The sequence below is a fragment of the Ovis aries genome, chromosome 5, assembly GCF_016772045.2.
Source record: "Ovis aries strain OAR_USU_Benz2616 breed Rambouillet chromosome 5, ARS-UI_Ramb_v3.0, whole genome shotgun sequence".
Taxonomy (NCBI): domain Eukaryota; kingdom Metazoa; phylum Chordata; class Mammalia; order Artiodactyla; family Bovidae; genus Ovis; species Ovis aries.
This window is the reverse complement of record NC_056058.1, coordinates 41,329,833-41,448,883: the sequence shown is the minus strand read 5'-3', so window position 1 is coordinate 41,448,883 and position 119,051 is coordinate 41,329,833. Positions and strand designations below refer to the sequence as shown.

General features: G+C 59.6%; 6 protein-coding genes across 20 annotated transcripts; 1 reads left to right on the top strand and 5 right to left on the bottom strand.

Moving 5' to 3' along the window:
• Window positions 1-34,494: 34,494 nt before the first annotated feature.
• On the bottom strand, window positions 34,495-49,178 carry EFNA2 (ephrin A2). Its single transcript, XM_027970186.2, has 4 exons — window positions 48,969-49,178; window positions 39,245-39,558; window positions 36,916-36,981; window positions 34,495-35,925 (listed from the first exon to the last, which is right to left on the bottom strand). Exons 1-4 carry the CDS (start codon window positions 49,106-49,108, stop codon window positions 35,804-35,806), a joined length of 642 nt encoding a protein of 213 aa, XP_027825987.1. The 5' UTR covers window positions 49,109-49,178; the 3' UTR covers window positions 34,495-35,803.
• A 7,817-nt stretch (window positions 49,179-56,995) lies between these two features.
• Window positions 56,996-64,420, bottom strand: CIRBP (cold inducible RNA binding protein). 6 transcript variants are annotated; one of them, XM_042250478.2, is made up of 10 exons: window positions 64,342-64,420; window positions 63,148-63,256; window positions 62,956-63,062; window positions 62,724-62,862; window positions 62,566-62,647; window positions 62,414-62,481; window positions 60,768-60,882; window positions 60,023-60,156; window positions 58,413-58,588; window positions 56,996-57,110 (listed from the first exon to the last, which is right to left on the bottom strand). In XM_042250478.2, exons 2-10 carry the CDS (start codon window positions 63,248-63,250, stop codon window positions 57,063-57,065), a joined length of 972 nt encoding a protein of 323 aa, XP_042106412.1. In that variant the 5' UTR covers window positions 63,251-63,256; window positions 64,342-64,420; the 3' UTR covers window positions 56,996-57,062. The 6 variants fall into 6 exon arrangements, with proteins under 6 accessions (XP_042106412.1, XP_042106413.1, XP_027825982.1 ...); XM_042250479.2 differs by lacking the exon at window positions 62,956-63,062; XM_027970181.3 differs by lacking the exons at window positions 56,996-57,110; window positions 58,413-58,588 and adding an exon at window positions 59,635-59,867.
• Window positions 64,421-74,631: 10,211 nt separating this feature from the next.
• MIDN (midnolin) lies at window positions 74,632-83,969 on the bottom strand. Of its 6 annotated transcripts, XM_042250473.1 has the most exons (10): window positions 83,837-83,969; window positions 82,602-82,692; window positions 82,063-82,404; window positions 80,950-81,037; window positions 80,691-80,753; window positions 78,561-78,689; window positions 78,171-78,476; window positions 77,852-77,999; window positions 77,388-77,633; window positions 74,632-76,717 (listed from the first exon to the last, which is right to left on the bottom strand). In XM_042250473.1, the coding sequence occupies exons 3-10, from the start codon at window positions 82,293-82,295 to the stop codon at window positions 76,440-76,442; spliced, it is 1,491 nt and encodes a 496-aa protein (XP_042106407.1). In that variant the 5' UTR covers window positions 82,296-82,404; window positions 82,602-82,692; window positions 83,837-83,969; the 3' UTR covers window positions 74,632-76,439. The 6 variants fall into 6 exon arrangements, with proteins under 6 accessions (XP_042106407.1, XP_027825979.1, XP_042106405.1 ...); XM_027970178.2 differs by having other exon boundaries at window positions 82,063-82,692; XM_042250471.1 differs by having other exon boundaries at window positions 82,063-82,692; window positions 83,891-83,969.
• A 3,022-nt stretch (window positions 83,970-86,991) lies between these two features.
• On the bottom strand, window positions 86,992-89,110 carry ATP5F1D (ATP synthase F1 subunit delta). Its single transcript, XM_004008775.5, has 4 exons — window positions 88,864-89,110; window positions 88,096-88,249; window positions 87,608-87,696; window positions 86,992-87,517 (listed from the first exon to the last, which is right to left on the bottom strand). The coding sequence occupies exons 1-4, from the start codon at window positions 89,002-89,004 to the stop codon at window positions 87,395-87,397; spliced, it is 507 nt and encodes a 168-aa protein (XP_004008824.1). The 5' UTR covers window positions 89,005-89,110; the 3' UTR covers window positions 86,992-87,394.
• A 2,769-nt stretch (window positions 89,111-91,879) lies between these two features.
• On the top strand, window positions 91,880-100,687 carry CBARP (CACN subunit beta associated regulatory protein). 3 transcript variants are annotated; one of them, XM_027970174.3, is made up of 10 exons: window positions 91,880-91,983; window positions 93,745-93,850; window positions 93,938-94,077; window positions 94,294-94,358; window positions 94,706-94,850; window positions 95,010-95,181; window positions 95,412-95,549; window positions 95,986-96,196; window positions 97,403-97,586; window positions 98,659-100,687. In XM_027970174.3, exons 2-10 carry the CDS (start codon window positions 93,752-93,754, stop codon window positions 99,719-99,721), a joined length of 2,217 nt encoding a protein of 738 aa, XP_027825975.1. In that variant the 5' UTR covers window positions 91,880-91,983; window positions 93,745-93,751; the 3' UTR covers window positions 99,722-100,687. The 3 variants fall into 3 exon arrangements, with proteins under 3 accessions (XP_027825975.1, XP_042106403.1, XP_042106404.1); XM_042250469.2 differs by lacking the exon at window positions 91,880-91,983 and adding an exon at window positions 93,214-93,370; XM_042250470.2 differs by lacking the exon at window positions 91,880-91,983 and having other exon boundaries at window positions 93,214-93,850; window positions 95,086-95,181; window positions 95,453-95,549.
• On the bottom strand, window positions 100,523-118,156 carry STK11 (serine/threonine kinase 11). Of its 3 annotated transcripts, none has more exons than XM_027970177.2 (10): window positions 116,779-118,156; window positions 109,203-109,286; window positions 108,550-108,639; window positions 107,935-108,067; window positions 107,715-107,851; window positions 106,888-107,015; window positions 104,854-105,055; window positions 104,478-104,671; window positions 102,334-102,552; window positions 100,523-101,560 (listed from the first exon to the last, which is right to left on the bottom strand). In XM_027970177.2, exons 1-9 carry the CDS (start codon window positions 117,066-117,068, stop codon window positions 102,350-102,352), a joined length of 1,461 nt encoding a protein of 486 aa, XP_027825978.1. In that variant the 5' UTR covers window positions 117,069-118,156; the 3' UTR covers window positions 100,523-101,560; window positions 102,334-102,349. The 3 variants fall into 3 exon arrangements, with proteins under 3 accessions (XP_027825978.1, XP_004008823.1, XP_042106411.1); XM_004008774.5 differs by having other exon boundaries at window positions 104,854-104,911; XM_042250477.1 differs by lacking the exons at window positions 100,523-101,560; window positions 102,334-102,552 and adding an exon at window positions 104,092-104,380 and having other exon boundaries at window positions 104,854-104,911.
• Window positions 118,157-119,051: the final 895 nt, after the last annotated feature.

The window sequence follows — 119,051 nt, the reverse complement described above, 5'->3', positions numbered from 1 at the left end:
CACCTCTCTCCCCCTACCCCACTGTCTCCCAGCTCCTGGGGGTTGCTGGTCACCCTGGGCTTGTAAAGGGCCTTACCCCAACTCTGCCTCCGCCTTCACATAGCCCTTCTCCATGTGTCTGTGTCCAAGCATCCCTCACATGAGGCCCCCAGTCCTGCTTCATCAAGACCACCTGCTCCTGGGCAGCCTTCCCTTAACTAACTCCTCCTGCAGAGACCCCGTTACACACAGATTCACCGCTGAGATTCGGGGTCATGACTTCAGCTTTGGAATTTTTTGGGGGGCAGGGGGGTTGCACAATTCAACTTATAACAGAACCTGAACTCTAAGGACACTGGTCCACACATGCTGGGAGCTAACGTGGGCGCCCAAAGCCTTCTCTTCCCTTCTTCCCCAGCACGCAGCTCTATGTGGCCCCATGATGTGATGAGGGCTGAGGGCATCACGCTCAGGATCTCAAGGGCTGGCTGGGTACCTGCCTGCTCTTTCCTGCTGCCTGGACCCCGCCTAGTACCCAGTCTCACCTCCTGGGCCAGGATGCTCACCTGCTCCCCCACAGCTGCCCATGAACTCTGCAGCTTTGAGGGGGTCCCAGGCTGGCTCCTGCCCAGGACCACCTCTCTCCTTCTACCCCTACAGATTTGAGGGGGCCTTTGGGGGAGCTTTGATCTCCTGTGTGGGCCCCAACCCCAGCTGTGTACACTCCAGCAATGCTGAGGCCCCAGGGTCCACCTTGATTCCCACAGCCCAGCCACGAGTCGTGCTCCTTGGTTATCGGCTCCCATTGCGATGACCCAGTTTCCAGCTGGCTGAGGGGCTAAGGCAGCTCAAAGACCGACCTGAAGCCATATACCATGGCCAGGAGAAAGCATGGCGTGAGGCCCAACAGCTCACAAACCCCGGGCCCTGGGCTCATGGACTGACGCCTCTGCAGCGCCTCCCAGCTTTCTCCAGCCCTTCTCTGGAGTGGATCCCCAGACTTGGCCTGCAGGGGCCTCTCTGCCCCGTCCAGTCTCCCAGGGCTGGCCTGTGCCCCTGACACCAGGCAGGACCCACCTTCTGAGGCCTGGGCCTCAGTCTGAGCCCCTAGGGGATGGAGGGGCCCCATGTCTGCCCGCTGGTCATGCCTGGCATTCCCCGGACCCCAGGCACACCCAGCTCATAAGAGCCTTGTACGCAGTTTGTCTGGAGGCCACAGAGACAGGGTGCCGAGAGCCCGGACAGAATGTTCCCAACCCCTGGAGCAGGTGTTAGAACTCAGCCCCCAGAGGTGTCCGCTCCCTGGCCCAGGGCCTGTAGAGGCATCATCTCACATGGTGAGGGCCCTCATAAAAGGGAGGGGGAGGGTCAGAGGCAGAGAGACCGGAGAGAGCTGGCTGTGAGGAGGGAGGGAGGGGCTGTGAGCCAGGGATGAAGTGCCTCTAGAAGCTGGAAAAGGGGGAGCCCCTTTGGAGCCTCCAGAGGGATCAGCCCTGCCCACACCTGGATTCAGCCCCATGAGGCCCGAGCTGGACTCCTAACCTCAGGACTGTCAGAGAATCAAGCTGTGTTTTGAGCCACCACGACTGCAGTGGTTTGTTCCAGCCCCCGTAGGAAACCCAACGGCTGTGGAGAGAAGCCCCAGGTATCAGCCTCAAGATCCCTCTGGCTCCAAGGACCTAAGGCTTCAGTGACAGCCTGTCCTAAACAATAAAAACACAATCTGCCTCTCAGAACACTTTATACATGTTCCTGCCCAAGCCGGAAAGCAGGAGGCACTCCAGAGGGACCAGCCAGAGGCTGAGAATGCAGGATCCAGGGCAGCGGGGTCGGAGGGGGGGTTGTGGAGAAGGTTTGAGGACCACCGCTGGCGGCTCCCACATATCCGCCACACCCGCACACACCGGCTAGTGTTACTCCAAACCTGACGGGAAACCGACAAGCCTCATGGTCCAGCCGTTCCCAAGGTATTTTTCCAACCCTCCCCTCAACAGCTGCCAGAGTCCTTGGAAGTAGACCACGAACTGAAACCCTGACCTACTTCCCAGGACGGGAGCCAGGCTGCGGAGTGGAGGACGGAAGCAGGTTTTCAGGGCTTGGCTGGGAAAGGCTTCCTCACTTACCGTGGGGAGCCAGCAGGTCCCCAAGGCAAAGACAAGCAGGAGGCTAATAAGAAGAGATATACAAATGGCTAATCAACTCGGGTCGGGAAGGTCCCCTGGAGAATGGAAATGGCAACCCACTCCAGTATTCTCGCCTGGGAAATCCCATGGACAGAGGAGCCTAGCAGGCTACAGTCCATGGGGTCACAGAGAGTCAGACACGACTGAGCGACTAACACTTCACTTTGCACTTTCAATTGACTCGAGAGAAAGACATCTTTATCTTCAGCAGGATATTGAAAATAGGGACTAACGCCAAATTGTCACATTTTTTAAAAAATACCAAGAATCTGTACCGATGAAAGTGGTTAAAATGGCACGTTTTATGATATATATATTTGACGTAATTTTTAAAAAATTGATAATGTAATATTTCCAGAAACCATTGAATCGTGCATTCTAAATATGTGGATTGTATGATATGTAAATTATGTTTTAATAAACCTGTTTTTTTTAATTCAGCATTATGCTATGGTCTCAACCTTTAAATTATAGATTTAATTTTTTAAAATATATACATATGTATGTTTATATTTTACACGTTTGTATATGTATAGTTAGTTTGATGGATTTTTTTTTTTTTGCTGTTTTCTGAGTTTTGTTCTCTCCAAAATCTCTACCACTTAAAAGTTTGTAATTTAAAAATTGTTTTTATGAAATCTACAGATAACAAATGCTGGAGAGGGTGTAGAGAAAAGGGAGCCCTCCTACACAGTTGGTGGGAATACAAATTGGTTCAGCCACTATGGAGAACAGTATGGAGGTTCCTCAGTAAACTAAAAATAGAACTACCATATGATCCAGCAATCCCACTCCTGGGTACATATCCAGACAAAACTATAATTTAAAAAGACACATGCACCCCATGTTCATTGCCGCTCTAGTTACGATAGCCAAGACAAGGAAACAACCTGAACGTTCACCATTCATCGAAAGAGGGATGGACAAAGAAAATGTGGTACATGCATACAACAGAATGGAATCCCATTTGCAGCAACATTGCTGGACCTAGAGATTGTCATGCTAGGGAATTCTCTGCTGGTTCAGTGCTTGGGACTCCTCAGTTTCACTACCGGGGACATGGGCTCAATCCCTGGTCAGAGAATCAAGATCAGAAGTTGCGCAGTGCAGCCAAAATAAAGGGGAGAGAAGAGATTATCATGCTGAGTGAAGTAAGTCAGAGAGAGACAAATACCATATATCATTTCCATGAATTTATCTACAAAACAGAAACAGACTCATAGAGGAACAAACTTGTGGTTGCCAAGGCGGGAGGGGTGGGGAGAGAAGGATCGGGAGATTGAGGTTAGCAGACGCAAACTATTATATATAGAATAGATAAACAAAATCCTACTGTATAGCACAGGGAACTATATTTAATATCCTTTGATAAACTATAAAGGAAAAGAATATTGAAAGGATGGATGTCCCTGATGGTACAGTGGATGGAAATGTGCCTGCCAACGCAGGAGACACGAGTTTGATTGCCGGAAAGATCCCCGATGCTGCAGAGCAACTAAGCCCGTGCGCCACAACTCTTGAGCCTGTCTGGACCATTTGAGCTGTAACTGCTGAAGCCCATGTCCTAGAGCCTGTGCTCTGCAACAAGAGAAGCCACGGCAATGAGAAACTGGTGCACTGAAATTAGAAAGTAGCTCCTATTCACTGAAACTAGAGAAAGCCCGCGTGCAGCAACAAAGACCCAGCACGGCCAAAAATAAGCAAATAAAATTTTTTAAAAAGAATATAAAAATGAGTGTGTATATATATGTGTGTGTGTATAGTGAAAGTGAAAGCGTTAGTCGCTCAGTCGTGTCCAACCCTTTGCGACCCCATGGACTGTGGCCTGCCAGGCTCCTCTGTCCATGGGATTCTCCAGAATACCGGAGTGGGTTGCCATTTCTCTCCCCAGGAATCAAATGCAGGAATCAAACCTGGGTCTTCTCCACTGAAAGTAGATTCTTTACTGTCTGAGCCACCAGGGAAGCCTCTTATGTGTATAAATGAACCACTTGACTGTACAGCAGAAATTAACACATTGTAAATCAAGTATACTTCAATTTATTTTATTTAAAAAAATTTAAGTGCTTTTTATCAACTGTCAGTATGTGTGATGTGTTGGTCTTCCTCCCCAAAAGCCATTACCACAATCTGACCATGTGAAACACATCAGCAAATCCCAGTAGAGGGGCATCCGCAGAACTGACCCAGCCTTCTCATGACTGCCCAGGGCAGCAAACAAGGCGTGTGAGAAACCATCACAGCCCAGAGGGACCCCAAAGGCGGGAGACCTGGCTGTCATGGGGGGAGCCTGAGGGACCCTGGGGCAGAGAGGATGTCTGGAACTATACGTGGGCGTTGGCGAGCCCTGACTCAGCAGTTAGTGCTGGCCTGTTGGTTGTGACCAACGCTTCAGGTCAAGGTGAGCTGCTATCAGTGGGGGCACTGGGGACAGGCATATGGCAGCCATGTGCTGTCTTTGCAACCTTTCTGTGACTCTAAGACTCTCCAAAAAAGTGGAGTGTATTAATATTAGTCAGAAGAGTAATCAAACATTCAGAAAATGCTTTACAAGCACAGTGTTCCTTGTCCTGTGAAGCAGTCACCCAGGTTGGTCCCGGGGCAGCCAAGGAATCATTCTCTGGGGGGCAGTGGACACCCAGCTAAGGCCTACTCTATGTCTGTCCCCTAGAATAGGGGTCCCCAACTTCTGGCATCGCTGACTCAATTAACATGAGTTTGAGTAAACTCTGGGCGATAGTGAAGGATAGGGAAGCCCGTCGTGCTGCAGTCCATGGGGTCGCAGAGAGTCAGACACGGCTGAGTGACTGAACCACAACTTCCGGGATCTGATGCCTGATGATCTGAACTGGAGCTCATGTAATAATGATAGAAATAAAGTCCACAATAAATGTCATGTGCTTGAACCATTCCGAAACAACCCCCCAAACCCCTGCCCTGATCTGTGGAAAAAATTGTCTTCCATGAAACCCATCCTTGGTGCCAAACAGACTGGGGACCCCTGCCCTACAGCCACCAGTCCTCCTGCCCTGACCAAAGCCCTCCTGACTCGGGGTGGAGATGGGGGCCCAGACATGTGCTGGGAATCAGGAGTCCCTTTGTAACCGTCGGCATCCACATGCGCCCATTCCCACCCCAGAAGGCACAGGGCAGGGGGTGGGGGCTCTATCTCCCCCACAGCCCTGATGCAATTCTGACACCATTTACATTTTCAGCTCCAGGTGAATGATGGGTGCCCCCCCTCATGGTTTGGAAGCAGGTCTCTATGACGCTGTTTGTACACCTGGGAAGCTCCTGGGAGCCAGGAACAGGCAGATTCACAGACACAGAGAAAGGGTTCCTGGTTTTCAGGGGCTGGGGGAAGGGGTCGGGGGCTGACTGCTGATGGGGACAGGGCTTCCTTTGGGGTGATGGAAGGTTCTGAGATTATGTAGAGGTGATGGTTGCACACCTTATGAAGGTACTAAACACAATTGTTCACTTTAAAACGGTTACTTTCATTTTATGCAAATTTCACATCATTGGGAAAAAAAAAAACTTCAGGGGACCCACTTCAGGGGGGAATTTGTCCCATAAGCCCAGGCATCCGACAGGGCCCACTTTGCCGGCTGGAGTACATTCTCCACAGGTGGGGCTGTGACACCCCACCCAGGGCTTCACAGAGATGGGGACTTCCGCCCCTGCTCTTCTGGGGGGAACGGCCACCACTCTCAGTTGAGAAATCGACCCTGTTTGCCAGCTTCTCCCCTCCTCCCCTGACCCACAATCCCAGTTCCATGAAACAGGCGCCCTGAGGAAGAAGGTGCTGCCTGGCCCTGGGGGCTCCCTGGGTACCTAACGCACACCTCAGAGCCCCAGTCCTGGCAGACGCACCAGAGCGAGGATAACCCACCAACCGGCAGGCCATCAGCCTCTGGGTATGAATCAATGATTGTTGCTGGGGCGCGGCCCCCACGCACCGCCACAGCCACTGCAGTTTGCTCTGATTATACATTCACCGTGGGAGAGGAAGCGCCAGGCTGGCCTCGTGTTTTATTCATGGAACCTGACTCTGTGTAACCATTGCAGGTTTTTAGCAGGGAGGCCAGGACCACTGACACCAGGAGCTGTGATCCCCATGCCACGGCCACGCTGGAGGTTAGGGGAAGGACAGCAGTGGCACCTCCAGGGTGAAATGCCCACCAAGGGTTCTGCCCCGAGAACCAGAGCCTCTGGTCGGAAATGTGCCAATCCCAGGGATTTTCGGGACCGGCTGATGGGGGACAGCGGGCTTCTTATTTTATAAAAAAGGAGAAGCTTAGTTTATTGCTGCCTGAGTCTTTGGTCTCCAACCATGGTGGAAGTTGGGTCTGTGCTCATTGCCTCTCAGCGCCGTTCTGTAATTCTGCACCAGGCAGCTCCAAGGCGTTGGCCTGGGCTGGGCTGGGGGCTCCAGAGCCCCCCTCCCACCTGCTCACCCAAAGGAGCCCCCAATCTGTAGGAGTCAGATAATCACCCGTGTTTCTAGTTGCCACCCTCAGCCCAAGTCCGCCTGGCTTCCAGCCCCTCCTAGCTAGTCACTGCCCGCACCTTCCCCTAGCTGGCCTCGGAGGGAGACCCCGTGTCCCCGCGGGAAACACGCTTTTCCCAGGTCAGGACTCTGCTGGGCAGGGATGTGTCGGTACCCACAGAGCCAGCCACCCCACCCCCACTCCCACTCCTCCCCCAAGTGCCCCATGGCAAGAGTCCGACCGTGACCACTATAGACCAAGAGCTGTCACCTGACTTGTCCAGAGGGTGGAAGCGAAGGTGTCCCTATTGTCTCTCCCAAGGGATGCACAGAAAAGGGACAAAGACAGTCGGCCTGGAAGGGCCCTTGGCCCCCGCTTTCCATGGTGGCCATGGAGATGGCAGAAAACTCGGGACGACAGCCCTCATTGTGCATCGAGCGCCTCACCACACCACAAGCCTCAGCTTTCCACAGCCGTGTCCATCTGATTTCAAGAGAACTGGACCCCGGGGGAGGGTTCAGGGGCCCATTGTGCCCCCACCTCCCCTCCTCGCCTGCCCCAACCCCCTCCAGGACGCCTGGGGTCCCGCTGAGCATGGGCCCTGCACAGCATCATGCCTGGGGTCGGGGCGCCAAGGCCTGGGTCTTGCCCAGGTCATACGACAAGCCAAGCTGTGGTGGGTCCTTCCTGGCCCCCTCCAGACACCAGCCTGTTCTCCCGTCTGCATCAGATCTAGGGGGCCCTGCCTGGTGGCTGGGGATGAATGTGTAGAGGGTGTTTATGGAGAATTGAATATAATCTGCAGGAAATTTTCCAGAAGGGTAAAAGAAAGAAGTATTCCGCCTAGAGCCGAATGGGGGTAGGAATCTCAAAAGAAGACACAGAAATTTCCTGCTTGAAGGAGTGGGCAGGGGACTGGGGTGAAGGTCCCCAGGTCCTAAGGACTCTGAGTGAGGCTTCTTGAGCAGGGGACCGAGTGGGCAGCCAACCTGGACACCCCAAGCTGTTCATCCTCTCTACATCCAAAGGCAGGCCATCAGCCCCTGCTGGGTCCGGGGCCATCAAGTAAGGAGAGACTGTCCTGTCACCCCCAAACCACACTGTTCAACACTCCCAGGCTGTATGAAAGAGCTCCGCCTGGCCAGAGGGAAGGAAACAAAGGCTCCGGAGAGAAAAGCAGACCAGAGACAAGGCAGCAGGTGACAGAAGATACAAGACCACTAAAAATACCTGAGGGGAGGAAGAGGCCGCGCATCACCTGTAATCCCACTCGTGTTAGAGTAACCACCTACCTCTGGGGCTTTTTAAATCAGCCTCGCCTGCCCGGTCTCTCCTGTCCTCCATGGCCAGCGGGCGTGTGGACCTGAGCTGTCCTCTTGGAGGGCGATCAGGGGACATCTGTTCAGATCCCTGGAGGAGGGGGGCGAGGGGGCTGCCTCCTGGGAGAAGTCCTGCCCGGACCGGAAGGAGGATGGTTGCAGCCGCCAAAACGTCTCTCCCAGCACCATCCTCATGAGAGAAGAGCTGTGGTAGCTCCGGAGACATTGTTAGGGGGTAAGCAAGTTACAAATCAGCAGGCAAAATACTCCTAATCAGGAGAGGAAAAGTGGGTGAGCACAGACACACAGGTGCTCAGACACATACGCACACGCACACAGATCCAGGAGGGGAGGGGCAGGGGGGCATACACTCCTTGGTGCCAGGGTGGGTCCTGGGTGAAGACCTTCAAGTGAGAGTTTGTGGCTTGGTCTAGAATTATTTTCAGTGTGCTTTCTGCGATACCCCATTGTCATGGCCAGGAGGAAAAAGAGCCACAGGGAGACTCAGGGGTCGCCGGCCCGCCAGGGAAAGGGCAGGCGTTGGGCGGCCAGTCTCGCACCCCAGCCCGGGGCTGACACTAATTCCCTGTCGGAGCAGGGTTACTGCTGCCCTTGCATGACCCTCCTCAGGAAGCCGTGACAAGTGTTAAATCACACTGTCGCATCTGCGGGGACCACATGTAATGCGGCTCCCATTCATCCATTCGGGCACCAGGGACATGACACACACACGGAGGCTGGCCAGAACACAGGCGCATCTTTTCCAAAAAATGAAAAATTGCTCTTTTTTTCTTTTTTGGTATGGTAAACAAATATACCTCCTGTGGAAAAACTCTGTGAGCGTTCAGAAAAGGGAGAAAGGAGACATTCCCCTAGATTGCATGGACATCACCATCCCGGGAACACCCTGTTAGGGAGTCTGTGCTTTCACACAACAGGATCGTATTTTTTTATGCTGTTATTTTTTTCCTTACTGTTTATTTGGAGATAATGACAAAATCGCATGAAGATGTGGAGACAGCACGGAGAGGCCCATATACCCATCACCTAGCTTCCCTCCACGGTCAAAACCAGGCATCTGATACTAAGATGCTACATAAGGCTGGGTGGATGCAGACTTCTTTCTATCCACTGTATATAGGTTGTATGAATTGGTTGTATCACTGTATCTCCTGTGCAGATTCCTGTAACCGCCCCCCCACCCATCTCCCAGTCCCAAGTCCATTCTCAGTCTCTTCTCATCTTGAGATTGTTCTGTAGATGCAACTGTGCAGCTCAGAGCTCCACACGGCACCCGTGTTACACACACTGTGTTGCCTGTCCCTGTGGCTGGTTCCTACGTCGTGCATAGGAACATTCTGTGGTGCACACGTCCCAGCCAGCGTGGCCAGTCACCAGTTGAGGGCATCTGGGTTGGTTCCCACTAGGGGTTTTTGAAAATAAGCTGCCCTGCGTGTTCTTGCACAGACGGTGAGCAGAACGTGAATGTTCACTTCTCTGGGATGAACGCCAGGGATAAATGCGGAGATGGCTGGGGCGCGTCCTAAGTGTTTTACATGCTGTTTGGCGAGTTTGACACCAGCATATCAAGGACAGCGTCTCTCACAGCCAGACTCCCTTGTTTACAGTGGCTGCTGGGGATCCCTCTACACAGAAGGGAGTGAATCCTTAGGATCCCTGGAGATGAACGTGCAGATCACTGGCGGGGACACAGCCCTGGATAAACGCTGCCTCCTGACTGCTGCGGCTTTCAGACAACGTTTTTCTAGAAGTAGAACCACTGAGCCCAGGACCCAAGCTGATGTTGATATGAGGAGCAACATGCCCCCACCCCAACTGCCCTTAAACACTTTTTTATGTTGCCTTTTTTTTTTTTTTTTTGCTAAATCAAGATATAATTGACGTATACATTGTGCTAATTGCAGGTATACAGAATCATTCCATATTTGTGTATATTAAGAAATGATCACCGTAATAGGTTCACATCCTTTCACACCAAGCTACAAATTATTTTTTCTCCTGATGAGAACTTTAAAGATCACTGTTAGCAGTTTTCAAATATAGGCTGCACTGTTGATTATAGTCACCAAGCTGTAAGTTACCAATCTCATAACCGGAATAACGCACTTTCTGAACCCCTTCACCTTCAACTAATTCCCCTGAACACCCCCTCTGTGTACCACTCATTGGCTTTCTGCATCTGTGAGCCTGGTTTTTGTTTCAGATTCTACATTGGCACTGAGATCAAATAGTATTTGCCTTTCTCTGACTTATTTCACTGAGCGTGCATTAAATCTTTAAAAATGGATGATTCAGACCGCTTGTTAAAAAAATTGGTTTTTTTAACCAATATGTATAATATATGAAGGATGTATAGAGTGTAACCAATTTAAATCTCTATCAGTCATTCAGCCTTGTCCAAAAAAACACAGAAAAAAAAATGAAAAAGACATCTATTTTCAGTGATTTCTTTGGCTGTTGAGCTGAACATCTCTTGCATAGAGAACTTCATTTTCACCAACTTTGCCCATTTTTTCTCCTGGGTTGCCAGTCTTTGCTGATTCACAGCAGATTTTTTTACATTAATGATATTAATTGTGTGTCCAAATGTTTACCCATATATAATTTGTTGTAAACTTTTCAATGATTTGATAGTTGAAGGTTTTTTTCTTTTATTTTGGCCACACCAAGTATCACGTGGGATTTTAGTTCCCTGACCAGGTATGGAATCCGAGCCCCCTGCCGTAGAAACATGGAGTCTTAACCACCCTGGACTGCCGGGGAAGTCCCTGAAGGGTTGGTTTGTTTGTTTGTTTTCTTGATGGTTTCTGGCATTAAGAGCAAAATTTAAAAGGATTCCCTCATCTCAAAACTAAAAAGAAACTTATCTGAAATTTCTTTTAGGACTTTATAGGACTTTATCTATAGACGATCCAAGGATGTCTTTCTCAAGTGAGCTGTCTATTGTGGAATAATTTGAGATTCTCAAAAAGAAAAGTTGTAAAGCCAGCCTGTTGGGTTCCTGACACCCAGGTCCCCATGGGAAACTCTGACAGAAGAGGGAGTTCCCTAACAAGGAAGCCAGCCTTTATTTGATTTCACACATTTTTCCACTGATACCTTCTTTCTGCTCCTGGATCTCATCTAGGATTTCATGTTTCATTTCATGTTTCAGAGTTCTCACATCCCCAGGCTCCTCTGGCCAGATCTTACTGTCATATAAGAATCTGCTTGACTCCTCCCGCCCAAGGGCATTGACATGAAATTTACACAAACTTAGAGTCAGTTCTTGGAGAAGGCGATGGCATCCCACTCCAGTACTCTTGTCTGGAAAATCCCATGGATGGAGGAGTCTGGTGGGCTACCGTCTATGGGGTCACACAGAGTCAGACACGACTGAAGTGACTTAGCAACAGCAGCAGCAGCAGCAGAGTCAGTTCTAATCTATAAAGGTGGGTTTTCTCATCCCTCAGTATTGTGGGTTGCTGTGTATGCCCCCAAAAGATAGGTCCATGTCCTAAGTCTCAGAACCTGGGATCCAGGGCTTATTTGGAAATCGGGTCTTTGTAGACATGATCAAGTTAAGATGAAATCACAAGGGATGAAGGTGGCCCTGATGCCATGGCTGGTGTCCACGTAGGAAGAAGAACATTGGGACACAGATGCACAGGGAGAGACCGTGTGAGAGTGGAGGCAGAGATCAGGGTGCTGCAGCTTCAAACTGAGGTAGGCCCAGGATTATCAGGAAGTTGCCAGACCCTAGAAGAGGCCCAAAGCACCCTCCCCAGGAGCCTCAAGAGTCCACATAGCCCTGCCCACACCTGAACCTTTGCCTTCTGGCCTCCAGAACTGGGAGGGAATCAATCCTGTCATTCGAAGCCATGCAATTTGTGGTCATTTGCTAAAGCTGCCCCCAGAAAGCCACACACTGGGCCAGAGCCAGAGGATGCTGAATGGCTGCAGTGCATGATGTTGTTGTTGTTCAGTCACTCGTGTCCAGCTCTTCGTGACCCCATGGACTGCAGCACCCCAGGCTTCCCTGTCCTTCACCATCTCCTGGAGTTTGCTCAAACTCATGTCCATTGAGTCAGTGATGCCAGCCAACCATCTCGTTCTCTGTTGTTCCCTTCTCCTGCCTTCAATCTTTCCCAGCACTCAGGTCTTTGCCAATAAGTCACCTGTTTGCATCAGGTGGCCAAAGGACTGGAGCTTCAGCTGCAACATCAGTCCTTCCAATGAATATTCAGGGTTGATTTCCTTTAGGATTGACTGGTTTGATCTCCTTTCAGTCCAAAGGACTCTCAAGATCTTTTCCAACACCACAGTTCCAAAGCATGAGTTCTTCAGTGCTCAGCTTTCTTTATGATCCAACTCTCACATTTGTACATGACTACTGGCAAAACCGTAGCTTTGACTAGAAGGACCTTTGTCAGCGAAGTGATGTCTCTGCTTTTTAATACACTGTCTAGGCGTGGTGTGCACCCTCCAAAGTACTGCTTTGGAGCTTCGCCTGACAGGGAGCCCCCAAGCAGGTGTGTCTCCAAACAGGTTCCTCTACAGAGGGTGCCCCACATCGGTATTTATTATAAAAATAGCAGGTAAAAACTCAGTAATCAAATATGGCATCTCTGCCACAGTGCTGGGCAGCCAGGCTGGCTGAGGGGCGGTGCACGGCTGACAGAGCACAACACGGGCAGCTGTTGTGCAAAACAGGTTAGCAGCGCTCCCTCCCCACAAATTAAACATAGATGCATAAGTGACCCAGTTATCCCACTTCTGGGCCACCTTTGTGTATTTGCCCAATTGAAAGCAGGATCTCAAAAAAATATCTGCATACCCATGTTTACAGCACTGTGATTCATGTTAACCAAGAGGTGGAAACAACCCATGTCCATCCATGGATGATGGTCCATTCACACACTGGAATATTACTCAGCCTTAAAAAAGAAGGAGGTTCTGACACCTCCTACACTGTGGCCGAACCTTGAGGACATGATGCTCAGTGAGAGAAGCCAGACACAGAAGGACACACGGACATGTACCGTATGATTCCACTCACAGGAGGTCTCTGGAGGAGTCAGATCCACAGGTAGTAGATGGTGGGGCCAGGGTAGGGGAAGGGAGAGGGAGATAGTGTTTCATGGGGACAGAGCTTCCATTTGGAAAGATGAAAAAGTTCTGGAGATGATGGGGGGCTGGTTGCACAACAGTGTGAATATGCTTAATGCCACCAAGCTATGTACTTAAACATGGTTGAAGTGATAGGTTTAATGTTATGTGTATCTTATCACAAGTTTTTAAAATATGGAAATGAAGAAGCTGCTGGTACTCAACCCCACAGGTCCCAGATGGGAGGGCCCGCTGCTCTGCCAGAGAACGAAGGCCTCCTGGTGTCCTGACCCACGTGGTGGGGGTGACTCTGACTTTAGAATTGGAGTTGAATGCCCCTCAACCTGACTCTCTGGTCTACACAGGCCATATTTTTTTAAGTTAAAGATCTAGAGAAAAGAGAAGAGGCGATGAACAGCTGGCCAGGCCAGTAAAGAGCAATTCCCCAAGTAGAGATGTCCCCACTGCAGCCAGTCAAGGTCCTGGGGTCCTTGCTCTGATTTGTTGTTTAATTGTTAAGTCCAACTCTTTTGAGATCCGGTGGACTGTACCCTGCCAGGCTTCTCTGTCTATGGGATTTCCCAGGCAAGAATACTGGAGTGGGTTGCCACTTCCTCCTCCAGGGGATCTTCCAGACCCAGGGATTGAACCTGTGTTTCTTGCATTGGCAGGCAGATTCTTTACTGCTGAGCCACCTGGGAAGCCCCAAGTGATTAGGGTGGTCCAACTCCACTGACAAGCTTCCTCATGAGACAGAAGAGGCCACGTGTCAATGGAGGCAGTGACTGGGGTGATGGGACCACAAGCCCAGGATGCCTGGAACCCCCAAAAGCTGGGAGAGGCAGGTTAGACCCTCCCCCAGAGCCTACAGAGGAAGCTGGAGCCTTACTTTCCCTGTGCCCAGAGCAGTGCCTATCACACAGTATATACATACTCATCAAACACATGAGAACCTGCTGTGGGTCCCCTTAATCCACCTGCTGACCCCCAAGCCCCAGCTGGGTCCAGCACCCCTAGAACAGCCTTGGGCAGGGACCCTGGCCCCTGTGGCTGTGTGTACTGTCCTGAGTCCTCCTGCTCTCCTGGGGCAGGTCTGATCCACCGAGGTGGTAGGTGCCATCAGCACGTAGAGCCTGATTCAGCACAGGTTTTCATAAAGGTGCCTCTGTCCCTCCACACACAGGAACATCCTCAGCCCTAAAAAGGAGAGAAGCCCTGACACTTGCTACCACATGGACGGACCCTGAGAACATGATGCTCAGTGAGGGAAGCAGACACAGAAGGACACACAGGGTGTGATTCTACTGGTGGGAAATGTCCAGAACAGGCCAATCCACAGACACAGAGAGTGGGTTCCTGGTTGTCAGGGGCTGGGGCGGGAGCAGACGGTGACTGCTGATGGGGACAATCTTCCTTTTGGGGGGATGGGGTGATCTGGAATCAGATAGAAGTGATGGTTAGTAACCCTAAACCTGTGAATGTACAAAATTCCACAGAATTATTTGCCTGAAAAAAATTAATTTTATGTTGTGTGAAGTTCATCTCAATGAAAAGGTTGCCTTCCTAATTCCGTCCCTTGTATCGCAGGAGTCAGACGTGGTCACTGCTAACTAAAGCTGTCATGAAAGACTGTAGCCTGAGAGGAGGCACACATCTTAGTTCAAAGTTCTCTCTGGGAGAGATGTCTGTGCAGATAGGCTGTTTTTATGTAACAGCCAAACAGTAATGTCAGCCACAGTTGTGGTCCCCAAGCTGAGGGCTGCTCACGTCCACTCCTGCTGGCTCTGAAGGACCTGGGAGCCCACAGAGTCAGAAGTGGCTGCTACCCAAGGGTCTCAGGCCCTGTCATCCCTCTTGGGTGGGGTGGGGTATGGTTTCTCCATGGAGGTCACTGCCCTCGGGTTTGCAAATTTGAGCCTCGGGTCTTGTTCAGACCCAGAGGGCTGGCAGGGTTCCTGCCCTGGGCTCGGGAATCAGGGAAGGAGAACCCTGGCCTCTCCCATGCTTTAGCTCATCCTCTGGGGGATTGCTCAGATGGGACATACTCCCAGGAGACAGGGATGCCCTCTAAGCCCCAGGTCCCACTGGCTGCATCAGAGCCGCTGGAGGGCCCAGGAGGTGACTCCACCACCAACGGGGCCGGGAGTCCTGTTGTTCCCACTTCACTACTGAGAACACCAAGGCTCAGGGGGTCTCAGTAGGCCTCAGACCTAGCAGGGGCAGGGCTGAGATCTGCCCCTGGTTCCCCACGTTCCTCCCAGGGCCCCCACTCTGTACCTCCCTGGGCTGTGGCCCCCACCCCTCCACCCCCAGAGCCTACAACCAGGCCCCTCACACTGGGTACTTCAGGGAGGGGAATATCTGTTCTCCTTAAGCCTCCATCTTTAAGCTGGCTGTTGCCTTGGCAACAGTCTGCACCTGACCTTTGTGCAGGAGAAAAGGGTGACCCTCCCAACGCAGCCCCCCTCCCCGCTGTTCCCCCAACCCCCTGCCACATAGCGGTTGAAAGGCATCTGTCTAAACAATGAATTATGGATTCTCTGCTGGCGTGCACGGCCTGAGAATTTCAATCCGGGTGTTCCAGGAGGGAACAGCGTCCTGGGCCAGGGAGGGCCTGGGAACCAGGACAGGGCCTAAGATGCAGACAGGCCTAAGACGCCTCTGGCCAAGGTCAGAGCCCCAGCCTCAGTTTTTTCATTTGTACACTGGACACTGGGCTTCCCTTGTGGCTCAGTGGTAAAGAACTCACATGCCAATGCAGGAGACACAGGAGATGGAGGTTCAGTCTCTGGGTTAGGGAGATCCCCGGAGCAGGAAATTGCAGTGTTCTTGCCTGGAGAATCCCACGGACAGAGGAGCCTGGTGGGCTACAATCCGTGTGGTCACAAAGAGCCTGATGTGACTGAGCCACTAAGCTGAATGCTGCAGGAACTAGCAGGTGGAGGTGGCCGGCTGGCTACGCCAGGGTCCAAACGGGGCAGTTCCCCCAGCAGACACACTGCTGTGCCAGCCACAGCGACATTCTGGGCCCTCTGCAAACCAGGCCCCCCTCACCTGCCCAGGGCAGGGAGGAGCTGCCCCCGCTGCAGCTGGTCAAGGCCCCGGGTTCTTTCCGGGCCTGGTGCTCCCTCAGAGTTCAGACAACAGCTGAGGGCTGGAAGGGCAGCTGGGCCCCTCTTCTCAGAGAGTGGCTGTGGGCACCAGGACCCTCACCACCAGGCACAGGAGCCACCACCCAAGTTCTTTTTGGTAGGATTTCTGCCCTGGGCTCCTTCCACCGCCTCCAGGCATCCCTCTGTGCCTGGTTCTCCTGATGGGCCACTACCAGATCATGTCCCTCCCCTGGTCCAAACTCTGCCACGGCTGCCCAGGGACCTCAGAGAGTGGGGGGAGGAAGCAAACTCCTCCCTGGAACCCTCCCCAAGCCCTCACAGGCCTCCTCGTGCCAACCTCTCCCTCCCCTACCCCCTCACTCCACCACACCTGCCACCCAGTAGACCTGCAAACACACCCAGCTGTGCCCCCACCTCAGGGCCTTTGCTCTTCTCATGCTTTCTGGACAACTCACCTCAAGACACTCCTCTCCTTTCAGGCCTCAGCTCAGATGACACCTCCTTTGGGAAGGCCTCCTGCCCCTTCCCTTGGAGCTTCTTGAGATGGACAGGGAGAGTCCGGGGCTGAAAGAGACCGAGGCAGCTTGTGGAGCTCATGGACGGCAGGCTCCCTGAGGACAGGACTGCTCTGTCTTCATTATTTTATCTTTTTTTTTTTTTTTTTGGCCATGCCACATAGCTGTGGAATCCTAGTTCCCCAAACAGGGATCAAGCCCACACCTACCTTCAAGGGAGGCACAGAGTTCTAACCACTGGACAACCAGGGAAATCCCTAGTTTATCATACTCTAAAATTTCATTTCAGGGGCTTCCCTGGTGGTCCAATGGCTAAGAATCTGCCTCGCAATGCAGGGGACACAGGTTCGATCCCTGGTTTGGGAAGATTCTACATGACTTGGAGCACCTAAGCCGGTGTGCCGCAACTACTGAGCATGCACTCTGGAGTCTGTGCTCTTCAACAAGAGAGGCCACCGCAGTGAAGAGTCTGCACACCTGAACTAGAGAGTAGCCCCCACTCAACGCAACTAGAGAAAAGCCCACACAGCAACGAAGACCAGCGCAGCCCAAAATTAATTAATTATATTTCAAAAATCCCCAGTGTGGGAACAAAAATCCTGAATGGTGCAGCCAAAAAAAAAAAAAAACCAGAAGAGGGTCCCCCCTCAGCTCCAGGATCAGGCGCAGCAGCCCTTCGTAGGGGCCTGGGGTGTTCAGGCCTGGCAGAGCCCAAAGTGTCCCAGCACTTTCCCCAGTCCCTGAGGCTGTGGCTGGCATTCAGCAGGCGCTCAGACGGGGCCACCCCAGAGCTTCCGGACACTGAGAGTGGCCATGAAGTGGCCCCTGAACTCCCAGGAGCCCTGACCTGGCAGCACCAGCTCACCCTTGATCCCAAACTCAGAGGGGTCAGGTGGCCTCCCGCCTGAGGCCATAGAACAGGTCATGGTCAGTCAGGGCATGGGGTTCGGGGGTTGGGAGCTGAGAATGAAGCTCCCAGCCTGGAAACCTCAGCCTGGCCCCAGCTGCTCCTGTGTCTCTCTGTCTCTGTGTCTCCAAACCACCATGTGGCCATTGGCCCCCATGACCTCTCTGGCCTCTGCCCCACACAGTCTCCACTCGGTCTCCAGGACCTCCTTTAGGAAAAGAAGGAGATGGATACACTTGGGGGTGGATGAGGGCAGGGACTTATGCAGCCCCCCTCCTCCCTGGGGACTGTCGGGTACAGGTTGCCTAGCACAATGGGCAGAGTGGGGCAGGTCCAGGGAGGGCCCAGCCAGTGGACAAGGAGAATTTAGTGCCCTCACCAGGCTGAAAGCATCAGGTGGGTCCACCCCCAGGGCGGGCAGGTTGGGGACCACAGGCAGAAAGTTGCCCTCCTAGGAGTCTGGACAGAAAATAGAGGGGTCATGGGCATGGGGAGACCCGCTTCACTCGGCCTGCCCTCCAGTCAGAGCAGTGATGAGACTCCCGTCTGCAGGAGCATGCAAGCCACCTTTAAGTGAAAGCAGGTGTGGACACAGATGCTGTCCCCAGGTTGTGACACACAGTGCTGTTGGAGCACTTTGGCAGATGCAGACACCAGGGTCACCTGAAGAGACTCAGGGTCCATACCCTTGACCCCACAGAGGTTTTCCCCTGGAGCTGCAGATGCCCTCACTGGGTTGGGACCCGTACTTTTCTTTTGGCCTCAGGGGGCCTTGACCTTGTATGAGGGTTTAACACACAAGGCATAGGATGGTTAAAGGGTTTTCAAAAGAACAGCATTCTCTCCATTAACTCCAAGGGAGGGGAAATGGCCTGAGCGCCTATCAATGGTGACAGATAAACACATGTGTCCTTCCACACCCAGGAATACCATGCAGCCTGGAAAGTGGTAAAGCTGTGGCACTGGCTACCACGTGGATGGACCCTGAGAACACAATGCTCAGTGAGAGAAGCAGACACAGAAGGACACAAAGGGTGTGATTCCACTGAAGGGAAACGTCCAGAACAGGCCAATGCACAGACACAGAGTGGGTTTCTTGTTGTCAGAGGCTGGGGAGGGGGTGGAGGTGACTGCTGATGGGGATAGGACTTCTTTGGGGAAGAATGAAAATGTTCTAGAATTGATTGTGTTCATGGACACATAACCTTGTAAATAGAGTGAAACAAATGAACTGTACACTGTAAATAAATGAACTGTAGGATATGTATCTTGGACTTCCCTGGTGGTCCAGTGGATAAGAATCCACTTGCCCATACAGGGGACATGGGTTCAATTCCTGGTCCAGGAAGACCCCACATGCCGTGGGGCAACTAAGTCTGTGTCCTGCAACTATTGAGCCTGCACTCTAGAGCCCGTGCTCTGCAACAAGAGAAGCCAATGAAAAGAGAGGCCTGAGCACTGAAACAAAGAGTAGCCCCCGCTCATTGCAACTAGAAAAAGCCCATGTGCAGCAACAAAGACCCAACACAGCCAAAAAATAAAGACCCCCACAAAAAAATAGTAAGATCTATTAGTATCTCAATAATGTTGAAACCATGGCACTCCCTTCCGTCCCATGTCCCTGTCCTCCCTGAATTTGGATGTCCACCCCCAGGTAAGGCATAACTTCACCTTCAACCAGGTCCACATGCAAGGAGGCTTTGTCTAGAAGATTTGCATGGTAGTGATCCTCCCATCTCCAAACGCATGCAAGCAGAGAGCAATAAGCTGTGAGCAGGGGTTCCTGTCCTGGGTGACAAATGGCCTCTGATTGAGGCTGAGCCTGAAAATCGGGAACTCCTGGTTGCTAAAAGTCCCCAGTATCTTGGACCGTCCTGCCTGATGTAGAGGCCCCAAGGGTGAGCGCTCTGCTGAGACGGCACCTCAGGCCTAGCAGGGCCACTGCCACTGCACGTACGTACATGTATGTTCACATGCACACATATAACTATTTGAGGAATTTTCCCTTCTTTTCTTCCAGTAAAGGAGCCTGTCATGGTCACGGGGCATCGGTGACACTGTGGATTTCACGGTACTTTCATCACCGCGGGCCCGGCTCACAAAGGCCCCTCTAAGCCCTCTCGTCTATTCTCTACGTGGGAGCCTCCTGGTTTCCTATTAACTTCAAAAGTCTCAATCCCATTAGGGTGGGGGCAGAGGGACAGCGGGCCATCCAGGGGCCCTGGGGACCCTCACTAGGCTGGTGGTGCTCCCGCAGGTCTGAGAGTCTCTGACAAGCACCATCCCCACCTCACCATCGGGAAGGCGACAGCCAGACGCTGAGCTGCCCACAAGGGCCATTCCTCCCGGGCAGGGATGCTGGGTGGGTAGCAGGGTCCGCATGTCTAGGGGTCCAGCTGACATCACCTAGGGTAGCTGAGACCCCACTCTCTGGAGTCCCGACTTACACCATACCACCCAAACCTCCGTCTCATTACCTGGAAATGGGGCCAATCTCACACACGCAGCCTTCGCTTCCCCTCCCATCTGAGCCAGGACCCTCCTGAGGATGACGCGGCCCCAGCCTATGGCAGCAGGGGTGTCCGGCCATGCCCCAGAATCCGGATTAACCCTGAGGGCAGTGGGGAGCCACAGATTTAGGCAGAGGAGGGTCATGGTCTGATTTGGGGATTTTTACAAGTGCCCTGGTTGTCCCGGGAAGCAGGGAGCGTCCAGCCTCGCCCAGAACAGAGTCCTGCACGAGGGAAGCGCACTGATTCCATGTGTGTTGTACTAGAGGGGAACAGTTGGGGGGGTTGGGGAAAATTGTGGATCCCTGTGGGACCCCAGCCTGGAAGTGCTGACCACAGGGAGGAAGGGCCAGTTCCAGCAGCCTATATATGATATTGGGACGTGGATCTCATCAGGACCTTGACTAATGTGGAGAAAAGGACAGGATGAAATGGGAACATCCCCTCATGGGAGCATCACTCAGCCATGAAGAGGGGATGAAGCCCTGACACTCACTACCGCATGGAAGGACCCTGAGAACATGATGCTCAGTGAAGGAAGCAGACACAGAAGGACACACAGGGTGTGATTCCACTGATGGGAAACGTCCAGAACAGGCAGATCCACAGACACAGAAAGTGGGTTCCTGGTTGTCAGGAGCTGGGGGAGGAGATGGGGGTGACGGTGATGGAGACAGGGTCTCTTTTGAAGGGGATAGAATGTTCTGGAATTAGACAGATGTCATGGTTGCACAACAGAGTGAATGGACTTGAAAACACTGAACTGCCCACTCAGAAAAGGTGAATTACGTGGTGTGTACAATTATAGTTCTTCTGGGTAAGAACACACCTCTCACCCTGTTAGTGTATGAGATAGCCCTTTTTCAAGCACGTTTGTCTCCTGAACTCGACAGTGACTTTCTGGAGGGAGAGGAACACAACCCCCACCTCGTTTTTAATAAATATTGTTGGACTGAAAATGAGAATGGGGTCGGCATGTGGGGGAGTGTATGTCTGGAGGTGGGTGCTTTTTGCCTGGCTGGCCCAGGGTTGTCCCACACAGGAAGGGAACATCTGTGCAAGGGCCCTGAGGCAGGGACAAACAGAACAGGATGGCTGGGGGGCAGGGAGCAAGGAGGAGAGGTGGCCTATGGGGAGAAGGTGGGTGTCAGATTTCTGGCTCTCGGTGCACAAACCTATGTGGGAAAGCGGCTGGGGACATGATTCAGGGGTTGAGCAGGGCAGTACAACAATGCTGGGACCCCAGAGCTGCCCCCAGAGCAGCTGGTGTGCAGGGGGGAACGAAGCATTGTTTGGGGGATCCCCTTCCCACAATGGAAACAAGCAGGGGTGCCAGGGCAATGTGGCCTCTCTGTGGTCCAGGACACAGATGGGCTAATCACACCACAGTGGGGACCCAGGTGTGCTTATGACATAGAAGGGGTCATGAGGACCACAAGGCACTAATTGCACAGATGCATCCCAGATGTGACCACTGTACAGAGAGGAATCTCACATGTGCTAATTACCCAAAAGGGGACCCACATGTGCTAACTGTACAAAAGGGGGGGCCCATGTGTTAATTGTACAAAAGGGAAGCCACATGTGCTAATTACACAGAGGGAGCCGTGTATGTGCTAATTACACAAAAGGGAATCCACATGTGCTAACTGTACAAAAGGGGAACCACATGTGCTCATTGCAGAAAAGGCAACCCACACGTGCTAATTACACAGCTCAGTGGCTCAGTCATGTCCTACTCTTTGCAACCCCACGGACTCTAGCCTGCCAGGCTCCTCTGTCCATGGGATTCTCCAGGCAAGAATACTGGAGTGGGTTGCCATGCCCTCCTCCAGGGGATCTTCCTGACCCAGGAATCGAATTCATGTCTCTTGCATCTCCCGCATTGCAGGCAGATTCTTTACCACTGAGCCACCTGGGAAGTTCCAATTACAGAGGGAGCCCCAGATGTGCTGTGAGTGACTAAACACTCTGGGCCTCAGTTTCCTTTTCTGAGAGATGGGTCTTCCAAGAGGATGCAACTAGAAGCCACTCCTCAGAGGGCAGGTGGAGCTGGTGCAGGTAGGAGGGAGTGGAGGTGGGGGGGGGGGTTGGGGGCAGGCTGGGGGTTCCTATTGGGGATGGATCCAGCCCTGATGTTCTGGGAGGCAGGCGACAGCCTGGGGCCGACGATAACACCTGAGCCCACTCAGGCCATCCACATCTTGAGCCTTCCTGCTCCATCCCTGCCCAGGCCCCACCTGGACCCCCCAGCCTCCCCCTGGCCCACCAGGGCCCTCAACCCTGCCTGTGCTGGGAGCTGGGAAACAAAGTAACTTACACAGTACCACTCTCCTGCTCTCACCCACCATGGCTCCCCAGTACCCTCTGCACAAAACTAAAGTGCATCACCCCCCTCCTATGGCATAGGAAGGTCTGGAATGGGGGTGGCCTGCAGCCCACCTTGGGGTGGGAGAAGCTGACCCCCTGCTGCAGAACGCTCAGCCTGCTCAGGATCCCTCAGGCTCCAGGTCAGCTGCAAGGCCACTTCCTCAAAGAAGCCCACCTGTCTGTCCCGACACTGAGTCCTTGCCTGGGGATGGGAAGCGGATCCTGAGGACTGGACCCAAAAGGATTCTCGAATGCCCGTGCACGCTGGAGGCAGGCAGCCTCAACCTCCCCGGACACCAGCATCCGCAGGAGTCGGAGATCAAGGTTGGGTCGGTGGTGGGACCTCACCGAGCGCTCCGGATCTAGCCCTCCCGCTCCCCACGTGCACTCCTCTCAGGCTGTCCCGCCCGGGGGGCGGCGCGCTTCCCTGTCTGCGGGGCAAGGGGCTTGAGCGCGGAGCCGTCAGGGGATTCCGCGCTTTGGAGCGCGCGTCCTCCCGCACTGCGTCTCCACCGGCCTCCTCGCTCCACCTAGCGGCGGCCGGAGCCGGAGCCGCGTGGGGCCCAGGGAGGGCACGGGGCCGCTGGGCACATAGCCTGGGTCGGGCCCCAGGGAGGGCGCAGGGCCATTGGGCGCACAACCGGGTATGCGCGCGGGGACCAGGCGCACCACTCGGGCTGGGGCCGGGGGTACCCCCTCCCCGGAGCGTACAGCGGCGGGGGTGGGGGGTCAACCCCTGCCAGGTGCACAGGGCAAGTCCAGGCCTGAGCAGGGCTGCAGGGTGTGTTCAAAGCCAGGAGAGGGGAACTTCATACCCTCCTCCACGTTAGTCTGAGAGCAAAGAGTCTCCCACAGTCTCTTGTTACAAGGTGGGAAACGGAGGCACAAAAGGGACAGGCATGACCCAGGGTCACCCAGAAGAACAGGTGAATTCAAGTCAAACTCCAGGGACTCTGGACCCAATTTATGTCCTTCCTTACCCCAGAAATTGAAGGGGGCCTGGAGCCCCCGAATAGTGGGGGGGAGGAGAGGGGTGCCTGGATTGGGGGGTGCAGCATGGTGGCTGACAGTGCACTGCAGAGGGAGTGACAGGCCCTACCACTGTCCTGCCTGGGACCCTGGGACTATCTGAGTGGGGACCAGACCCCAGCTCTGCTAGATGATAACCCTGGCCAGAGACCCCCTCTTTGGCTTCAATTTTCAATCTTCCCCCAAGCACTCAGTGGTAAAGAATCTTACTGCAGAGCAGAAGACACAGGAGATGTGGGGAAGATCCCCTGGAGGAGGAAATGGCAACCCACTCCAATATTCTGGCCCAAGAAATCCGATGGACAGAGGAGCCTGGTGGGCTACGGTCCATGGGGTGGCGAAAGAGTCAGACACAACTGAGCACATAAAGGGTAGTTGTGAGGTCCAGGGAGATGAGGCAAACAGTAGGCACTAAATAAATGCTGTTGGTTAACATTGAGTAATACTGTCACTGGGCTCCTCCATGGTTCCCCTGCCTGATATCCTAACCTGCTTCTGCCACACAGGCCTCCCTGTGTTCCTCCGGCTGCCTCAGGGCCTTTGCATGTGCTACCCTTCCCCTGCCCCCCAACCCCTCCAGGCCCAATTAACTTGCCCTGATTAAGCCCATCTCAATTTTGTCTACTTTGGTTCCCATCATGTTCCCAGCATCCCACATAGAATCTGGCACACAGCTGGCACTCAAGAAATGCAGGAGGTCAGATGAAACAGGCCTGACCCCAGGCTGCCTTCCCCTCCCCATTTCATTATTTCTGGGAAACTGAGGCCCAGAAAGGGGACAGCAACTGGCACCAGACACAGGTGCTGGGACCTGGGGGTGGGCAGGCTGAGGAAGCCACCACCTCCCCTTCCCCAGCCCCAGCCCCCAAGGAGGGCCAGGCTGCAGAGGCAGAGACCAGGCCAAATTGAAATTGATCGTGGGGAACAGCTCGGCAGGGTGGAACAGACACGCGGCCGCCGGGGAGTGCAGGGGCGCCCGAGCGTGTGAACGCATCGCAGCCAGCCAGCGGTGGGGAATCGTTTAATCTTCAGTGCAGGTTCCTAGAGGGGGCCTCCAAGGAGCCAGCAGTCTAAGTCGCCTCAGCTGCCAGAAGCCAGGACACCCGCCTCCCCTCATCCCTTCACCCTGTTCTTCCTCAGGCATTTAGCAAGCATCTGCTTATTAATTATCTCAGTCTCTCCTCAGCCAGTCCTGCCAAGCCAGTAGAAGCAGAGAGAAGCAGAACGCTCATGCACGGTGGCCCTAGGTCAGGACCAGAGCCAGGGCTGACGTCCAGCGCCATCCAGAGCTGCATCTATTGAGTTCCAGCTGTATGCCCAGCACCGGGCTAAGCCTGATTACTGCGTTTCCTCATTTTATCTTCACAACAGCCCTGGCCACGGGGGGAGGGCCAGAGAAGAAGGCAGCTTACCCATAGACTCACACGTGGGGAAGGGGAACTGAGATGAGAAGCCAGGCCACAGAGCTTGTTGGCCAAAGCTTTCATCACTGTTTCTGCAGCCTTTGTCTGGGTGGGGAAAACTGTCTTGACATGAGTGGGAGCAATGGAGGGATCTAGATCAGAAGGCAGTCCAATTAGAAAACCCCTCCCTCACTCCAGGCCAGGGTCTGCGGAGGCCTTCCCAGAGGGGACACCAGGGCCATGTACCTTCTTAGCCATCCCTCAGCCCGGAGGGGTACACTGAGGCACAGAGCCACTTAGGAGTTGGGATACCCAGCGTGGCTGTGAGCAGCCTTCCAAGGCCCCCAGCCTTTCTAGACCTTCCCGTTTTCAGGCTCAAAAAGGGTAGCTGCTGGCCTCTGGTCACCAGCCGGGAGGTGGCAGGGCCTTGGGGCTGCCAACAGCTCTGCTGGCCCTCAGTTTCTTCTGCAGTCTTCTGCAGGGTGGTGACCGGACACGTGGCCAAGGGGACTGATGTGTTCTCCAAAGACCCTATGACCCTGACCCGGAAGCCCCCCTTGGCGCCTGGGGCGAGGGTCACACCCGGGCCCATCTCTCAGGGCCCCTCCCAGTGAGGGCCTCAACCCTGGGATTAGGGGGCCGGGGTCAGGGGTCAACAGCATTTGCCTCGGCTCCTTTCAGGCCTCCAGCAGATCCGTTCTCCCTGCCACCTCGAATTTCCTGGACAAAGGCTCAGTGGTGTGATCGGGTGGAGGGCTGGGCCAAGCACCCCTGGGAAAACTGCAGCAGCTCAGGGAGGGTGTCTGCCCCCGTCTCCCGCTTCTGCCCACACGGCCCCATCAATCCTTAGACTACCCGCGGGCAATCATGGCAGGCACACCCATGCTACAGATGGGGAAACTGAGGCTGGGAAGGGGCTCAGCCAAGGCTCCAGGCCAGAAGCCGCTCTGCCAAAGGCCCAGTGGAATTTTGTGTTGGCTTTGCCTGGTGGGGGCCACAGCTGAGCGCCGGGCTGGGGGCTGTGCTGTGCAGTGCTGGAGGTGGTGTCTGTGAAGGCAGGCAGGCGGGGCTGGCGGCGGACAAAGGCAGGCAGGCCGGCCTGGCCCGCAGGGGCGCGTTCCGCTCGTCAGCGTCGGTTCCACTTGAGTCCATCCTGGACAGGCCGGAATAATCCCTCCCGCGACCACTGCTGGGCTGTGACGACTTGAAGGGGCCCCGCGGGCCTGACTGACGGCCAGGCTGATGGGGCGGGCACCTGGGGCCCCCCCCTACACCCCCTAGTGCTGGGAACAGCCTCAAGCCTTCGCTGATGACAACGCGGGGAAACTGAGTCACGGGAGGACACACACGACCTCTTACATCACACAGCGAGGGCTGGCAGCCCATTGAGGCCCATACCCCAGGCTGGCCTCACCAAGGCCTCCCCATCCCCGCTGACCACACAACCTTGCCAGTAACTGGGGGAATTTTGGGGCCTGGACCCAGCTGAGTCATGGGAACCACCGGCCTTCTGTTCATTTCCCAGCACCTGGGAGGCAGGTACATACAGGCAGCTGGACCAAAGCCAGGCCAGGGGCCCAGAGAAGGCCCCACTGGATGCTGCCAAGGCTAGTAGACACAGCTCGCTGCCATGTGCTCAGGACGCTGGGCAGGGCGCGCCTCCTCCTCCTCTGCCTGCACCTGGGTGCCTGGAAGGGATTCTGTAGGAAGGGATCAACGACCTCAGGAGGAGAGGAGGAAGCAGCTGGGCCAAGGATAATTAGCAGACTCGTGGAGCATGAAGGTCAGATGGGGTCAGCGGGAATGCAGGGACCACGCTGGGGAAACTGAGCCCCAGAGGGAGGTGGCCTTTGAGTGGTGTTTAGCAAAGGATGCTGGGAGAGGGACAGGGATAGGGGGACAGGGGCCAGTTAGGCTAAAAGCCTCACAGGGCTCTCTTGTTGCCCCCTCAGAAGGAGAGACGAGATTCTTATCTGCTGGCCTCCTCCAATGCCAACCTCGGCCCTTCCTGGTCTCCAGCCTTCACTGACTCTACCTGCGACAACCTCTTCATGGATTCATCCTTCGTCCAGCAGACATCTATCTCCCACCAGATCCTAAGCTGCTCAGGTGGCGCTGGTGGTAAAAAACCCACCTGCCAGTGCAGGAGCCACAAGAGATGCAGGTTCGATCCCTGGGTTGGGAAGATCCACTGGCGAAGGAAATGGCAACCCACTCCAGTATTCTTGCATGGAAAATCCCATGGACAGAAGAGCCTGGCGGGCTGCAGTCCATGGGGTTGCAAAGAGTCGGACACGACTGAGCACATATGCACGCACACAGACCCCAAGCTGCCCAGGCACCAGGCTCCCTCCTTCTTGTTCACTCTGCTCTCAGCACCGGGCTTGGCAAACTGCAGGTGCTCAGTAAAGGCACAAAGGAATTGTTGTTTAGTTGCTAAGTCGTGTCCAACTCTTTGTGACCCCATAGGCTGTAGCCCACCAGGTTCCTCTGTCCATGGGGATTCTCCAGGCAAGAATACTAGAGTGGGTAGCCATGCCCTCCTCCAGGGGATCTTCCAGACCCAGGGATCAAACCTGCATCTCTTGCATTGCAGGCAGAACCTTTACCTTCACTCCGGGTCTATCTGGGCCTCAGACCCTTGCTGAATACTGGTCCTGGCTTCCGCAGAGGGAGATTGCTCCCCCTCTGCCCACCCCTAGGGACAGCTTCCCCCAACCCTTCAGGGGCCTCACTCCGCTAATCCACCAGCCAGCCCGCGCCTCGGTTTCCCCTCCCGGAGGCCTAATCCCAGGATTGTGGAGGCCGGTTTTACATACATTTAGAGGCTTTTCATAATAGATTTACTGGGCCCCAGAACGGCCCTTGCTGGGTGATTAGCTGCTCCTTAATTGAAAACTCCCTTTCTGCCCCCTCCAGCCCTCTGGGCGGTGCTCAGGCAGAGCGATGGGGCCCGGGAGCACCCCTCAGCCATGTGGGCCCCACAGGGGCCTCCCCCTGAACACAGACAGGGGTCTCTCTCACAGCCAACCTGACGGGGTCGGGGGGTTACCAGGACTGTTACCTCCGGGAGGGGAGGGGCCCAACTAGGATTCAAACCTGTTGTGTCCCAGCCCCACATCCAGTGCCACGGACTGGGTGGGGCGGGGGGTGTCTTATCCAGTAGGACCAGGTCCTGGATGCACACCCTGGGGCTCAGAATTCAGGTTTCAGACCCAGATTTCACTCTCTGATCCCCCAGGTCCCCCCAGTCCCCCCAGGTCCCCATCAGGCTCCAGGGGTGCTGAGATGTTCCCCAGTAGAATGAAGGGTGCTCCAGGGGCAAGAAGCCAGCAAAGCCTCCCCAACCCCCACCCCAGCCACTGCTGCAGGGTCTCCAACAGGGCGACTTAATTCCGCCTGTCACCAGGATGTGGGCTGGGTTATTTATCTGGTGTATATATGTATTTTAATTTAAAGATCTGCCAGCCAGCAGGGCTGACTCCTGTGGTGCCCCCTCTGCCCCCCTCATCTGAGAGAGGCTATTCCCCACTACCTCCCCACACCCAGGCCTTCCCTGAGGAACCAGCGCCAGAGAAGGAGGCCAGCGCCGCCAACCTTGCTGGTGAGCAGAAGCACTCAAGTTGGAGTCCATGCACCAAACACACTCAGTAAGTCATTCAACAAATGTTCAGTGGGGGCTGACTGACATTGTGCTAGATGCTGGGGTCACGGGGGGTGGGGGAGAACTGAAAGTCCTGCCTTTATGGGGCCATTCTGGTCATGGAGAATCCCCCAGGCAGGGAACTTCCCTGGAGGTTCAGGGAAGACTGGCCAAGACTCCACCCTCCTGATGCAGGGGGCCCAGGTTCAATCCCTGGTTGGGGAGATAGATCCCATGTTGTTCAGCTGTTCAGTGGTGTCTGACTCTTTGCAACCCCATGGACTATAGCACACCAGTCTCCCCTGTCCTTCATTATCTCCTGGAGTTTGCTCAGAGTCATGTCCATTGTGTTGATGATGCCATCCAATCATCTCATCCTCTGTCCCACTCCCTCAAGTAAAGGGTCCTGCATGCCTCTGCTGGGACCCGGCACAGCCAAATAAATAAAGGAATTAAAAAATAGACTTAAAAAATAAAAGAACCCCCCCCTCCCCGGGCAGAGGACCCACCACGTGCCACTATAGCACCATTTTCTGAGCCAGCAAACTGAGGTTCTGAGAAGACCGATGACTCAAGCATCGTGGGTGGCAGAGGCCACTATGATGAAACCCCAGTCTGTCTGATACCTACAGCTATACCCTCGGCCAGGTGGGGCACTAACCTCTCTGTGCCTCAGTTTCCCCTCCTGGCCACTGGACGTCTCTAACCTCAGCGGGGCTGCAGGCATGATGCATGATGCTAATAAAGACCCCCGGGTGCGCGGGGCCGGGGGCGGCGCTGCGTCATTAACACTCGGCCCGGAGGGGAGCAGGATATTGCAAACCATAACTCTGGCGCGCCTGCCGGGCGGCGCGGAGGCAGAAGCGCGGAGGGAGGGCCCTTTCGGCGTGCCCCCTGCAGCAGGGTAATAGCAGGCTCTCATTTTTGCAGCTTAAGGAGGACTCCCAACGCCGGTCCTGCCGCCGCGCGCCGCCGGCTCAGGCTCTCCAGCGGAGCCGCTGCGGAGGGTTCTGCCCATAATAAAGACTCCGGACCCGCCTGAGCCGCTGGTTGCCTCCCTCCTCATCCACCCCTCACTGACGGCCAGGTCCCAGCTGTGGGGCCCCTCCTCCGGCCTCGGCGTCTCATCTGTAAAATGAGTCTCAGCTGGGTCTCTTCTGCTAGTAGAGAAGTCAACTGAGGCCCAGCGGGGAGTCGGGCGCGGGGGGGTCCCAGTGGAGAGAGAGGCTGAATAGGGGGCTGGGACTCAGGCCTTGCACCACTTCGCACACCTGGGGAAACCTGAGTCCTGGAGAAGCCGACTGCTCGACCATGCCTGCCCATCCTCCCCCACCTCCAACACCGGGGCTCACGCCCCCACTTCGTAAACGCGGAAACTGAGGCCCAGAATGGGGTCTTCGAGGACGAAGTGACGCCCTTTCGCAAGGGAAGGCGCGCAGGGGACCGTGGCGCGGGTGGGATGGGGGACCCGCCTGGGTGGCGGGGCGCAGTGGGCGGGGCCTCACTAGAGGGGTGGGGCCCTGTCCTAAGTGTTGGGGAGCCACGCGGGAATTGGAGCAGAGGAAGGGGTGCGCGAGCCGGGACCTTGGGTTCCGCGGTGTGGGGTGGGGTGCCCGGATGCCACTCCTATCTCAGGGTCAAGGCCTTTTCCGGTGGGGGCGCCCCCAGCCTCAGTCCCTACTGCCGTCCCCCCCGCCAGCCCGCCCGCCCGCCGATCCCAGGGGCTACAGGAGGCTTTTCAGCACTTAGACCTGCAAACTTTTTGAGGGGAGCGGCTGGCTCTCCGGCCCCCACTCCAACCCGCCGGAGGGTCCCCGGGGCCCAGCACCGCCTCTTGCCTCTTCTTCCTCCCGTCGGGAGCCGTGGGGGTGGGACAAGGCCCAGAGGCTGCCTCAGTCCCCCCCCCCCCCCCCCCGACCCCACTCCGCCGCCTCAACAGGTCAGTGCAGACGCCTAAATCAGGGAAGCCGCGGAGGAGGGAGGCCCGGTGGACCAGAGACTCTGGGAACGCCATAGACAATAGCCCCTGCCCCCACCCCACCTCCACCCTCTGCCTCTCTGCGCACCATCCTTGCACAGAGGGGCTGGAACTGGTGGAGTCACCCAGATCCAACTCCTGGCCCCAGGGAGGCCTGGGGCTCACCCTGGATCCACCCTCATTGACCTGTGGGGCCTCAGTTTCCCCCTCTGCACAGGAGAGGGGTCTCCTCCACCACGCATCCATTCCCTTCCCCAGGGACTGGATCTCCATTAGGGCCCATAGATCGCCTCTGGGCCTCAGTCTCTGTTTTGGGATCAATGGGGCAAGTCAGGGGCTGTCAGGCGGGCAGCCCCCTGGGAAAGTCTCTCTCTCTGCCTCAGAGAGAGGGGTCTGGGCCCCAACCTCCCTGCCTCTACACCGAGGTTCCCAGCTGGCTCCTGAGAGCGAGGAGAGGATGGCTGGGGTGCAGTTCTCCTGCAGCAGGTGACAGTGCAGGGAAGAGACAGGGAGGGTCAGTGGCCTCCTGAACACCTCCCTGGGGGGAAGCTGAGGCCTCAGGCTCAGCAGACCCCACCCAGAGTTCACTCCTCCTTCCTGGCCTCCAGTCCTGCCCCAGAGCCTCCTGTGTACCACCCCTCTAGACATCTCTTTGCCCCGCCCCCTCCCTCCCAGCCTCCCACAAGACCATGCAAAGAAGTACCTGAATCTCCAGCAATCTGTCCCTGTCCTGCACCTGCCCTGAGCCCCACATTTGAGCCCCTCCCTCCCCTTTCCAACTGCCTTGCCCCTGTCCACACCCAACCCCAGCCCTAGTGATCATCTCCAGCATAGGTCCAATAAAAGCCATCACCTGCAAGCCGGGATGGGAAATCGAGGGTGGGAGGGTCTCCTGCCTCCCGCCCACCACAACTGCCTGTCTCAGCCCCACCGGCCTCACTAGCCCAGTTGCAGCCTCTTAATTTCCAGCTTGTGTGTCATCTTGTGGTGGTTTATGGCTCCTTGGGGGCTCCCAGGCTGTGAACTCACTTTTCATTTGTCTGTGCATGGCCACCTGCAACCAGGCCCAGGGTGCCCATCACTGTAGCCTCCTCCCACGACCCATATGCGCCCAAATATGGGGCCCAGTGACCACCAGGGCAGGACTCAGCATCCTTGCCCTGACCCCACAGACTGAGGGAAGGCTCAGCACTGACTGCACACAGGAGGTGCTCACTGAATGTTCGCTGGGGATGCTGACACTGATGCGGGAAACGTGGACAGTGGGGCATCATGTCGGAGGGTCCCTGAGGGAGCAGGTGTCAGGCAGGAGGAGGGGGTGGAGGCACCTGGAGAGGGGAAGTGAGCCCAGTGGAACAGTGGTCTTTCCTCTGATATGACCCACTGCGTGCCTGTGGTCAAGGGACTTGATCAGACCCCCTGAAAGCCAGAGTGGTCCCCATCAGTCCAGAGGGCAGTGTGCAAGCCCCTTCTGTCATGGTCCCAGAGTTGGGGGCCCAAGGCATGGTCTGGGGCTTCTTCTCAGACTAGATGGGGACACAGTGACCCAGAGGGGAGGGGCTGTGGTGACTTCCTGTGACTGTGGGCATTGATCCCCCAAACCAAGATGTCCACAAATCAGAGGTACCCGACCAGGAAGCCCAGCTCCACCCAAGAGTGACAGTCATGATGTGAGGGGAACCTCAGGGTTCTCCCACCCCACCTCCCAACCCTCTTTCCGTGGGGAACCACCAGGTACACACAGGACCCGCATACCCATGGCCACCTGGGATACCTGCCGTGCCCAGTGCAGCCCCAGGAGTGGGGGCCACCCTGCACCTTGGTGTGGGCTTTCAAGGCCATTACCAGTGGCCAGTGATGGACGGCCTGGTTCCTGAGAGACCTAGGCCCCAAGTGCAAGCACCTGTCCATACAGGGGGCACACAGATGGACAAGGCTGTGTGGTTTCTCTGTATATGTGTGTATGTGTGTCTATGCCCATGGCAGATGACATATCCCAGGGGAGACACAACTGTGGACCAGTCCTCCTCTCCTTTGGGGACTCTCAGCCCATAGGGAAGATGGACGGACAAATAAAAATATCAGAGATATGACAGCAGGGGGTGGGATGAGGACTGCTTGACCTCCATGGCACTCTGCTTGACCAGGGGGGTCAAGAGGGGACATGGGACATATTTAAAGGGGGTTGGGGAGAGAGCCAGGTGTGGTCTGCTGGGGTAACATGTGCAAATACCCCAATGTGAGAACAGCGCTCTTTGTACTTACCCATCCCAGGTTACCTTTTGTGTTAAAACTTTGCCTCAGAAATAACAAAATCCTCATAATAGCTAAAATGTCTATAAACCAAAATGTCTATAAACTGGTGGATGGACAGAATGCCACCCTTCCACGGATTGGAATATTACTCAGCCCTGAAAAGGAGAGAAGCCCTGACACTCGCTACCATATGGATGGTCCCTGAGAACACTATGCTCAGTGACAGAAGCAAACACAGAAGAACACACAGGGTGTGATTCCACTGATGGGAAACATCCAGGCCAATCCACAGACACAGAGAGTTGGTTCCTGGTTGTCAGGGGCTGGGACAGGAGTGGGGTTATTTTGGGGGTGATGGAATGTTCTGGAATCAGATAGTAGTGATAGTTGCTCAACCCTGTAAATGAATAGAAATTGTGGAATTGTACTTGAAACGGATGGCTTGTGTGGTATGTCAATTATATCTCAATAAATTTTTTAGTAACAAAATGAGCTGCTACGATTCTGCCCCACAATCCTCACATTTAACCCTCTCTCACCAGTTCCCTCCAGCCCTGTGGTCGAGTTGGCGTGTTTGGGTGAGGGGTCTCTGGAAAGGTGGGCAAAGGAAGCCTCAGAGTGCAGGGGTCCCTCGGCTCTCCCTCCATGGCACTCTGCACAGTGGCCACCCTGTGTCCCCCGATGCTGGGCAGGGCGGGTGGGGTGCACACAGGGGTCTTTGTGTCGCTCGCTGGCCTCATTAAGAGGCAGCCCCCGTCGCCGGACCCAGCACGGCCGAATTAATTAGCCCAGAGCCTTCCATCTCCACTCATTGTGCTGGGGATGCTACAGTCCCCTTGGGTGGCACTGAGGCGAAGAGCAGCCCTAAGGCCCCCTCCCTCAGCCACACGCTGTGCCTCTCTGGGCCAGGCTGGGGTGAAGGCCCCTGGGACTCCACAACCCTCTGATACATGCCGCCAGGAAGCTGGGAGAGAATTCGAGATGACAGACAAACCTCCATGCTGGCCTGGAGTCACTGGGGACACTAAGTCACACTTTGGCAGAGCTTGGCGACCAAGATGATGGAACTTTTTTTTTCATTGTTTTATTGTTTGGCTGCACCAGGTCTTAGTTGTGGCATGAGAGACCTTCAGTCTTCACTGTGGCACTCAGGATCTTTAGCTGTGGCATGTCAGATCTAGTTCTCTGATCAGGATCGAACCCGAGCCCCCTACATTGGGAGCTCAGAGTCTTAGGCAGTGGACCACCACACATAGAACTTGGTAGGATCCTAAGAGACCTGTCATAGAACCTGGGGACCGCCCCCCAGCATGGATGAAGGATACAGGAAATGACTGGCCCTGGGGCCTGGGGGTTCCAACCTGCTCAGGTGCATCAGGTGGTGGATACTTAGTAAGCCCCTGCTGTGTACTCAAAGGCAGCCTCGCCTCTTCCCGGCCTCCCCATAGCTGCCCCGGGGAGAAGGCGCTTGTTTCCATTTCCCAGAGAGGTGAAAAAAGGCACAGCACCCCACAAATGCTCATGCCAGGGCCCTGCACCCAAACGACACACATCCAGAAGCAAAGATTCGCCATCAGCCCTACGGTCTGCAGACACCGCTCCCCAGCAGATGCCAGACCCAACCCCAAATTATGAGCTCAAAGCACCCCTCCAACAAGGACTGGCAGGCCCCAAATACAAATACACACCCTGGATGCTTACGCTCATTTTATTATAAAAAAATACAGAATCCAAAGTTGATTGTGACGGACTGGGGGAGGCCCCGTCGCCAGCTCCAGGCGTGGCAAGGCCGCCCGCCCACGACCCCTACAAAAGCCCCCCCACCGCCGGCTCCCAGCGGCCACGCACCATATATATTTATATATAATATATATAAAACACAGATCAGGAAAGGCGGGTAGAAATATGAAATCTGTATAAATGAGCTGTTTACTTCATTAAAGTGTCTTCCAGAAGGGGTTTCTCTTTTCGGTGGTGATGTTCAACGCCCCCCTCCCCCCAGTTTTGTTTTGTCCTGTTTTCCTTTTTTTTTACAAACATTAGTCATAGAGGAGAGGGAAGGGGGTCTGACAGACAAAGGAGCTTATTGCGAAGTGCAGCTTCTACGCTAAAAAGTCTACCCCATCCCCCACCAAAATAAAAGACCCTTCCCCCCACATGAAGGGGTGAGAAAAAAAAAGAAACATTCCAGTCCATCCTCAGGAATACAGTAAAAATAAATCACAGTATATACTTGCTGGCTCTATTTACAGAAATGTAACGTCTTCTCTGCCTCTGGGGTGATTGTGCGAGGCTGAGCGGATGAGGGGGTCTAAGACATCGCTAAGATACTACGATGCTATGATTCCCAGGACCAGGACTCCATGGTGACCTCCAGTGAAACCCTGTGGTTTCTGCTCTGGGAGACAATGACCGGGAGGGAGGAGGGAAGAACTGGGTTGACGGGGGTCTGAGGGCCCATGGACCAGAGTCAGGGGAACTCACTACCTGCCTGCCCTTTCTGCCTCAGGCCAGCCTGTCCCAGGGTACCTGGGGGTCCACTCCATGGTCACCTCCAGCCAGGACCAACAAATGGAATGACCAGGCCAGGGGTCCCTGGTTCCCCTTGTCCCAGTGGGCTGGGAACCCCTGCCCCATCCATCCATTCTGTTTCCTTCCCAAAGTCACAGGCGACAGCAAGGAATAAATTAAATTAGAAACTCAAGTCTTCCGATCCAACCATGAAAAATACACTAAAAACAAAACAAAACAAAAATCCAACATTGCCAAGAGGTCCCCTGGTTCACCGGGGCCTCCAGACAAGACAGCGTGGCTATGAGCTGGGCGGACAACCAGCCTCTTGGGCACGGGTTGGGGGCGCCTTGGCTGCCCCTGCCCCGGCCAGCCTGGGACGTGTGGACAGCCCCACCTCACAGAGCAGCACCAGTGGCGGGAGGAGCGGCGTCTCTATTTGGTCTCAGAGGCGGGCCATTGAGGTGGAGCCAGGGTCCTGTGGCGGGCTAGGAGCCCAGGAGGGTCCACAGCACAGGGACAGTGCTGAGGAAGAGCTGGCAGCTGCCCAGGCCACTGCAGGAGTTATTGCTGGTGAAGATGGGCTCGGGGGCCTCATACAGAGTCTCGTCTGTAGGGGGACAAAGAGCCAGGGTGGTCAGTGGCAGGCCCATCCACCCCCACCCTGCTTCCCAGACCTCAAGACCCAATGTTGCTAAACACCTGTTTCAGGACATCCCTGGCAGTGGTTAGGACTCCAGGTTTTCACTGCAGAGGGCACGGGTTTGATCCTTGATTGGGGAACTAAGATTGCACATGGTGCACAGTGCAGCCAAAAACAAAATAAAATCAAACAGCAAAAATTAAAAAACAGTGTAACCAGATGATTGACCTGAGATCATGACCCTGCTCTAAGGGATCTATGTCCCTGTACCTCTGGGGCAACACCTCCAATACAGAGTGTGGCAACCAGCAGGAGCCCAGTAAATGTGCCTGGAGGCAGGTGAAGTGGTGAGGCCATGGGAATCCCCCTTCCCTCTGAGTATCAGGATGTTTCAAGAGCTCAGAACATGGGTATTCTAGAGAACTTTCCTGAAGTCCACTCTGGGTACAGAGGGCTTCAGCCTCAGGGAGGCCCAGCTGCAGACTTCAACCTTCACTCTTTCTTAAATTTATTTGTTTTTGGTTGCACTGGGTCTTCACTGCTGCACACAGGCTTTCTCTAGTTGCAGCAGACGGGGGATATTCTTCATTGTGTTGTGTGGGCTTCTCATTTTAGCTTCTTCTCTTCTTGCTGCCGAGCACAGGCTCTAGGGACATAGGCTTCAGTAGCTGTGGTACATAGGCTTAGTTGCTCTGCAGCATGTGGGATCTTCCCAGACTAGGGATCAAACCCACGCCCTCTGCACTGGCAGGAGGATTCTTAACCACTAGACCACCAGGGAAGCCCCAAAACTTCATTCTTGAAGGGTCTGACATGGCCCCATTTGCAGGGCCAGTCCCAGCCATTGGTGAGATTGTGGGACTCCCTAGGGTACGCTGTCACCACCTCCTTCCTGATTCCACTGACCACTCAGTGGGTTCTGTGAGTTGAGGACCCCATTGACCCCCAAGCACTTACTGGTTGGCCTCACATAAACCTTCAGTCGCAGGCAGGGTCGGTCCACAGCATTGGGCGGTGTGGCAGCTGGAAGAGAGGGGTTGGGGATTAGTAGGGCAGGGGACTCTTGGTGCCTGGGACCTCTTGGGACTGCATCTCCTTCCCCATGCCTGTGACCCAAGCCTGACCCCAGGTAGGGGAATCCACACATAAAACTCCTCACCATACATCAAAGGCCTAGACATAATGCCCATGAGTTCCCAGAAGTCTTCTTGCATGCTCCCTTCGCCCCTCACTTCGCTGACTCCTAACCCCAGAGATGGGGGTGGGGTGTCTATGTCTGACTCTATCTTACCCCAGGGCAGCACAGGGCAAGGTTCAAAGGTGATGAATAAAAATGTGTGTTATCAATAAGCAAATAAAGGGAATCCCCTGGTGGTCCAGGAGTTCGATCCTTCATCAGAGAACTAAGATCCCACATGCCACACAGTGCAGCCAAAACTAAAACAAAACAAAATCAAATAGCAAAAAACCCCACAAACAAACAAATGATTGACGTGAGATCAAATCCCTGCTGTTAGGGATCTGCGATGTTGGCAAGTCACCCCCTATCTAGGCCTCATGTGGCCCAAGGTAGGTGCTTTGGTGTGCATGCACACTCAGTCATGTCCCACTCTTTGTGACCCCATGGACTGTAGTCCACCAGGCTCCTCTGTCCATGGGATTCTCCAGGCAGGGATACTGGAGTGGCTTGTCATGCCCTCTTCCAGGGGACCTTCCCGACTCAGGGATCGAACCCACATCTCTTGTGTCTCCTGTATTGGCAGTCAGATTTATTATCACTATGTCACCAGGGAAGCCCCAACTGGGTGACTGCCTGAGCCCACTAGGCCTGGGAAGGAAGCAGCATCCGGCCTCCCTTGGACAGTGACCCGCAAGGCCCGGGGTCACTTGGAGGTTGAAGTGCATTGAGTCCTCACACCTAAAATTCCACCATAGGTCTCCCTGCTTCTTGGTCCACTTGGGGGCCAGGGGAGGTCCAAGAGCACTGGCCATGAGTCAGGAAAGAGGGCTTGGGGGCCAGGCTAGGGACAGGGAGGGAGGCCTGGGGCTCCATGGGTGGCGGACTTCACACAGGTGAACAGGTGCAGGCACCACATGGCTGCGGCCGGGCCCGTCCCCGCCTGTGTTCTTGGCCGGTCCTCTTTGTGGCTGTCACCTCTGCCTGCCCCCCAGAAGTCCCTCGTGCTGGGAGATGAAGATAAAAAGCACGTAATAAAAATAACATTCGTCACAGAGATAGGACGAATAATTACAATAATTATCTTTATGAAACTCCCATCTCGGAAAGAAAAATGTAATTTTTCTTACATTACAGGGACTTAATTTAAACACCTTCTTCCCCTCCCCCACCCTCTTCTTCCCTGAATTAAAAGGAAAAAATCCAAATAGAGCAGAGAAAGGAGGAAATGGAGCCTCGAAGAGTTTAATTTGACTCAGCGGGAACTAGGGTGGTGAGGCACTGGGTCCCTCCCAGAAGCCTGGGGCGGGAGTTGGGTTGGGGGGTGGGGGGGCAGGCCCCCTCCCCACCTGCTCCCCATCAGCCTCCAGGACGCTGAGAAATGGGGCCGCACAACCCCTCAGAGCCACTGCCTTGGGCCCAGGTGGGTTTCCTGGGCCCCCATCTCGGCAGGGGCTATGGGGGACCCTCTCATTCTCAGATTCTCAGAGACTAGGGGCTGCTGAGGCTAGGCTACTGTGAACTTGAAGCCTGGGCACACTCTGCCACGCCAGGCCCTGCCCTTGGCATTTGGTGAGGGAGGAGGAAGAAGGGGCCCCTCGGGAGGCCCTAACCCCAGCAGAGGCGGGGACAGTTTACCTGCTCGCCCCCCCAGGCCTACAGCACGGCATGAATGCCCAGTGGACCTGGACCAAGGCTGCCTCCGACCTTGAAACGCCTCCGCACTCCTCTGGGAATCTGGGCTCTCGGGTGCGAGGGGGAGAGACGGGGTGGGGGGTAGGGGGTGGGGGGTGGCGGGGGGGGGGGGGGGGGGGGGGGTAGGCTTAGGAGATGCCCGCCCGGTTCACGGTGTGTCCTCCATCCCTCCTCCCCGACTGTAGTAGGCAGGCCTAGTTTCTGGCTTCAGTGCAACATGGGGTGGGCCCCCCTGGTCTCAGGGTAAGACGAATTGACCGTGGGGCCACTGGCTCAGCGGCCTAGGCCTAGATAGAGACTGACCCGCAGGCCGAGGGGGCGAGGATGGAGACCAGAGGCCCCGGCAGAGGAAGGAGGAGGGATAGGGGAGGGGAGAGGAGAGGGGGGAGGAGGAGGGAGTCCGCCCCTACTCACAGATGTAGTAGTACTCGTGGCCTGGGCGGAACTCGAAGCCCAGAGAGAAGGGCGTGAAGAGCTGGAACTTCTCGGAGAACTTGAGCGGGCCCCCGGGCGCCGCGGGCCGGTTGCACTCCCAGCGCTTGAAGCCGCGCTGCCTGTGGTCGCAGGAGGCGTGGCCTTCGCCGTTGACCATGTACAGCACATAGTGCTCCATGCGCTCGGCCGGTGGCAGCGGCGCCCCGTAGTGCGGGCAGTAAATGTCCAGGTAGTCGTTGATGCTCACCTCTACGGTGTAGCCGCCGCCGTCGTCCGCCGCGCCCGCGTGGAACCTGGGGGCGGGGCCGGCGGTCAGTGCGGGGACGGGGGCTCAGGGATGCGGAGCAGGGGCCGGGAGTAGGGTGACGGGTTAGTGCAGGAGAAAAGGGAAAGTTAACGGATGGGGTAAATGGGGAGGGGTCATTGGTCAGCGTAGGGAAGGGGCGGGGCCTGGGGATGGGGAGCCCGGGGAGGGTGTGGAGTTGATGGGTCAGTGCAGGAGACAAGCGCAGAGTCAGCGAAAGGGTAAATGGGGAGGGGTCACTGGTCAGCACAGGGGGATGGGGAACCCTGGGAGGGTGTGTGGGTGATAGGTCAGTGCAGGGGAAGAGAGTAAGTCAGAGATGGGGGAAGGGCGAGGGGTTGTGTGTACGGGGGACACACTGCCCACAGTCAGGTGCCAGGGTCTGAGCTCATGGTCTCCTGCCTGGTACAACAACCCTACCACACCAAGACCAGAGCAGGCGCCTGGAGACCTAGACTAGCCCTGAGCCCCAGGCCCACAGTTAGGTTTGTCCCAGGGAAGAGGGCCTGCCCCCAGGCATTCTGGGTAACCACATGCACCCAAGCAGGCACCCTGTGACTCACAGCCCCCCAGACCCCCAATTCCCTGCAGAATCCACATCTGGGCCCTTCAGCCACACAGGCCTGGCACAAGATATCTCCCCCACCAGGAAGTCCCATTCCAAAAGCTTTAACTGCTTGACTTCAATGCCCTCTCCTCCAGGCAGCCCTCCATGCCATCCCCAGAGACAGCCTCCTGTTTTCCTTCTGCAGATCTGCCTGCCAAGAAGACCCAGGGTACCTGGGACACAGGTCAGTTATCCCTGCCTCTCTGAGACAAGCTTAGCCCCTCTCCTGTATCCCCAGAGAGGCGGGACTTGACATGAAGGATGCTCAGACACCCCCATCCCTCAGTCCAACTCAGGGGTGCCCTGGGTTTGATCCCCCCTCAGCCCCACCCCTTCCACCCTGAGTGACATTCTTCGTCCTCCCTCCAGAGCCTCCAAAATCTGGCAGCTACCCCACAACTCCCTGATTCCCCACCCCTGATGCCTTAGCCCACCAGCTCTGCCTCCCAGCCTTGGCCCTGGAGGTCTCCTCAGCTGTCATAGAGCCTGTACCCCTTTCCTTGGGGGGCCCCTTGACCCAGCCTCATCAGGCAAGGATGGAGGTCAGCTGAGCGAGGGACAGGGAGCTCCCCTTCCATCAATGCCTCCGGCTACAGCGCCAGGAGCCCTTAGATCTCCGGGACGCAGTCCCCCGGGTCCCTGTCATGTAAACGCGGCTTGGACTGAGGGGGGACAAGGGGGCCTCCCAAGAGGGGATTATTAGCACATAAAAGGCCTGGCAGCAGAGGGTTGGGGGCAGGCTCCCCCACCTCTTCCCTCCTCACACCATCAGGGAAACTGAGGCCTGGTGAGGGGCGGTGGCAGCGAGGGAGGGCGAGGCCACTGGGGCCCTGGCCCCGCTGCTGCCTCTGTGCCCATGTGCCAGCCGCCCTGGACCGCGGAAGGGAGCAAGGCGGCCCCCATACCAGGAGCACTACCTGGCACAGCTGGCACCTGAGGGGGCGGCTGGATGATCAGATGGCATTGGCTGGCCCCCCGCTACCCTGAGACTGTGTCAGGCGGGGGCAAGGGCTCCGGGGACCTTCGAGCTGGGAAGAAGGCAGGCAGGGGACCGGCCCAGGGTGCCTCAGTTTCCCCACCCGTCAGGAGGGACCCCGGATGATGATATCAAGTCTGTGGCTGAAGTCAAGGTTCAGAGAATTTCAGGTCAGGGAGTAGGGGGAGTGGATTCACTCCCAGCCCTTCCCTGCTGCACGGGGTTCACCCAGGAATAGGGTGCTCACTTCCTCCTGCAGAAATGGGAAGGCCTTTGCAGAATAAATGTGTCTGGCAGTGCAGGTCCGTTGGGGGCTGAGAAACCTCATCTTGTTCCAACCCAGGATGGAGCCCAGCTGGGTCTTGCCTTCTCTTCTCAAAGACTCAGTTTCCAACTCTGTCATGGAGATGGTCCCTGAGGCGGATGGGAGAACTTCAGCTGTGCACACAGCAGGCACCCCATAGATGCAGGGCAGCCCTGAGTGGGGCTGGGAGCCTGCCCATCCCATGGGCCGATCTGTGGCTGGCCGGGCACAGGCGTCTCATTGACCAGCCATGTCCTCTGGCCCCTTGGGCACGATCGATGCAGAAGCTGCCCCAGACTTTTTGAAAAGTCATTTTCGCTCCTTCCTGGCCCCATTGAAAGCCCAATTGATCAACTGATCGATGACAGCCATGGCCCAGCAGCTGCCCAGGGACCCATCCTCACCCCAGCAGGCCCTGCGGGGAGGCTGTGACAGGGAGCCGTAGGCAGAGGTGGGGGAGTCCTGGTCCTGGCCTCTGGGCCTCAGTTTTCCCTCTTGTCCCTGGCTTGATGCCAGGGATGTCCGTTCAGCCTGAAAGAGACTGTGACTCCAGGCAGGGCACTTCTGGAGAAAAGGTGGGTTGCACTGTCTCCCCTTTCTCCTGCCTGACTTTCCCCATCATGCTGGCCTTCCTCCCCTCTTGACACCAGCACCATCAGGTCCCCCCAGCTCACCTTCGTTAGAATATCAGCGGCCAAGGCTGCTTTGCTGGGTCAGAGGCTGGACACTCAGGTCCCACTTGGGCCCCCCAAAATCCAGGACTCACTTTTCTGAGTGTCCATCAGACCTCGCCATCCACTGGCTCAAAGCCTTCTATTGGCTCCCCATCACTCAGAACAAAATCCACAGTCCTCCCAGGCTCATGGGGCCTCATATGGCCCCACCCCCAACCTCATCGCCCCATGACTTCCCCAGCTCACTCCCTTCCAGCCATGCCAGCCTCGGGGCTGCTCCTGTTCCTGTCCCAGGGCCATTGCACACACTGTTCCCTCAGCCTGACAAGCCTTTCCCTACTTTCCCCAACTCATCTCTTTTGGACATCATTATATTTATACCGTTACACAGTCCACTGTCTGCCTTCCGGGGGTCAGCCTCCTTCTCTGTACCTTGCTTGGTGGCCAGCATGAGCCCAGTATACAGTGGTGCTCAATACATGTTTGTTAGTCAGTCAAAGGCCAAACACTCGAGGTCTTTGAGGTGATAGAGTCATGGGGAGCAGAAAGCTGCCTCAAGGTGGGGAAACCAGGACCCCAGGCAGGCGGAGCCCAGGAGAAGCCCCCACACCCACCCCCACACCTGAGCTCTGGGAGCCAAAATGGACATTTTTCTCCCTTCCCTGCTATAAAGTAGCCACGGCCTTGCATTGGCATTCCCAGTTCCAAGTTGACCCCTCGCCCCTGCTCAGGGTAGCATCAAGGCAGGGGAGATGGACCCCACCCCAAGCTGAGCCTGGTGAGAGCAAGACAAAGCCTTCATTTCCTCCACCAGTGCCGAGGCCTGATATGCAAATGATCCCTGGGAGCAGTAGATACAGATCGAAATTCTCACTAAGGGGTTAATGACTGACTTGGGATGGTTCCCAGACACAGGGCTCCCTGAGGCTTCAGACCTCCCCACCCCCAACCTCTACACCTTCTCCCCCAGTGGTTCACCCTGCCCGCCCCCTGCCAATGTCCACCCTGCAGGCAGCCACTCCAACCCCACCTACCACCCCTTCCTCTGGCAACCACCCGGCCTGCAGCTAATTAGCTCCAGTCAGGCGACAGTCAAGTCATTAGATGCTAACAGCACAGAAACTAATTAGAAGTCTCACCCAAAATGGGAGTGGGGTGCTGGGCTGCCTTCCCAACCTGGAAACTGAGGCAGGGGTGGGCAGGCGGGGGAGTCTGTCCCCTTCACTCTCCGACTCTCTGTCTCTTGCCTCCCTGGTCTGAGCCATTTCACAGCTCCTACTAAAGGGCTCAGAGATGCCAATGAAGACTCCAGCAAAGAGAGACCCAGGCCTGCCCAAATGGACAGCAGGGCTCCCAAAGGCCAAGGCTGGGACCTCACTGAAAATTAGGGCCTCAAAACTTCCCTGGGGATCCGGTGGCTAAGACTCCATGCTCCCAATGCAAGGGGCCTGGGTTCCATCCCAGGTCAGGGAACTAAATCCCACGTGCCACAAAGAAGCTCGAAGATCCCGCATGCTGCAACCAACACCTGGCACAGGCAAATAAATATATAAGAAAAGGCTTTAAAGAAAAAGGAAAGAAAATCATGGCCTTACGATAGTGCAGCATCAGCCAAGAAAGGACGATTATGGCCTTGTGGGTGCAGGGTAAACTGAGGCATGGGCCCCACCATGAGAAGCAGGAGGTGAAACAAATGGGGCGGGATGGCGGGGGGGAAGGTGAGGGAAGGGCCGCAGGGTCAGCCCACACCCCCCGGGCCTTGGTCTCAGGCAGGAGGCCTGGGTGCCCAGTCCACAGGACATGCCTGCCTGGGTCACCTCACCCTCCTCAGCCCCCACCGTGTGTATGGTGTCTCCGCACTCCTCAGCCAGCCCCAGACGTGCATGCCTCTCAGAGGGGGTCCCCCCACTGGACATAACTTCCTCCTGGCCATGGAAATCCCTTTTCCTAGGTCCATAAAATGGGGGCATAATGGGGAGCCTGACCCATGAAGCAGACAGGCGAGATGAGGGGATGCGTGGCCAGGGTGGCAAACAGAGCCCCTCGAAGGCAAGACCCCGCATGGGAGTGGGTATGGGGGTGAGCCTCGACCAGGGCCAGCCCACAGAGCTCGGAGTCTGGATTGTGTGCTCCAAGCTCTCAGCTGTGTGTCCACAATGGGGCAGCATAAAGGTGGCTGTGCCCTTCCTTGCCTGGCCCACTGGGCAGGGGACACAGCCGAGCCCTCCTTTTGGAACTGTCCACCACAGATAATTTCCCCAAAGCAATGCCAGGGGGATGAGGGTTGAGGCTGGTCCATGCTGGGTGCCTTGGTGAGGGGAGGGGACCTGCTGCCGAGGCAGGACCCTGCACTGGGCTTGGCTCAGGGGCTGCAGAAGGAGCCATCGAACCTGCAGGAACCCTGCCTCCCAGACCCCCCGTTCACATACCTGCGCATCCCAAGTTCGGCCACCCTGCACCTGCGGCCTCGAGGGACCCATGACCCTCAGGGGACATCTGCTGAGGGCCCCTGAGGTCAGAGATGGCTGCCCCTTCCCCGGGGCCAGCTCCCAGGCAGGCTAGAGGCCAGTCCCTCCCCTTCCCCCAGTCCTCAGCTCAGCTGCTGCCTCAGTTTCCTCTGCACGCTGAGCTGCCCAGGGTGGGGGTGAGAGGCAGTTGTCCACCGTGGGGAGGGACCAAGGCTGGGGAAAGGGAGCCTGTGGATCCCAGCCTCAGAGCCCAGGCTGCCAGCATGTGGGGGCACCTCAGAACTGGCCCCCCCGACCCCAGCACTGCGGTTCCCACCCTGCACAACCACCTGAACCTCGCTGCTGCTGCAGATACACTGCGGGCCTGTCTGGAGCCTCCCTGCTTGCCTGCAGGCAGGAATGGCCTCCGTTTCCCCTCCCCCGTCAGGGGCCTCTGGTCCCTTGGGGTCACATCCATGCCTCGCCCATCCACACCAGGCCCTCCCTGCTGCCATCCACAGAGTGGCACAGCCCGCCACCCCACTTCACAGAGGAAACACGACTCAGGGGGCTCTGAGCAGTCAAGCCACTAGCCCAAGGGCTTCCCAGATCCCCGAGTCCGAGCTCCAGCCCTCCATGGCCCCCCAGACCACACCCTCGGACCCCAAAACTCCCAGGTCCATGGGTCCTCACTCTCTAAGTCCCCCTTAAGTCGAGTGGATGAGCTTCTTTCAAACAAAACAAAAAAGCCTCATGCGGCAAAATATGGCATCGCCCCCTTCAAAGCCGGTTCCCTGGAGGCCTGGGCAAGGCTGGCAGGCACCAGGGGTGCCCGACACCCCCTCAGGGAGGACGTAGTCCTAGTCACTATCTTCCTCCTGGTCATTTGAGATGGGAACATGGCCGCTGCCCACACCCAAGGGTAATCAGGCAGGCAGTCAGGGTCTGCACCACTGGGTCCACCCAGGCTGCAGACTTCCAACCAGGTGGAGAACTCAGGGACAGGAGGGTCCCTGCCGGTGCCAGCTCTGAATCTCGATGGCCCCTCTGCACCATGGGCAGCAAGGAGCCCAGCCCACAGGACCCGGAGACATACCCCCAGCAGGGACCCACCTGGGCTGGAGGAGGGGGTGGAGGAGCAGTCAGGTGGGCACGGAAGGCAAGCTATGATCACCGCCCTCTGGTGTGGGCTGTCAGCCCCCGCACCGGGGCCCTCAGAGCCAGGCCGTACACACAGACACGTGTGTGCACGCCATGAAGACATTCCAGAGACACGCGTGCAGCCCACATACAGACACACCTTCTCCCCAGGTGTTGATCTGCATGCACAGATACACACGCACACTCCACACACAGATACACTGCTGCAAACATGCATGCTCCCTGCACACATGTGTTCTCCAGGCACACACATGCGGAAACGTGTGCAGACACACAGGGCCAGGGCTGCCAAACACACGTAGGCACTTGAGTGTCTGTGTGGCAGTGGGTGTGGGCAGTGTGTGTGCTCCATACACACAGCTGTGCACCTCCCGGGACTCAGGACTCCTGAACAGCACGGGAAAGAACACACAGCTACAGGGTGGACATGCCCTGCAGCCCAGTGAGCCTCCGAGGTGTCCCTGCACGCCCGCAGCCCCAGAAGCAGCCCGCCAGGATGCCCGGCCCAGGCCAATCCGGCCACAGAGAGGCCCAGAGACACCCGGCAGCCAGACCCACAGTGCCCAGCTCAGGCGGGGACCAGACAGATAGACGGCTGAACAGCCGGCTGGTGAGGGTGCAGGGGTCCATGGCTGGACCCAGTCTCCACCCTTCAGCGGCGGCGGAGGTGGGTGCGGGGCTCCCTGGCAGCGTCGGCCAGCCTTGTGTTCACAGGAAATCCACGGCACAGCAGGAGAACGCAATTGGGGAAACACAGCCACACACTCATTACCTCGGCGCAGGTACAGGCCAGCCAGGCGAGGGTGGCCGGCCTCACTGCAGCACTGCCTGGGCCTGGTGGTCCTCCACCAGCCCGCATGCATCCCCGTGGCTCCTCTGCTGCCTGACAGTAGCCCACCTGAGGCAGCCCAGCCCTGGCTCAGTCCCCTTCCCAACGCACGGTGCCTATTGTGTGTGCCCCCCTCTCTTTCTGCACAGCCTGTCCCTGCGTCTCCTGGCTCCTCTGTTGGCCGCCGCCACCAGTCTCCCTGTTTCGACCCCACTCTCCCCTGTCCCCACACAGGCCTGTCTCTCGTCTCTTCTCGAGGCACTGCCTCCCATATCAGGCCCACCCACCGACTTCACATCTCTCCCTGCACCCTGGCAGCTGCCCCGGCGACTGGGCACCCTCAGGAAATGTCCATTCTGGGTGCCCCCAGAGCCTGAGGCTGGGCAGCAACCTCCTCCTGTGCCCAGCACTCACCCAGTCACTGGACACAGATTCCACTCCGGGCACCCCAGTATACCCAACCTCCCAAGGAGGCCACCACCCGTTAGCAGAGATCCCCAACCGTGGTGGTGAATGGAGCCCTAATTCTTGACCCAACCGGGGTTCCCAGGTGAAGGGCTTCTGGGACCCGGGGCCCTACTGCAGGAAGTCGGGGAGGTCACCTCCCACCCAGGACTCCCCAAGCAGGAGGAGGCAGAGGAGAGGCCAGCCCTGACCGCCAGGGTCTGTGCTGGACAGTGAGGCTGTCCTTTCAGGCGGCTGGTCAGAGAGAGCTGTCGGGTCAGCAACAGGAGGCGGCTGAGCGGCTGGACAGAGCTGGCCTCAGGGGCTGCCTCCTTCCCAGCCGGCATCCCGCCTGCAGCCCTGTGGCAGGTGGGGCAGCGACTAGACCCCGCAACCCCCTTCCATCCCCGTCCCCATTGGAAGCTCCTGGAGGGTCTGGTTTTTGCTAGAACAAAGGACAGGCCACGTTGGGACGGGATTCTGAGGCTGAAACCAAAAACTTGGGCTGGGGAAGCGCTGCCCGCTGGGCTCCCGGCTCCCTGCTCCCTGCTCGGCAGGGAAGAACCGTAATCAAACCCACATGTGACCAGTGGGGCGGGTGGTGCAGGGAACCTGCTCCACAGCAGCCCGGCCGTCCCTCCTCGACCCCGGTTCTCTGCCCTCAGCCCTGGGGCTGACCCCACAACCAGGCAAATGAGGGGGGTGTCTGCCTGGGCTCCCTGCCCCGACCTGGGACACAGGCTGCCCTGGTCCCAGGGCTGGCCGAAAGACAGTCCTTTATGCAACTTTCTGCAGGAGGACCGAGGACAGCAGGGGACGGCGAGGGGATGGCTGGGTACCGCTGGCTTGGAAAGCAGGCAGTTTGGTTGGCGCTTGAAAACCGAAAGAAAGTGACTGCAGGCAGAGGATCAGGGGGCAGGGAGGCGGGCGCCCCTGCCCCCACGAGCAGCCCAGCTGGCCTGGATATGACTGTGACCCTGACGGTGGGGCAGACCGGGAGCTGTAGGACCCTAGATCCCATCTCCCATGGGACCTCCAGCCCACTCCCTCCTCCCAGACCCCAGATGGTCCAAGGCTTCCACTGCTGACCAGGATGCGGTCAGTCCCCAGCAAACTTTTCTCGCTCGAGTAGCAGGGGCTCCCGCTGCCCCCAGACCGTACTCAGTACCCGACCTAGAGGAGGTCTGCAGGCAGGCGGGTGGGGCACCTGGGTCCTAGCCCCAGCTCTGCTCCCCTCACCGTGACCTTGAGCCAGCTGCTTGGCCCCTCCACACCTCAGTTTCCCAGTCAGTGCGAGGAGGACAGCGGAGGACACTGCCTGATCAGGACTCTGGGGACAGACCCCGAGCCTCCTCCATGCCTCAATCTCTCCGTCCCTTTGAAACCCCAGACCAGGGACCCCCTGGAGCAAATGTGGACACTGGTCCATGGGGAGGGACATTCCAACTTCCCCAAGTTCATCTGGGGAGCCTCCGACAGAACGCGCCTGAGGAACCCTCCCCTGCCGGGCCACGGTCCCCCACCTCAGTCCCTCACCTCTGGGCGCGGCTCAGTGACAAGATTCCTGGGCATTCCCACCAACTCTAAAGCTAGCGGAGGTCCCGGAGAGACCTGAGCATTGGGTCCCCCAAGACCGGGGAGGGAACTCAGGGCCAAACGGCTTCTGAGGGTGCCAGAGGGCATCCCCAAACTCCTGGGCCGGCGGCGCTCCGAGACATGCAGGGCGCCAAGTCTCCCAAACCTGTAGGCGGAGGGGCGCCCCGGGGGGAGATGCACGCAGAGTGAGTCCCCCAAACTCCGGTGGCCGGAACTCCCTGGAGGCTCCCGTGGGAAACGGGCGCCCCCACTACTGGGGGCAGCGCGCACGGGCGCCCCGAGCCCGGGGTGGGAGGCCAGACTGGGGTGGGGGAGTCCGGGGTCTCCTGGCGCGCGGTCCCCGCCCCGCGGCCGCGCTCACCTGGGGTTGCTGCGGTTCCAGTAGACGGCGTAGCGGTCCGAGTTGGCGCGGGCGGCGTCCTCGCCGTGCGCGAAGGGCGGCGGCGGCAGCGGCAGCAGCAGTAGCAGCAGCGGCAGCAGCGGGCGCTGCGCGGGCGCCATGGCCCCGGTCCGGCCGCCGCGCTCGCCTGGCCGCCGCCTGCCAGCCGTCTCCGCCTCCTCCTCCGCCGCCGAGCGGGCGGGCGCTGGGCGGGCGGGAGGAGGGCGCGCCGGCGCTTGGAGATCCCCGGCCGCCCCCGCCAGAGCGCGCGCGACCTCGGGCGCCGAGAAGTCAGGCGGCGGCGGGCGGGGCGCCGGGGTCGCCCCGGGCGCCGGCCCGGCCGCGCAGACACTAAGAGCGCGGGCCGTCACCACCGCACCCGCCGGGGAGGGGCCGGGGCTCCGGCCTTTGTCCCGCCCGAACGCCGGGAGGGCCGCGGGCGCCCCCTCCTGCCGTGCCCCGGCCACGCGGGGCTTGGGCAGGGGGCTGCAGCCCCAACCGCGCCCCGACCTCCCCATCCCCCTGCCCCGCCCAGACCGTCCGGGAGGCCTCCCCCGGTCGGGCTGCTTGCACCCTCTGCCCCAGGTCCTGCCGCCTGTCACCCCAACTCTGTGGGGCTCTGAGTGCACCTTCGTCATCATGGGGGCCGAACCCAGGGTCGCCGAGTTGTTCTCCACCACCTCCATTCAAGCCAGTAATCTGGTCTGCAGTTAACCCGGCAAAGGCAACAGGAGACCCAGAAATGGCTCACCGCCCTGTGCCCTCCCACACTCAAACCCGGACCCCAGAATCCTAACCCAGCCTCCCCCAACACCGAGCCACCCTGTCCAGCCTGGTGAAGGGTTTTGCAGTCTCACTGCCCAAAATGGGAAATCAGCGGCTGCTGCTGCCTCCCTGCAGGTCCCCCAGGACCCACCCCCCTCACCGGGGTGGTCAATTCTCACGGAGTCTGTCTCCTCATCTAGGAAAGGAAACAGAAATCCTGACCTCAGCCACGAAGGGTACCAGGGATAGCAGGTGGGTGCCCAGTACACCCAGCAGCCCAGACTGGGGTCCAGGCCAGCAGGAGGTGGGAGGACAGGGAGTCTGACCAGGGCAAAGGGCAGGAAGGGTGTCTGGCAAGAGGGTGGAGCAGAGGGCTAGAGTGCTTGACCCATCTGGGGCACTCAAAGTGACCACTCCTGGGTGTGGGGAACAAGTTGGTTGCAAGGAAGCTGACTAGGGGCCAGGAACTGGGGTCCTGTTCATTTCTGCTCTTATTCTCCCTCACCAGACTCTGAGTTTGTGAAGGTACACTGTCAACCAAGTGCTGGCTGTAAAGTGTCAGCAGTGCCCCGCCAGGTTCTACCTCTCTGGACTTGTTTCTCTCTTCCAGGCCTGGCCTGGCGCAGTCTGGAAGCCTAGAGCTGAAAGGTCATGCGTGAGGGATCATCAGAACTCCTTGCAGAAAACTCACTCGAGCGGACAGAGCTTCACCACAGCCAGGTGGGGAGCATAAATGCATTTCGGATATGCTGTGGGCATGTGCCAGGTGTTCCCTGAGCATTCTCTTCCGGAACTTACCCCTCTTTGCTCAGGCCACTCCCTGGGAGGCCTTCCCCTTTCCTCCTGTTAAATTTCAGTTCTTCCTTCAAGGCCTGTCCTCCCCGTGTTTCAGCCCTCCTCAACCCCAGCCCTGCCTGCAAGGTTGTCTGTCCTCTGCCTTCCAGGGAACTCTGCCCATCTGTTTGGGGTGTTCTGGCTTCTGGAACTTGTCCATTGACTATAGCTGCCAGAGTCTGAAATCCCAGGCCTGGCCTAGAGGGCTCCACACAGGAAGGTAGGAACATGCCCCCACCTCCCATTCCCGGCCATGGCCAGGGCAGGCCCAGAGGGTGAAAGAGGACCAGAACTGGCTCAGGCTCACCTGGCAAGGCCTCCAAACAGTCCGTCTGACCACTGGAGCCTGAGTCTGGGGCTCCAGCCACATAGGCCAGGCTTGACCCAGGCTGGCTGGTCTGGCTCTCTGGGGAGTGATGGGGTGGCCACTCAGGGAGGCGTGGGGCCCAAGCCCAGGGACAGGGGCCATGAGCCCAGGGGGACAGGCCTGGCTGCCACAGGGGACTGCCTGGAAGCTGTCACTGCCCTGGGACAAGAGCCCCCTCCCATGTCATGAGACCTCATGGGTGGGTGGTCTCCTCTGTCACACCCAGCAGGACTTGGACCTGCAGAGGTGGGGGTGTCGGAAGGGCACAGAGGGCAAGGGGATGCCCTGGCTGAGGCCGGAATGGGTCGACTCATTTGCATGCAGGGGCCACCGAGGCGGGAGCTGCCGCCGCTGCTGAGAGGATTTGAGCAGAAGCTCCGTTTTCCTTCTGTTCTCGTCTCTCTCTCAAGGTCAGAGCCCAAGCGGGGACAGGAACAAAGCGCACGTCCCCTATTCAACCTCCCTATGCCCGCTGGCCGCTCCCAGTGGAGGGGGCCCGGGGAGGGGAGGGCAGGGCAGCTCCACAGCCTGGCCCCAGGCGAGGTGGGGACAGGGCCGCAGGCACAGCTGCCCAGCTGCCCTTGGGGACCCCTGCCTGGTGGGGACCGCTGTGGGTGCCCAGGAGGCTCTGTCCCCTTCCAGAGTGCGTGGCCATCCTGGCCTCCAGACCAGCCATCAGGAGGTCAGCTGAGGTCAGGGGTCATGGAGTCAAGGGTCAGAGGTCAGGCTCACTCTGGGGACAGGGGTCAATCTTAGTTCAAGGCTCACTCAGGGACAGGGGTCACTGAGAGCTGACTGTCTGCCTCAGCTTCAGACCCAGGACAGGGTCTTTTATGGGGGTCTGTCCCTTCAGACCCAGGACAGGGTCTTTTATGGGGGTCTGTCCCTGTTCAGTGGTCTGCACTCCTAGGCTTGAAGGTCTGCCTCAGACTCTGGGAGGGTCTCAACTAACCCAGGCCCAGACCTGCCCCAAGCCTGTGCGCATCAGCTCTGGTCCACCACCCACCGCCTACTGCCTAACAACTGTGACCAATCACCCACTACCCACTATTCCCAGCCCAGCACCCACTAGCCTGACCCAGCACCCACCCCTGCTCACCCACTGCCCACAACCCCCAGCACATCACCCACCCCCCATCACCTGCCCACTGATCCCAAGTCCAGTGCCCACCACCCAGCACCCATGACCTGTGGCACTCCAGCCCATCGGCAGAATTGCCAGGGCTGGGGATCAGTGTCTAGGGCACCCTCAACCTTCAAAGGCCTTGGAGAAAGCTAAAAATATGCGGGGAAGAATTTCCCATTACAGAAAAAAGTGGACCAAATACTTCACCTGCTTTGGCTCAAGAGTTTTTCAGGAGGCAGGAAGGGGTGCTGGGAGGGTGGGGGCATTGGCAGGTCTAGGGCTCCACAGACCCAGGTCAGAGCCGGGTGTGGTGTGTGTCCCCATGGACAGTGGGAAGCAGGCATCTGCTGACATGTGGGAGAGGTCTCAAGGAGAGCTCCCCAGGCTGTTACTAAGAATAAACAAACACACCTGTCCCTTTCTCTTGCTGATCAATTAAAATTCCCACCGTTGTGTCCAGTGTCCAGTCAGGCCCTGAAACCTCAGCCCACATCTAACATCCCTGTAACCCCCACAACCAGGCACCTCCCCTGCAATGTCCCTCCCTTCTCCTCCCCCCTCCCCCCCTCCTCCTTACCCCCGGTCAACCGTCCCAGTCACATGGCCCAGGACACAGACCCCTCCTTCCAGGGCCACCTGCCAGTCTGAGGACTAGACTATTGCTGTCCAAAAGAACTTCCCACAAGGATGGCCAAGTTTCAGATCCACTGGGTCCAACACAGGCACCACCAGCAGCTCCATGTGGGTACTGGGCACAGAACCTGTGACAGCAGGATAAGGAGCAGGGCTTTAGACATCACTTACTTTCAGTGAAGGTACCTCTAAACATGGCCCACAGGGCGACACAGCTGTAGGTGGAGCCATGCCTGTGGGTGCCTGGACATGAAGGGCTACCAGGAGGGTGGTAGCGGCTCAGACAGCCCAGAGAGCAGGAGATGCAAGACCCTGAGTCCCACTGGAAGAATGGGGGATCAGGGGAGAGGTCCCAGAACCTCCAGAGGCCACAACTCCCTTGCCTGCTGACCCCAGGTGAGCAGGAGGTGGCCCTGTTGGGTGCTGGGGCCACGTTGAAGGGAGACCCACATCAGAGCCAGCAGAGGAGCCCACTCTCCAGGAAAGACGCCTGGCCTTGACCACTGGCTACCCACTTTCTGAGCCGAAGGTGTCCAGCCTTCCTGCCCCCACCTGGCCCCATTCCCCAGATTGGGATAGGAAGTTGGGGGCGGGGTGTCTTGCGCACAGCAAGCCACCCAAAAGCCAGAGACTCCCACGTGGCCCCAACGGCCGAGGGGCTGGTTTGCCGCGTGACAGTGGGCACTCCCCGGGTAGCTGAGAGGAGGGGATGGACGTGGTGGGAGGGGCTTCAGGGCGACACCCGTGCACGAGTGTGGGCTTGTGTCCTTGTGTGCATCCCGCGTGCGTGGCTGCCATGTCGTGTGTCCTCGTGGCTGTGTGTCATGCCTATGCCCGTGCTTGAGTGTGCACGGTGGAGGAAGGTGCTGGAACGCCTCCCTATCCGGCATGCACACGTACACGCACGCATACATGTCCCTCCAGCCAGCCGGGCCCCAGGGCCTTTCATCTCGCGCTGACAGGCCCCTCTCCCGGCTTTTAGCCGCCGAGAACTTCCTGTTAATAGTGCATTAACCTTGGCGGGGGCTGCCAATTACTCGACACTAATGCGGGGGGGGGGCGGGTGCGCGCGCTGACTGCGCTGACAGGCGTAGGGGCCGGGTAGCCGGCGGGGCTCCCCTTCTCACCCGAGGTGGGCGGGCAGGAGGCAAGGGGCTGGGGGGGGGGGGGGCACGTGGTATGTTCCCAGCTCCGGATGGCAGAGCGTGGGGTCTCTCCTGACCTCATTAGAGTAATTAATGTGCCTTTTGAAGCTGGAGAAATCGCTCAGAGCTGTGGGAAAGGGGCGCAGATCACAGGGTGGGGGGGGGGGGGGCCCATGGACGGTGTCTGCGTGCCTGTTAAAAGCGTGTCCCAGTGAGTCAGGCAGAGAGAGAGCCCGAGTGACAGAGAGGGACAGACGGAAACGGAGGGGGGCCGAGGGAGAGGCAGTGCAGATGGTGAGAGTCACCAATAGGGAGGTGAGCAAGGCTTCAGAATCAAATAAAGACAGAGACACAGAGACAAAAAAGCAGAGATGCGTGGAAAGACCCACAGGGGGAACAGATGGGGAGAAAGCAGGGGGTTGGGTTGGGGGATGTCATCTCAGTGCCTCCCTGGGACTGTGGCCTCAGTTCCTCAACCTTCCCTGGCTACTGGGGACCTGCTGGCAACTCTGTACAGGGCTCTCCCAAAGAATGGTAGTGGGCAGTCAGGGAAGACCTCCTGGAGGTGGCAGTAGTGCATCAGAAGGGGAAGAGGAATTGTGAACAGCCTTGGGGCATGATGGGAGATATTGCCAACAGAGAAGGAAGTCAACTGGGGGCCAAGGCAAAGGACCCCGGCTGGAGGGAGGGGGGACCAGCTGACTGTGACAGAGATGGTGTTTCTTCAGGAACCCAGGCTCAGGCTGGGTGGGAAGGGTCAGCAGGTCTGAGGGAGACTGGCCAGAGGGACTGACGAGGCTTGAGTGGGCAGCAAGCTCAGACCATCCCATGGTGGACATGGCAACAAGATGGAGTTGAGGTATGAGAAACAGAGCCCCAGCAGAACCTATTTCCCCACCTGTAAAAAGTTTGGCTCAGGCCACACCTGGGTAGACTGTGCAGCACAAGGCTGCCACCTGGTGGCAGGTCCCTCTGATGACAGCTCCTTCTAACATGGCCTCCATGCTTTCAGCCAGTGGCCTGAGGGTAACCTCAGGCTGGGCACAGAGCTACAGGCCAGGCACCCTGGTCCTACTTTCCACAACCAAATTTATAGGGTGCAGGGGGGAATGGGCCAGAGCCAGACTCTGCCTAGAAACAAGGCCCACAGAGGAATTCATCAAGCCCATCACAAGAGACGGGAACCAAGGTACCACAGTGGGACTCAGGGGACCAGTATGGGCCCCAGATGGTCAAGATGGGGACTCAAACACCCCCATGGGGTCAGGTGCCAGGATGAATCCGATGTGATCAGGATGGGGACTGAGGTACCCCTAAGGGGTTCAGGGGCCCAGAATGGGGATCAGTTGCCCTAATGGTACTCAGATGCCTGAAAGGGGGTCAAGTTCCAAATATGGGACTGAGGTGGCCAGGATGGGCACTGAGCCACACGCTGTGGAATTCAAGTGTCCCCGTGGGACTCGGGAGGCCAGGACAGAGGCCTGAGTGCCAGCACAGATTGCCTGGGATGGGGGATCAGGTTCACCAGTGATTTCACTGGAGGCTGAAAGGAGAGAGGCAGGGTGGGCACGGGTAGCCTTGGCTGGCTCCAGACCTGGATGCTGCAGCCTGGGGCTCTGTGAGAAATGGCCCTAGAGTAGTAGTGTGTGGTGAGGCAGAGGACACTGCCCTTGAGGGGACCCGGGCTGAAGTTGGCCTGGAAGGGGAGCCCTTAAGCAGTTTGGTGGAAGAATAGGAGTTCTCCTTTACTAAGCCTAGAGGTAACTAGTGGCAGGGTCTTCTTCCAGGCAGGTGGGGGCAGGTCTTCTCCATCTCTACCCCTCCTTTGTGGGATTCCCCATGGGACCCTCTGAACAGTTAGGGATGATCCAGATGGTCACAGGTGGGAGGAATGAGGCTGACATGGACCCAGATCTGCTGCCCCCTGCCCCACCCGTGAGCCAGGGCGCTGGGTCTGGTCCGCTGTGGAGTTGGGTACCGGCTACAAAAGCACTGCTGCCTTTATTGTCCCCGCCCCAGAGGAATGGTGCCCCCAGACAGGACACCCAGCCTGCCCGCCTTCCAGGCCTCAGCCTGGGGCTGCCGCATTCCCACCAGGGAGGGTGACTGGTATAAGTCACATCATGGCCAGGGGCCTCAGAGTCCTGTGTAGGGCTGCCCCTCTGGCTTCCACCCGGTAACCTGGGCAGTCCTGTCTGCAGAGAGGGCTGAGTTGGCTTCCAGTGGGCCGGGAGGGCTCCACACATGCTGTCTGGTCCAGGCGGGGTGTTCCAAGCACTGGGAGGGCCCCTGCCTTTTATCCTTCCCCCAGGGCCACTGGAAATGCTGCCTTCCTGAACCAAACATCTGAAAAGGAGGGGAAGAAGGTGGTGAGAAATGTGGGTGAGCCCACCCCGCTCTGCCCCCACCCAGCTGTGTTTGAGGCTGAGTGCTGAGCCCTCTAACATACCAGCCCCCGCCCCCAGCCTGCAGGCCTTGCCAACTCCCGACCTGGGGGCAAAGGGGGTAGGTCCTCCCCTAGCCAGGAAATGCAGACACCAGAGGGATTCTAGGACCATACCCACACCTCCCTCTGTGGGTGGGAGGGGGGCTGGAAAATCAGAACTGTCCTACAGTCTCCAAGCTTCCGGGCCTGAGCCTGCAACATGCTGGGGTTAAAGGGGCCATCAATCCTGCTCAGGCAGTCGCTGGCCCTGAGCCCAGAGCTGCTGGGTCACCTCAGCTGTCAGCCCTCTCTCTGTCTCTGCTGCTCCCTGTGCCTGGGACACTCTTCCTAGGGCTGGGCGGTGGAGAGGCAGTCTCAGACCCATCCTCCAGCTTTGGTAGCATCTGGCAGGCATCCTCCATCTCTGACACTGATTTTGGCCTTCACCATCAGGCGCAGAGGAAGTGCTCACCTACTCCAGCCATGCAGCTGGTTCCCATGTTAAAGAAATGGGAAACTGAAACGGTGAGACAGGGGCCTCAGATGAGGCCACGCAGCCTGTGACGGCAAAGCAGTGCTCACTCCAGGCCCACACCTGCTGCTGGGTGCTGACTACGCTGAGCACAGGCACAGGCGGTCCACCTGTCTTCCTGTTGATCCCACCCCCCACCCACCCAAGGAGCCCCTGAAAGTGTGTAGAGTGCTATCCTACCATCTCAGGTTCCTTGTCTCAAAGACTGTCTCCTCGTCACTGTCCATTGACGTCATCTCGGTGGGGTCCTCAGTGTTGGCCAGGAGCCCGTATCTCCTCCGCTGTGGCTTTTTCAATCTGAAAGCAGGCCCAGGCTCACTCAGTGACTCTCTCACGACCTCTCCGTGAAGCTGCTAAACCCCTGTCCAGCTTCCCACCTTTTCCCATAATCCTCCTCTACATGATTCCCAAAGCCTTGCAGTGTACTTTCCCGGCCTAATTGCATTTCTTCTCACAATGGTTACAACGATCATCAATTGCTCTTATGTCAATAACAAAAGGTGGACATCTCCCTTGGGAGGCCCCAGAGCTAGGACCCTTGGTGGGGGTGGGGGTGGGGTGGGGTGGATGTTGTTATCCCACTATACAAACAAGAAGACCGAGTCTCAGAGAAAGTATTAGGGTTTGCCAGAAACATCAAGTGGAGAGCTGTCTCAGACAGAAGCTCTGGCTCCTGACCACCACCAGGGAAACCACAGGCCTCTCTATGAGGCCTCTGCGATGGATATAACATGCACTGACTGACATGGAGACAAGCATTGTGCACCCACAACAGTGTTCGATGAAGACAGAAAATGCCCGTTGAGAGCGCCTGAACATGGTCAGCTCTGTGGGACACAGGCTCTCTGGAGATCAACCCCAGCTGTGCTTAGATCAACCCCAGAGAGGACGCCAAATGTGAAGATCAGGGGCCCGAGGAGGGGGCAAAGGGCCTGCACCAGGCAGGGGGTATGCCTCGGGAAAACCAAAGTGAAAGAAAGTGAAGTCGCTTCAGTTGTGTCTGACTCTTTGCGACCCCATGGACTGTAGCCTGACAGGCTCCTCTGTCCAAGGGATTCTCCAGGCAAGAGAACTGGAGTGGGTTGCCTTTCCCTTCTCCAGGGGATCTTCCCAACCCAGGGATCGAACCCAGGACTCCCGTATTGCAGGCGGGAAAAGCAACAGGGTCCTCAACTCTTGGGGGAGCATGGCCAGCCCTGGACTGAACAGGAGCAGCAAAGCGGAGGGGCAGGCTCCGGTCTGGCACCGGAGCGTCTGTCGGGCTGTGAGCGTTAACCACAGCGAACGATGCGGCCAGCCCCAGCTCGCAGACGCAAATTGGATTGGTGGCCGCGACGCTCGTCTCCAGGCTGGCGGAGCGTCATAGTGTTCCGGAGACTCCCGGTGCCCTACGCAACCCACAATCTCCCGCCTCCGTGGCTCCCTCTGGAAAACAAGCAGCAGCACTCAAACTTCAGAAAAATAGCGCATCACGTGACTTTCTTGCCGCACCCACCCACGTGACGCCGGCGCACTGGGCTTCAAGCGCCAAAGCACGTGGGGCGCGAGGCGCGCGAGGATTGGCTGCGCCCGGGCGGCGGCGGCGTGCGCCTGACGCACCTGAATGCCCGGATGAGGAAGTAGAGCGCGGCTAGGACGATGAGGCCCGTGACCACGTAGAACGAGCGCAGCAGCGGCGAGCCAGGCGAGCCCAGTGGCCCCGGGTGTGTGTCGTTGTGCGGTGCACCCGGCTGGCTCCCGTTCGTCACGACGGGCGGCGACAACGACAGCGTGGCCTGCGGAGACGGGGGCGTGTCCTCTGCTCCGTACAGCAGTGGCGGCAGCAGGAGCGCCGACAGCAGCAGGAGCCGCGGCGGCAGCAAGCGCGGCCCCATTGCCCGGCGGAAACGCTAGTTGCGCCCCGCCCCCTTTTAGGGACTGTATTCAATGGCGCGGGGCAGTGTCAGCCAATGGGATTCAGGGGGTGGCCTCGTAGCCGGAAACGCCTAGCCACGCCCCCGGCCGGTCACCTCACTTCACCCGGGCCCCTTAGTTTCCCCGCGTCCCAAGCCCGCAGGCTCCTCGCTCAGCCTGCCCCCGAGGGGTGAGCCTCAGCCCTGTTCCCCGACAGCAGCGTGAGCACCGCGGCGGGCCGGGGGCGAGTTATCGGGAACACCCACCAGTGTCAGGGACTTTGATGCGGAGGCAGATGCGACCGAACCCGGCGGGCCTCCTTCCCACCTGGGCCCTGGGAACACTTGCTTCCCCACCCAACTCGCCCTGGGCTACGGTGTACCTGCGCTGTAGCACACTGGGCCTGATCCTCCCGTGGAGGAGACATACAGGCCCCGAACCTGCACATCCTGCCTTTGGGGGCGGGGGGACCAGAAGAAACCAAACACATCCCGTGGGAGAAGCGGGGGTTAAGTCAGTGACCTGGACCTTACAGGGCCACACCCTGCTCGGAGTTGACATAACCAGCCCAGAACCCGAGGCAGTGGAACCAGGGCTCAACCCTAAGGTTCTGCACCCCAAGACCGGGGCAGAAAGCAAGTAGCTTGGGAGCAAGGTCAGCCTCATGGGCTGCAAAGATGAAAATGCCCAGGGTCACTGCCAAGACCTCAGCCTGGGCTCTGGGAGAGGTGCCTGTCCCCCTGGGATGGGGGGCCCAAGGGACTACCTCCTCTTCTGCTCAGGCTGGCCACACCCTCTCAGACCCTGAGAGAACAGTCCCAGGGGGACTGCCCAAGGCAGCAATGAGCTGCCAAGCTGGTCTTCCTGGTTTGATTCCAGCTCATGCCCAGAACGGAGGCCGAAAAAGGTTTTCTCTAGTGGACTCTCCACCATGCCCCTTCCATCTGGACCATCCCATGCAGGATCAGTGTCCGCCCTCCACACCACGCCCCAAACGAGACTCAAGATTTGTGGGTGGACACACCATCCCTTTATTCAAATGTGACTTCCACGCTTTCTTGTCACTTCGCCGGTGAGGACACACCGCCGTGCCAGCACCACAGGCCTGTCCTCCTGGAACACCTTGAACCCTGTGCCCCAACCTTGCCAGTAAAACATCTGCTGGAAAGACAGGAAGGGATTGGGGGGAGCACAAGGGCTACTCCGGCAGGAGGCGAAGATGCTGTCCCCAATGGATCACACTGCCAGGAGGGGAGAACCCACTGCAAGGGCCTGGGCCAAACGGCCACATGCCTCCCGCCCCAGGAAGCACTTACAGGCGACGGGCTGCGAGGGCAGGCATCCGTGCCTCTGGCTCGATCCTGGGTAGAGTCCCTCCTGGGACAGGGACCCCAGGTCAACACTGTTCTCAGGCCACACTTCCTCCGGGTCACACTGACTTCCATTCAACCTGCCAAAGCAAATGAGTGTTAGCCCTTACCCCCTGGCAGAGCTGAGCTCCCCTCCCTGCCTCCCCCAGAACAATCCACAGCTCCTGGGAGGGTCTCAAGCTAGTCATCGGGGCCAACCTGAGGCCCCGCCATGGGCAGGCCTGAGCCTTTCAGATGGGCCAGGCTACCTTCCACTCTTAAGCAGAGCCAGCCACCCACTTGGGACGGAGCTGCTTAGAAAACAGCACAAGCTCTCGGAAAAATGTCATGGCAGCAGCAGACACCATAGAGAACTAGTTAGGAATGCGACTTAAAGAGGTCTAGAAAAGACAGTCAATTGATGAACAAAAGATTCCAAAAGGCAGGGCGTTTGGTGGTCTCCAATCCTACTAGCCAGTGGAACCTACTGGTTAAGCTCAACTGCCCAGGCTGCTCACCTGGCTGCAGGTGGGGAAGGGCAAATGGCAGGGGCCTACCTTTGGTTCCACCTTGTTTTTATTAAAAAAAAAAAAAAAAAAAAGGAAAAAAAATAGAAAAGCAAAAAAGTCAAAGAACATTCCCCGAGTAATATGGCTTTACTTTCATATGAGCGCCCGAGAGAAGAGGAATGCGGACGAGCAAAAGGAGTTACCTCGGTGACAGGACTATCTCCACATATGAGCTAGCCCAGGGAGCGGCTTGCGTCTCAGAGGGTTCTGTTGGGCGCACAACACTTCTGTCCTCCGAGGGGCTGCAGCTTCCATAGGCTAGCAGAGAATGCTCAGAACTTGTAAAGCAACAGGAGAGCTAGCTAATGAGCCAGTCAGTCTGTGGTCACCCAGGGACACTGTCTGCATCCGCTTGCTCTCTGGCCTGATTCTAGATTAAGGGGCTCAGGGTCAGCGTTGGGCGCCCCCATGTCCACTGTCCCTGCTAGGCTGCCCGCCCATCGAGCCCTCCAGCTTCCATGGCCAGAAGAATCCCGGGGCTGCCCTGCAGTCCGAGAGCCCACTCCCGTCACCCACCTGCTCGCCTAACTGAGTGGGGGCAGTCAGTGGTCACAGGGGCCCAGCCAGCATCATTGGCTCTACCTTCCTCCTCTAGGAGCTGCAGGCAGGATGGCAGCCCTAGTCCTCTAGCTGCCAGCTCTGCTCTACTCTGCCTGCCTCAAGCTGGCAGCAGGACGCGTGTGGTGCGATCAAAGGGAGATGCTCAAAGCGAGGTTCATTCAGACAGTCTTTTAATCAGCTTCGTGAAGCCAAAGAAAACGGCATACAAGGATTCCTCAACCACTTCAAATACAACAGTGATGGCATATGTGTATGACTTCCGGTAAAAAAGGACAATATAAACACACATTGTCAAGAACCTCTTGGGGACTGTGGGTCTCCCAGGACAGGCAGGCAGCCCGGGCACCTCCACTGCCTCCTGCACAGTCTGACCACGCTACACTCAGAAATGTTACACCAAGTTGGAAAAAAGCCACAGCTTGCTCAGCTTCCGACAAAGAGAGCGATCCAGAGTTCGATCGTTCAACCTCAAAAAAAGAGCAACCTCATGGGGTTGACCCCGCTGAAAAGAAACGAAAATAGCAACACAACCAAAAACAAAAACAAAACCCTCACAACCCCCAGTTATTTTCTAAAAAATCTCTTGGCTAGTGGTAAAAAGGTTAAAAGTAAAACCAGAAGTGCGTTTCAAAATGATTTAAAAACCCTTAAAAACAGAATGCACTTCCTTAAAAAGCAAAGGGCAGCAGTGAGGCCATCTGGGGGTCAGAAGCAGTCAGGCTGTGTTTGACAAGATCAGAACCAACAAGACTACAGAAGTGGGCACAAGGAGGCGTGGTCACTACACACTAACGATGCAGCGGCGCTCCCCAAATCCTTAAACACACAGCCATTGGAAGGACGATCTCGAGCAGGAAGGATTTTTACTCGTTGTGTGTAGCTGAGAACAAGAAGCAGGCACAGTGTAAAGGCGCGGAAGCAGACGGCAAGAGGCAGCAGTCCACGCCTGGCCTGGCCCTGGGGGCCCAGCCCTGCAGCCTCAGGAGCAACCAACCCCCCCACAGCCGAGGGTGGCGGTGGCCCACACGCACGGACGCTGCCTGCCCACTCTGCTCGGAGGCCCTGGATCTCCCTTTTCTCCTTGGTCAGAAGTGGCTGCTGGCATGGAGACCCGAGAGGGCAGTCTTGTCCCTTATAGGGTCAGCAGAATAACCAGCTCTGATCGAGAATGCCAGAGCGCACCGAGGTGCACTGAACTCCCACCACCAGCCCATGGAGCACCACTTACCATAACTGTCGTAGCTATCTCTGTAGGACCCGCCAGAGCTCCGGTCGTACCCGCCACCCTGACTCCGGCTGCCGGAAAGACACAGATGGGCATGAAGGACACCTCAGGGGGTTTCCACCAGCCCCCACCCTCTGCAGGACCGCTGCCCCCACCTGCTGTAGTAGTCTCTGGAGCCTCCATAGCCCCCACTCCTGGACTCGAACCTGCTCCCCCCATAGCCGCGGTCCCCACCTCCTACAGAGGGCACAGGAGGAAAAGTGTGAGCTCCTGCAGCAATGCCCCCCACCTCATCCCCGCAGGTGGCACTCACCTCTGGAGAAACCACGGCCCCGGCCCCGGCCCCCACGGAAGAAGCCCCGGCCTCCAGCAGAACCACCTCGGTATCCACGGGATCGGTTATCAGATGACTTGCCTGCCTGGTCCACCCGGATCTGCCGCCCATCCACAGACTGGAGACCAAGAGTGAACACGGTAAGCCTCTGCACCTCCAGCCCTAGGTCTGCAGCCCAGACCCTCCGGACCCCAAAGTGGCCACCCCTCACCTTCCCATTCATAGCCATCATGGCGTCCTTGGCATCGTCGATGTTTTCAAAGGTGACAAACCCAAAGCCCCTGGATCGCTGGGTCTCCCTGTCTTTCACGACCACCACTGTGCAGTAGAGAGGTCTAAGGTCAGGACCCCACCCTCCCTGTATGCAGCCCTGCTTAGCCACCTCCTCTGGCACCAGTCTCACCTTCAGATATCTGTCCATACTTTGAGAAGACCTGCTCCAGTGACTGCTCATTGGTGTCAAAACTCAGCCCTCCGACGAAAAGCTTGCCCTCATCTGATGCCATGGTGGCCTGAGGCAAACACCATTGAAATACTCAGGTCCTGCAGGGGCTTCCAAACTCACCCCTCCCTATTTTACTTTATACAAGTAACATATGCTCACGGGGGAAACAGTGAGAAATTATTTTGCTGCCCTTTAACCGTCCCAAGCCCACACCCAGTACTTCATCTCAAAACAAGCCCTTAATTCCTTTATCACTTCAGGCCCCTTGCCTCTACTCTGTGCGTGGGCCAAGTCCACCCCTCTCAGTCAATACTCGGGAGCTCCGAGACCTGGGTACACACCGCGGGTCTGCCGCGCTCCTCAGTGCTACTTGACCATGGGACCCCAAAACTCCAGCCTGGTGACAGCCTCACAGGTCTAACACTGGACCCTTAAAGAGGGCATCGACCACCATTGCCATGGGCTGAGTGCACCCTGGCTTCCGCACTTTGCAAACATCGGAGGATTAAGTCTTAACCAGAACATCATGGCAAAGTGCTCGGTCCACTGGAGGGTACTGTGCAGGGAGTGGCAGGGGGCGGGGGGGCCTGTGCTGGGATGCCAACGCAGGGCGGGATTGTGGGGCGGTGCTTAGATTGACCCTTTATGGGACACAGGCTTCCGCTGAGGGGCCAGTAACAGGCCAGAAGGCGACCTGCAGCCGCGAAACTAGGACCCCAACTTAAGCCGTGGGTAGCACCCGGGCTGTGTTGCCCTCGCAGAACGCCAATAAGAAAGCGGGGAGGAGCCCTGGCCCAGCCACGCCCAACATGCGCATGCGCCCCCGCGCGCGTCCTGCGCCACTCCATCCGGGCATTGGCGCTCCCGCCATTTCAATAGGTACTGTCTCCGCTCGCGGCCGCCATTTTACGGAGATGTCACGCTCGCGGCAGGCCTGGCCCACAGGGAATGCCGTCCGACCACGACTCTACCCGGTCTCCGTTGCCCCTCGCCGCTGGCGGGGCAGACTCCACCCGCCTCCACCCACCAGGGGGTGCCCGCCCTGGCACCGCTCCCGCCCAAGGGCGTGCCGCCGCCGCCCCGCCTCGTCCAGCTAGCCGCAGGCCGCCCGCCGCCCCGGGCCCGTGGAGCCGGTGCCGCCAGGGCCCTCACCACTGAGTTGGGCAGGTCCCTGGCGCAGGCGGGAAGACAGAACAGCAAAACGACCCGAGCCTTCTAACGCGCGAGTGAGGAGGGGGGCGCTGTGCTCCTGGCCTTATATACTTCGCCCCTAAGCCCCGCCCCTGAGCTCTCCTCCCCGCGCTGCACCGGCCAATCCCAGGCCCTGGAGACCGTGGCTGTGCCTTATATTCATGACTGGGGGGCCGGGCCTGTAGCGGTCCCGCCCCCTCCCGCGAGTGGGCGCTGGGCACAGAGACGCGCCGGGTCCGCATCCCCCAGCCCGTGAGTGGGGGGCGGGGCAGGCTCGCGGCGGGGCGGAGGGGACCTACTTCCGTACGCCCGCCCCCTGGCCTGTGGCGAGAACAAAGGGGCTCTGGCGGATGCTGCTAGAGCATTTCCTGGGAACCTTCTGGGGGTGGTTGAAACTCCTAGTTTTGCGGTGCTCCAGCAATTACCGACTAACCAACCTCACTTGCTGCTGCTACTGCTAGGTCGCTTCAGTCGTATCCGACTCTGTGCGACCCCATAGACGGCAGTCCACCAGGCTCCTCCGTCCCTGGGATTCTCCAGGCAAGAACACTGGAGTGGGCTGCCATTTCCTTCTCCAATGCATGAAAGAGAAAAGTGAAAGTGAAGTCGCTCAGTCGTGTCCGACTCTTAGCGACCCCATGGACTGCAGCCTACCAGGCTCCTCCGTCCATGGGATTTTCCAGGCAAGAGTACTGGAGTGGGGTGCCATTGCCTTTTCCGCAACCTCACTTAGGTCCCCAGAATCAGCCGAGATCCAGTTCTCAGACACCCCACCTTAATCTGAACCCCGGCATCAGTTCTTATAAACTTGCCAACCTAACGGACAACCCAGAACTCCTAGAACCTCAACTCTCCTGAATACACCACTTAATGTGGTCAGCCCCAAAGCCCGCCCAAATCCTAACACTGAGACAACTCCATTTATGTGGACCCCAGTATTCTCCACGACCCGAATTCTTCCTGCTTCCCAACTTTGTTTCCTTACAAATTCCAGACTGCATCCACACCTAATTCCCACCCCAACCCTGACTTCACCATGTCTGGTAGGTGGCACCCATACCCCACAGTCAGCCAGCCAGACATTTTTGTGCATCCCAGCTCTAGATTGCAGGCTGACCTTAACTTGGGCTCTCAAACCCACAGAGCTGAGCTCTGTGCTCAGCCCTGGAGTCTCCACTGCACCCCAACATTCAGCTCAGCCCTCAACTTCACTGTGTGCTCTAGTCCCCTCCCCTCTCCTCAAGGCACACTGTTTTGTACACCTAGAACCCACTCACTGCCCATGCCAGGGGCATGCCACTTAGCTCCTCCCCATGAATCTTTATCCTGTCTGGGGGTCGCAAGACCTCTGCTATTGCAGAAATATTCACCCCTAAGCCTGTTTCCAGTTTCTCCTCTTGTGGTCACCCCTTTACCCCTGCCCAGGCCTTGGCACACACTACCTTCTGTGGCCCTGGACCCTTCCATGGGGTGCAAGAAGCTAGTGCAGACCCCTGCCTCCCCAGACTAGAGGCCCAAGGTAATACTCCTGGGCTCCAGATGGTCTTCAAAGGCAGACATTCTGCTAAAAGTTAGAAGTATTTGAGGGACTTCCCTGCTGGTCCAGTTGTTAGGACTCCCCACTTCTTATGCAAGGAGTGCAGGTTCAATCCCTGGTCTGAGAACTAGGATCCCAGTTCAGTTCAGTTGCTCAGTCGTGTCCGACTCTTTGCGACCCCATGAATGGCAGCAGGCCAGGCCTCCCTGTCCATCACCATCTCCCGGAGTTCACTCAGACTCACGTCCATTGAGTCCGTGATGCCATCCAGCCATATCATCCTCGGTCGTCCCCTTCTCTTCCTGCCCCGAATCTCTCCCAGCATCAGAGTCTTTTCCAATGAGTCAACTCTTCGCATGAGGTGGCCAAAGTATTGGAGTTTCAGCTCCAGCATCATTCCCTCCAAAGAAATCCCAGGGCTGATCTCCTTCAGAATGGACTGGTTGAATCTCCTTGCAGTCCAAGGGACTCTCAAGAGTCTTCTCCAGCACCACAGTTTAAAAGCATCAATTCTTCGGTGCTCAGCCCTCTTCACAGTCCAACTCTCACATCCATACTGACCACAGGAAAAACCATAGCCTTGACTAGACGGACCTTAGTCGGCAAAGTAATGTCTCTGCTTTTGAATATACTATCTAGGTTGGTCATAACTTTTTTTCCAAGGAGTAAGCGTCTTTTAATTTCATAGCTGCAGTCACCATCTGCAGTGATTTTGGAGCCCCGAAAAATAAAGTCTGACACTGTTTCCACTGTTTCCCCATCTATTTCCCATGAAGTGATGGGACCGGATGGCATGATCTTCGTTTTCTGAATGTTGAGCTTTAAGCCAACTTTTTCGCTCTTCTCTTTCACTTTCATCAAGAGGCTCTTTAGCTCCTCTTCACTTTCTGTCATAAGGGTGGTGTCATCTGCATATCTGAGGTTATTGATATTTCTCCTGGCAATCGTGATTCCAGCTTGTGTTTCTTCCAGTCCAGCGTTTCTCATGATGTATATGCCCCGCATTGAGGTTAAAAAAAAAAAAATGGGAATCTGAGAAGAGAGACCTCACACACATACCAGGCAAGCTCCAGTCCTCCTCAAGCCCCATACTTGGTCCCACACTCAGGTGGGTCTAGCTGACGCAGTAGGGCAGAGGGCATGGACACTCTCCTGTGACAAGGTCGCTGGGACACCTCCCAGGCTCAGGCAGTAGTTCATGACTCCTGGCAGCCGTCTGTCTGCACCTCGTCCCCCACACCACAGCCCCCACCATACAACTGTCAGCAGCAGCAGGAGCTGCTGCGTCAGCCACTCACGCAGGGAGGTTATTAAAAGGAGCAGAGGGACTCATCGCTCAGCTCCCCCTCCCGCCGCGCCCAAGGTGGGGCTGGAGGGCCGGCCAGGCATGCCCAGCCAGAGAGCAATCCCCACCTCCACCGGCGTTCTGATCTGCTCCTCCAGCAAAGTCAGGTTGGCGGCTCCTGGCCTCAGCCAAGGCGACGGGGGCCCCGGAGTCACAGGGGACCCTCATCACTCTTTGCCCCCCGCCCCCACTCTTCTGTCCTAATCTGCCTTCTCTTGGTTTTATGAAGTACCTTGGTTCATTCATTTTTCCACCAGCAGTTATTCAGCGTGTACTTACTACGAGGCTGTTGCTTGGTACAGGGCTGAGTAAGTACCCACGACTGTCCTGGGTTCCCATCGCAGTGTGGACCTATACCTGTGGATACCTGTCCTCAGGTGCGCCTGCCCCGGGCACAGTGTGGGAAGTGTGTGCATGCGTCTCAGGTGTGATACCTGTATCCGTACCCGCGTGTCCCTGTGACTCAGTGTGTAACAAGGACTGCTTGTTCCCGTGAGCGGCGGGGTGGGAAGGATGGTCGCAGGGGGCTAGGACCACATTCCTCCCTGCCTCGACCCTGCTCCACGTTCTCCCCAAGGACACAAGGGGGCGCTGCGGCCTCGCAGTCAGCCTGGTCCGGGGCTCCCGGGCCCGCCTCGCGGTCCAGCAGACTGCCACGAGCACTGGCGTTGGGGGGGTTCCCGTCCCGCCCTCAGCGCCCCCACCCCACTCCTCCGCCCGAGCGCTTGGGGTGGTCGGGGAGAGGGGGATTAAAATAGCCTTGGGCGGGGGCGAAGGTGCTATTCGTGGCCGAGATGCGCGGCTTGCCGCCTGCCCGGCGGGACTGGGATTAGGCCGAAGGTCTACTTCTGAGCACTCACAAGACGCCCCTCCACAGGCCCGGCGAAGACCACCCGGCTTCCTCGGGGCAGGGCACCTTACCCACTTGCCTTGCCACGGAGACGGGGGCGTGGCCGCTGCACTCCCGCACCGAAGCCCCAGGCCTCCCCGCTGGGTCGGGCCCGCCGGACGCCGGGTCCTCCCCCGACCCCGGCTAATGATCGGGCGGGAGGCGGTAATGAGCGTCTGGGCTCCGGTCGGGCGTGGCCGGGATGAAAGGCACGTGGAGAGGGAGAGACCCCGGGGCCGCGTAATTACCGCCCCCTCCCCGTTGACCAGGCGGGGGCCGGGCCGGGGCACCTGGCTGGCGGCCGTCCGGCGGGGGCGCGGAAGTGGGACGGTCCAGGCAGAAACTCCAGCCCGCCAGCCTGGCCCAGATCCCCGGGGCCCAGAGCCAGGGAGGGAGAAGTGGCGACTGGATGAATGTGTATGTTGCCAGGTGTGGTGCACATGTGTGCCTCTGGGCAGGGGACCCGTGGGTGCAGAGATGGAGAAACAGGATCTGAGGACCATGCCTGTGTGAGCATGAAAGTGGTGCTGTGTGCCCGTGCACATGCGTGTGGAAGTGTGCACAGAACTCACGTGTATGTGTATGTACAAAGTGGCATGGAGGTGTGTGCATGCTTGTGCACACATGGAAACATTTTTGCATGGTCATTTTCTATGTGCAAGAACAGGGGTTGTGCACAGACCCCAAAGTATGTGCAAAACCAGGATGTGGAATCAGCCCAGAAGGGCTGGGTGTGCATGACTCAGGGGACCAGAACTCCCAGATCATATGTGCCCATGGCTGGTGGCATGTCGTGACTCATGACCCTGGGGTGGGCACATGCCGTGTGCTGTGTCAGCAGCAACCAGGGCCTCTAGGGCAGAGGAGGGTGACAGGAAGGAGGCCAGAAGCCCAGAAGAAGAGATTAACTGCCCACCATTTCCCACCTGCATGCGTAGGGGGCACATGTGAGTTCCCTAGGAAGCCCAGGTGGCTGCCCACAGTGAGCACAGGAGAGTCAGTTGACTGCAGCCTGGCTTCTGTTTCCCTCCTGTTCCTAGGAGGGGGCTTCCTGGTGGAGGGGTTTGTGGCCAGCACCTGGGTGGAGCTCCCTGTGACTCATGGCCCAGGAATGTGATGGCTGTCTCTCTTCTGCTCCTCATCCCAGGAATACAAAAGTCAGGCAGCTCCTGGACCATGCTAGTGACTACAACTCTCACCAACTGCAGGCTGACTGTGAAGGGACCCAGGGGACACCTGGAGGCCCACACCAATGCATGCATTCATGCATGAGACATATCAAGTGTGTGTGAAATGCAGGCCTGGTGCAGCCACTGCATGCTCATGGAAACCCCAAAGCTTCCCTGAGTAGGGATGCTGGGGAGGCAACCCCCTGGGTTTCTGAGACTGGGGCAGGGCTGTGTGGTCCACAGCCCCACTGCAGAGGCAGGAGGAGCTGTCCCACTGGAGCCCGGTCGTTCACTACAGACACGCAAAGGGGCCAAAGGACCCCTGACTGGGGCTGTTGAGTTTCCTCGGCAACATTGAGAGTGGCAACCAGGGAGAGAGCCTGCCCTCCTGGGGTAGCTGCCAAGGGCTCAGGAAAGACACCTCTGTGATCTGTGTGTCCAGGCAGATGTACATAGCAGCCTCCACATCCCCACCCCCACACCCAAGCTGGCAGACACAGGTACCCACAGGACTTGTCCTGCCTGCCGCCCATCCCCGTCCCTCCTTCAAGGGTCAGCGACTGCCTGGGCGCCCAGCTGTGAGGGCAGGCAGTGTCTGGGGTGCGTCAGCTGAGAATGGGTGCAACAGCAGCACTTCCCCAGGTCAGCAAGGGTCATAGCGAGGCAACCAGGCCTCACCCTGGAGTGGCTCCTAGGGCAGTTTTTCTCTTCTTACTCTGGGTCTTAGGCTGCTCAGGGAATGGTCCACCGTGCAGGATGAAGCCCCACTTTTTTTGAGGGTGCACCTACACTCCTGCACCTGCCCACCCCAGTGGCCGCTTTGCTCAGCTGGGCCTGCAGGAGGAAGGGTGCGTAGGCAGTGTCTGTGGCTGGGGCGTCCCGGCTTTGAGTGCCGCCTCCGCTGAGCAGCGTCTCTGAGGGTCTCAGTTTGGGCTGCCTGATGTGACCTTCAATGCTGCGGTTTTTGTCAAATAGGTCTTGGCCCTGGGTGAGAGCGGGTTCTGAGGGTCACACAGTTGACTGAGGTTGTGGTACCCAGAAGTGTAGGTTGGGGCGGGTTTGGGACTGTGGGGGGCGTTGTGTATGGGAGTCCCTGTGCTGCAGGAGAGATGAGCCTCTCCCGTGGACTGCAGAGCGGGTGCAGCGCGCGAGTGGGACTGAGAGGCGGGTTGGTCTGGGTCTGGTGGCAGTAAGGGGCCCTGCGTGGGCGTCCGGGGTTGGGCTGATTCTCCGCGAGGCCCGTGGGTAGCGTTGGGGGTGTGGGTTGTGCGCAGGGCAGATGTAGCCAGCCGTCTCCGTCTGCGGGCGTGCGACCTCCTTCCCCCAACCCCGTGGGGCCGGCCCAGCCCACATTCCAGAGTTGTTAGGGGGTGCCCTCTCCAGCCCCCGCCGGCTCCCGACCTTTGACTTCAACTCAAGCCTACCCGCAGCATCTCGGGAACCCACCACTGCAGCAGCAGGCTCCGGGGAGGGGCGGCGAGGCGGGGGCGGAGGCTGGAATGTACTCCGGGGGTGAGGGAGGGGGCCCCCAAGAGGGGGAGGAAGCGGGGGAGGCGTCGGGAGGAGGAGCCGGTGAGGCCGAGACTGGACGAAAATAGAGGGAGACAGCGGAGATGGAGACTCCGACAGAAATACGGACAGACCCAGAAACCAAGAAAGGTGGAAAGAAAGGGAAACAGAAAGACACAGGAAAGGAAAACTCAAAGGAGGCGGGGGGAGGGGCACACGTGGGTGAGGGGAACCGAGGCAGCAGGCCAGGGCTGGGGGCCATCTCCAGTCGGGAAAGGGCCCCAGGTGACAGCGGCCCCGCCCACACCTGCGAGCTGGGCGGCTCACCTGTCCCGAGAGACACCGGAGGCTCCTTGTCCTCTGCCCTGCCTGGTGGGGGCGGCCGTGGGTGGGGCTGGAGGGGAGACTCCTGAGTTGAGTCCTAGCACCCTTGGCTGTAGCTTGGCAACTCCCATTCCCAAGGTGCCTGGAGAGGAGGGCGTTCCCGCCAGGCCTGGGCGGGGGTGGCTGTGCTGGGGCACACGCCCCGTGCTGGGGCTGCTGGCGCTGGCCCCAGCGGGACACCACTCACCCTCACCTCCCCAGGGACCTGGCTTCTCCCAGCCTTTCTCCCAAGCCCCCTCAATGCCTCGTCCTTTGGCATTTCAAAACCGTGCAGCTAGCCCCAATTACCCATTTGGCCACGCGCAGGGGACTCTGGCCTTGAACAAAAAGACGTGACCCCAGTGACCTTCTCTTGCCTGCCCACAGCTGCCTCATCACTCTAGAAGCACGGCCCATCTGTGAGCCAGCACCTGGATCCAAGCCTCTGTCTGGACTTCACACCTTGGCAGCCACACCTGTCCACAACTCCAGTGCCAACCCCCATCTAAGTGTAGGGGCTCTCTGTCCGCCCCAGCTGGCCCCAGGGATAACCTCGGACCAGAGGTTTTGGCTCACATCCTCCCCACCTGGCAAAGGCTACCCTGTTCATACTGACTGCTGCCTTCTCTTAGTGGACTACTGGTCAGAGCAAAACTGAGGCATAGCCAGGCAGCGATGAGGTCTTCCTGCCGCCATGACCCCTCCTGGGTCCCCAACCTCAGAACTCCCTGCAGCCCCCTTGCCAGACATCGCACTGTGAACCAAAGGCCCCCTTCAGACAATGCCTCATCTGTCCCTTCCCAGGCTTGTCTAAGCAGAGCGTCCAGACCAGACACCTCCTGGGATGTTCCGGCCTCTGCTCCTTCCATCTGCTCCTCCTCCTTGGGGTCTCCATCTCATCGCCCCCAAGCCAGAGTTGAGGAATCATTCCTGTCGGGTCCTTGCCGTCGCCTTTTGTTTTAGGTCCCCCAAACTGACTTTCAGATGTTTCCCAAATGCACCCGCATTCACCTCTTCAGACATCTGCGCATGCCGTGCCACCAACATGGGGCACCATTTCCCTCTTCCTGTAGTTGGCAAACTCCTATTCTTTTGGCAGAGCCTCAGCCCAATTGCCCTTCTCCCGCTCCCCGCCCTGCGCTCCCCTAGCCCGGAGCTCGCGCACATAAGGTCGTGGGGAAGAGGCAACAGACAATGGCCGGGCTTGAAAGGCGGATGCACGCGATCGCGCCCGTGCGGGGGTCCACGTGCGGCACCCTCAGGTTCGCCCCCTCTTCCGTCTCAGAGCTGCAACGGTCGTCAGACCCCTGGGCGCGCCTCCCGCCCCCAAATTGCGGACGTGCGGCCAGAGGGAAAAGGGGGTGGGGGCGGGGCGCACGCCCCCGCGCCGCGCCTGCGCACTCGGCCTGGCCACGCCGCAGTCCCGCCTCCGGGCAGCAATCCCGCGCGGCTATTGGTCCGAGCAGACCGGTGATGAGGTGGCCACCAATGAGGCGCCCCAAGAGTAGGCGGGGCCTGAGCCTTTCAATGCTCGGACGGGGGCGGGCGGGGCGCCAGCCCCACAGTGACGTCAGGCCCGGTTCGCGGCGCGTTGCCATGGAAGCCGCGTTTCCATCCATGCGGGCTTCCGGGGGCCGCCCCCTCCCATTCAACTTTTTCCTCCCTGGGAGGAGGGGTTGGTTGGTGCAGGGCCGTCCCCGCCTCCTGTGATTCCGCAGCCCCTGCCTACACTGGGCCTCAATTTACCTTTCTGTGCTACCCACGCCCACATGGCCTGACCCGCCGCCTCTCAGGTCGCTGCACCCCTTCGGCTGGGCACCTCTCCCTCCTCGCCCCAGTCGCAGGCGTGTGCGTTTCAGGCCCGCACAGCGGGAAGGGACCAAGGGCCACAGCACCAACCCAGGGTGGGGTTCTAGGATTCCCGGGTATGGCTGTGACCCTCGGACCGCAGGGCTGGGCGCCAGACAGCGCCCTGAGTACCCAGCAGTAGACCAAGTGCCCCGCGCCCTGCACCGTGCAGACACAACTCCTGTGATTCAGCAGGTGCCTTGATCTGCACCCTCCTTCCTTATCCACCACCCAGCCCTGCAGTGGCCAGCTGGTTCACAGCCCTAACCTCCGGGGCGCCGGCTGCGTGGGCAGGGTTTTCGACCTTAACTGTCCCATTCCCACCTCTACCTTGTGGTTCTCCGAACCAGAGGGGAAGTTTGCGCTTTTGACCTTAAGATCTGAAGGGATAAGGTGGACCCGGGGATATTACCTTCCCGGCCTGGTTGTGCGATGATTTGGGGGTGACTGGGTGGCAGGAGGGGCAGAAGGGCCTTAGCAAGTACTCCCAGGACACTCCTGGACTGCACCTGTTCCCTTCCCCCTGGGTGGGGCTCCTGGAACTGGGGCTTAGGAGGGCTGGGTCTTGGCTACAGGAAATGAGCCTAGGGACGGTGTTCAGTAATTTAACAAACACCGCCAGTGTTCTGGACCAAATGGTATTTCTCTTTGGGCCTGGGTTTTCTCATCTACCAAGTGGGAGGATAATTAGTTCTCTTAGGTGACTGTGCTAAGTAAGGAAATACATGTAAAACGACCTTCAGTATATTATGGTGTCTCTGTCTAGCCCCAAAGTGGATGAAGGTGGGACTTGCCACCTGGCCCGGGGCTCAGGGAGCCCCAGGTGAGCAGTGGTGGAAAACGCAGACTAGGGAAATTACCAGCCAGAGCTGAGGAACTAGGAGTGTTCCTGGGTAGGGCACAACCCGAGCAAAGGCCTGGAGGCTTGATCGCAATGGTCAGGGCTGGGGAGAGCTGGAATGCAAGGCCTGGCAGGCCGAAAGGAGTCCAGTAAGGGCCAGGGTGGAGCCAAACTGAAGGGCCTTGAGTACCTGTCCTAAGGCCCTGGCTTGACCCTGGGCGCAATGGGTGTCCTGGAGACCTGGCACCCGCCCCCCTCAAGGGTGGAGCTTGGGCCAGGGGTCCTCAGGCTGCCCACTCCCGCCCCCATGCGTGGGCGGGCGGATGTAACTACTTCCCCCTTTCCGTGGCTGGGGAACCCGTGGCCCCGTGTGTGGCCAGGTTTCCCTGGAGACTGAGTCTCTGGGCTCGCCTGTAGCCCACTTAGAACTGAGGCCCCACCCAGGGCACACAGCCCTCGGGCAGCCCCGTGCCCACACCCTGCAGGACTTCCGGCCTTGGGTACCGGGAAGTGGCCTGCCCCTCCCTCCCTTGCCAGACAGCTTCCTGCCCACCCTCACCCCAGGGTGGGGAGGGGGTGTGGGAACTGCTATGGGACCCACCCTTCTCCCCGCAACCCTTCCACTCTCCAGGGTGGTGGGCTACCCCAGCATCTGACCTGGTGGCCCTCCTGGGAAAGACCACCCTCTCTCACACTCAGAACCCCTTCAATAACCACTCCACCCTCCAGGCGAGCAGGCCAGACGTACACTTGTGTTTCATTTTCTGTTTATTCCTTGAAGTCACGGTGTTTGTGTAGGCTTCTTATCCAATTTCATGTTTTCATAAAGGAAACTCCCGCAAGGTGCTGGGACACCCCACAGCCCGACCCCCGCCCCGAAGGTGGGTAATGCTTTCTGGGGAGGGGCCCTCCCAAGGGCAGAAAGAGTGGACAGTTCCTGCCTGGGGCCTCCACCCTCAGACCAGCGGAGGCACAGACGTTATTTAAAATCGTTAAAAAAAAAAAAAAATCCATCAGAACACACATTAAATAGATATCCAAGACAGCGTTTCAAAAACAAACCCGCCCCTTTTTTTTTTGAAAAATGAAAATAAAAACAAAATCCTTGACCCCTCCCCTCTGACCCCCCCCCCGCCCTCCCACCGCCCCCCCACCAAAAATGTACAGAGCTACAGTTAACACAAGATGTTCACATCTGAAACCATTAACTTTAAACACATAACCTGGGGTAGGGTGAGGACCTGGGGTTCAACTAACAAGGAGGGGCAGGCAGAGGGTTGGGGGGAGTGTTGCGCAGCAGAGGGGCGGGCCAGGACAAGACTGACAGGTGGGGGGCAGGGCCCAAACATCTCCATTATCAGTAAAAAATAAGTGAATGAAAAAATAACTCCACCCCCATTGAAATGGCCCCAATAGTGGGGAGGTCTGCCCCTCTGCCCTGGGGATGCCCCTGGGGCACGGGCATGAGTGGGGGGGGTCCAAATTAGACCAGCAGCGAACCCCCCCCACGGGGGGTTAATGCTACACAGCTTTCCCCCTAGTGGGGGTTTCACAGCTCAGCACCCCCGCCCCTCTTGGCTGCTGAAGGGCTCCCCAGACACAGTCCACAGGCCCAGATCCCTCAGGTTGGGTGGGGAAGAAGGGCCAGGGGTGGGGCATCATCCCGGACCCCCTCCCCAGCCATTTCTCTCCCTATTGTTCAAGAGATTCCCAACCACTATTGGCTCAGTCAGAAAATTAATAGTCTATAAATACCCCAAGCGCGGAAAAACGGGGTGGCGTGGGAGAAAACGCACAGTGCGTGGACGGCGGCAAAGGCTGGCGGATGCTCCGCCCCCCTTTCCTTTCCTGCCAGGAAAGGGTCCCACACCCCGCCCGCAGCCCAAGGCAGGCTCTGGCCAGCCCTCCCCTGACACGGCTTTTCTTTTCTTTTCCAGGAAAAGGTACATGGAAAAGGAAATCAGGAACAAGAGTTCGAACATGGAAGAAGAGAAGCAATCCTTGGCCGTCATGGGCTTGGTCGCGGTTGACGCGCACCTGACCGCGGGGTTCCTCGCCCGGTGGTTTCAGAGCCAGGGTTTGCGGTGGGGGCTCTCCTCTCTGCGGCCCCCTCCCCTGTCTGTAAAGTGCATAATGAGGCATCTACGTTTTTGACTTAAACCTGAAAGGAGTGGGGAGGGCGGCAGAACGGAAGGGGGGGGGCGGCTTCCTTGTCTCCGCTCTCTCTCAACCATCTGGAAAGACTGCTACATATTTGGAGCTTGGGAAGGTGGGCGGGAGGGACCCAGTGCAGGTCGGGAGAAGGATGAGGCAATGTAGGAAGGGGCGGGGAGTGTGAGCCGAATCAAGGAGGCAGGAACCCAAGTCCACGGAGAGTTTGGAAAACCATGGTAGGAACTGAAATTTTAAAAAAGAAAAAAAAAAAAAAAAAAAAAAAAAACCCACCAGAAGGACAAGGAACCGGGAGAGGGGAGCCTCTTGCTGCACCGACAGACAGCCTGCCCTCCCGTTGAGGCCACGCTGTCGGCCACCCAGGGCTAGGGCGAGGGATAGGGTTCCTAGGCCACCACAAACTCTGATTTGATGTCGGGGTTCACTTCTGGCTTCCAGACGGAGTCCTCGAAGTCAAGGCCCAAGCCAGCCGCCTCGCTGGGGCCGCCACCTCCCCCACTGCTGGTGCTGTCACTGCGGCCGGCCTTGCGGCTGGGCGGCCAGTGGTAGGGACCGCGGGCATCACGCCGGGCCTTTCTGCGGAGCCGTTTCTGCTGGAGCAGCAGCTGCAGGCGCTCCACCTTACAGCGGGTGGCTCGGTTCTCTGTCTGCCGCAGCCGGTCCCCTGCAGAGGACGCAGTGGGCATGACCCTGAGGGTCCCTTGGAGGCCAGAGTCCCAACCAAATGTGAGGACCCCCAACAGCTGCCCCTGGATATCAAGCTGCCCAACCCAGGACACTCCCTCCAGCGAGGGAGCCGGACAAGAATATCTACTGAACCTTCCGTCAACTGGGGCTGTCAGCCCCGTGAGGGCAGAGCTGGCCCAAGACAGCCCTTAGTGGCTCAGCTGTCATAAACATTAGCTGCTCAGGTTGTGTCTGTTTCCCCTTCAGGACCTGGGCTCGGGGGCCCACTTCACAATTCTGAAGGACTCGGAATGTGTCCGGAATAATTGGGTTTTATGGGGGCAGGGGGGCGCAAGCTGCCTTTGAGCAGGAGGAGAAGCTAACCCCCTCCCTTCCTCAGGCTGACTAGGCCATTCACAGTGGCTTCACCCACCATCTGGATAAGGTGCCCGAGGGGGGTGAGGAGGAAGTGTGGATGGAGCCCCCTCTGGAGGGCACAAAGACACTGTGTGCCCCAATACACACACTCCCTTCTCTACAGGCGCCTGCAGAGCAGGGCAAGCTGCAGCTGGTGGCCCCCTCCCCACCACTGGGGGCTCAGCTGCTGGAAGAGGCACACAGAGGGGCCTTGACAGACCCATGGAGGGGGGTGCAAGGGGGACACTTACCCGGGGGCTTGCACAAGCGGGCCTGGCTCAGGGAGGCCGGGGCCGCGGCCGCCAGCTTCTCACAGGAGGTAGTTTTGGGGCCGAGGTCTGGGGTGCACTGGGCGTGGCAACGCAGCTGTGTGAGTGATGGGGGCATGCCCTGGTAGTGCCGTGTGGCACTTAGGAGGTCATTGAGGATCTGCAGGATGGTCCCGATGTCCCGCCTTGGCCGCCCACTGCTATCCTGGCAGTTGGGGTGCAGCGTGCCTGTGGGGAGACACAGATGAGGACACTGCAGTGGTGGATGTGTGGCCTTGGCAGCGCGGGGTTCCACATGTACATAGAACACCCCTGGCTGACTTGGGCACGTGCATCCCCATTGGACCTGTGGCTGGCTGCATAGCCAGGCATGTGCATGGCCACCCCGGGGAGCGTCTCATCCCTCATGTGTGTGTTACCACTCATGGGGACACTTTGACACCTACCAGAGAAGGTCCCTGAGAAGACCCCCGGGGCGTGGTTCACGAAGCTCTCGATGACTGCGCCAGGTTTTCGGGAGCGAGAGGTGGGGTTGCCTCCAGTGGGAGATGTGGGGCTGGCACCAGTGCTGGCAGCGGAGGAACAGTCCATCTGCTGATGGAGGAGGAGGGCACATGAGCTTGGGGTGTGAGGGTAACCCTTGGGGTTCAGGGCGAGGGTATCACCCACACAAGCCCAGGCTGTGGGGAAAACTATGGGATTCTGGATACAGAAGACATATCTGGGGCTCTGCTGTCCTCCCGCTGCACCCTTCCCCAGACTCACCTCGGGGCAGGTGGTAGAGGCTGAATGGGAGTGGAAAGAGCCGGCTGTGACAGGTGAGGATGCCGGGGCAGGGCTGGTGGGCACTGGGGGGACACGGGCGGCACTTGACACTGGCCGGCAGGGAGAGGACACAGGGGTGGTGGTCATGCTGGGGTCCCCGCGGGTAGCGGCGGCAGCAGCAGCCAGCACGTGGCGGTGCTGCAGCGGGGCATGCTGGGCTGCGAGCTGCAACTGGACAAACATCATGTGGTCCCCCACACGCAGCGCCAGGGTCAGCGGCGAGCGGCCTGACAAGAAGTCACTGACCTGCAGAGAGAGGCCCGTCAAGCCTAGGGCCCCAGCCTGCAGTGCCCCCAGCCCGGCCCGGCCCGGCCCCCCACGCTGTGTGACCTGGGGCCTCTCGCCGCCCCTCTGTGGGTTCTGGGGTCCCTGTCGGTGCCACGGATGCTTAAATAAAATGAATCGGTATTTCCGGAATCCGCCTCCGCCAGCCCGGCCCAGGTCAGGAGCCACTGGGGGCTGTGGGGGGACAGAGGCAGATGAGACGGGGGCCTGGCCCACCCTGGCCAACTTGGTTCTTTCAAGGGGAAACCAAGCCAGAGGGGGCGGGGCCCAGACGGCATCTCTGCTCTCAAACAATCCCCAGCTCACACCTCTCCCCACCCTCTCTCTGCCTGTGCACACTGCAGGGGCTAGGCTCAGACCCCCTCCCAGCTAAGCTACTCGGACAGTGAGTGGGTGGAATTCCTGGACAAATTCTTGTCCTAACCTTTGCTTTCTCAAGATAAATATTTATCTGTCCTGGGCGGGGCTGAAGCTGAGGGGGAGGCGTTGCCTCTGCCGGCGGTGGGGGGGCCCTGACCATTCACTCTGTGGCCTTAGTCCCCCAAGGCCTCAATACAGCCCATGCAAACATGAATCTCCAACCTGGCAACCCCTTTGGAGTAGGTGAGGCGCCCATAAGATCCCATCTGCACTGGACCCCTCCTTTGGGGGCACGCCAGCACTGTGCTCTCCCCAGGGGCCGGGATTGTTGGGGGGGGTGGAGGTTTCTGAGAAATGACACAGGCCGGGATGACTCAGAACCACCTCCTCCCTGCTGGCAGCGGCTGGTGTAACCTTCCCTGCTTTGGGGGCCATGGGGAGGAGCCAGAGGAGGCAGACAGAGTGCACTCCCTACTCCCCGCAGCCCCTTCTGCATGTGCCCTCCCCAGCCCCAGAGATGCCCTTTGCAGAAAGGGCCTGGGTGGCTTTGTAAGAGTGGCTGCCCCCCCCCACCCCAACTCCACCCTGTAACTTCCTCCCAGGGGAGGGCGAAGGGGCAGGCATAACTTGGTGCCAGGCAGGGAAGCAGTGCTGGGAGCCCAGTCACTCCGCCCAGCGCCTCCCCGATTCCCTCCTGACGCAGGCACCCTGGGGCGGATGTGAACCCAACACGCCCCAGGGGCCCCCTGCCAACCACAGCACCGCCCCCCCCCCCCCCCCCCCCCCCCCCCCGCTCCCCAGGAGCAGGGAACTCAGGTCACATCTGCCCCAAAAAGCACACCCCCAGCTGGCTCCCAGCTCTCCCCAAACTCCTCTGCCCCTCCCAATGGCAGACCACCCAGCTCCCAGGGCCCCTCCTCCTCCCCTGTGCTAGCGGGCTGGCAAGGGCAGGACGCAGCATGCCGGGGAGGGGGCGAGGGCCTGGGGCAGGAGGAAGGGAAGCCGCTGAGCAGGTTCTGAGGCCGGGGGCCAGACCAGCCAGGGAGGCCGAGGATTGCCACCCCCACCCTGGCAGCAGGCGGATAGCTGAAGCCTGTGTCACCCTCCTGGGAGGAGGGCCCCACTGCCAGAAAAATGAGGAAAGGAGGGAAAAAAAAAAAGCTGCAACAAAACCGGGAACCCTGTGTGGGCCAGCCCCAGCCTTCCTCCTCATCGCCCTCCCGCGCTTACTAAATATTTTCCTAACATCCTGTCTGGGCTGTGCTGGCCCCAGGGCTGGGCGCCCCCACCCCCTCCCCTTTTGGGGCAGAGAACAAAGGCCAGAGGAAGGAGGGGTAGGGGTGACTCCCCACCCCTCTCAATGGGGTCACAGAAGGCGGAAGGAATGTCACCCAGAACCACCCCCCCCCATCAGAAATGTTAAAAAGGTTGCCCTGGGTAAACCGTAGTCTGGGCAGAGGGAGCTCCACGACAAAGCTGGTGGGGCTGGGGACGCAGGCCCCCGTGTGTGGGAGTGGTGTGAGAGCATGGGCCAAGGTCACCCCGCAGGCAGGCTTGTGAAAGCTGGGCCCCCTCCCCCATGGAGGCCACCGTGGGAGAGAAGACTCTCAAGGTCAGGTGGAGAGTGCTGGGGGGGCGGGGAGGAGGAAGAGGAAGCTGGGTGACCAGGCCAAGCTGGCACGAAGGCGGAGCGGCGCGTCCCCTCCCCTTCCCACAGGCCTCCTGGGAGCACAAACAACCCCTAAGCTCTCCGGAGTGGCTAGGCACTCCCCCGGGTGCCCCCAGGGGTGGGGAGGGCGCTGGCACGCGTCTTACCTGCGTCTCTGTCAAGCTCTCCAGGGCCTGCATCACAGATTGTTCTGGCCTGGAGGCCTGAGACTACAGAGAGAGAAAGGAAAAAGAGGAGACCCTGAGGGTGGGCCCTGAGGAGGAGTAGGGTGGGGTGGGGTGGGGTGGAGTGAGGTGGGCAGCCCTGCAGGGACAGGGTTCCTCGTCAGTACTGGAGGGTGTGCTTGCAGGGGAGGGGGCTGCCTGCTAACGTGGGGCTTCGGGGCTCGCTGCCCCAGCCATTTACCATGAGGCCCGCCTCCACGGTGGGCACGAGCGTCAGCTTGCTGCCATCCCCCACGCCGAACTCCTGCAGCTTCCCCGAACTGAGCCGGCTGAGGGGGGGAGGAAGGAAGAGGGTGAGGCTATGCCGCCGCCGAGACAAGGCAGGGACTCGGAAGCAGAGTCCGCGGGGGAGGGCTATGCTTATGTGGTAGAGACAGGAGTCCATCGCGCCCACCCCTTCCTGGTTTCCAGATCCAGGGCCCCGAGTTTGTGTGGAGGGTGGAGGTCAGACCCTGGGAGTCCCATGCTGGCAGTTCGGACCCCTTATTCCAAGGAACCCCAGTTGTGGACTGGGACACTCCAGTTGGGCCTCAGCAAGGCACTTTTTCACCATCCAGGCACAGCGCGCCCCTTGGCACCCTCCCCCCACCCCGGGGCCGCCCCCTTGTAATTCAACCACCCTGGCCTGGGCTGTCCCTGCGGGCCAAGCGCTTAGCCTTTCGGGGCTTTGCCGGGCGGGCTCCCCTCCTCCCTCCCTCCCTCCCAGGCGCAAGCCGCAGCCGCTCAGACAAAGAAGACCCTCCCCCACCCTCCCCTCCCCCACCGGGCCCCTCCGCTGGGGATGGACATTGCGTGTCCCCGGAGGCCCGCGGAGGGAGGGCTCCCCGGCCTGGAGGCGATTTAAATGGCAGGGGGGAGGGGTAGACTGCGGAGAGCCCTCGGTGGAGAGAACAAAGGGGGGCAGAGAGACGCGAGTAGGGGGTGAAACAGCCAGACGCAGAGGGGGCCGCTAAACAGATGCGGAAGCCGGCGGGTCGCAGGCAGAGGAGGCCTCCGCAGAGCACCCCACCCCCGCAGCTGGGACCCCTACTCCTTCCGGGACTCCTGCCTTCCCGTGGGGGACGCCGCCTAAGCCCTACCCGAGGCGCCCTCACAACCGCCTTTGTGCAGCGACCCCGGGCGGGGGAGGGGGCCGAGACACGCAGGCCGAGCAGAGGGCGCCCGTGAGCGCGCGGCGCGCCCCCGTCCCCCGTCTAACCGCCCCCTTCCTTCCCCGAGCGGCGCGCTCTTTGTTCCCGCCCCGGGGCCGGGGCCTGAGGGGGCGACGCGGGGGCTGGGGGCGCGCGGTACCTACGTGTCTTTGTGGAGCAGCGCCAGGCGCTCCTTGGGCACTTTGAGGCGTTGGGACAGCCGCTTGCGCAGCCCATCCACCGTCTCGTCGGGGGGCACCGACAGCTCGTAGCGGGTGCCTGTCGTGCTGTGGATGGCCAGGCTCATGGGCGCCGTCTCGGACGTCGGGCTCAGCTCGCAGGCGCCGCCGGGGGCCCCGCGCCGGCAGCTCCGGGCGCCGCCGGGCTGCGGCTCCATCCCCGGCCCGCGCTGAGGGGCTGGGGTCCGCGGGGCGCCGCCAATTCTCGCCGCGCTTCCGGGCAGGGCGGGTTGGGGGAGAGATCCCAAACTGGTTTCCTCTGCGTCCCTGGAAGCGGAAGGCAGCGAGCGTCCCTTTGGAGAAGCTCCCAGGAGTGGAAGGCGTATGAGGAATCAAAAATCCGAGTGGAGCTCCGAGGTCGCGTCGGCTCGCCGGGGCGCCTTTCTAGGTGGGGACTACACTCCCAACTCCTTTCCAGGACGGCGCGCTCGGGGAAGGGTACCAGAGAAGGGGGCGCCGCTCACCCAGCCGCGCTCAAGGATGTCTGCTACTCGGGCCGTGCTTCCCCTCGCGTCCCCTCCCTTAGCAACAGCCGCCGCCGCCGCGCCAGAGGATCTGGGGGTGAAAGTAACAGAAAAAAAAGTTATAATGTATCAACGTTCCGAGGGGCGGGGCCGCCGCCCCCTCCCATTCACTACTTACTCCGCCGGCCCGCGCTGACCAATCAGCGTGCGCCGAACGCCCAGTCGGCAGCGAGGCCCGACCAATGGGAGCCGCCGAGGCACCGCCCCACGTGGCCGCGCGGGCCCGCCCCCGCCCCGCCCCCTACCCGGTGGCCAAGCAGAGTGCGGCGGGGGCGGGGCCGACACCGCTCCGGCCTGTCCCCGCCCCCGCCCCGCCCCGCCCCGCCGCAGCCATTCATAAGGCCGGGACCCTCAACAAAGGGCGGGCGGTGAGGCGCTCGGGGCCCGAGAACCCGGGTTGGGGTGGTTTGCCGTGGGATAAGGCGGCGGCCCAAAGCTGGAAGAATAGGAAGCCGGGGCCTCCCCCTGTGCCCGTCCGGGAAACCGCTGCAAGCGGAAGCGGGACGCGATCCCCGCGCCTCGTGACTGGGTCCCAGCTGAAGGACTCGCGGCAGGGTCGGCCAGCGGCGCCCCCTCTCTCGAGAAGCGTGAAGCCCCTGTAAGGGGTGGAGCTGCGGGCGGGGCCTGCACCCCGGTGACGTGGCCGCTGCCGGACGGCCCCTCCCGCGCCTGTGCCACCTCGCGTCCCACCCCCGTCCCGCGGGCCGGGCCCGCTTCCCGAGTCGCGCCCGCCCGAGCCGTGACGTGACGCGGCGTCCCCGGCTGCGCCCGCGCGCGCCGCTCGGGGCTGCGGTGAGTCAGCAGCGCTGGCGCGCCCTCTGCCGGCCCCGCCCGGTAGCGCGGCCCAGAGACCCGGGCAGGGGGCGCCGATGCAGCCCGGGGTAGAGGGCAGTCAGACGGGACTGTGGGCGTTAAGGGAACCTAAGAGCGTGAAGCCTCTTCGTCAGTAGACTGGGGCTACACAGTCGGGGAAACAGAGGCCAGAACGGAAACTAACTCAAGGTCACTCGCGGGGAGTGGGAGTGCCCCGGGGGCGGGGCGGGGGCAGAGGTCCAGACTGGGCTCTGCCGGCAGCGCCGAGTCCTTCCCATTCCGGTTTTCAAGGGGATCCCCAGGGTTGGAGACACCTTGAACCCTGCCTGCTCGAAGAACAAAGAAAAGTAGAGCACCCTTACGAGCCTAGAATGAGAACCCTCTTCTTCGGCCAGTGGGGTCCCGCCCCCACTCACCGGGAGCGGCCTGTCCGAGGTCCCAACTGTCCTGGGTGTACCCACGTCCGGAACGAGTACGCGGTGGCGGAGCCGGTCTGGGGCTAAGCGGGCGGCCCCCGAGCCTTTATCCGCACCGCCTTCGGGGTGGAGTTTAGGCGGCCAGGGGGCGGGGGGCCGGGCGGGCGGTGACGCAGGCCGGCCCCCGCCCCTGCCTGTCGGCCAGGGCCCTGGGGCACCGTCCGGCCTGGGCCACATGCCCCCTAAGCTTCGCCCTTTTAAACGGGTGGTGGTGGTGGGGGTGTAGCCCTCCTAGAATGCCACGAATCAAGGGACACGGTCGGCAACGCTGACGACTGAGGGCACCCGCACTCCGGCCCCCGCCATAGGGTTTTGGGGTGCACGGCTAGATTTGCTGCCCCGCCCCTTTCCTGCTACCCCAGGCCCGGTGCTTCTGCCTGGGGGCGCCCGCATTGGGGAACGGGAAAGGGGGGCCTGAGTCAGCGGCCTGCATCCAAGAAAACAGGCCCGAGTCACCTGCCTGCAGTGGGGGTGCCCCAGCCAGCTGCCCTGGCCTCCTGCATCCCTTAACGGTGACCTCAGAGGGTATTTATGGAGCGATTCACCAGCTCCAGGCCTGCCCTGTACATCCGTCATTACCTGCTGGGCTTTGTGACTCTGGAGGGCAGTGACCTTTGTGAGCTCCTGTGGTATGGAGTAAGAAAATACGGCAGGTCTCTCCGGAACCCCAGGGATACAGGGCCCTCACCTAAGCCTGACGATCGACATTAGCCCATCAGGTTAGCTCACCTGCTGGTGTCCAGCCTTGGCTGTGGGTGTACTTACCCTACCCATCTTACAGGTGATGAAACCGAGGGCATACAGCCATTGGTTTGTCTGCAGCTTTGTCCCTGCAGGTTGTCTCATGTAGGAGGCTTTCTAAAGGTGACCCTGACTGAGGGCAGGGCCCTCTCTGTCCAGAGGAGGGGGACCCCGGGCCACCCCATCCACTTATCTGTGCCTCCCTTTATCTGACCCAACCACCTCCACCTCCACCCTTGCCCTGGGGCCCCTCCCAGGGCTGTGCTCCTTTCTAGGATGGAGCCAGTCCTCATCCTGCTCTCACCCAAGGCCCCCCAGCCTCTGCCCCCCACCCTGTCACAGGCACACCCAGACACTCCCAGTCCCACAGGATCAGGGCTGGGCCTGAGGGATGGACAAGAGCTTGCCAGAGACAGAAGAGCTCCAGGGAGGAGCAAGTCCACGCCAAACACAAGAGGCTTGAAAGAGGGCCCCAAGGTCAGGTGTGGGACCAGGCCGTTGGCCTGCATTCAGGGAGAGCAGGGAGGCAGCATGGGGGACGTGGGCTCTGAACCTGCATCTGAGCACAGTGGGACTCCAGGGTGGGCAGGCCAGGTGCGACCCTCAAGTGAGCAGGTGGCACTGGGTGGGGGTGCTGTGGAAGCCTCAGGTGGGTCTCCGATCTCACCTGGCTGGGTTCCTCTGCCTGCAAGGGAGTGGGCTGGTCCTGGCATGGGACCCTGAGGGTCACACACACAGGAGGGGACCAGCCCCTGCCTGGCTTTGCAAGTCCAAGCTGATAAACATGCCAGATCAACCTGCTTCAGACTCCTTCTCAGAAGACCCCTCTCACCTGGCTGCTGGTCCCAGGTTGCAAGCACACCCCAGGTATGAGGGCATCCCTTCCTGGGAAGAAAGATGAGCTCTTGGGCACCATCTAGCCTGCGCTCTCAGTAGGGGGTCATGGTCCCTGGCCCTGTGACCACTCCCACCCCGGGTGCCCTGACCCCAGGACAAGACCTGGCCTGTGCTGGCCATCCCTGCAGTCTATCAGCACAGGGGTCCCCAGGCCAGGCTCCAAGCCTTCGCCATCCCTCAGGGGGCCTTCTCTGCACTGTGGGGCCCAGCTGTGTCCCAGTCCCAGAATGCCGGAGGCAGGTTCCCTGGTGTCAGGGCCACTGCTTCAGTGGTCAGCGATGGTCTCCTTCCACAGGCCCCCTACTGTGTTCTCACTCTTATTTATAGACCAGATAAGGAGCTGGCTGGGAACCAGAAAACCTGTGCCCTAAGCTGGGGGGAGGTGTGGGTGGGGGTGGGGTGGGGCTGCACCTGAGCCCCCATGGCAGTTCCAGCCTTATTTGAGCTGGGGGTTCCTCAGCAAGTGGGGGCCAGCCGCTTGCGCTTCACCCGCCCAGAAGGATCAAGCCTAGCCAAACGCCCTCTTCAGAGCTACAAGCTGGCATGGCAGCTCCCGGGACATCAAGCCTCAGAAACAGCCGTGCGACAGTCATTCACACGGGACCATGACACAAGACTGCACAGCCCATCTGTACCAATGAAGAGCCCTGGAGTGGCCTCTCTGTCACCTTCTGGCTGCCAGTGACACACAGGGAGGCCTGAGCTTTCCCACACACTCACTTCCCTGGAATCTCCTACTGGTCTGCCCGGACCCAGGGCCAGGAAGGGGCAAGGCGACTCTTGTCGGGCACCTGAAGCCAGCTCCAGGGACACCCCTCGGTTGCAAAAAAAGGAGTGACTGGCTGAAGGAGGTGGGATAGCACTGAAGCTTCCAGGTGCCAGGACCGCCCCCGCTCAGCCACCCCACCCATCTGGGGCCATTCCAGGGGCCAGGGTGCCACGGAGGTGCCAACACCACCAGGGACTGGGCGCCTGGCCAGCTGGGGCCACCCACAGGCGAGGTGAACACAGGGCGGGGCTTCCATGGGAGCAGGCGGAGCCGGCCCCTTCCCAGTGCAGCTAGGGCAGGGCGCCCGCGGGGCACACGTCAGTCTGGAACCTGGTGGAGCCCTGCTGTCCACTGGGCAGCTCAGGCCCAGCCCACCAGCCCCAGCCTGGTGACCTTTGCCTGTCCCCACCCTCTCGGGGTGAAGGCCAGAACCCAGCCTGGTTTACTAGCAGTGCCCCCATCTCCCCCAGCTTACTGCAGACACTCAGGATGTTTCAGGACACAGCCTGCGGCCCCAGGAAAGCTGAAGCTAGCGTTCAGCGCCCTACCTCAGTGGGCAGACACAGGAAGCCAGCAAGATGCTGGGCTGAATCCGGAGCCCACCACCAAGCAGGATAAAATCACCGAAAACAAGTTGGATCCTCGGTCTTTAATATGGGTTGGGCAGGGGGCAGGCTGTCTGCTGGCGGTGGCTAGGAGCAGCGGTCTCTGCAGCAGACACTGCAGGGGCAGAGGGGTGGTGCAGATGGCAGGAGACCCCCCCCCCCAGGGGGACAGCATTCCTCGCGGGCAGGGCAAGTGTCCCAGTTTGCCCCCAGCCACCCAACCTGCCAGAGCTGGCTTGTTTCCCTGGCCAAGGGGCGCTCTGGACAGAAACTGGCACTGTGCTGCCCCCTAGCGGCTTATTAACAGGATAGCTCCCCGCAGGCCTGCTCCCTGTCAGCCTGCACCCACCGGGAGCTGGGTCTTCATGCCAGGCCATCCTTGCCAAGCTCCGGCCAGGTCTCCTGGCTGGACCAGTGTGAGGCAGGCACCGCCTACTCCAGAGCCTTCACCAAGGCCTCGTTGGCCTCGATGCGGATTTGGATCTCAGCCCGAGTGGCCTCGTCTGCTGCCCCCAACAGCTCCGACTGTGCCTTCTCCAGGTTCGCTTTGGCTGCCTGCAGGGGGTGGGGGTGGGTGAGGGCTGAGTAGGGACCCCAGCCCAGCACCTGTTCCCACCAAACCCCAGCTTCCCCCAGGACACTCACCCCCAGATCCAGCATGTCCAAGGTGACGGCTTCCTCAGCCAGTAACTGCACGGAGGAGTCAGCATTCACTGTGACAGAGCCGCTACTCACTGCAGGAAGAGGGAGCTTGAGAGTCAGCCCCACAGTCCCTGTGAGGCTGGGAGGCTGACCCTACAACCTGGCTCCAGGGTTGAAAGGCCTCATCACACAAGTGGACAGGCGGCCACCTGGTGCATCCACTGGGGGCTGGACATGGAAACAGAGACCCCTCTCTTCGCCCAGCAGCTGAGCTAATGTTGGGGTGATCCCCAGCTGAATTCCAGTGCTGGACAGGAGCCATGCTGTGGAAGATCTTTACAGAACCAAGGACCCCTTCTCCAAAAGGCCCCTGCCAGGCAGCACTCTTAGGTCTCTTTCCCCAGTCTGTCAGTCCCAACTGCTGAGCAGTTACATCCCAAACCACAATTAGACCACTACCCGTATGGGGGTGGTGTGCCCATTCGACTCACCGAAGTATTTGGAGGTGGTGCCATCTTCAGCGTGAACCACAACCAGGCCTGGCCGCAGGACCTGCAAAGTGGGCACATGGGCTGCAAGGATGCCGAAGGCGCCGGTCTGCGTGGGCACGTCCACCTGGCGGACGTTGGCGCCGTTGAAGAACACCTAGAGAACACACGTGAAGAAAGCGTTACCTAAGGCCAGTCCCTCAAGGCCCAGTAGTCGGTGTCCTCCGTAGTTAACTAGAACAAGACTGACAGCTGCGGGGGTGGAGGAGGCGCACAGGCGGCTCCGCTGCGGCCAGTGTTTCGGAGGGGTGCAGCATCTTCCTGTACTTGAGGACGAAATCCAGACACCCTAGCCTTCGCGGAAACAGATACAGTTAAACCACCACCAGCGAGCCGCCAGGGGAGGAGACACTGAATTCGGCAGAAGGGCCAAGGGGCGCAGGTTCTGAACCCCGCGAAGATGGGTGCATGTCGAAATAGGGGCTGAGGGCAGGCGACCCGAGAACTGGGGGCTCGGATCCCAGACCACAGGTCCGGAATGCCGGTGGTCTCCGACCCGAAGGGGCTCGGATCCCGGACCAAATGGAGGAGGGGCGAGGGTCTGGAACGGGGGTCTCCGACCTGAGGGTTGGGAGTTCGCATCCCGGATCACACGGAGGAGGGTTGCGGGTCTGGAGTGGGAGTCGCCGACCTGAGGACTAGGGGCTCGGATCTTGGGCCACATGGGGGAGGGGTCCAGAATGGGGTCCCGAGCACCGCGAGCGTCCGAACCTGCGTGGGTGAGGCGAAGGTGAAGGACATCTGTCCCGGACCCGCGGCAGGGGCCTGAGCAGGGGCGGCCTCGGCGTAGGCGCGGACCTGGCGTACGAGGCGGCCCAAACCCGGACGGCGGAGCAACGCGGAGGGCAGCATGACGGTTGGCGGACAGCGGAAGGCAACGCGGAGGCGAGCTTACTCTTGTTAAACGCGAGCGGCCTGGAGGGCGAGGAGGACGACGCGAGAGGAATTCTGGGAGAAGGATCCTGGTGAGAGCGCACGCGCGAACTACGACTCGCGGCGCGCTGCCCGCGATGCTGAAGACGAAGAACCACCTGGGCGCGTGGCATGCTGGGGATTGTAGTTTCCTTCCGGCGAGCGCTCCTAGCCCGGTGGTACAGTGAGGGAGATCGGTTACATGGCTCTGCATCCTGAGGACCAGAAGCCTGCGCGGAGAAGTTACGGAAACACTTAATTCAAGATTTGGGGGACGCTCGTTGGATGTCAGGCTCTGGGGAGACATCAAGGAAATAGCGAGATTCCTGCTCTAGTTTGGGGTGGTGGGGGCGTTTAACAGACATTAACGTAATATATGAGCGTCCGAGGTGGCAATAGTGGTAAAGAACCTGCCTGCCAATGCAGGAGACGCAGGTTCGACCTTTGGGTGGGGAAGATCCCCTGGAGGAGGCACGGCAACCAGTCCCAGTATTCTTGCCGAGACAATCCCGTGGAGAGAGAAACCTGGTGGTCCATAGGGTCGCAAAGAATCGGACTCGACTGAAAAGACTTAGCACGCGCGCAACATAGTTTATAAGTTGTGCAGCACGTTAGGAAGTAACAAATACATAAAAATAACAAAGGGGCGAGGGCCGGATAGAACAGGCTGTGACTGTGGGAGGTGCAGGCGGCGAACGAGGGGCGGCATCCCAGGTAGAGAGTGTCCAGCTCCCGCACACGTCCAGCGGGAACCTCTTGGCTGTAACCCTAAGGGCGCCGGCAGAGGGCGCACTGCGCCCAGAGGTGCGCTCCCCGCGGCCCCGCCCGGCCACCGCCCCCGCGCGCTGCTGACGCAGGGGCGCGTGCGCGAGGGCGGCCCAGGGCTGCGCTGCCGTCACCGCGGCCCGCACCGCCTCGCTCGCGGCGCTGACGTCACCGCTCCGCCCCCGCGCTCCGGCGGGTCGTCTCCAGGGGTTGGGTCCTAGCCCCCACCTTGGGCTCCGGGCAAACGCGATGTCGCGGGGCTTGGGCTTACATCGGGAAGAGCCTTGGCTGAGGAGCGGACGGATGCAGAGCGCAGGGGAGAGGTGTCACACCTGGGCCCGTGGCTGCGCAGGTGCTGTGTCCAAAAGAGGCTCCCACACCAGGGAGGCCCGAGGCCTGGGGCCCAGACCCCCGCCAGACCCTCTAGACCAGCGCTGTTAAGGGCTCCTAGGGAGTTGGTCCCTATGCGTTGGGCATCCTAGCCCTAGTTGGATGTTCGCAGAGGGAACCTGTACTCTGATTTCTTGGGGGTGCGTCCTGTCCACATGCTTCTCGGAGCTCTGGATCCTACTGGAATGGGGGCCTATTCTAATCCGCGCCTCAAACCCATCTACTGGACAGGTCTCTAATTCCCCTTCCAGAGTTGCCAAGGGGACAGGGCTACCTGTTATCTAGGTCCCAAACCTGGGGTTATCCTGGAATTCTCAGCTGGACCGGTCAACAAGGGTCCTCCACCCAGCTTTGCCACTGCAGCCATTACTGGCTTGGATGGCCCCACGGCTCCTTCCTGGCCTCACCACAGTGCCTTGTCCACGCACAGCCAAGAGGGACAATATCACTCCTGTCTTGGGAACCACAAACTGGCTTTCCCCTGCTCCTCGGGCATGTTCGTCTTCAGCCCACACACTCTGGGATCTCAGGGACTTCGCACATGCATTTCACACGTGCCCAGAGCCAGCCTTCCTGGGTAGTTGTCCCCCTGACTGCCCCTTGTCCTCCTTTGGCAGTGTTCCCCTTTCATCCACTGAGCACGCATGTTCCCTCCACTGTGCTCCCCCCGGGGATATGCTCAGGGACCCAACACAAATAAACTCTTGCTCTGGGAGGTCAGGAGGCAGAGGTGAGCAGGGACACAACACACAGGAACGACAGGCAACGACATGCAGGGCCTCGAAGAGAAGCTAAGTGTAGCAGGGCATGGGAACATGGGGTGGGAGTAAGAGCTGAAGGAAGCAAGGCAGGGAGCAGGTTGTTCAGGCCTGGCAGCTGCCAGTACACAAGCCCTGAGGTCGGAATGGTCCTTCCACTTTCACTGCACAGGAAAGCGGAGCCATTGAGCTGTATTGAACACAAGGCCGGGCAAATGGATGGGACCCCAGCCAGGCTGGTGGTAGCTTGATGACCTTAGCATCTAGAAGGATGATGCATAGCTGTCTGAGAAAGAGCAGCTTTGGGGCTGACTTGACATCGAGTTTCAGCAGGGTAGTCCTGTTTGGTGGCACTCACAATAGGTTGGGTTCCATTATCTCTACTAGTCTTAACAAGGCGAGTCTGACAGTGCAGCCCACACAAGGGAAGAAAGATGGACCCGTGCCCCGGAGCTCCCTGGCTGTGTACCCAATAGGCTCCCAAACTGGGAAAGCCATCGACGAGGAGTCTGTGCACCCCCAGGATACTGGGCTAGGGGGAGTCGTGCGCCCCAGGATCAACACCCCTTTGATTCCCCCGTCCCCTGGGATCCAGGGGAAGGGTCGAGGAATCGTGCGCCGTGGACCTGGAACGGAGATTCAGCTGCCTCTGGAGAAGGCGGCTCCGCCTGGGGAGGGGGCGCCCGGGAGCGTAGGCTCCGCCCCCCGCCCCCTCCGGAAGGGAAGGAGAGGCGGCGGCCGGCGCGGAGCAAGCAAACGAGACGCGGTGGCCAGCGCGGTGGGGGCGGCCGGCCGGGGATCGGGCAGCACCGAGCGGGTCAGAGCTGGCTAGCAGCCAACGTGATCACGTGTGCAGCCCCTCCTCGCGCGCCTACCTCCCCCGCGCGCCGCGTTCTCCATTCATAAATTCTCCTCCTGCTACCGCGGCTACCGGGCGCCGGAGCCAGCCGGGAGCGCCGCGCAACCGCCTGCCCGCCGCCCATGGGCCGCGCACCCCGGCGCTGAGGTAGGCGCGCGCGGGCCTGGGGTTGCACTGGGTCGGGCGGGGGGCAGGGCGAGGCCGCATGGCTAGCTCTGGCTAGAGATCTCCGGCCCTTGCCCGCGAGGCGGCGAGACCGGAGGCTGGGAGCGGAGGAGCCGTGGTCGGCGTGTGGGCTAACCTTCGGCGCTCTGCACCCGGACTTCGGCGCCCGGGATAGGGACCCTCGCCCACGCCCTCCCCAGCCTGTTTCCCCTTGAGAGATTCGACCAGAGCCGTGGCATTTCCGCCCCCTGGCTTAGCCCGAGGTTGAGACAAGCCCGAAGTCGGTTATCTGCATCTCACTTCTCGCCATCCCCATCTCCGGGGCCGGTTGGGGACGCGGGGGTGGGCGCAGTGGCGAGCCCGATCCGGAGCCCGATCCGGAGGGTGGCCTGTGGCCAACCTCCGCCCTAGGTTCACGTCCCCGACTGCCCCCTAGAAGCCCATCTCCCTTCCCCCGGGCCTCCTACTGTCTTTCCTGGTCTCCTGTCAATGTCCCTGTGTCTCTGCCACCTCCTCCTTTAGCCTGAACTCATTTCCCGACCTACATAGAAGGGCCCCCTCCCCCATGGATGCAGGGGACCCGCGACCAGCCTCTGACCCGAAGTGCCGAGGACACCTGGCTTTTGCCATGCCCCTCCCCTGCTGTGGGCCTCGGTCCTCTCCTCCCCTCGTCCAGTAGGGTGAAAACCCCGATGTATTGGGGGCGCTGGAACCTGTGCACAGTCTCTCCCATTCCTGTGGGCAGGGGCCGCGCGCAGTGCCCACTCAGAGCTGCTGGTCATCCTTGCCCCGGACTCCGTTCCCTGACATTCCAGAGTGCGGCCGCCGGTCCTTCCCACCCAGAGGGCGCGTTGGGGAGGGCGGTCAGGTGCAACGTCCAGGCAGTCCCTCTGCTGAGATCTGAGACCCTTCCTGTCTCGGCGCCCCCAGCGTCAGGCAGACGTGGAGCCGGCCGGCTCCGGCAGGGAGGGGTGCGGCGGGGGCACGCGGGCGGCCGGCACCGGCGGGCGGCGGCGGCAGCAGCCATCTTGCCGCCCCGGGCTGGCTCCAGCCGCCCCTGTAGGAGGCCTCCCTCCCCCGCGTCCCCTCCCCTCCCCAATGCTCCCTGGCAACCCGCCTCCCCTCCCCCGCCCTCCAGCTCGGCCTGCTAGCTCAGTCACCATGGGAACCAGATTCTTGAGGGTTGGGAACAGATGCGCCTCCTTTGGCCTTGTCACTCCCACTAGCTCTGAGCGGAGTGAGTCCTGAACCTCCTGGAGTCGTGACCTGGGGGTCCCGGGGCTCGGCCTCTCCTCCCCCTCCCCTGGCTGGACAGCCCCGCGGATGGTCCGAGTCCCGGCTATTTTGGAAGCCGGCTCCTGGAGCCGAGGTAGCCCCTCCCGCTCCCCGGATGGGGCAGGCCGGACCCCTGGGGTCTGGCGGTAGTGAGCTGATTCCGGACTCAGTTTCCCCTCTCCTGGGCAGGGCTCCCAGCCCGCGCCACCTTGCCAGGCCGGCCCCACCGGCTGGGGAAGTTGGCTATTGGTACGCACGCGCCTCTTCCTTTTCAAAGATGGGGACATGGAGGTCTGATCCGAGCCGGTGGAGGCTGCCTCGGGGCTCCCCCACCACCACCACTCTATGAGTCACTGCCCTGTGTGGGCCCCTGCCCCTGCTCCCGCTCCCAGGAAGGAAGGCGGGAGGGGGGACTCGGGAGCTGGAGCTGAGCAGGCCCTGCCTCCGCCTCCCCACCCCTCCTCCTAGCCTCATCATGCAGCCCACGGCCACCATGGCCACGGCCGCCGCCTCCACCACCTCCGCCACGGTTGCCCTGACCACGACGTGGGACAACGCCACGGATCGCCCTACAGTGAGTGAGGGATGGGGGGGAAGGCGGGGGCAGGGCTGCCAGAGGTCATGCCCACTGGCCCTGACCCCTGACCTGCTGGCCCCGCAGGCAGAGCCCGGCCCAGTCCTGGACAGCTATCTGCTGCTGATGGTGGTGATGGCGCTGTTTGTCGGGGGCGCCCTCGCGGTGCTGTCGGGTGCACTGCTGCTCTGCAGGCGCTGCTGGGAGGCGCACCGACGCCTCCACAGGTGCGCAGTCCCCTCCCCACCCCCCGGGGAACTGGGACAGGTCACCATGAGAGCCCCCCTAAGAGCAGGTGCAGGCATGCAGGCATACTTCTAAAGGACAGTGCCCAGGCTCCTGTGAACTCGGGATGCTGCCTGTTGGGAGCTCTGCTGGGGTCCCAGGGAGGGCAGCCAATCTGGGTCCTCAGGCCTACTGTGCTCCCTCACTGTGCTCCCCAGAGCCCCAGAGGAAGCAGAGAAGACCACCACCACCTACCTGGACAACGGTGCCCACCCTGCCCAAGGTGAGGCCCCCTGCCAGGCCCTGTCCCAGCCTGTCTGCCCACACCTGGCCACCCCGCAGCTGCCCCCCTTGGGCCGCCTGACCATCTGTGTCTGTCTGTCTCCCCTACCAGACTGGGCGCGGCTCGATTCCGACTCATCTCTGTTTCCTTAAGCCCACGCGTAGGTGCTCACAGGCGCGTGCTGCGTGAGTGAGTGTGTGAGTGGATGAGCGAGTGCCCGTCCACCCTCCCACCCTGCCCCGCCCCTGGTGGTTAGCTGGGCCCTCTGTGCTCCCTTCCCAACCACTCCCCTCCCTAGCCGCTTGCCGGCCCACTTGTGGCCCATCCTCTCTTGGCTCTCCTCGCAGACCCCGAGTTCAGGGGGGAGGATCCGGAGGGTCAAGACACCGAGACCCAGCGCTTCTTGTCCACCAGCTCCACCGGCCGGCGGGTGTCCTTCAATGAAGCAGCCCTGTTTGAGCAGAGTCGGAAGGCGCAGGACAAGGGCCGCCGGTAAGGAGGACCACTGCAGCGGCTAACCTGGGAACTCGCCTTGCTGCCCCCGCCCTCCCCAGCACCTGGTGGGCAGTGACAGTGGGGCTGGAGAGGGCACTGGAGTGTGTGTGGGGGGCCCAGCTTGCCCGAGGTGACAGGCAGGCGCGCTGGGCGCAGGTACACCCTGACGGAGGGGGACTTCCACCACCTGAAGAATGCCCGCCTCACCCACCTGCACCTGCCGCCCCTCAAGATCGTCACCATTCACGAATGCGACTCTGGCGAGGCCAGTGCAACTGCCACACCACACCCCACGGTTGCCCCCAAAGCCAGCCTTGCCATATTCCAGGTGAGTCAGGTGTCAGGTGGCCCGGAGCTCAGGGGTGGGACCACAACCCCACCCCCACCCAGCAGGCACCACCTTGCCCACCCACACCCTCCCCCAGTTGTGCCCCTCACCTCAGGGTGGGAAGTGGGGCCTGGCCAGGTCCAGTGGGTGGGGGTCCAGCACGCCCCATCACCCACCCGTGCTCTTTGACCTGTCACTGCTTCCTCCTCCCCCCTGGCTCTGTCCCACAGCCCCCGGGGAAGGCCCTCACCGGCCGCTCTGTGGGCCCCAGCTCCGCCCTGCCAGGTGACCCCTACAACTCGGCCGTGGGCCCTGCCAACTTCGAGATCAGCCCCTCGGCCTCCAGTGATTCCGGGGAAGGCAGCTCGGTGAGGCCTCCCCCCCGTCCTCTGTCCCCCTCCAGCATGGGTCAGCCTATGGGCCTCTTCCTGGTCCCCACCCCGGGAGGAAGAGGGGTAGGTTATACATGGGGCCCACATGCACCTGGCTCACCTCCTCCAGGGTTGTCCAGCAGCTGGAGAGGGCATGGTCAGGACCATCCCAGGCTGTGGGACAGGACACCCCCTACCCTGTCCTGTTCTGGGCTGAGCAAGACAGAGCTGGCCTGTGCCTGGAGAACCTCTCAGGCAGGGTCTGGGAGTTGAGGGGAGGCCCAGCCCCCATGGTTTAGCGTGGCCCCCACCCAGCCCCAGCTCTCTGCTCTTCCTCTGCCCTACAAGTGAGTGACAAGTGGCCCAAGCAAGGCGGGCACTTGGGCAGCAGGGAGGAGTCAGCAGGTCTCAGAGCATCTCTCTTCTCTCACAGCTGGACACTGGGGCCAGGAGCACCAAGCCTGGTGTGCAGGGGGCTGCAGCAGGGCCTGGGGAGGCGGGCCCAGGCCCTGGGCCAGGCCCCGTCCTGCAGTTCTTCACCCGCCTGAGGCGCCATGCTAGCCTGGATGGGGCCAGCCCCTATTTCAAGGTCAAGAAATGGAAACTGGAGCCCAGCCAGCGGGCGTCCAGTCTGGACACAAGAGGTGAGCTGCAGCCCCTGGTGGCGAGTGAGTCCCAGGGGGATGTGGAGCAGCAGGTGGCTCTGCACCATTGGGGGCGGGGGGAGGTGGTCCCCAGTCCCCACCCCAGACTGGCCAGCATCATTTGCTCACCAGTGGGCATCTGGCCCATGAGCTGGTCAGGAGGATGACCTGGGGCTGCACACAGTGCCCCAGTAAAGCCAAGGCTTGTCCAGCTGGAGCGGACAACAGTGAGCTTCTCCCCTGAGGCCTCGTACAGTGTGTTTCTGGCGCTGTAGTCAGTTTGCTGTGCTAGTGAGAGATGTACTAGAGATGTGCTAGATGACATGTACTATAGTATGGCTGTGTGCCAGTAAAACTTTATTTACAACCACAAGTGGTGGGCCTTTGATGCTGCAGATCCCTGCTCATGGTGCCCTGGACACAGGGCTTCTAAACCTCAACCCAAGGGCCATACAGGTGGGGGAGTGGCGGTGGCGGGTGTGGCACCAACTCCCGGGACCAATGCTGCTCACTGGAGCTCAGCAGGGCCAGGCTGCTAGGGCACCTACTGCCCTTGGTCCCAGTGCCAGGAGGCAGGGTGAGGGGATTAGGGACAGCACGAGTCCCCTTGTTGGAGCCAGGCTTCAGCGCCATGGGGCGAGGGAGGGCTGATTTCTGGTTGAGTGCTCCTGGCTGGGAAGGGGAGGGGAGGGCTTGTCCTGCTGCCCCACTGGGAGCCTAGGTGGAGCTAGGCCTCTGGTGTAATTAAAGAGGTGATTATAGGCAAATGCACGCAGGAAGCACGCAGAACCTGTCTGCTGGGTTACTACCATCTGTACCCCTGAGGCTCTACCACCAGGTCTCCCTGGCCCACCAGTGAGGCAGGATCTGGACCTGGCAGGAGAGAGCGTCACCTCTCCCCCTCTCCTGTCCCTTACTTGGCCTTACCTTCACCCTTCAGCCAAGTGGTGTCTTACCTGATGACCAGGACAAGTCCTAACTCTGGCCACACCTGCCTGCTGCCTTGGCACCTCACCCATGCCCACCCCGGCCGCCGGGCTCGGTCCTGGTCTTCCAGCCCTTGGCACCTTGGTTTCCCAGCTGTACCACAGGGTGGGATAGACACTCACCTGGCCCAGGCTGGTGTGTGCTGGCCTGGCTCAGATGTGGGCAGTGGGCCTGGTGCCAGGAGGGGCTTAGGCAGGTGGTTGGTTTTCCTTTGCACAGGCTCCCCCAAGCGACACCACTTCCAGCGGCAGCGGGCAGCCAGCGAGAGCATGGAGCAGGAGGAAGGGGATGCCCCCCACGTGGACTTCATCCAGTATATTGCCAGCGCGGGCGACACCATGGTCTTCCCAAGCCCCCGTCCCTTTCTGGCCAGCCCCACCAGCCCGCCCCCCAGTCTCGGCAGGTATTTTTCAGTAGATAGAGGTGCTGGGGTGGACCTGTGGGCCCCTGCCCCATCCCATCCCTCATAGGTGGCCCCGAGGATGGGCGGTCGAGTCCCTCTGGCTCCACAGTCTCCTGGAGGCTACCTCACTGGGGCCATCTCTCCAGCACGGACCGCAGAGGGGAAGTGGGAGAGAACCACTGCTTCCTGCTGAAGCCTAGGGCGTGAAGGTCTCTGTTGTGGACCCAGGATACCTCCCACTTGCTGGTGCTCCTGGGGCTGGACAGCTGCTACTCAGAAACTGTTGTGACCATTTCTGGGGGTGCCACCCTCTCCCCCAGCCCAAGGGCAACTCTCAGGAAACTCTGGGCCCCTGTCAGCAGGACGGACAACTGGACCCAAGGAGCAGGGCAGGCTTCCAAGTCCTGGGTGCTTCCTGGTCGGGGAGTTCAACACTTTCTATGTGTTATCTTCCTCCTGGGTCCCTGTCAATCTGTGGTGGGGGAGCTGGGGTGGCCCCCTGGGGGGGTCACCCAGGTGTCCAGGCTCAGTTGGACTCCACTTGGTCCAATCCAACCCCAGCAACCGCTTGGTACACGAAGTTCTTATTAAGAAGGCATCTCCTGAGAAGAGCCTTAACTCTGTCAGGGTGAGGGGCCAACCCCCTGCACTTCCAGTGGATGCCCTGGTCACATTTTCTTTTAACATTTTATTTATTTTTAATTGAAGGATAATCGCTTTACAATATCATGTTGGTTTCTGCCATACATCGGCATGAGTCAGCCATAGATATACATATTATACATATATCCCCTCCCTCTTGAACCTCCCTCCCATCTCTGCTGTAAGGCCCTGGTTGAACTGGCAGGCGCCAGGACGGCTCCGGGTTAACCCAAGAGCATCCAGGCCAAAGTGGACAGGCAGCACTCAGAAACATCATCTTCCACAGCCCGGCCAAGCCTGGAGGGTTCCCACCTGTGCCCATCCTCCTGGACCGAGAAGCAGGGTGGTCAGGAGGGGGCGGGGAGGGGACACGGGGCTGGGGGTAAGGAGGGGGCCCAATGCAGCCTCCTGACTGCGGCCTGATTTGCAGGTTAGAGGCCGCCGAGGAGGTTAGCGCTGCAGGAGGAGCGAGCCCTGAGTCCCCCCTAGAGCGTGGCATCATCGCGGGGCCTGAACAGCTACAAGACTCAGATGGAGAGCGAGACGCGGGGCTCGAGCAGGCCCCGACCATCTACCGCGATATCTGGAGTTTGCGCGCCTCGCTTGAGCTGCACGCGGCTGCCTCTTCAGACCACAGCAGCAGCGGCAACGACCGTGACTCGGTGCGCAGTGGCGACAGCTCGGGCTCGGGCTCCGGGGGCGCCGCACCCGTCTTTCCACCGTCCTCGCCACCACCCACACCCACGCCGCGGCCGGCGGATGGAGAGACGGGCGGACCACGCAAGCTGCTGCAGATGGACAGCGGCTATGCCAGCATCGAAGGCCGCGGCGTGGGGGATGATGGGCCCCCTAGCGCGCCCGAGAAGCGCTCCTCCTTTACGAGTGCAGGCCGCGAGGCCACTGTTGGCTGCAGCTTCGAGAGCCCCGCGCCAGAGACACCCGTCCGTCCCCGCAGCCCGCGTGCCTGGCCTCGCCGCGCTCCGCGCCGCGACTACAGCATCGACGAGAAGACAGACGCGCTATTCCACGAGTTTCTACGCCACGACCCACACTTCGACGACGCCCTGTCTGCCGCAGCGCGCCATAGGGCGCGCGCGCACCCGCACCCCCATGCACGCAAGCAGTGGCAGCAGCGGGGCCGGCAGCACAGCGACCCTGGAGCACGCGCTGCGCCCTCCACCCCATCCACGGCCCAATCTGGTGCCCCCCGCCCCGCGCGCGCACCCCTGCGCCGTGGAGACAGTGTCGACTGCCCACCCGACGGCAGAGCAGGCGACGACCCGGCCACGTCCTCCATTCCCGTCATCGAGGAGGAACCCGGTGGTGGATGCCCGGGGTCCGGCCTGTGCGCTGGGACCCCGGGTGCGCTGCTGGACAAGCTGGCGGCCAGCCTCGACGACAGGCTCTTCCCACCACGGCTGACCCAGTCGGTCGCCGTGGCCCCTGCGTTGGCCACAGCCGCGCCCACTTCCCCTGACCACAGCCCGGTCTAAGTCTGCGCCCCGCGCCCACCTCGTCAGCTTATTCGGCACCGGCGGGGCCCCGGTGCCGGACATACCTGGGGTGTGACGCCCCGGCGCGCCTGTGCTGGGACCGCGGGCCTGGAGCACCAGCGCGGTTCCCCAGGCGCCCCAACGAGCGCACGCACAGTCCCCTCCAGGCACTTCGTAGAGTCGATTAGAGGGAGTGTGGCGGATTCTCACCTTGGGGTCCTGAGGGCCACACTCAACTTCCCTTGGCCCCAGACTGTAGCCTCGGGGTGTTGATGGGGGTTGCCAAGCACACGGCGTCGCGTCTCTGGCACATAGCTACGGGAAGCGCATGCGCAGGGCTTGCATCCAGACGGTGTGATACGGGCCTACTGCGCAACACGCATGCGCACAGCGCCTCTTCCAGAGGCCAATGAGGCCTCGAGATTCGCTCGAAGCGCACGCGCCGCAATTTGCGCCAAGACACAGCGCAGGGACCGCAGGGCGCCGAAACTCATCTCTTGATTGAGCCGTCCCTCGCTGGGAGGTTAGCTCGGGCCGCAGCCACCAACCCTTCGAAGCCGTTTACCTCACCGCGGCGAGTGCTCGCGGCAGTCCGCACCCCCACACTCCCCCAGCAATAACCGCTGCCCCGCCCCCAGCCCTGCACTCGCCTCCCACCTCACTCCTTCCTAGTGTCTGCACCCTACACCCGCCCTCCGCATGTTGAGCAGGCCACACGCCCCGTAACTGTAACCGCTCCGTCCAAAGAGCCGCCAGGACTTACCAGTCAGTGTTTGAGACATAAAACCCAAATGGTCAAGGTTTCAAGTTTCCCAAGCTTTATTTATTGCCAAAATATGGGGCAGCCCTCGCCAGCGGCCGAGTCACCCTGCCCCGCCCCTCCTTCCGAAGCTTCCTGCAGTCTGTACCATCCGGTGATGAAGTTTGTGTTTTGTTTTCTGGTTGATTATAAACATTTACTGCATACTCTTGCTTGCTCTGGGTTGTTTCTGGGGACCCGAGAGCACAGACGTCTTGGGGAGAAGGGGATGAGGCACCCTCTAGCCACGATGCTGTGAAGCTGTGGGCCCTGGGCTGAGCAGAGGGGCCCGGGGAGCTTTGGGGAGGCTGGGCTCCCGCTGAGAGCAGAGAGATCCAGCATGGCTAAAAGCAAATATGCCTAGGAGGTCCAGGTCTCCAGCAGGTAGCCCGGCCAGCCCCTCCACTGTGGGACCCACAAAGGGACCCAGGCTCAGGCTCAGATCCCCTGACAGCATGCTGCCACCCATAGTTCCCAAACATCCCTCACAACCACAGCTCAAATCCACCTGTTTTATTTTTTGTTTAAAAAATAAAAATAGAAAGGAACCAACCAAACAACAAACACAAGGAGGCCACCTGGTTCCCTTGGGCATGGGCATGCATCTGGGTAGGCAGGCCTGTGCGTCATGCCCATCCCGCTGCGGCTGTGGTTGATACGAACACATCACCAGGTGTGGGAGGTGCTAACCAGTGGCAGAGTAAAAACAGGAGTTGGGGTGGACGAGAACCAGTAGTCTCAACGTAAAGTGCATGGCGAAGGCTGGCATGGGGCCACGCCGGGCCCTCTCCCTCCTCCCCTAGCTGGGGGAAGGGGCTCAGCACAGGATTGCAGTCAGCAGGAGGTCGTGTCCACCGGCCACCGAGGGCGGGCCAGATCCCAGTCCCTGCTGTGCCCCAGCCACAGCCCTCCAGGACCCTCTGGCTTCCAGAGGAGCAGTCAGCACAGAGGGCACTGTGGCAGCCTTCCTGGGCGGTGGGCAGCAGACCAGCTGTCGACGGGAAGACTGAGCAGGACCTGGCCGGGCTCCTGGGGACGGACTGAGACCAGGACACAGGTGGGTCATTTCTGGGCCAAGCAAGGTCCTGTATCACAGGCAGCATGCTCTCCCTGGATCCCTCCAGAGGGTGGGGAAATGGAGACCTAGTCATGCAGTGCTGTCAGACAGCTCCACTGGCCAGGGAAGGGGCCACCCCAGCAATCTCTGGTCGCCTAATGGGATTAAGGAGGGCCCTTGTGCCACAGATCCAGGCCTCCCTGCAAAGAGCTTCTACCCTACCTGACTGGTTCTGATACCGGCACTAAGTTCTGTGGGGGCCATTTCAGGGGCAGCTCCCGGGGAGAGGCGGCATGGATGGACAGGGGCTGGACCCTCAGGCCCCCAACCCACTGCTCATATCCTGAGTGGCAATGGGGGTGAAGCAACCGTGAGGCCCACCCAAAATGCCCTTTGTGGACTGGGTGGTCAGGGCTGGGAGGAGGGAACAGGGAGAACAAACGACCACCTCAGTCAGAGCACAGCCCCCTGCACCCCCCCACTCCCCAAACTCCTCCAATGCCAGGAGCAGCCTGGGCTGGACAGGAGGCAAGCCCCTCGGGTCTGCAAAACAGGCTGTCAGCTTGAGGGGCCCTCCTCCTGCACACACCCCCACCAAGCCCCTGCCCCACACCAAGTAGCCAGTGTTCTGCAGAAAGTGACTTCCTTCAACTTCAACCCAGACCCCAGGAACAGTGACACAAACCAAGACAGTAGTGTCCACGATGTGCCCTCCCCACTCCACCCCCAACCCCTCTGGTCCCGGTCCCATCCTACCTGCGGGCAGCCACCCTCACTGCTGTTTGCAGGCCGACAGCCGGCGGATCTTGCTGCTGGCCGAGCAGGCCTTGCGGGCAGGGTTGGAGGCGGCACTGGCCCGGCGCTCTGCCCTCGACCTGGTATTCAGCTGGGTGGCGTCGGTGCCATTCACGCACACAGCCTTGGGAAGGACCCGGTTCTGTGTACTCCGCCCAGCCTCCTCCTCCAGAACCTGACCTTCAAGGGGAGAGGGCCAGAGTGTGCTGACTGGGGATCCCAAAGCACACACACTCTGCATCATTCCTGCCCGGACCCAGGGCCCCCACCACCTGTCCCATCTGACCTGCCACAGGGCCTCATCCAGGGAACGGGAGGGCGGGCCTTCGAACCAACCGACCAGAGTCAGCCCACGCTCACCTGCCCGTTCAGCTGTGAGCAGGGCTCTGCACTCAGGTGAGTGGGAATGTGGTGGAGGACCAGAGGCCTGGGAACTGAGCCTCAGCTCTCTCACCTGGGTGAAGGCCAGAGCCCACTGGGCCCTGTGGAATACAAAGGGCTGTACTCGGGCCAGGCATTCGGACTCAGTATCTCGAAACAGCCCACCCTGGCTCTCCGTGCCAGGCACAAAAGAAGACAGAGGCAGGTTCGGGCGCCTTCCATACCCCATGCCTTCCTGCACGGCCTGCCAGCCCTCACTTGGTCCTGGGGCCCTGCTGCATGCAGGCTGAGGGAGGGGTGCAGGAGCCCATGCTGACCACAGCACACCCTCCTCCCGTGAATACCAGGAAACCACCACAGCTGCCTCAAACCTGTCTGGTCCTCACATAGGAATGAGTTTCCACCAGCCGCATCTGGGGCCTGACTCAGCCTCTGGACCTTGCCAGAAGTCCCCTAGGCATGTGTACAGGCAGCAACTCAGGTGAGAACTCTAAGAGCATGGCAGGGTGGGCGGGTGTCAGGAGCCTGCTCTAATGGGGGAGGGAGCTGAAAGGGCGCCGAGTACCACAGCGCTGCTCAGACCATCAGGGTTCAGCCTCCAGCACAGCAACCAGAGCTGGGGGGTGGCCGGCAGGCAAGGAATCTGCTCCACTTGCCCTCAAGGCACCAAGGGCACTGGCCCAAGCAAAACCCCTCAGGGTGGGTGGCAGGACGAGGGACAAACCAGGGAGACCCTGGTGAGCAGATCATAAGATGGGACTGGAGCAGAAGCAGCCCCAACACAGCCTGCCGTTGGCCTAGGGCAGTTCAGCAAGGGGCAGCTGCCTGATCCTGAAGCATGCTTGTCCCCCATCTGGAGTAGGGACATTTCTGGGCTAGGGGTCTAGCTTGGACCCAGAGAACTGCTCTTGGACAAACATTCCGTACGCAGGAAAAGTAGCCCAGGCCTCTGGTATAGGCCTGAAGGGACAGCATGTAGTCAGTGCCCAGCGGGACTTGGGGGGCCCAGCAGGGTCCACACTCAGCCAGCCAGACACCTGTTCCAGAGCCCCAGTGCCTCCCAAAGGAGAACACCTTGATCCTATCCTGCCAGGGACAGAGGTCCAGGAGGCCTGACTTTGGACTGGGCTGTGGCCGAGGTTCCCAGAGCAGGGTCTCTGACCTGACCCCAAGACCCCAGTGGGAAATAACTACAGCCAGCCACCATGGGCACCAGAGGCCTGACATGTCCTGGGAGTTTGGGTCCGTGCCCACAGCCCACCCTGCACACAGGCTCTTTCTACAGAAAACACCCAAGCCCTGGCCGACGAGCCAGGAGGAGGTAAGCAGGACCTCACACACGATGCAGGCAGGACCTTTATGCAGAGCTAGTGGAACCAGCCCCGGGGCAGCACAGAACGGCAGACACGGTGGTGGGGCAGTGGCCCAGCCTCCCTCAGACCCTGGGCAGGGTCAGCGAGAGCCCATGGTGCACAGGGCGCGGGCAGGGCGGTGCTACACTAGGTCCTGGGCTCTGCCTGGAGCTCTTCCAAGGCCCTGGCCTCAGCTTCCTCTCCAGAAAGTTCTGAGCACGGGCTCTCCCGTGGGCCTCTCTCTCTAAGCCCTGCCTCAGACGCCTCCTCGCCACCTGGGGAAGAAGGCCAGGCATCAGCAGGGCACTGGCGCCAAGAGGGCCACCGGACCCTCGGGCAGAGCCCCCGGCCCTCCCCTCGATCGGGGCTCACCGGGCACTGTGAAGTCCTGAGTGTAGATGACGTCGTCCTCAATGTCGAAGAGCTCGTCGTCCACATCGTCGGCACAGCCGTGCAGGTCCTCCAAGTAGGGCATCACTGTCATGCCCCGCCACCGGTCCTTGCAGTCTGCACTGGGTGGGATGGGCACCGGCTGCTCCGCTGGTGGGTGCTTCTTCCGGAACCAGCTGTGGGAGCAGGGCATCAGGGTGTCCAGGCTGGCTCCCCACATGGGCCCACCCTCAATGCCCACAGAGAACTACATAGCGTGCAGAGATGGAGAAGGGTGGGGCCAACAGGAGAGACTGAGCCGGCAAGATCCCTGTACCTCGCCCTCCCCCTCCAGCACCCAGCCGGGCCAAGGACTCACCTGTGCTGCCGGATCTGCTGTATGGAGAACCGCTTGGCCGGCTCATACTCCAGCATCCCTGCCAGGAGACCAGCCGGGGGCGGGGTCAGCGCGGGCAGAGGCCCCGCCCCTGCCTGGGAGGGGTGGGGGCGGAGGGCGTGGCGCGTGTGAGCGGAGCCCCGCCCCCGCTGCAAAGCGAGGTCAGGAAGGACACCGGAGCAGGCTGGAACACAGGACAAGAGCCCACCCCAGGGATCCTGAACCTGTCCACACATCCCAGGAAGACAAAGCACAGGGGTCGACCCTGCAGTGCCTGCCCGGCTCTGGCCAGCAAAGCCGATGACCGGCAATTCCTACTGGAACCCCAAATCCCCAACGCAGCAGGAGGAGAACCAGGGGCCTCCAGAGGGACACACCCTAGAACCTCTGTGAAGGCCTTTGGCCGGGACCTGGACATGCAGAAGGGGCAAGGCAGCCCTGTAGGTGTTGCTGGGTTTTGTTCTCAGAAAAGTGCAACTTGGGGATGCTGGCACTCAGAGCTGAGCCTGAGTGGTGCAGAAGAGGAAAGGTCATGGTCACAGCCCTGTTGTGGGAGAGCGAGGGCAGGGCTGGGGCGGTGTTCCAGAGACCTGTGGGCAGGAGGCTCGCCGCCCAGCTATGCAAGACCTCTAGGCAGGCCCAGGCAGAGACGACAAGACACTGCCTGGACCTGGGGGACAGGGACACCAATGCCCTCCGCCATCTCATCAGCCAGACTTAGGGCTGCTTCTTACTTATTTGGTTGCGCTGGGTCTTAGGTGAGGCATGAGATCTAGTTCCCTGACCAGAGACTGAGCCAGGGCCCCCTCCATTGGGAACTTGCAGTTGGAACCACAGGACCAGCAGGGAAGTCCCCCTAACTTAGGACTGTTTCAAGTGTTTATGACAGTGAAGGCAATAACAGGTCATCATCTGTGTCACTGGAGCAAAGAAAGCTTAAAACTGAGAGAACTCCAACCCATCAGTCCCCGTTGAAGGAAGGAGGGTCTGAAACATCAGTCCTTGCTAGAGCTGGGGGTTTGTGTGTGTGTGTGGGGGGGGGGTTGGGCCATGAGCCTTCAAGGAACACTTGGGCAGGGAGGGCAAGGTCTGAGTTGGTGCTGCTGTCACCTCCCACATTCCAATAAGACCCTGGGAGGGGGGGGACCCCAGTGCCTGGCTGCCAGGGTGGCCCTGATGCAGAGGGCAGGACTGGGTTGCACCACTGCAGAGCACTTGAACTGCAGCTGCTCAGCTTCACTTCACCTTCACTAACAACCAGAGAACTGGCGTGATTCCATCATCAGGAGGCTCTGGAGCCATGCAGGACTGTGAAGTTGCTTGTTCATCTGTAAGCCACATACAGGCTAAAGCACGGATTAAAGCCGGGCATCAGGTCAGTTACACAAGGCCCGGGGTCTGTGGGCAGAGGACCTAGGACGGTACCAGTCACACAGGCGATATCCTGGATGTGCTGTATCATCAAAACTAACTTCACCAGGGAGCTCCCTGCCAGTCCAGGAGTGAGGACCCTGCGCTTTCACTGCTGTGGACCTGGGTGCAATCCCTGGTCAGGGAGTAGGATCCCATAAGCCATGTGTGGTGTACAAAAACATAAAACACTAATTTCAGCCAAACCCCAGGATGCTGATGTGGCTTTATGGGGGCCACTTTGGGTCAGGCCCCTGTGTGCGGAGACAGTGCCACCTGCTGAGCAGCCTGGGAACTGCAGCAGAAAGAGGTCCTGCAGGAGACCGCCCCCCCCTCACTGTTACTTCCCATAGGGATGGGTAATCAGGACAGGGTGGAACCAAGACCCAGGGCAGGTGGCAGAGCCCAAAGGAGCCAGCGACCCCTCCCACGCTCCACTCAGGCTGCTCTCCAAGCCTGGCTAGGCTGTGCCCACCTCCCATATGGGAGGGCGGGGGCAGGCGGCTGCGGCACAGAGATGGCTCAGCTCTCAAGAGGCCAGTGGTCTATGGAAGACCCTTCGGTGCCCCCACACCTGCAGCCTGGCCTTCACCCTGAGGGCCTCACCTCTGAGCAGGTCTGAGAGTGGGGGCCCACAGTCCCCCGGGATGGTGTAGTCCCCCTTCCCGATGTTCTCAAACAGCTTGTAGATGTTGTCGCCCTCGAACGGGTACAGGCCTGTTGTGATGTTGTAGCTGTGGCCCGGGAGGACAGACCAGTCAGAGCCTGCCCTGTGGCCCTGGAGCCTCTGCCACACTCCCCCACCCCCAGTGCACATACACACCCCCCACCCCCTGCAGGGATGGGATGTAAGGACAATGGTCTGAACACACAGTGCTGCTGGCTCACTGTGAAGACACGGAAAGCCACTGGACTGCACGCTCTAACAGGATGGGTCAGGGGACATCTGTCAATGAGCTCTCAGTGGAATAAAACGGATGCTTCTTCGCCCAGACCATTGGCTGCCGCATGGGGCTGCAGCGCCAACTTGCCTTGGGCAGGAGAACACATGCCTCCTCGCTGCTGCTGGGATTATGGAGGGATAGACGCCTGCAAGGCAGTCTGGGTGGGAGCCAAGCATCACTGGCGACTCGTGGTATCTTTAAGAACTCAGCCCCAAGAGTCAGGACAGAAAGCCTCGCCCGAACAGCGATGGGTGACTCGCGCAGGGGAACACCAGCACAAGGCCGAGGTGGGCAAGAGAACAGCTGGTCCCGGTGCATGTGCCCCTCCCCACAGGAGTTCCTGACCCTGGCTCCATGGCTTCCCCAGACATAGGGGACCTGCCTGGAGGGGCAGGTCGTGAAGGCCTAGAGTCTGAACCGAGTGCCTGGGGCTGGGGTGGGTGAGGTAGAGAGACCCTGGGCTAAAGGGACCAGGCCCAGGGCACTTACAGCGTGACTCCCGCTGACCAGATGTCCACCTTGAAGCCAGAGAAGGTGTCCAGGCCATTGGCGATCTCAGGTGGCTGGAATGCTGGAGAGCCCTGGCTGGTCCGGCACGTGTCATCCTCGGCAAACGGGTGCAGTGCCTGTGGCAGCGCCAGGTAGCCCTTAGGAAGTGGCCCCAGGGGCTGGACCCCATGCCCCGTCCACCCCGGGGGCCCCCACGCACCTCAGCCACTCCCAGGTCAGAGATCTTGAGCGTGCCACCAGTGGTGAGCAGCAGGTTGCCGGGCTTGATGTCCTTGTGCACGATGCCCTGGCTGTGCAGGTACTCCAGGCCGTCCACCAGCTGGCAGAAGTACCTGCAGGCACAGCTCTGTGACCACCACTCAGGCCAACCACCTGGGCTGTGCTGTCACCCTAGTCTCTGGCCTGGAAAGAGCCATGCTGCTCACCGCCCCTGCCCCCGTCCCCTCCTACCACAGGCCAGCTAGTCCTACAAGCAACTGGGGGCTGACTCTCCAGGAGAACTTGGCCTTGGGGCAGTGAGGCCCAGTCAGGGGCTCCCCCAGCACCAGGAGGCCCCACAGCCTCAGGCAACGGGCATGCAGGGCAGTGCATGTGCACAGAGGAGTTGGTGGGCTGCCTGCGGCAGGGCATGCACAGCAGCCAGGCTACACAGTCGCAAACTGGGCGCCAAAGCCCTGAGTTTTAAAACACACTTGAACTTCCATCTCATTCATGCTCAGAATAAGCTCTCTGAACATAGGACCAGGTCCTTTAAGGCCCTGGCCCTGAGTGACCTGCAGGGGCGGGGGCACCGGCGGGGCTTGAGCTCACTCACCCATGGGCCTGGCACACAGGGAAGCGCTTCTCGGGCACGCTGTCCAGCATCTCCTGCATGCCACACACACAGTACTCCATCACCATGTACGTGGGCTGTGCTAAGGAAAATATGCAGCAAGCACCCTGCTCTGAACAGGACAGACCCTGGGACACAGACAAATGCTGGGGGTGGGGCTGCACCAGTGCAGTGAGCGGGAGCACCCGGGAGGGATCATGGGCACTGCAGTGGATCCCCACCCCTCCACGGATCCTCCAGGGCCTTCCTGTGGAGCTCGGTGCTGCCTCTGGGCTCAGCCCACACAGCCCAGCATGAAGGCCCCTGGTTGTTTCATCCCAAGGAGGAGCTTAAGCCTTGCCCCCAGGGGAGCGAGGGATAGAGGCCCATGGGGCCCCTGGGGAAGAGAAGGCTGAAGTTGTGGGGGGGAGGGGGAGGGAGTGAGAAAGGGTGGGAGCCAGGGTCAGGTCGAGGCCCCCCAGCCACACCTCTTTGTGGAGAAGAGCCCAGTCATTCTGGATCCAGTGGGTCAGGGACAGACCCCTCAGCAGGACACCAGGCCCCTAGACCTAGCCTCTGGGAGTCGCAGCCCAAGAGGAGAGGGGAAGGCCAAGGAGACTGACAATATGCCCACCTCCCCACCCCCTGCAGGATATATCTTCTGCTTCTCCTCGTTGTACAGCACATCCACTAACTGGATGACGTTCCTGTGCCGCAGCCTCCTCAGCAGCTGGATCTCCCTGAAGAGAGGACGGGTAGTCAGTTGAGTCCCGGCAGCCAGGCCGCACCCACCATGTGGAAGGCACCGCACGGAGGGTGCCAGGTCTGCCAGAGCCCAGCAGGGCTTCAACACGGCAACAAGACCAGGGACATCCAACACTTGGACTGAAGATGCACGGAGACCACAGCAAGGGCACACAGGGGCAGCACAAGGGGTGTGGGAACTGGGACTCCAGAGACAGCCCTTTCCACCCCCAACCTATTGCCAGTGCAGCTCCTGAGGATTCCCTGCAGGAGCCGGTGGTAGGGAAGGGGGAAAAGTCAGAGGTCTGTGAGGAGGCTTTGCAGAATGCTAAACAGAGTCACCAGCTGACCCAGCACCTCCACTCAGGGTATGTGCCTTGGAGGACTGAGAACACGCGACCTGTGCACATGTGCTCATGGCAGCACCATCCATGGAAGCCCAAGGGTGAACACATTGCCAGTGTCCCTCCACCCCCAGGAGCATCCCTCAGCCCTGAAAAGGAGAGAAGCCCTGACACTTGCTACCATGTAGACAGGCCCTGAGAACACAATGCTTGGTGAGAGAAGCAGACACAGGACACGCAGGGTGTGATCCCACTGATGGGAAATGTCCAGAACAGGCTGATCCACAGACACAGAGAGTGGGTTCCTGGTTGTCAGGGGCTGGGGAGAGGATAGGTGACAGAGGAGACAGGGCTTCTTTTTGGGGTGATGGAATGTCCTGGACCTACACAGAGATGACCATTACTAAAAAGATACCAAGTGCCACGGAACTGCATGATATGTGAGTGATACCTCAATAAAGGTTTTGTAAAGTCCTCACCAGGAAGCCCATGTGTGATACATAAGAACATCAGGGCAGGTGAGGGCCTGTCCTCTTGAGACTCAGCTCCTACCCCTCCCACTGTCCACATTTCATGAAAAGGTCAGCTATTCCAGAAAACCCACACCCCACCCTCACAGACCAGTGCACGATCCTGGGCCCTCATAGTGTAAGGCCCTCCTTCCACGCGGATCATGGCCCGGCACCAGAGCCGCCGCTCCCCAGAACCAGTGCACAGGAGGCCCTCCACTCGCAGGAGGAAACACAGCTTCACAGTGGCTTCTCGCAAGCCCACTGGCTGCTCCGTCCCTGCCCAGGGTCCCCTCCAGGCCGAGGCTGCACATCTAAATTCTCCTCTGAACTGAAGCGGGGGGAGGTGACTCAGAGGCTGGGCCCTGGGTTCACACCATCTGACCACCAGGTGTTTAGCCTGCTGTCCAGCGTGAGCAGGGACCACACACACAGCAGCTCCACCTGGGCACTGACCCTGGTTGTGCAGGCTCTGTGTGTATATGGGGAGCAGACTCTGACGTGAAGAATCCCCCTACATTGTGACACAACCACCATGATGTCTCCCAGTATCTCTGGGTGTCCCTGGGAACAAGGCAGTATGGTGAGTCCTGGTGGGTGGGAGCAGACTCCCCAGCCTGGCTCTGGCAGGGCCTCCCTCAACCTGCCCAGCCTGGACCTAGTGTGAACCAGTAGGTCCCACTCACTCCTGCAATGGGCCTTCGTAGGCTGCCGTGTGCCAGGCACTGGGTCCGTGAGCACCCTGTCCTGGGGGGTCCCCTTAGACGCTCCAGGCCCGTCAGCACTCGTCGGCAGTGGCCCTGTGCTCCCAGGCTTCCTTCCCCCATCACCTCATAGCTCTGACTCCCAGCCTGCTGCCAGCTCCCCAGGGCCAGAGCTCAACCATGGTGACTCAGGGCCCCTCCCCTGCCTTTAAGTTCTCCACCCCTTCTATCCCACAGAGAGGTAGACACCCCAGGCTGCCCAAATGGAAGTCTTTGTCCTGACAGCTGTGACGAGGCCTTAAGGGGTCTCTGCCAAGTGCTGCCTGGTCAGAGTATACAGCAGCTCCTTGCAGAGATGCCAGGAGAGAGGGCCCCAGGAAGGGGTCCCGGGGCAACTCCCTCAGTGTTTGATGCCTGCTGGGCTAACTGGCCAGCAAGGGCACCCACCGCGGGGACGGGATTTGCAGCCCAGAGGGGAAAGCGGCACATGGTGGCAAGCTCAGTAGAGAGCCTACAGGCTGGGGCGGGGATGGGACACAGGGCCCAGTGCAGACCGAACTCCTGAGGCATGGAGACAGCTCAGGTGACCATCCTCATCAGCCTTCCTGCTGGACACGGGAAGGGAGACACGAAGGAGGGCCCAACCCAGACCGTGACTTCCGTGGCAACAGGAGAGCCCAGGTGAACGCCTGTCCCCTCTCCATCCAAAGAGACACTACATAAACCCACGTGTGGAGACAAGGAGCCCTTGACACCTGAGCCAACACGTGCCCACCTCGGGGAAGCAGGCTTCACAGCCAGGTTTCAAGCAGCAGCCACCAGTCCCAGTGTGCAAAGACTCCAAACTCAGATGTGGCTGCCAACCACACGCGCGGTGGTGCCCCAGGCCTGCCCAGGCGTGGACAAGCCCAGGTTCTGCCTTCTGTGCCATGAGTACCCATCCTAGGACCATCCACCCGGCCAAGCCTCCCCTTCCGCCCACTGCCACAGGGGCAAGACTCCTCTGCAGGAAAAGTTTAATGCGGGAGGGACCCCCAGGCAGTGGACAGCACTACCCCCCACCCCACGTCAGGAAAGCCAGCTCTGGAGGGAGGGCCCTATGCAGGGCCCTCAATCAACATGATCACAGCCTCCCGAGGGAGTGAGCCTGCTGTCAACACCAAAAAGGGGCCACACAACACCAGGGAAGGGGTCACAGTGTCAAACTCTAAGAGAAGGGAACTGCACACCCACGAGGCCAGGACTGCGGTGGAGACAGCACAGACACACACTCCGAGTGGGTGAGGGGATGCAGGAGGATCCCCGAAACATGCACTGCAGGGGCCAAGATGTTCCCGTCACCTAGGAATAGCACCACTGGCCAGAGAAAAAGAAAACCATTATTTAAAGAAAGAGGAAAGCCGGGCGCTCAGCCAGGATGCAGGAAGTGAAATGAGAGGAAGCAAGCCTTCCGGTCCAGCCGCAGTTGCTCAGGGCGGGCATCGCAGGGACCTGCCTGTGGTGCTGGGAGCAGAGTGGACCCGGGGTGGGCTTGCTGACCACGCACAAGCAGAGGGCAATGAAAGAGCCGGGTCCTAAAGCACTGGAGTTCACAGAGAAGGGCAGCTGCCCCCATGGCCAGCCCCCTCAGGGCCCTGGGACCTGCCACCTCGTTCCCTCTAGATGCTGACGGGTCCACAGAGAGCAAGGAAGGGGTGATGGCTGCTCTGGCCGAGGGACACTGAGTAAGACCCCCTCACCCCTCGGTCCTTCTGCTGCTGCTTCCAATCATGTGGCAAGGGGCAAGAGACGAAAATGAGGAGAAACTCAAGAAAAGTGAAGTTCAACACAAATGTGTGCTTGCACAACTGCCGAGCAGCACAATTCCTAATAGGCATCAGCAGGGGATGACCCCTATGTCCACTGATGGGGATGGATACACATGTCAACACACATGGGCAACAGGAGTAGATGACCCACACATCCACTGAGGGGGTCAGATACACGTCCCCCCCCAAAACACACACAAGGGCAGCATCAGAAGCTCTGACACTTGCTACCACGTGGACGCACCTGAGGACACCAGAGGAGCAGACACAGAACACATACCGTGTGATTACACTGATGGGAAATGTCCAGAACATGCCGATCCACAAACACAGAGTGGGTTCCTGGTTGTCAGAGGCTGCGAGGGGGAGCAGAGGTGACTGCTGATGGGGATGGGGCTTCCTTTTGGGACATGGACTGTTCTGGAACTAGAGATAGGTTGTGGTCGCACTCTCCAGGAAAGTACCTGACCCTGAGTTACCTGCTCACAGCTGAGTTTCACATCATATAAAACGTGTCTCACTAAAGCTGTTCAGAGAACATGCCACCTCCAGCTGTATAGTAGACACACGATAATGGGCGACTGGGCTGTGACTTCCAACAGGCTTCTGGGTGAGGGGCCAGCGTCCCCCACACCCCAACCTGGGGTGTCCCTATGGCCCCCAAGCTTCACTGCATATAGTCACCTCTCAGTCAAGATGTAAAATGAGATCCTGGGTGCCTCAAGGAGCAGCCGTGCCCTGGTGATGCCAGCTGGCCTCAGGGAGGAAGCTTTACCAATACCTGGGTAGTGGGGGTACCAGCAGATGCCAGGACCTGGCAGAGGCCACTTGGGATGGGAACGAGGGCCAGGAAAGTCCAGGCTAGGCTACAATCCCAACCACTTACCCTCGGGTCCAAGAGCCCACCAGTCACCACTGCTAGCCTGGAGACTGGCACTGGGCACTTGGGCCAGGACGCAAGGCAAGAGCACCAGGAACACTGATGAGGAAGGAGGCTGGCAGGGCCCCAAGTTGCCAGTCCCAGCTCTGCACAGCTCACCAAGCACATGCACCTGGCACACAGCAGGCATAGGCCCTGAGCTGCACTCTTACAGAGGGAATGTGGGGCGGGAGCACGGAGACTGTCCCTGCTTCTCAACAGCTGATGGAAAAGCCCACAAAGAATAGGACCTTGTGACAGGCGAGAATCCTGTGAGTTGGGCCCACCTGCCCTCCCAGGGGTCGGGGCAGAGGGGTATGTACCCACCAGATGTACAGGCATGAAGCCCCAGGGCTGCCCCTGGCCAGAGAGGCAGCAGTGTGGCCTCTGTGGCTGACCAGAAAAACAAGCAGATACAACTTACATAGAAAATGACCCTTTTCATTAAAAAGTCCTTGGATTGGTAAAGAGAAGTTCGAAGGTGTCAATGTTAAAACGACGACTGCTTTCTTTTTCACTTCTTGATGCTTTTCTGAATCTTCCTATTCTACAACAAGAACAAGTTAGCAGGACGTCCCTGGCAGTCCAGTGGCTAAGATTCCAAGCTCCCAATGCAGGGGGTCCAGGTTCAATCCCTAGGTTGGGAAGATCCCCTGGAGAAGGGCATGGCAATACCCTCCAGTAGAAAACCCACGAACAGAGAAGCCTGGCAGGCTACAGTCCATAAGGTCACACAGAGTCAGACACGACTGAGTGACTTACACACATAAAAAAAAGAACAAAGAGGGACAAGCACAAACCACAGCAGCCCTCCTGGGAGGAGCCACAGGAGGGGAGACTTCCTCTGTCACACACTGCATTTCTTAAGGGATGCATCCCATCCCAACTGGAGCTGCGGGACTCCTGAGGTTTGTCTGGAAAGTTCCGGACACTTCACTCCATGAGAAGAGTCTGGAGTTGAGTTTATTAAGTCTCTCCAAGACAAAGGAGCCTTTTTTCTCCGTTGTAGCTGCCTGCCGGCAAGGCTGACCCAGAAGCCTGGATCTTGGGGCCCTGCTTGAGCACCCGCACAGAGCACGTATCGTCAGGATTCAGGACAAGGGAACAGGGTGCTCAGAGCAGGGCTCACCCTCACAACATTCAGAAAGGAGGTGCAGGGGTTCTAACCTGAAGGCACACACCCAGCAGGCCCTTTCAGCATCAGCCCGCAGGTGGCCGGCCAGCACGAGGCCAAAGCTGAGCTCCAAGAGGGGGAGACCTGTGCCTCTGGGGCTGAGACAGACAAAAGCGCCCGACCCTGCAGCTGTGGCACCTCACAGCGACCCCCAGGTGGCCGTGGATGCCAACCACCCTGCCTCCCCAGGCTCAGCCTCCCCAAGGTTTCCTCCAATGGACACTGTCTCCACAGTTCCTGAGACCACAGCTGATGGCTCAGGAAACCAGAACTGCAAGCCGTGATCTTCCGTTGGGTGGCCAAGCAGGAGGGAATCCTGGGTGGTGATCGCCCTCTATCTTGACCTTGGGCACATACATTTGCAGATGGGGAGGGGCTTCCTCAGGTGTGCGTCACCCTTTGGAAGAACTGGGCACTCATCCACCTGACACCTCTCCCTCATCTCAGGGTGGGGCATCTGCAGATGTTTCGGGTGCACGCCTCTGGTCCCCCACTTTCTCTGAAGCCCCCAGGATGGCCAGCAGTGGCTGGGGCGGCCCTAACCAAATATCAGTTGGTGCTGGAAATGAGCCTGGCCCCTCCCAGCTTGGGATGCAGCAAAGCATAAGGCACCAGACACTAGGGTGACCTGCGCCAACTCCATCCAGGAGGGCTTGTCCAGGCTGGAAGAGTCCAGCACCCCACTCCTGGGACAGACCAAGGGATGAGGCCTAAGACGAGCCAGGAGGACAAGGACCAGCCCTGGAGAAAATGTGTGTGTGGGGGGATTCCCTTTCTGCCAGCAGCATCCAGAAGCCCACTGCCCCTCAAACCGCAGTGGTGGCCAACTGGCAGCCTGAGGGTCACCTCTCCCCCATACACTTCTGGATTAAGGAGAAAAGGTGACTCAGAGAAACAGGGAGTGGGGATTGGATCAGAAGTGTGGCCTAACTTAGCCTGCAGGAGGGCACTGGCACCCACTGTCCCCTGGCCTGTCTCACCCAGGACACTAGTGGCCCCTGCCTAACCCTCACCACGCAGGTGGCAGATGGGCACAGAGAACTGGCTGGGCTGGCCCTGGGATGCCTGGTCCTGCCGTTGCTGGGGGTCCGTGGCTGGGACACGGTCCGCAGCCGGTCTGGCCCCACTGCCCTGCTCTCCAGGTGTCCCACAGCAGACAGAGGCAGCTGGGCACTCACTGTCAAACTGCCCGGAGAGCAGGGGGGCTGGGAGGAGGGGTGAGAGTGATCAGGGAGCAGCACTCCCAGGACCGGCCAAGGTCACCAGCCAGTCCTGCCGCCTGGCCCATTAGATAGAGCCCTGGGCTGGGGTAGGGTGGGATCCCCAGGCAGCAGAGATAAGGAAAGGGTGCCCCCTCCCAGAACCAGCAAAAAGGACGGAGGCAGGGCTCCCACCGCCTTGGGGATGCCTATGGCCAGACAGGCGCGGGAAAAAAATCTGTGTAAAAAGTTTGTCTGGACACAAGCCGACCCCCACTTCTCAGAAGCCACCGAGCCTGCAAATCGTGGATGTGTCCTGTGGCACATCCCAGGCGAGTGAGAAAGGGCCAAGTTCGCCCCTGCAGACTGATAAACCGGTGCAAACAATTATTTTTGGCAACCGCAGCTTCGCCCTCCAACAGGGTAAACAAATGGCGTGTTCCGGCCCTAGTAACAGCCTCACGCTAGGAGGAAACCTGCCGGCGGCAGACAGAGCCCTTTCGGAACCCAACTGCTTTTGGTTTTCCGAAGCTAAACCAACGCTGGCCGCCTCCGCCGGTTATCTGAGCCCTCCGGACAGCTAAGAGGGCACAGGGAGAGAGGGGCGCCCCCTTCCGAGGAGGGCCCCGCAGCAGCTGCGAGGGCAGGACGCCCAGCCGCAACGAGCGATCCTGACTTTACCGAAGTCCCCCAAGAGATGCCCAGGACTCTTTCTGGCTGGTCGACTCGGACGGAAGAAAGTAACCGAGAGAAGGGAAGAGGAAGGGAGGGAAGGGGGAAGAAGGGGACCGCCCTGCGGCGCGCGTCCCCACCCAGGAAGCCCGCACTTACTTCTTCACGTTGGCCTCCCCGTTGGGGATCCTCCGCAACTTCTTCTTCTTGAGGATTTTGACGGCTCTTCTGCACAATGTCTCCGAGTCCAGCACCTCCTTCACCTTGCCGTACGACCCCTCCCCCAGCAGGTCCCCCATCAGGTACTTTCCGATGAGCTTGGCCCGCTTGCGGCGGGGCTGGTAGATGACCTCGGTGGAGTCGATCCGGTGGATGAATGTGTCCATCCCCACCGACATCAGCTCGCCCTCTGTAAACATACCCAGTTGCTGCGGGTCCGCCACCTCCATCCTGAACTCCAGGCCTCCGACTCCGGCAGGCGGTCCCTTATCCCCTTTGTGAACTTCACGGGGAGCGAGCGGTTCTTCCTTTTGTTTCTCCCCACCTCCGTCCCACCTCAAAATTCCCTTCTCCAAAATATAAAGTCAACAAAATCGAAAAAATAAGAGAGGAAAAAAATAATAATAATAAAGGAAAACCCTCTTGGAAAAGAAACGATTGTACTGAACGTAAGTTCAAAAGGCGCGGCTGGTCCAGAGCCCGGGCAGGCGGGCGTGCGCAGCGTCCCAAGTTTGGGGGCCGCCCGACCTCGGAGCTTTGGGGCGGGCAGGCGCGTCCACGGGGGCCCTCGGGAGGCCGGTGGGGCTGGGAAGTGCTAGGTCATCCTCCAGGGACTTTAGACCCTCGAACGAACACGGACGCGGCCGGGCCGAGTCTTCTCCGCTCCGTCCATTACCAGCGGGCCATGGCGCGCGCCCGGGGCCCCGCGCAGGCCAGCTCTGGGGCTCCCGGAGCTGGGCAGGTGAGCTTTGCCGGGAGCAGGGCGCGCAGCTCGGGGGCGTCTCCCGCCGTCTGGGGCGCCTGAGACGCCAGCAGGTGCGTATCCTGAGCGCGCGGGGCACCTTCGTCCAGCTCGGCCGGCTCCCGCCAGCGCCGGAGCTGCCCGGGGCCCGCCGGCTGCAAAGAGTAAGGCTCGTCCGAACCAGCCGCCGCTCGGGCGCCCGCACACCGGCCCGGGACACCAAGCGACCGCGCGGGCCCGGCGGGCGCCCCGCCCCAAACGGCAGCCCTCGATCGCTCTCCGCCCGAACGCCGTCGGTCGCGGACAGTGGGGCGCGCGGGGCTCCGGGCAGCCCAGGCGGCGCAGGCCGCAGGCCCCGGACCGGGGTTCCCGGGGCTGCCGGGGCCCGGGCGGCGCGTATCGCGCCGCGGCCGCCGCGCGCGTGGAGCAGGCGGGGCGGCGCGGGGGCCCAGCCCATGCAAGGCGGCCGCTCTGCCGGCCGGCGCCCGCCGCCGCTACCGCCGCGCCCCGCCTCAGTCGCGGGCGCCCCGGGCCTCCTCCCCCTTCCGCGCCCGACACGCCGCCGCCATCTTGTTTACCTCCTCCCCCGCCCTGCGCCGCCTCTCCGCCGCACGCCCGCCGCGGGCCCGCCCCCCGCGGCGCCGACGTGCACGCCCGTTGGCCAAACCTACCAGCACCGCCCCCACAGCGAACCCTACCGCCACCGCCCATTGGGCCATTTGGACCCGGGCGGGCCCCGGAGCGGGGATTGGTTCTCGTTCGGCCCCGTCCCAGGGGTGGTTACTGCTCGCTCATTGGCCCGCGGAGACGCCCGTCAAGTGGAGGGGGCGGGAAGCAGGCGCTGGGAGGTGAGGCTGTGGCGTTGACCTGGGAGGGGTTGAAGGCTGGGGTTGGAGTTCGCAAAGGCCGAGGGTCACCTCGGAACCGGGAGTCGGGGCAGCGCAGCCCTCGCTGGCCCGGATGCGGCTAACAGATGCTGGTGGGCGCCTGCTAGGGCCTGTCCCCCGAAATCTCGTTTGAAGCGAGGTCAAGGGTCAAAAAGTAGCCGAAAGTGGCCAATTGAAGGCAGAAAGCCTTTATTAAGCGTTTCTCAGGCCAGACGGGGCGAGAAGTGCGTTGGACCGTCTCTACCCTAAAGAATCTCACGGGGCATAGTGCCAGCAAAGTGCTTTGGATGAAAAATACAGAGATGGTAAAATACTAGGGCTTGATGAAATTGAAAATTCCTCCGGGCCTGTGGGGTTTTTCTACCTGTCTGTTTTTTATCACTTTTTATTTTGCCAGAACAAACTGCTTGTCTGACACCATCAGATTTGGGCTCCAGGCTGCGAGTTTTGAGCCTGACACCTGTGGACTGCCTAAATCTATGCGTGAAATTGAGTGTGTCCTTGTGTGTGTTCTTGGGGACATCTAGGACTTTCATCAGATTCTCAAAAGACCCACAGAAAGCGGATTGCTGTGGCTTTGGGGG

Coding starts and splice junctions, on each gene's coding strand:
- EFNA2 (XM_027970186.2), bottom strand. CDS start 49,108: ATGGCGCCCGCGCAGCGCCCGCTGCTGCCGCTGCTGCTACTGCTGCTG. Junction 39,559..48,968: donor TGGAACCGCAGCAACCCCAG/GTGAGCGCGGCC, acceptor CCCCGCCCCCAG/GTTCCACGCGGGCGCGGCGG. Junction 35,926..36,915: donor GGTTTATGTGAGGCCAACCA/GTAAGTGCTTGG, acceptor GTCCCCCTACAG/ACGAGACTCTGTATGAGGCC.
- ATP5F1D (XM_004008775.5), bottom strand. CDS start 89,004: ATGCTGCCCTCCGCGTTGCTCCGCCGTCCGGGTTTGGGCCGCCTCGTA. Junction 88,250..88,863: donor CCTTCGCCTCACCCACGCAG/GTTCGGACGCTC, acceptor TGTGTTCTCTAG/GTGTTCTTCAACGGCGCCAA. Junction 87,697..88,095: donor CACCACCTCCAAATACTTCG/GTGAGTCGAATG, acceptor CTCTTCCTGCAG/TGAGTAGCGGCTCTGTCACA.
- CBARP (XM_027970174.3), top strand. CDS start 93,752: ATGCAGCCCACGGCCACCATGGCCACGGCCGCCGCCTCCACCACCTCC. Junction 94,359..94,705: donor CGGTGCCCACCCTGCCCAAG/GTGAGGCCCCCT, acceptor CTCTCCTCGCAG/ACCCCGAGTTCAGGGGGGAG. Junction 97,587..98,658: donor CCGCCCCCCAGTCTCGGCAG/GTATTTTTCAGT, acceptor CCTGATTTGCAG/GTTAGAGGCCGCCGAGGAGG.
- CIRBP (XM_042250478.2), bottom strand. CDS start 63,250: ATGGCATCAGATGAGGGCAAGCTTTTCGTCGGAGGGCTGAGTTTTGAC. Junction 63,063..63,147: donor GTATGGACAGATATCTGAAG/GTGAGACTGGTG, acceptor TCTACTGCACAG/TGGTGGTCGTGAAAGACAGG. Junction 62,863..62,955: donor TGATGGCTATGAATGGGAAG/GTGAGGGGTGGC, acceptor CTTGGTCTCCAG/TCTGTGGATGGGCGGCAGAT.
- STK11 (XM_027970177.2), bottom strand. CDS start 117,068: ATGGAGGTGGCGGACCCGCAGCAACTGGGTATGTTTACAGAGGGCGAG. Junction 107,852..107,934: donor CTGACCTGGGAGTGGCTGAG/GTGCGTGGGGGC, acceptor GCGCTGCCACAG/GCACTGCACCCGTTTGCCGA. Junction 105,056..106,887: donor ACTCTCAGACCTGCTCAGAG/GTGAGGCCCTCA, acceptor CCTGTGTTCCAG/CCTGCTCCGGTGTCCTTCCT.
- MIDN (XM_027970178.2), bottom strand. CDS start 82,295: ATGGAGCCGCAGCCCGGCGGCGCCCGGAGCTGCCGGCGCGGGGCCCCC. Junction 80,754..80,949: donor CCGTGGAGGCGGGCCTCATG/GTAAATGGCTGG, acceptor CTCTCTCTGTAG/TCTCAGGCCTCCAGGCCAGA. Junction 77,634..77,851: donor CTTCTCAGGGACCTTCTCTG/GTAGGTGTCAAA, acceptor GTCTCCCCACAG/GCACGCTGCACCCCAACTGC.